General features: G+C 55.3%; 3 protein-coding genes and 2 long non-coding RNA genes across 17 annotated transcripts; 2 read left to right on the forward strand and 3 right to left on the reverse strand.

Moving 5' to 3' along the window:
• Positions 1–16065: 16065 nt before the first annotated feature.
• On the reverse strand, positions 16066–19590 carry LOC102902397. Of its 2 annotated transcripts, XR_002157068.3 has the most exons (4): positions 19283–19590; positions 17962–18153; positions 17324–17460; positions 16066–16410 (listed from the first exon to the last, which is right to left on the reverse strand). It is a non-coding gene; the product is annotated as an uncharacterized LOC102902397 (long non-coding RNA). The 2 variants fall into 2 exon arrangements; XR_006597765.1 differs by lacking the exon at positions 19283–19590 and having other exon boundaries at positions 17962–18819.
• Positions 19591–20003: 413 nt separating this feature from the next.
• Positions 20004–71144, forward strand: FOXP4 (forkhead box P4). Of its 10 annotated transcripts, none has more exons than XM_023253953.2 (18): positions 20004–20140; positions 38104–38332; positions 50569–50658; positions 56508–56630; positions 57245–57331; positions 58639–58786; positions 58912–59125; positions 59373–59477; positions 60285–60372; positions 61361–61444; positions 61527–61734; positions 61817–61893; positions 62801–62902; positions 65728–65778; positions 66416–66537; positions 68044–68110; positions 68600–68769; positions 69244–71144. In XM_023253953.2, exons 2-18 carry the CDS (start codon positions 38120–38122, stop codon positions 69389–69391), a joined length of 2097 nt encoding a protein of 698 aa, XP_023109721.1. In that variant the 5' UTR covers positions 20004–20140; positions 38104–38119; the 3' UTR covers positions 69392–71144. The 10 variants fall into 10 exon arrangements, with proteins under 10 accessions (XP_023109721.1, XP_006931764.2, XP_006931762.2 ...); XM_006931702.4 differs by having other exon boundaries at positions 61563–61734; XM_006931700.4 differs by having other exon boundaries at positions 58915–59125.
• Positions 27100–33564, reverse strand: LOC123385365. The gene is made up of 3 exons (XR_006597766.1): positions 33334–33564; positions 29894–29958; positions 27100–29375 (listed from the first exon to the last, which is right to left on the reverse strand). It is a non-coding gene; the product is annotated as an uncharacterized LOC123385365 (long non-coding RNA).
• Positions 71145–73728: 2584 nt separating the features above from the next.
• LOC123385364 lies at positions 73729–76643 on the reverse strand. Its single transcript, XM_045057529.1, has 2 exons — positions 75513–76643; positions 73729–75051 (listed from the first exon to the last, which is right to left on the reverse strand). The coding sequence occupies exon 1, from the start codon at positions 76539–76541 to the stop codon at positions 75618–75620; it is 924 nt and encodes a 307-aa protein (XP_044913464.1). The 5' UTR covers positions 76542–76643; the 3' UTR covers positions 73729–75051; positions 75513–75617.
• A 28419-nt stretch (positions 76644–105062) lies between these two features.
• Positions 105063–121150, forward strand: MDFI (MyoD family inhibitor). Of its 3 annotated transcripts, none has more exons than XM_023253957.2 (5): positions 105063–105318; positions 106970–107056; positions 114607–114789; positions 117732–117956; positions 120342–121150. In XM_023253957.2, the coding sequence occupies exons 2-5, from the start codon at positions 106981–106983 to the stop codon at positions 120596–120598; spliced, it is 741 nt and encodes a 246-aa protein (XP_023109725.1). In that variant the 5' UTR covers positions 105063–105318; positions 106970–106980; the 3' UTR covers positions 120599–121150. The 3 variants fall into 3 exon arrangements, with proteins under 3 accessions (XP_023109725.1, XP_023109726.1, XP_023109724.1); XM_023253958.2 differs by lacking the exon at positions 105063–105318 and adding an exon at positions 106022–106046; XM_023253956.2 differs by lacking the exon at positions 105063–105318 and adding an exon at positions 106637–106829.
• The last annotated feature ends 7698 nt before the right edge of the window (positions 121151–128848 follow it).

Below are 128848 nucleotides of genomic sequence, written 5' to 3' on the forward strand. Positions count from 1 at the left end.
CTGGCCCAGGTACTTTTCCCAAGAAATCAGTCTCAGCAGACCCTTTTCCTCAATTACCAGTATCTCTCCCAGGCTCTCACTCCCACCCAGACCTTTCCCCAGTCCTAGCCTGTCCCACCCTACAGTGTCCAGAGATGGGGTGAGGGGCTGAGGACCTCCAGAAGGGACTGTGTGGTAGGCCAGGCTAAGCAGGTCCTGAATCACATAGCCTGGAGGCCAGCAATGACCCCTCCTTGGTATGAATCTTAATCCCATTTTGCAGACCAGGCAACAGAGGCCCAGAGAGACTAATTGACTTGTGCCAAGTCACACGGCTAGAAGGTGGCAGAGCCCTCTGCCTCCAGATGTGTAGCCTCTGTACCTTTCTCCGTCGCCTCATCCCTCAATGGGCCCAGAGAACTTGAGTTCAACTGGAAGCCTCTTTGAGTTGCTTGGATTTCCGGAATAAGCTCCATTCTGGGAAGGTCACCATGATAAACAGCATCTTTTCATGGTCTTTGTCCCCTTGGCTTACCCTTGGTTGGACTGGGAGAGGGCAGTCATGTTACCCCTAGTTAGAGCAGGAACTTTGGCTCGGAGCAGGGCTCCAGAAGGTATATCCTTTCCCCCTTCTCAGACCCTGCACTCACCTGGCAAATGGGACCTCCACCCCCACCCCTGACTCACACCGTCCCCGGTCTCAGTCTCCAAACTGAGATTCCATGCTCCCTCCCTCTAAGACGCTTTCAGGCGGGTTAACTTCACGCAGCCCCCTGGTACCAAGACTGCCCTCACTGCACACACCCCCTGCGGTGGGCCCTACATCAAATACTTTTCACGTGCTCTCTCCGTCTTCTTGACAACCTTGACAACCAAGCAGGGGGTGCTAGTATTCTCTTCCACTCAGGCATAGAGAGGTGAGCCGACATGACCAAAGTCACGCAGCAAGTTGGTGGCAGAGTGGGAATTTGAACCCAGGCAGTCTGAGGCCAGAAGCCACAGTCTTTTTTTTTTTTTTTTCGTTTTTATTTTTATTTTTGGGACAGAGAGAGACAGAGCATGAACAGGGGAGGGACAGAGAGAGAGGGAGACACAGAATCGGAAACAGGCTCCAGGCTCTGAGCCATCAGCCCAGAGCCCGACGTGGGGCTCGAACTCACGGACAGCGAGATCGTGACCTGGCTGAAGTAGGACGCTTAACCGACTGCGCCACCCAGGCGCCCCCAGAAGCCACAGTCTTAACCAGCTCACCCGGGACACTGAGAGGGTTCAAGATTTTGCTGCAGCTCTACTGGCACTGGCTGGCCTGGAATTCAGAAGTCCATCTGGCTGGCCTCTTGTGACATTTGGACGAGTAGGCACATCGGGGTGATGGCCTTACCCCCCAAAGAGGGGACCTTGCATTCGTAGGCAGGTAGAAACAGGTTCGTCCCCTATCCAGAGGGATTCTGGCATCTGCATCTGCCATGTTGTTCTGGTGGATTCTGTCCTCACTGGCCCTGCCACCAACACTCAGGACAGGCTCTGCCATGGGGGCAGGTTCACAAGGGGGTGGCTGGCCTGCTGGGGACAGGGTCCCAGGGAAGGGCCCCCGTGTGCCCCTGAAAGCCACAAGGAGGCCTGGCGTCCTCTGCTCTCCACTGCCCTGCACCTGCCTCTCTCCTCCCTTTTCTGCCCTCCTCCCCCAACCTCCCTGCCTGGCCCCAGCCCACTTCCCTCCCCACCCACCCTCCCAGAATGAGAATAAACAAGAAGACAAACCCAGCATCATCACGGTGGCAGCCGCAGCAAGGGGAGCAGGGAACTTGCCTTCATTTCCCTGGTTTCCCTGATCCCGACCTTAATCCCCCGCTCAGCATCCTGTCAGCCGGCTTGTTCTCAAGCTGACTTTGCTGCAGGCGCCTTCTCGGCAGCTTTTCCTCAGATCTGCCTCCTCCGGGGACTTCTAAAGAGGAGCCCGAGGTTTCTCTGTTACAGCCGGCTTCACTCGCTGCCCTCAAGCAAAGCCTGGGCTCCCGGGGGGCCGTGGGGAGTGGGGGCTGCCGGGGGGTGGGGTGGGGGGGCAGTGCCAGGCCTGACGTTTCGCAGGACGAGGGGAGGATGCGGGCGGCTGCACCCCAGAGGCTTCCAGCCTGAGGGTCAGTCCTAGGGCAGAAGCCCCTCAAGCGGTGGCAGAGCCTCGCTCGGGTGTGGCGGCCCACGAGAGGGGACACTGAGGCTGGAGCGCAAGGAATTCAGGCCGGTGCTGGTTCTGGCTGTGGAGGAAGCAAAGGGGCCTGCGGTTTGCTGAGTCTGCCCGGAGGTCCCAGCTCAGGGTGGGTTTGGAGAAACGGCAGCCGGGGCCTGCGCTGCTTGTATACGAGAGAAAACCCATACACACGCACTGATCAGTTGACCTGCGGAACATTCCTAGATGCCGGGTGCTGGGAGAAAAACGGGAAAGGCGGCCTGGTGAGAGGAATGGGGCGGGAGCTTGGCGTGAGACGGATCCGGGGACCAGCCCAGCTCTGCCATGTAAGAGCTGTGTGGCCTCGGGCCAGTCACTTGGCTTTTCTGGGCCCCGTGTCTCTCATCTACAAGGTAGTGGGAGGTGGCAGTGGGGAAGAATATAATAAAAGCTTCCTTGCAGGATCAATGTGAAGTTTAGAGACATGTGCGGAGCACCTGGGGTTTAGGATGATATTTACTACTCCCGTCACCACCCACAGGGGACATTAGAGTCCAGAGTTTTGCCTGGGTCTTCACGAAGGGGGTCTGCATGCAAGGGGATCACCTGAGAGCATGTGTACGCAGGTGAGCATCTGTGAGGGGTCTGAGCAGGGGTCTCATGAAATTGCACAGTCCCTGTGTTTTAAATCAAGCTCAGCATGAACAAACGACTAGGACCGTAGGCTCTGGCCGGCCCTGCCCCTCCCCACACACTCCTACCCTATCCTGCCAAGGGGACAGAGATGTGGGAGGCACCTGGAAACCCAAGAAGCAGTGTTCCTTGAGCCCCCTCTCCCCATCACACGGTTCCTCTCTCCTGGGACGCCCTCAGAGCCACGAATGCTCCAGGGACTAAATTGGCCTGGAATTCAGAAGCCCATCGCCCAAATATCACAAGAGTCCTGGGCATCGACCCTCGGGCAGAGAGCCCTGAGACCAGGATGCAGGCTGGGTGGGCTTCGAGAGAGTCCACGGGGTTCCAAAGGCAAGAGGCTTGGTGAGTGGCAGACAGGAAGCCTCCCAGTCTAACTCCTTGGTTCTTATTTCACAGGTGGGAGGAAGGGAGTCTTGGCAAGAGGGCTGCAAACCGGGTTCTGCATTCAGTCACTCTATCTCCTTGAGATGATTCCTCCCGGGAGCAGTGAAAAGAGCAGTGGCTCTTCCTGATGCCAGGATTGACTTAGCCGAGTGGCCTCAGACAAGTCACTAAACCTCTCTGAGCCTTGGTGTCCTCCTCAGTAAAATGGGCATGTTATTGTTTGTTGACGTTGTAGCGCAATAATGAATAGGATGTCGACGATGTTTCAGGTTTCAGAAATGGCAACAAATGTCAAAAAGTCGAAACAGCCGGATCCAAATGTCCCAAAACTATGCCTGGCACCCAGTAGATGTGGGTAAACTCTCATTTCTTTCCTTCCTTCCTCCTTCCTCCTTCCTCTCTCCCTTCCTTCCAACCGGACCAATTTGACCATTCTTCTGACCAATTCGTTCCTGCCCTTTGGGGAAAGTCAAATACCCTCCCGACCCAACCCATAAGGCTCGCGGCTCATCTTTGAGGGCACAAGCTGCTTGCAGGGCCCACTTATGTAGGGCACTGTTGACTCCAAGTCTTTGGGGCAAACCACCAATCTCAGAATCTCCAGGAACTTGCCCAATTCCTGGGCACTCCCCACCTACTGAACTAGCACCCAGGGGTGAGCCTGGGCACCAGTGCTTAAGAAACTCCCTTGTGATTCTGACACCCGCTGGATTTGAAAGCCACCACCTTGGCTCGTGTTCACTTTTGCACTGGGCCCGCACCATGTGGTCTGACATTTGTCACATGGTGTTTAAAGTCCTTGGCTTGGGAATGTGGCCGCTTCTTCCACCGGCCAGGAGATGCCCGTGGAACAGTCCTGTGAGACCGTGAAGCCGCTGGGCGGGACCGATCCCATGCTACCTGTATACATGCCCCACCCCCCACAGTCTGCGGGGGTGGGGGCTTCCCGGCCCATCTTCCCCAGTGGATGCTCTATTCCTCAGGTCAGTACCTCCGGGTTTCCCCAGTAGATGGCCTGGGATACCACTGGGGCCCCATGCCAAGCAAGACCCGAGCCCCCTGCCTTGGCATTCAAGGAGACAGGCTCAGGCTGAGCAGGTTGCCTTCAAATGTCCCCAAAACCTCCTGGCCCTGGGGTTTGGGGAGCAAGGCGGTTTTCTGCGGCTTCTTCCCTCCCTGGATCATCCCCCAAAGGATGGCTGCCGTCGTGTTTGGGAAGGCTTGGGAGGGGGCATGTCTCAGATCTCTGACAGCTCACATTCCCCTACATTCCAAGACCCACACCCTTCTAACTACTCCCACCTGCCTTAGCAGGAGTTAAGTTGACCAGAACCCTACCAAGGGAGGTGCCCCTGGTAGACGGGGAGCTGTGGGATGTGTGAAAAATCCGGGCTTTTCACAACCAGTTGAGCAGACCATGGCGAGTCCTTCTGGGTCCCTGCCCTCCCCTCCCCCTCAGGGAGCAGCACCTGAAAGCTGACCTTCAGGCTTTTATAAGTGTTAAGTGAACACAAGCTATGGATCTTTTTATTCATATTTTATAGAATGAATCCTTTCGGGCCCTCCCCGCTAACAGGTGCAGGCCACCTAGGAAGCCCCCTGTCCCACCGCTACCTCTCAGGGAGTCCCAGCCTCAAGCTGTCTGGCTCTTAAAACAAGCCCATCTGCTTGAGGGGTTTCAGAGGCAGCTGGGAGGGGCCCCCCATCACCCCACTCCTTCCAAGAATGAGAACCCCGCTCTAAGGTAGCCTTGAGCCATGGTGTCTGCCCAGGAGGTACTGGGCCAGGCGGGGAGGGGAGCCACCGGGGGAGGAGGACTCTGGGAGCCAGATCCCGAAACTCCCATGGGCGTGAGACCAGAAACCCAAACCGGGGCCCCCCACCCTACCCCCCAAGCCACCGTCCGGAAAAAATAAACTATTTCCTGCAACCAGCTCCGAAACAAAGTCTGTGAGTGAGCTGTGACACATGTTACATAAATAGAAGCCGCAGAGGGGAAAAGCCTGTTTTCTCTTTCATTATTTATCACTCTCTAACCATCTCCAGCTGGGTGAGTAAACAGGCGCATTGGCCCATAATGAGGAACAGACTGAGCCATGGGGCTGCCGCAGGGGCGCGGGTGCGAGTGTGACAGTGTGTGTGTGTGTGTGTGTGTGTGTGTGTGTGTGTGTGTGTCTGCCCCCGGTAGGAGAAAGTGGGAGTCTGCAAGGAGCAGGCTTGTAGGGGGCACCTGATTCCAGAAGGCAAGGGGCTGTCGACCGCCTCCCCGCCCTGACGGTTGGTTGTTCAGGGACCGGGTGTTCTGGATGGAGGCGTCAGAAAGGGAGAGGCTTGTGTGGGTCGGGGAGGATGTGAGAGATACGAGCGGAGTGTGAGGCTGTGAATGTGCCAGGTCTCAGAGCGTGACCTCGGCGGGGTGGCCTCTGAGTGTGGCCAGGGGATGTGTGGGAGCGGGGCGGGGGGCTGTGGAGAGTGTGTGTGGCTGTTTGTGAGACAGAGACTGAGGAAGAGGGGATCGGGGGTGGTGGAGGCCCTGGCAGTGTGGACCGTGTGGTAGGCATGGGTATGTGTGATTTTGTGACTATGGCAATGTGAGTGTGAGCGTCTGGGTGACTTGGTAGTGCGTCTACATCCGTGTGGCACTATGGGAGTATGATCTGTACATGTGAGATCTTATGGCCATAGACGTGGTTGTGGGTTGAATTGTGCCCCCCACCCAAAAAAACATATGTTGAAATCCTACCCCCCAGCACCTCAGAATATGATCTTTTTTTAAATGTTCATTTATTTATTTAGGGGTGCCTGGGTGGCTCAGTCAGTTGTGTCTGACTTCGACTCAGGTCATGATCTCACGGTTCGTGGGTTCGAGCCCCACGTCGGGCTCTGTGCTGACAGCTGGGAGCCTGGAGCCTGCTTGGGATTCTGTGGTCTCCCTCTCTCTCTCTCTGCCCCTCCTCTGCTTGCGCTCTCTCTCTCTCTCTCTCTCTCTCTCTCTGTCTCAAAATAAATAAATAAATGAACATTAAAATTTTTTTTTAAGTTTATTTTTGAGAGAGAGAGAGAGAAAGAGCGTGAGTGGGGAGGGGCAGAGAGAGAGGGAGACACAGAATCCGAAGAAGGCTCCAGACCCCGAGCTGTCAGCGCGGAGCCCAACATGGGGCTCGAACTGATGAATTGGGAGGTCATGACCTGAGCCGAAATCAAGAGTTGGCTGCTTGGCCAACTGAGCCCCTCCCCCCCCAGGTGCCCTTCAGAACATGATCTTATTTGGACATGGGGCTGTTGTCGAGGGATTCAAGATGGGGTCGTGCCGGGACAGTACTGGTGGTACCTAGCGCGATGTGACTAGGGTCCCAGTAAAAAGATGTCCGCGGGGAGATGGAGGCGGAGATTGCATAGTAATTGACAATGAGGTTCTGTTGTTTCAGCCACCCCGCGTGTGGTACCGTGTCACAGCAGCTCTTAGGGAACGGATGCTGGGGGATACGAGAATGCGTGCACACTTGGGAGCAGGCAAATAAATGTGGGAAACCATGGGAATGTGTACGCGAGATCCTGGTAGTGAAGATGGGTGTGGGTGTGATTGCCCGACTATGGGGGTGTGTAAATATGTGTGCAAGACCAGGGAATGTGCCAACGTGCACGTGTGTCTGTCCGCACCAGCACATACACGCTCGGTATCCGCTTACCATCATCCCGGAAAGGAAGCCAGCAGCTATCCTTCACTTCCGGCTGCCTCTGCACATCCCCAGAACCCTTCCCTGACCTTGGGCAGTCAAGGTCAGGTCCGCCCTGGAGGTGGGCTGAGATGGTCTTGCTGAGAGCTGCCCACAGCCTGCCCACCCCCCCCCCCACCCCCGCCCCGCCTTGGGGTCAACCGACATCAAGGTTTAAACCCCACCCATGCATGCAGAACCAGGAGCGTTCAGATTCCTTGTTTGTGGCCCTGGTCATTCTTGCCCAAAGCCTGATTCCTCTCTAGCTCAGGGCTCCTGAGCTGATATCGAGCTGTCTTGCGTGGGGACTTCTAAGGAAGACAGGCCTAAACCCATTGATTCTTAAAACAGAGCTGCGTTCCTGAATACCTTTGTTGACCAGGCCCATCCCAGGTGACCACTGAATGTCACAGAGCCACCTGGACACCTAGCCTCCCGGGCCACGTCCAGACCAGCCTGTCCTCCCACTGGCCAGCCTCTGTCCCCCAGCCAGGGGCTACCACAATTGTTCAATCACTCACTGAGCATAACACGTGTCCCTAGAGCCTGTCTTAGAATCCCCTAAGGTATCCCAGAGAGGCCTTTCTGCAAAACCTCAGACAAGCCACTTAGGGAACTGAGCCTCAGTTTCTCCTCTGTGAAAAGGGTACAACCAACCCTTGCCCTACCTATTTTATAGGAATGGTGTCAGGTTTAGGGGGTCTAGTGGACATGCACTTGTCTTATAAAGAAATGCCTTATAAAACGCTCCCACAGCCTGCCTCTGAGAATGACACATCACAAAGGGAGCCCCCCACAGGAAGACCTGTGGTACCGGAATCATCTCCACCATCAGGGTGGTTTTCTGTCTCCTTTTCCAGCTTTCCACAATCTCTTCCCTTCGCTTCTTAATGGTTTGATTTAATTCAGGCGGTCTGCAAACTGTGGCCCCTAAGCCAAACCCTGCCTATTTCTGTACGGTCTGTGAACGAAGAATGATTTTTATAGATGAACGAACATTTGCCATCAAGTTTATGATAGGGAGCATTACCTTTGAGTTCCAGTCAAACAAAATGTTACCCCTCTCCTCCCCCCAAATCCCATTCTTCTCATTAGCAGATATGGGCTACAGCTATTACACTCAGTTGTGCTTTTTTGTACTCCGTTATCACTGTAATTGTAATCCCGTCAATAAAAATTTTGTGAAAGTTTGTTTTCTTTCTTGTTATAGGAGTCCCTACATAATATCCTTGATTCTGCCTCTTGGCCCACAAAGCCTGAAATATTTACTATCTGGCCTGTTACAGAAATCATCTGCTGGTCTCTGCCTCCACTACTGAACTCTGCCATTCCAGAAACAAGTTGGCCATGGTTTGCCAATCCCCAAATAGAACGCTCTAAGCCCTTGGCCATTTTGATTGGTTTGGAGCGAGGTAAGTAAATTCCTAGACAGGTCCCAACAAGCCAGCATTTGCTCGAACAGTTCACCGGCCTGGACTGGGCAGGATGTGAGTCTAAAGCTGATGGGACTCCCTCCAAGGACTCTGAGAACAAAGCCCACCCAGGGAAAGGCAGAGTTAAGCAATGCACAGAACCCAATGGCAGGGGTTGAAGCCCCTGGATCACACATCACCTGCAGGGAACCCTACCCCTTGATTTTTTGGGTTACGCGAGCCAATCAGTTCCCATTGTTATTTGAGCCTATTTGCAGTGAATTTTCTGATGCTTGCACGGATACAAGAGTATAAAAGAAGAGTGTCTAAGCTAGCTCAGGGCATTCAAGGAAAACCTCCAGGAGGAGGTGCCATCTAAGCTGGGTCTTAGAGTCGGCCAGGAAAGCAGAAAGAAGAAAAGGTATGCCAAGCAGGGAGCACGACAGGAGGACAAGGAGCATAGCACAGGCCACAGGTCCCAAGTGACAGAGCCGGGAGTGACCAGGGATGGACTCAGAGGTTCAAGGGAGGAAACCTGTGTACCAGGCCAACGTGCTCGAATTTAGCTCTGTGGAGATGGAATTTTTTTTCTGATGTTTATTTATTTTTGAGAGAGAGGGAGAGAGAGCACGAGCAGGGGAGGGGCAGAGAGAGAGGGAGACCGGGGGATCTGAAGCAGGCTCTGCACTGAAGCCCCACCTGGGGGCTCGGGGCTCGAACTCACAACCACAGTCTGATCAGACCTGAGCCGAAGTCGAACGCTTAACCGATTAACCGCTGAACCTACTGAGCCACCCAGGCGCCCCACGGAGATGGGTCTTAAGCAAGGCATGACAAGCTCTGGTTGGCACTTGAGACTGAACTTTTGACCAATGCTCTTTGGTCAAAAGAGAGGGAGAGAGGAGGTATAGGAACAGGGAGGTATAGGAAGAGATCAGGTTGGAAGTGGGGGGAGGGGTGGCAATTAGGAAGCTACTGGAATACCTCAGGGGGAAGACGATGAAGGTCCAGACCATCAAGAGTGGGGATGGAGAAGAGGGAATGACCCTGAGAATATTCTGGAAGTCACATCCGGAGGACTTGGTGACTGATTGGATGTGAAAAGGAAGGGATAGGGAGAATCAAGGGGTGACTCCTAGTTTCTAGAGGGACAGGGTGGATCAGGATGCCACCACTGAGGAGAAAATGCCAAAGTGGAGTATGTTTTGGGACGCAGATGATGATTTGAGTCTGGGATACGTTGCCTATGCCATCACTGGAGGCTCACAGACGTGGAGGTGGGGGTGAGAGGTCCAGATTGGGTTAGTACTTGGAGCCACCAACCCAGACTTCCTTAAAACCATGCGAGTGGGTGGGACTGTCCAAGAGGACACGCAGCTTGAGGGGAGCAGTGGGTCAAGGCTGAAGCCTTGAGAACACCAAGCATTTAAGAGGGGGGCCATGGGAGATGACACGAATTCACAGAGGCACACGGAAAGGAAAAGTCAAGGAGGAGAAGAGAGGGCAGAGTGTGCCAGGCGCTGGCACCCGGCCCATTATCTGTGGGCACATACCTCTAGATGGACAAGGCCGCTCACTGCCAACACCTGCTCTTTGCCAGAGGGTTTTTCTGGCCATGGAAACACTCTTGACTCCAGCTCAGGGCAAGCTGAAAGTGCTGGAGAGTTAACGTGCCCTGAAGCAGCCCTGAACCCACGGCAAAGGGGAGAACCAGTAGATAAATACCCCAGCTTTCTCGCCCTGTGGTATGGACAACTTGAAGCATATCTCATTTATCTTTCGGAGTTCCCGGCCAATGCATGAGAACACTCCCTCCATTGGCTTCCTGGCCTCCCTTCCCACTTTCCCGCTCCTCCACAGATATTTCCAGGGACCCCTTCCCAAACAGACTACTTGTGCTGGAATCTCTGTCTCGGTGCCTGCTTCTGGGAGAATCTAAACTTGCCATGAAAACCAAACGAGTAGAAACTTTCAAGATGTTCCCTCCAGGTAACTTCTGTCTTGAGGGAATCAGGTCCTCACTGCCCCCGTGCTCACCTCTACGCTCACAAAGAGGCAGGCCAATTATTGCCCGGCTCCCAAGGTTCTCGGGGGGGGGCTTTCTCATTCTGAGGATGAGCAAACCTCACTCTCAAAAAATCCTTTCTGGGGCGTCTGGGTGGCTCAGTTGGTTGAGCATCCAACTCTTGGTTTTGGCTCAGGTCATGGTCTTAGTGATTCATGGGTTTGAGCCTCAAGTTGGGCTCTGCACTGACAGTGCAGAGCCTGCTTGGGATTCTCTCTCTCCCTCTCTTTCTGCTCTCCCCCGCTCGCTCTCTCTGTCTCTCTCTCAAAATAAACAAAGTTAAAAAGAAATCCTTTTCCTCTCTCCTCACCTCAGCCCCTCTTGTGTTTCGGGGTTCCTGTGTGCAGGGAAGAGGGGTCACATTCTCTTGAATAGTGCGGAGGCTCAGAAAGGACTCCCTCGGCCTGAGCACCCTCTCCTTGTACCCCTGGCTCAGCCCTCTCCTTTTCTCGCACTCTGGCACTTTTTTCCATTCGTCACATGTCCAGGCTGGTAGGTTCTCTTTCTGTCTGTGATCCAGGAACTGGCTCTGACTGCCAGCAGTGACCCACAAGGGAGGCAGGAAGGGCTGGGTGGCCTGGAAACACACCCCACTTCCAACCTACCTCTCACCTCTTATCTCTCAAGGCACGAAACCAAGGAGAATGGCCTTGAACCAGACTTCTGGGGGGCAGGGAGGAAGAGCCCTCAAGAAGCCATATGGTGGAGCAACAAAGTGGACACATGCTGTGTACCAAGCCAGGGTGTGGACACAGGCACTTTGCTCATGTCATCGGGGAACTGGGCATGAGTTTCACTGAGCTGTGGTCTTATCACTTGTAAAGCGAGGTTAATAACACTACCCACCTTATAAATTGGTCCAGTGTGGAAAACAGTATGGAGGTTCCTCAAGAAAGTAAACTAGAAATACCATAGGAACCAATAATTACACTACTGGGTGTTTACCCAAAGAAAACAAAAACACGAACTTGAAAAGATATATGCACCCTATGTTTATCGCAGCATTATTTACAGTAGCCGAGATACGGAAGCAACCTGTGTCCACCAATAGATGAATGGGTAAGGAAAAAGTTGGGTGTGTGTGCATATACACATGCACACACACGCACCCCCCTGGAGTATTACTCAGCCATAAAAAAGAATGAGATCTTGCATAGGGAAGATAGTCGAGGGTATTGTAATAGTGTCATATGATGACAGGTGCCAGCTACACTTGTGAGCACAGCATAATGTACAGACTATGGAATCGCTGTGTTTTACACCTGAAACTAATATAACGTTGTGTCAACTATACTTCGATTTTTTTTAAATGGGGGGGGGGGAGTGGGCCTTACGGATGAAAGATGCACAATACCACTCCCAATGAAGGAAATGCAAATTTAAAGCTTTTTTTTTTTATTTTGAGAAAGAGCAAGCGAGTGGGGGAGGGGCAGAGAGAGAGAGAGAGAGAGAGAGAGAGAGAGAGAGAGAGAGAGAATCCCACGCAGGTTCTAAGCTGTCAGTGCGGAGCCTCACTCGGGGCTCGAACTCGTGAACCATGAGATCATGCCCGGAGCCGAAATCAAAGAGTCGGACGCTTAACCGACTGAACTGCCCAGGCGCCCCTGGAAATACAGATTTAAAAAAAATCACAGTGCCCACCTGACTTAGGCTGGATTTCCCCAGAAGGAGCCCCCGAGACAACTATTCCAGTATATGGGGCTGATTCAGGAGGTAAACGCCAGTAGAGAAGTGAAGAAGTAAGACAAGGAAGGGAAGGAAGGTGATAAAGGGTGGGGGGCTCTCCCAGAAGCAGTTAATGCCCCTGCACTTCTGGCCTCCCACACAGTGGTAAAGTGGATGTCAAGGCCCAGAGGGAGCCTTCAGGCAAGGACAGGCAGGTGTTGGTGACTAAAAGCCTTAGGAGTCTAAGAGGTCAGGGGGAAGGCACAGGAGTGGGGCACCAACATAATATATTGTATCATCTCTGAGGGCTGTTAGGAGGTGAAATGAGGTCACACATGAAGAATGCTTAACACAGTGCCTGATGCACAGTTGGTTCATCTCTAATTGAGATCCAGCCTCACTCCAGCCTCCCGATGCCTGGCTCCAGAGACTTCCTGCTGCCTAGTGACCACGAGGAAGGTCTTGGAGACTGGAGGGCCAGGGGTCAAGAGAAGAAGGGACTGGAGGAGAGAAGGCCAGAAAGAAGAAGGGGTACAAAAGAACCAAGAAGGAGGTGGGCCCAGCCCAGACCTGGCATGGAATGTGATTCAGGACACAGTACGAAAGCCGCAAGAAAATGTGTGAGCTCCACTCCATGGGCCCAGCTGGACACCACACACAATAAGCTCTCTCTTATCTCCTCTCATATCCACGCTATGTCTGTTGCCTCTGCCATTTGGGGCACTGCCTTCTAAGAGAGAGAGAAAAAGAGAAAGAGAGAGAGAAAAAGAGAAAGAGAGAGAAGAAAGAAAGAAAGAAAGAAAGAAAGAAAGAAAGAAAGAAAGAAAGAAAGAAAAAGAAAAAGGAAGGAAGGAAGAGAGAAAGAGAGGGAGAGAGAGGGAGGGAGGAAGACAGGAAGAGAGAAAGAGTGGAGGAGGGAGAGATAGGGAGAAGAAAAGAGGGAGGAAGGAAGGAAGGAAGGGAAGAAAGAAAGAATCCACACACATTAGGACCACTGTGGGGATCAGAGATACGTATCAGATACATATCAGAAATGCCTGGTATATTGGGGCACCTGGGTGGCTCAGTTAGTTAAGCATCCAACTTCGGTTCAGGTCATGATCTTGCTGTTCATGGGTTTGTGCTGAGCCTGGAGCCTGCTTTGGATTGTGTCTCCCTCTCTCTCTTTCTGCCCGCCCCTCCCCCCCCCCCAACTCACACCCTGTCTTGTCGCCTGCGCTCTCTCTCAAAAATAAATAAACGTTAAAAGACAAAAAGGCCTAGCATATAATAGACGCTTCATAGGTGGTAGCTATTCCCAATGTGAGGCTACCTTGGCTTTGACTTTCCTCCTTTACATCCCATCCCATCTCACCCTCCAGCGCCAGTGGCTGAGACCTCAAACCCTAGGCTTTCAAGGTTCTCCTGGGAAGGAACGCTTTCCTTGCTCAGCAGAGTTCTGAAGGCATCCTCATGGACCAGCAGAAGGGGAGCAGGAAGAAGTGTGGAAAAGAATGGAAGCACAGCCTTGTGGGAGGAGGGGTGCCTCTGAGGGTGTGAGAGTGCCACCTTGTCCTGCCCCAGCTCCCTTGACGCCCCCAGCCCTGTCCCTCCATCAGTGAAGACGCATTTCCTGCCCAAGTTCTACAACCAACCCCCAGCCGATGCCTTCAGGGCACCAACTTGCTCTGCGGTGTATCAGGCTTCTTTTTTTTTTTTTTTCTTTAAGCTCTGCTCTAAAGTATCTAATCATAATAAAATGCAATCAACAAGCATTTACTGTGCACGTACTATGCAAACCACACTGTGCTGGGTGCAACAGGAAATTCCAAAATGACTACAATTGTAAGCCGCTGACCTCAGTTTGTTATGTAGTTGGAGAGATGAGGCATAAATGATTAAACAGTTAACAAACAACAGAATGTGTTACAAGTTCTTAGGTGCTTACTGAATAAAAGTTAGCCAACAAGGCATTGTAACAGGAGCGTGGAAGGGGAGAGGGAAGGAGGTACAAGCCGGACAGGTAATCAAGGAATAACAACCCAGCTCCAATCTACCCAGTGCTGAGACTGAGAAGCCCACGTGACTTACACCATGCCTCCCCACCTCTCTGCCTGATCATGTGTCTCTCCATTTAGCAGCTGAAAAAACCCAGTAACCCCCCACCGGCCCCTCCGCTTTGGGATTTCGGGCTAGAAAGTGACAGAATTGGGATTAAAATCCAAGCGTCTTCACAAGGAAGGAAATCATGGGGCAGCTCCCAAAGGGGATGAAGGGAGAAGGGGTTCTGTCCTCTGAGCCTGCTCCTTGCCTTGTTGCCAGGCACACCCCTTCTTCCGTGAATGGCAGGGTGCCATGCACAGGGGAGGGGAAGGGCGATGGGTGTGCTCCTGGTGTGTGTCCTCCTCTATCCCTCCAGGGAAATCTCTCCACAGAGAAGTCTCATTTGACCCAAAGACACTGTGTTCTAATTGATGGAAAATTGTCCACTGCTTGTCAAGTTATTGTTCATTTCCTGGTCCTTAATGACTGATTTTCCACCAATTAGCCTAGAGTCCCACGCCCGCCACCCTATGGACAAGGCCCAAGTCTCTGAGTCCCTAAAAGTGACTGCAGGGGGCCCTGCAAATATCTCCCAGGGCCCAGGCACGAGGCCAGCCTAGCACCAAGCAGGGCAACTGGGTTCCGCCCCCAGTCCTAAGTGCCCTCCACCTCATAGCCCCTTGGGATGTTTCCCCACACAGTGCATGGTCCTCTACTCAGGGCAATATGGTAAACTGATAAAGCTTCCCCCCCCCCCCCACCCCAGGGCTAGGAGCCTCCCTTAAGGGGGGTGTGTGTGTGTCTAGAGAGTGTCTTGAGGGTTCCTGGCACAGTTCATTAAGATATCAACCCTTAATGAAATATTTCTTTGTTTAAATCATCATTTATCTTGCGGAACAGAGGCCTTTGTGGCAAAGGAAAAGGCTGCCCCCTCCCATCCCTCCCCCACCTCCACCGAGCATAGACCCGGGGTCTTTCTGAGTCAGAAAGACTGGGAAGCAGGGTGGGGAGGAGCAGCTGGGAAATGAGGAGGGGAGAAGATTCCAGAGTGGAGGAACCACAGGCGGAAAGGGGAACAACTTGATTGAGCAGGAGGCAAAGGAGGAGAGAGAAACAGAAGGCCCCCCGGGGGGTGGGATGGGGGAGGGGAGGTGGACACAGAAGGAAGCCCACTGCAGTGTGACCACAATGGCCAAAGGTTGGAAACAGCTCAACTGTCCATCACTGGGAGGCTGGGCAAGGAAACCAGGGCACCTGCTAGAGTGGAATGCTCTCCACCAGCCTTTTCAATGATTGACCTAGAGATACATGTAGCAAACCTAAATTAATCTCCCCCGCATGGAGTTCAGTAATAAACACCAAGAACAAAAAGTAAAAGCAAGGAGCAGAAAGATACCTTCTATTTAAAATTTCATGATACCCAAGCGACACTAAATGATGAATAGTATAAAACTTAATTTGGGAGGGCTCCCTCCAACTGCAAGGAAGTGGCTACCTCTGGCAAGGGAAGGATAGAGAAAGACTAAAAGGGATATGGAGAGGTCCTCAATTCTATCAGCAACAACGCTGAAGCTTTTTAGTTGAGCATGAAGAAAGGCACACAAATCAGAAGGACACATCAGCTCAAGTAATTTTCACACAGTGAGCAGAACCGTGCCACCAACTCCCAAATCCAAAAAACCCCGAACAGGGGCATCTGGGTGGCTCGGTCAGTGGAGCCTCCGATTCTCAGCTCAGGTCATGATCTCACAGTGTGTGGGTTTGAGCCCCGCGATGGGCTCTGTGCTGACAGCTCAGTGCCTGGAGCCTGCTTCGGATTCTGCGTCTCCCTCTCTCTCTGCCCCTCCCCACTCGCGTTCTCTCTCTCTCTCTCTCCCTCTAAATAAATAAACATTAAAAAAAAAAACAAACTCAGAACATGCCCATGCCCAGATCCCCCCCCACACCCCGGAACCCCTTTGTACCCTCTCCCAGTCATGTCCCCTCTCTCCTGAGTTCTAATGTTATCAATCCGACCAGTTTTTGAATTTCAGATAAATGGAATCACACTGGCTGCTTTCTCTTACGGCTTGTCTTGTTCTTATGCACAACATTCTGTGCGTGAGATTCCTCCACGGTGCTGTGCGTGGCGACGGCTTATTCATTCTCCTTGCCAAGTACTCGCCCGTGTAGGAGAACACCCTGATACGTCTACTTATGGCAGTGCTGCTGGGCACATCCTTGTGTACGTCTTCTGGTGAACATGTCTGCATTTTAGGACTGGAGTTGCCGTGTTAGGCTGGAAAGTTTAATTCCGCAATAAGGCTGAGGGAAAAAAAGTTAAGACCCAGTCGGTCAGATGAACGGAAACATAAAGTATCTGGGCCTAGATGTGTTGGGACTGTGGGATTAACGAGAATACTATTTTTGGACACACACCCACCACCACGCAGGAGCGTCAGGCTGGTATGAGGAATGAGCTCACCCACTAGCCCACTTCATCCCCACAACAGGGAGGCAGTGGACCCCGGGGGAGGAGCTTCTGCTTGGGAGCAGGAAGATCTGGGAGCCCACCCCTGCTGCAATACCTCCCAGCTGTGTGGCGTGGGGCAAGTTGCTTGACCTCTCTGAACCTCAAGTCCCTCACTTATAAAATGAGAAGAGCCACCATGTCTGGGTTGATAGAGCTCAAAAGCATGTGAGTCAAGTGGCTGGCATGCAGCCAGCAGCTAGTAAGGATCAACACTGTTGTATGCATGATGTGCATTTTTGTGAGGTCGGAATTCTGCATTTGTAGGTGAGGAAACTGGGATTCACAAAAGGGAAAGGGAGCATTTGTGGAAAGCCGGATGATTTGCCCGTGCCCTTTCCTGCCAACCATCTAAGGAGCCACTCTCTCAGTGTTGTGGACGAGGAAACTAAGGCGCAGACATCACGTAACTTGCCCGGGTTACACTGCTGGCAAAGACAGAGGCTGAAGTTCAACCCAAGGCCGCCTCACACCAGCCCAATCTGAAGCCAGCTCCAGGCTCTGAGCTGTGAGCACAGAGCCCGACGCAGGGCTTGAACCCACGAACCGAACCGTGAGATCATGACCTGAGCCGAGGTCAGCTGCTTAACCGACTGAGCCACCCAGGCGCCCCCAAGGGCTACTCTTTTGAACCTTTTCTCAGAGCTCTTGGACCAGAAGGAAAAGCTTTGAACTGGCTGCTTTGATTTCACAGTGTTAATTCTGTACCTTTTTCTGGTGAGGCCTCGCCTTCCTCACCAAAATGCCCTTTAGGGAAGGATAAGACAGGATCTTTGCCTCTCTCGTGTCCCTAATGTGACTCACAGGGTGCTGGAAACTGAGTTGGCCTGGAGATGACCGGTAACCTGAAATGAAAGCCAAAACAACCCAGGGAACTCTACTGGGGCAAGGGAGCCCGTGTGGGAGGTACGGAGGGCTGCTGCAAGAAAGCCATGTGAAAAGGACTTGTTGGGGCTGAGAGCCAGTAAAGAGGTGGAGAAGCCCACCCCACCTCCCCTCTGCAAAAATCCCTTCTTTTCCACTGAAAGTCCTGAGATGTCACCCCACCCCAAGCCTCTGCAAAAATGATGGGAAGGAGGCCCGAGGGGCACGGCCACTGTCCAGCTGGGCTTACACGAGGGCCTGCCAACCCCAGGCCTGGCCCAGACCTGTCCACCCATCCTGACTCCCACCAGAGCTGACTCCCCATGGAAGATAAATTGGATCACGTTATCAAGAGCTTCCTTCCTCCGCAACCGCACTCCTCCTCCGGTAAGACCCCAGCAGCACTGCTCTAGAAGCCTCCGTGAGGTTCCTCCCTGTCCTCACGGAAGCGGCTCTGGTTGGAATCCTGCTTCACCACTTACCAGCTCTGTAAGCCTGGGCAGATGACTTCATCTTTCCGTGCCTCAGCTTTCTCCTCTGTAAATTGGGCATGACGGCACGATCCACCTCATCAGGTTATTGAGAAGATGACGCGTGTCTTCTGCCTGGCCTGTGGCAGGACTCGAACATTTGCTGTGGTTATTGCTACTGCCATGGCTGCGCTGGGAAGGACACTGTGGCGCCCACATGAATGACCCTTAGAACACTCCTTCCAACAATCTCACACCTAGATACCCGGATGGTTCCAGCTGGACCTAAATATGCCCATCACGCCCACACAGCAAGGCAAATACATAGGATTCTGGACCTAGACAGGCACCACTAACTTACAACTACTTCTGACTATTTGTACCCAACAGAAGAGGGATGGAATAATTGACGAACAACCCAAAAGGGAGCCTCCTCTCCTGACATCCTTTTCTTCCAAGCCCCATTGGAAAGACTTTCTCCTCCGAGAAATCCTTCTCTCCCCAGGTCACAGGACTGACTCACCCTGAGGACCCCCAGCTCACATTCCACAGGGGCCTCAATGTGCCTGCCCTATCTCCACCTGCCTCCTGTGATTTGGACCAGGAGAGCCTTCAAGAACCACCGTCTTCCTGCCCTCCTCCCGCAGCAGGGCCCTCCCTCCCTTGCTCACGGGCACTCCTTGAAGATCTCTGGGGGCGTCCTTCACCTCTCCCCACGCGCAACACGGAGACAGACAGGAGATGTTTGGGGGGTGGAAGATTTATTCAGATTTCCACGGGTCTCTGAGCAGAGCGGCTGCTACCAGCAAACCCTTCTGCGTTGGAATTTGGGCCTTTCCCCATCTGGACTCCCCCCACCCCATCCCTGCCCCCACCGAAACCCAACACACGCCACTGCCTCCACCACTCTCTCTCCAGCTCCCCACCCCACCCTTCCAGCCCCCCAGGCAAAGGCTCTGCGCTGAGCTTTGTTTGTAATCTAATTTGCCCGGATAACTGCCTCGACTTTGCACCTCGCTTCTCCCGCGTGTATCCGGCTTTGGGCCCCTTCTTCACCGGTTCGCAGAGCACTTTCTGGGAAATTCCCCTTCCGGAAAGGGAGTCAGCGCTGGCCGGGGGTGAGCGTTCACAAAGCCCAGAAGGAGCCTCCCCGCCTCCCCCACCCCCGGGTCAGAAAGCTCACCTCCAGCCCCCACGCAGTGGCGAGCAGGGGGGAGGCCAGGAAGAACCCGGGCCGACACCGGCCCCGGGCTCCGAGCCCCCGGCCACTCCCCGCGCCGAGCGCAGCCCGCTGGGAACCAATGAACCGTGTGGGAGCAGGGCTCGGCCGTACCTCCAGACTCCAGGGAAAAGCTGGGGTTTGCCAAGCGCGCCACAGGATTCGCGAGGGCAGAGAGGATCCCTGGGGTCTCTCCACCTCCCGGCTTTCTCAGGTCCGCAGTCCCGTGTCTTCTCCCCAAGTCCCCACTTTCTTTCCCCTAAAGTTCGCTCCACGTGGTGTTCTCTCGCCCGCCGCGGCGGCCTGGCCGGGTGAAAGTGGCTGCACCTGCTTTAGGCGAATTATGGTAGCGCTAGAAGTTGGTCTCCCCTCCCTCCGCCGCTCGCTCGCTCCCTCCTCCTCGGCTCTCCGCGCGCTCCCTCCTTCCCCCTCCACCCCGCGTCCCCCGCCCCCTCCCGCCCCGCCCGCGCGCCGCCCGCTCGCAGCCACTCGCAGCCCGGGCTCAGTCGCAGCCCCTCGGAGTCCAGAGCCGGCCGCCCCTGCGGACCGGACAGCGCGGCCGGCGCCCGGGACGGAGCCCCCAGCCCGCGAGGAGGGCGCGGCGCAGGCGGCGGCGGCGCGGCGGGGAGGAGCCCGGGCCGGAACCAGGGCTGGGCCGGGGGCGGGGACGCCGGGGTCCCGGAGCCCCGGAGCCGGAGCGAGCGAACGAGCGTCGCGGGAGGACCGGGAAGGAGGAGCACCGCCGGAGCGAGCCGAGCTGCCCACAAAGTGCGATGCCCCGGCGGGGCTAAGGCGCGCGGCGGCCGGCGCGGCGCGGCGCGGAGGGAGGACGCCCGGGAGCTGCGCGGCGCCGGGCGGCGCGGAGGGGCAGCCCCAGCGGGCGGCGGCGGGCCCGGGCTGCGACCCGAGCGAGCCCCATGCCCCGCGCGGGCTGACGGGCCGGAGCCCGCACGGAGCGGCCGGGCCGGACAGGTAGGTGGCGGGCCGAGCCCGGGGACGCGGGTGGGGGCTGGGCCGGCGACCAGACCAACTCCCTAGCTCGCGCACTCTCTCCCCGCTCACTGGCTCACTTTGTGTTTGCAAACTGCCCGCCGGAGACGCGCCGGGCGCCGGGAGGAGCCGGGCCCAGGCCGGCGCACTTTGTTCCAGCCGGGGCCGGCTGCGGCGCCCTGACCCCGCGCCGCCACCACACCCCGCCCCCGGCCCGGGCCCCCGCGGCCCAGAGCCGCCTTGGGAACAGGTGGGGGCTGCTGCGCGGCGGCGGGAGGTGGGGGCAGCCGGAGGTCGGCTGGGGCGGGGGTGCTGGCTGGAAAGGCTACTGAGGCCCGCCCTTCCCCCCCAGAATCTGGGCCCCGCCCCCTCCCGGCCTGGCCGCTGGGAGTGGGGTGTAAGGGGGCGCGACCCCCCCCCCCCGGTCCCCCGCCCGAGTCAAACAAAGAGTACTTCCCGGCCCGGACTTTCCAGAGCTGGGGAGGGAAGTGGTAGCGCCAGCTCCCCCAACCCCAGTCTGTCCAGCACTCCCCGAGACGCGCCGGAGGCAGATGGGGGGGGGGGGACCTCGGTGGCACCCGCCGCGTCGCCTCGAGTGAGAGGCAGACTTGTTTTTCTTGGGGTCGCACCTTGGAGGCTCCGGGGCCAGTCAACCCCTTTCCTCCATCGCTCGGTCAGCTCGGAGATTGAGCGGAAAACTTCTTGGGGACTTGAGAACGTCTGGAAACGGCCCCCGTGATTTTGTGCGCCTGTGCTGGAGGGCGGGGGACGGACCCGGCAGATAACCTTTATTCACCGCATTTAGGGAGAACCACCCCCACCCCCCCTCCACCTCACCATGGTGGGGAGAAAGGGAGGATGGCAGCAGGGTTCTTTCCAGGGAAGAGGGTTCCCAAGTGACCAAGCCCAAGCGGGACGACCCCCCCCCCCCTCCAAGGAAGCCTCTCTTTGACCGGCGGTCACCCCGTGGCGCTCTGGCCTCGCGCTCCCCATCAACGCCAGACTAACTTGGAGCTGAGCCCGGGCAAAGCCTGTGGCGCTAGAATGCGGGGCTCCCTGAGCGACCCGGGGTCCCGGCCTCCCCGGCAAAGAACGGTGTGATTTCGCGGGACGCGGATTCTGAGACAGAGGCCCTAACAGCTGCGGATTCCTTCTCTACAATTGGGACACCTCGTGAACACGTCCGCGTCTCACCCAGACTATCTAGGTTGGGGGAAGATGATATGGGCAGGCGGCCCCCCTGAGCCTGCAGAGCGACCGGCTCATCCCTTTTGCACCCCCGCTTCTCTTGCCAACCCCCGCCTGGTGGATTTCCTCCCTCACTGGGCGCCTGGGGTTTAAGGCGTCTGGAGATCACCGCGTGCCTCGCACCCTAGCACCGGGTCTCCCTGCGGATTGGCCGCGGAGGCTGGAGCAGGGGTTCAGGTGGGGACCTGAAAGAGCAAACCGGAGTATGAAGCTGTCACGCAGTGTGGGGGGGGGGGGTTCCTGAGAAAGCCCAGGAGCGTTTTGGCCAATGCGGGTTTTTACTTGAACTTCATTCAACATCTTTATCCCCCCCGGTTTAAAGCACTACCTGGATTGTCCCAGGGTGAGCTGTGTTGGGTCTGGGATTAAGGCCCCAGGAGTGAAGCTTGAGGGGCAGCTTGGGGTTGGAGCCAGAGACTGGCCAGGGTGCGCCATCTCCCACGCAGGAAGAAGGGGCAGCCGGCCGTCTATATGGCGTGTAGCTGGCTAGAGGGTTTGACCAGTCCCGCCGGGCAAACGGAGTGGGTAACCCAGGCTTGAACCCAAAAACTCACTTTCAGCAGAGAACTGGGACTGAACGCTTCCATGCTGAGAATTTCAAGCCCCTGAGTCTCCTGGTAAGCTAGCGGGTGGTCGCAGGAGCCGGAAGGCAGGGATGGCAGTGTCTCCAATGCCCCCCAGAGAGAGACACTGGCTTCAGACAGCCCCTATCCCAGACAAGCCTCGCATGCTACCCCCGCAGAAAATTGCTTTGGGGATGGGGGAAGTCTGCAGGCTGGCTTTGTTTTGTTTTAAACTTAAGAAACTTTGTCTTGCTGGGGGTTCTGGGGCTCTTTGTCACCTGGCAGGCTGGAGGGAGGGTCCCGAGACTGTTGTAGGCTCCTGGACAGCTTGCTTGCTCTGGCTACCTTAGATCTGAGCCTCTCAAAAGCAGGGATGTGCCCTGGCGGTGGGTGGGTGGGGGGCGGATTCCCTATGGGGTGTTAGCCACTCTTGTCAACGGGGCAAGGTAGCATGGGGAGGAAGCGATGCTGTGGGTGCCCTGTCCCCCAGACATACTCAGGACCCCAATAGGATCTGAATCTCCTCCCAGACCCTCCGGCCACTACCTTACCCTGGTCCCAGCCTTAGCACTAAGTTAGGGGAGACCACAGGAACCTTCTCCTTTGGCACTAAGCCGTTGGGTCTCTGGGTGGGGTTTTCTATCCTTCTTCCAATCCTGGGCAGGTTTCCCAGGACTTATAGAATTGGGGAACCACTGAGTCCTGGGGAGAGAAAGGTCTGACACCAGTGCTGGGGTATGCCAGGGGTAGGGGCAGGTTGGGCTCAACTTGTGACAGCCCCTGTCCCTTTGTGGGGGTGCCCTTCTCACACCTACACACCAACACCCCCGCCCCCTTTCCTCCGCCTTTGGCCAGAAACTTCCTTTCTGGCTGCCGGCAGGTAGGTCCCTTCTTGCCAGGAATGTGCATATCCTGCTGGGCCCCTACTCCAAACACACCTCTTCCTTAGGGGGAAGAAAGCCGGAGGACGTGGGGGTGGGGGGCTTTCTTCGATGCAGTAATACCCTAAGTGTTTGCTGAGCCCCCCTACTCTGTCCGGCAGGTCCCAGGCTGGGCACTAGAGTGCCGAAGCCGTGAAGGCTGGGGTCTGCTCTCTGATCCTCATATTGTCAGGGTAGGAGAGACAGGTAAGGTATCACATCAGGGAGAGGAGAGTGGGAGCAGGGTGTCTGTTTCAGAGGAGAGGTGTGAGACGTGAGGGGAAGGAGGGGTCATTTCCTCAAGAAGACTTCCCTGCTCCGCCGGCCGGGTCTGGCAATGGCTGCACCCGCCTTTCCCACATCCTAACCCTTCACTACACCACCCCACCGCCTTGGTGGTTTGCTTGTCTCTCCAGCTGAAATCCAGGCCCCTCCACGCCTATCCTGAGCACAGCGTCTTTACTTTCCTACTAGCCTAAACTGTGCAAAATACTAATTTCTTCTACCCAAGGAGCTCCACGCCATGTCCCTTCATGATCTTAGAACTCTCCCAGCTTCCCTAGACCAAGGCCAGGCAGATGCCACTTTTGACAGGATTCCATTGGCTGAAATGGTTTCCTTGGACTTGGTTCCAGAACTCTGGATCCCAGGGCAAGGAACTCAGGGCCTGCCCAGGGCAGACCATGGGTCAGAGTGGAAAAGGCTTTGGAACTGGCCAGCAGCGACGGGACTCTGGGGAACTCAATTAAGCTCTTGGAACCTCAGTTTGCTTATGTGTAAAGTGGGTCAATAATATCCACCTTAGAGGATCCTTTTGGGAGTCGAACGGGAGAGTGTATGTAAAATCTGTACCACGGTGCCTGGCACATGGTTGCGCTGACCAACGGTGACTTTTATCATTAGATTCCCAGCACCGCCAGCCTGCACAGTGGACAGCATGTTGGAAATGCTTGAGTTTTAACCTCCATCTCATGGGCTGGGAAAATGAAGCCCAGAGAGAAGAAGCAACTTGTCTGATGTTCCACAGCAAATAAAATATGGGGCTCCCAACTCCTGGTGCAGCCAGTACGGCTTGGGGCTCTGCCGTGGGGAAGGGAGAAAGGAGGGGATGCGGAGGGCCTGTCAACTCCCCCCTCACTCCTTTACAAACTCAGGCCTGGGCCGCCCCTCTCCCCTCCGGTGACAAGGCTATGTTCTCTTCCCCTGCCTTCCCTTTAAGCGGGGAGGGTCTAGGTTCAGAATCTGGCATTTCCCACCCACACACAACCCTGGAACAGTCCAGTCATACATTACCCCCCACCCCCCACCATGCCCTTTTAAGGTGCTCATAGAGACAAATAAGAAACGGGAGGGAGAATTCCCCCGGGGTGTAGAGGAGCAAAAAATGGCTGGCACCATCTCTCTCCAAAAAGGGAGACTTCTGGGGCTTGGAACCCTAGCCTACACAGTCTCCTGGAAGTTTGGCCACCCATCTGAGATCAATTTGGGACCTACTATGGATGGATCATCTCAAAGAAGCAAAAAGAAACTTCAACTTAAAGCTTCTGGCTTTTTGCACTGCCTTACTGGATTGTCCATGGGAACGCATACCTTCTTTACCCATTGCCAGTCCCACCTTGCCAGGATCACAGCAGGAAGGAACCCTGTGACTCCAAACCTTGTGGCTGCCGATGCAGTGGTCTGGGCAGGTCCCTCAGGAGTCTGAGCTCGGGGCATGCCTGCCTGAGCTAGAAATCTAGAGCTCCCAGCACAGAAAGTGCACATGTAGACAGGGCCACGGGATGTCGGGCTGTGAGACCAAGCGTCCTGTGCCTTGAGGGGGCCATCCAGGCCTGGGTCTCGTGGAGGCCTTGCTTCCCTCGATCCTTGTCCCAAATCTCCTCCTTTCCGGGCCTTTGCCAGGCTGTCCCTCAGTCCAGGGCCTCCCAGCACCTTCTCCCCACCCTGACCAGAACCATGCAGCCTGGGCCCAGAATCTCAGTAGCTCTGCTGACCTCACCGGTCATCCTGTGCCCATCCTCTGCCCAGCTGGAGCCTCTAGAGCTGGGACCTGAGGGCCATTGGGCTCACTGGTGGTACTGGACACAGGTAAATAATGTTTTCTCTCCCACTCAGAACTGATTCCGATGGCACCTGACCTGGGCTGCCGGGCAAATGGGGGCGAGACGGTGGGTTTTCCTCAGACAGTAAGAGTGGACTGGGTAGAATAGCGACCCTCTGGCATTTGTTCAAGGTAGGTGGAAGTTACCTAGAATTCTCACTGACAGCAAAGGAGGGACAAATGATGGTGACTAGAAGGCAGGTGACTCAGGGAGTCCTGGTCTCCACTCCACAAACATTGTGGAGCACTTACTGTGTGCAGTGGCAAGCAAGAGGGTCGAGGGGAAGAGGTGACTCGGTCCGTGGCAACTTGGAAAATCAGAAATGGAGCAGGTGCCCCAGGGCTGATCTTGCAGATAGGGACTGTTGTGCTCTGGTCCTGATGCCCCCCAGGGGCGGCCGGATGCCTGCCTTGGCCTGGGAGAGCCCTCAGGAGGGCTGCACTGTGTGAAGGGGAACTGGAGTGGGGGTGGGTGGGAGAGGGGGGCTCCCATTCTTATTTCCTCAACCCAGTCAGCTCCCTCCGATTGGGTCCCCCAGCTCTGGAGCCCACCCTTCCGGGAGACCGAGGCTGAAAGAAAGTGGTCCAAAAAAAGGGTAGTAGTGTACTTCCTCCTTTCCTTCAAAAGTGCCCTGGGCAGATGTGCATCCGCACCCTGCAAGGAAGGGCGTGCGCAAATCTGGGGAGAGATTTGGGGGAGAGATTGAATGGCAGGATTTGTGGGATACCCAGGGAGTGGCTGCAGCTGTAAGCACTTAGGGAGCAAAGCCGGAGCGCTGGAGAAGCTCCCTATCTTCTCAAGGCTTCCACACCACTGGATCGGAGCAGGAGGCGCTTGGGAAGGTCGGGTCTTATTAAGGATGTAGAGTTGGTCCTCTTGGGAGAATCCCTCCTTTAGGAAGCCTCCGGGACATCCGCCCCACCCCCCACAACCCCTGAGAGCCAGGGCTACTGGTCTCCCCTCCCCAGCTCAGCACGCTTGCTTTGGGTTGCTTGCCTCCCCAGCCTTTTCCTGAGCTTCTGCGAGCGCATCAGTGCAAGTTGCAGGAAGCTCCTTAATCTCTTAGACCTGAGCTCCGGGATGCAGCACGGAGAAAGAGCCTGGGGCACGGGGCCCACTCCGCCCAGGGCCTGGGGGTCTAGGGAACCTTGGAAGGGGGGCTGCTTGTCTTTTAGCCACTGGGAGGGCGGCCTGTGCCTGCGTGCTGCACTCTACTCTCTTGGTGATGACTTCACAGGTCTGGGTGGTAAACAAGGTCTGGATTCACCAGTCGTCACACTGCTACCAGCTTCCTAATTCCCTCTAAGACCTTAGGCATGGCCAACTTCTCTCTGGGCCTCGGCTTTCCTAACTGCACAGAGGACGAGGGATCACCCGTGGGCTCCTCTCCCGGGCCTCTGCAGGCCGAAACTGCGGGTTGGGCATGGGGCAGAGAAGAGACTGGAAGGTCTCAGTGCACTCCCCCTTTGTTCCCGCGCCCGGAGCCTACTGCCTGTGCCACTCTTTCCCAAAAGGGGCGCTGTGGAACATGGGGCAGGCGACCCGAGGCCCAGTCAGGTCTCCTCCTTCCCAATTAGGCAGCGGAGCCTGATTAAAAGGGGGTGCTGCCCGCCCCCCCTCCTGCCCGATCTCCATCGACGAGATTTCCCTTCATCAGAATCTCACATCCTCCAGAAATTAATTTGATGCCTCTTGTTACCAATTAATTGAATCTCGTTGGGAGAGAGAGCTCAGCAAGGCAGGCTGCAGCTTGGCCCTTGTATGCCGCCGTTCTGCCCTCCCCCTCACATCAGGACAGCCTCTCCCCCCCCCCCCCCCCCATTTCTCTGTTTCTGCCTTGCTTTTATTCCACTTATTTTCTAAAACCACCACTGGGAACCCTTTTGCCCAGTTTGGCTTGGATGGTACCCATGGACTGGACACTCCCTGGGCTTCACCCTTTCTGAGCTGGGGAGGGGATAGGTCCTCTCTCCTGGGCCCTGTTCCACCCCTCCTTAAATCAACAAAACCTCACCCTTTGGGAATTTGGCCCTGACCCTGACCCTGACCCTGTGCACTCCAGGGGCTGCTGGTGAGAAACTTGGAGAGGAGGACTGGGGGAGGGAGAACTGGGGACAGACTCCAAGGAGCTTCTCCCACTAGACACCCACACCCTAGATGGGGGAGGGGACACTGGAGGACCAGGCTAGGGACATGTCAGCCATCAGGATTTTGTTCATTCATCTTTTTTTAGAAGAGGCAGTTAGGAGCCATTGCCCCTGCTAGAGCCGATCACTGTAGGGGGCGAGGGCACAGATGTGTGCTACCTCCTGGCTGCCCAAGAGCTGAGGCAGGCATCTGAAGGAACAAGAAGGTAAATGGAAGATGAAAGAGGAAGGTTCTAGAAGACATCCCGATCTGGGAGGGGGCTGTGGCAGGTACAGGGTACAACTAAGTGGTCACCAGACCCTGACTGAGGAGCCGGGCCTTGCCATTTCACATACTTTCTTGTTCTGATCCTCATAACACCCCTGAGAGATCCTCTAGGCAGTGATACGCGTTACTCTGAATTGGCGAGCAAGGGACCCTGGGGTAGAGTGGAAATGTAACTTGCCCGGGGCCACATAGTTACCTGGAACCTGCCTCTCTGGAATGCTGGCCACAAGGGCCGAGGTCACAAATTGACTAACTTTACCCCCTATGAGTTTTTTGTTGGCCCACACAAAGTTTATTACAACGGCACGTTTCACGTAAATATCCCCACTTTAGCCTCTTTTGAGAAACCGGAACCCTGTCAACAGTCAGCCTGCATTTCTGGGTGTGGTAAAGACAGACTGGGATTGAGTGCCCTGCACTTCTCACCTGCCCTCCTAGGTGACCAGCCTTGCCCCTGAGGGCATTTTGGTTAGTAGTTCTGTCTTGGAGATTTCACCTGTCTTCAGTATTCTTCGAGGAAGAGCTGGGGGAAGGGGGGTGGTCTCCGAGACTCTGCAAGCTCTCTACTAGAGCTCAGAGAAGACCTTTAAGGACACCCTGACCCCAATCGAATTCCCACACACCTGTTAAAAACGGATGGTGGGGGACAATTGTCCCGTTTTCTACCATGGCGGGAATTATAGGGTCTTGTGTCTCCAGGAGTCTGTTTGAAGCTAAAACCAGCCCATCCCTGCCCAGGTGAGCCTGTCTGTGAAAGTTATCATCACCCTCTTCCCTGTCCCCCAAACTTATTTACTTTTTGTTGGGGAGAGGGGAGACTCTCTTCCAAGAATGGAATCTCAGGTGGGGACTAGAGAAGAACTAGGCACAAGTCACCTTTCTGGAACTCATTTGGAACAGGGAAAGAGGTGAGGAAGGATGCTGAATCTTATGTATTCGGATGTGGCTGTGTTTTAGATGCCCCTTGAGTTGGTACCCAAGATCCCTGTAAATGCCACACCTAAATATTGTGAGGGGAGACAGAGAGAGGGCCCAGGGCCTGTCAGGGACAGGTTAGGCCTAAAGCAGTCAAGGCCCCAGGAAGGGCCAGACCAGTGATCTGTCCCAGGCTGGCCAGAGCCCCTCCTTTGCTCACGGGAGCCCCCTGGTGCCAAGGGCACTACCAGAACCAGGCTCCAGATGGCCACTCAGGCCCTGGATGAGTCGCCCCCACCCCTTAACCAGCAGGCCCCCCCACGTAAGACGTCACTATTTAATTAGCCATCTCTGATTAACCAAACTTGGCATTCGGCTTCTCTTGCCCTCATCTTTCCCAGCTCCGAATCAATGGCTTTGATATGCTAATTAGGGAGTAATTTAATTTCAAAAGGCCGCAATTAACAAGGGTGTTGTGGACATGCTGTAGTTAAGCGGAGTAATCTAATTTGCATTAGTAACAAGCAGGGACTAATTAGAAGCTTAATTAGACACTTAGATGGCTCTTATGTTTACTTTCTTAATGAGATGGAGTGGGATCTTTGGTTCTCTTTCTTTTTTCTTTCTTTCTTCCTTTTTTTTTTTTCTTCCATTGTTAATTCTTCCTCTTGGTCTGGTTGTAGAAAGGAGTGTTGAGGGAGGCCACCTTGCTAGGGCCTGGTGGAAGCATTTTAGAGCCAGAGCCAGGGGAGAAAGTCCACTGTGCAGGGGTGGGTGGGTGGCAATGGTGAGGAAAGGTTCAGATCCCAGGGAGATTGCAGAGTGACTGCCCCAAGCGAGGCTTGCGGCTTCTGAGGTGGGAGTCAGGAGAAGAGCACTGGTTTGGGAGTCAGAAGAGCTGTAGGGTTTCAGTTTGGCTCAGACTTCTAGCAGCCAGGTGACCTCGTCAAGTCACTAGGCATCTTCAAAGAATGGTTCCTTCGTCTGTCAAACGCATGCCAGATTGTATGAAGAAGGGAGATGACAGGGGTGTGGGAAAGGGCTTCCAAGGACTCTGCGAGTGGAATGGTTGTTATTAAAATAAAATAGAGTCACAAATTGTGTGCTCAGTCTTCACTTCCTTGTGACTCAGCTTAGAAGTCACCTCCCACTGGAGGAGCCTTCCCAGAGTAGGCTTCCCTGGAGCATTCCCTCCAGGCACCCATAGCCAGCACCCCCCCCCCCCCCACCCCGTGTCAATTTAACATAACATTTGTAAAGTCGTGTGTTGTATAGAGCAGAGGTTCTCAACCCTGGCTGCAGTTGAAGTTTAGAATACTTGGAAAAGATTTTAAAATTATCCACGCCTGGGTCCCACACCCCCGAGTCCAATTTAATTGATCCAGGGTGGAGCCTAGGTACTGTTTTTGTTTTGTTGTTGTTGTTTTAACACCCTGTTTGCCTGCATGTCTCCCTTTCTCCTCCACCAACTGGTAAGCCCCCCAAAAGCAAGGGCTGTGCTTTCTTCCCTCCATATGCCCAGACCCCCCTGTGTTCAGAGGGCCACCAGCCAGCTGTACCCTGTCAACTCACCCAGACTTGACAGTGTTGCGTTTTGAGAACTTTATACAGGATCTGAGAGTCTTCTGGAGACAGACCTGAGGAAAATGGAGGGAAAATGCTGAAAAGGTGAGGGGCTTATAAGTCCTCCAGGATATGGGTGCATTGCTGAAGGGAGGATAAAATTGGTACCAAGTTTTTGGACATCAAGTGGGGAACAAATGCAATAACAGCCTTAAAAAGAGGCAGTTCTACCTCAACATGTATCGTAAACAAATAGTTAGAAATGTAGAGTATTCCGTTCACAGAAGGGTGTTTATTGCAGAGTCATAGTAAAAAAAAAAAAAAAAAAATTGGTAACGGTCTAGATATCCAACTCTGGGCGATTGGCTAACTAAGTTCTGGAACACGCAGCCCATTCGAGCAACTATGTGGCCACTAAAAACTGTTGCTTAAAATATTTGATGTCATGTGGAAATGGTTATGATAGTAAGTGGTGAGTGGAAAAATAGGAAAATTCAAACCATGTACAGATTATGACCCCAATTTCACTTTTTAAATGTTTGTATGCCAAAGAGGGTGAACACGAAGAGAAGGGGTAGATCCCAACAGGCCAGCTCCCTGGGTGGCAGAATTATGGGTACGACTTTTTTTTCTTTGTACTTTTTTTTTTCCCCCCTCTTCAAAATTCTCTACCAAAGTGTCTGTTACTTTTACGATTGGGAAATAAAGTTATTTGAAACTCAGAGAACTTGGAACAGCCCAGGATGGCGGCTCACCTTCCAAATCACAGAGGCTCCTTGCTGCCTTTTAGAGAGGCATGTCCTCACCCTGCCACCTGCACGAAGCTCCTCGGGCCCTGAAGTTTTGTGCTGAGAGGTCTTGAATGGTCGCTAACATTGGGGCAGGTGGCTGCTAGTGTGTCATTTAGGGAGAGTCGCGACGTACAGGCAGGACATGGGCTTGGAGAGGGATTAAGCTTTTTCTGGAACCCAGGAGAGTCCCCATCTTCTTGCGGGGAATTGGCTTAGTCAGAAAGCCAGGTAGTGACGAGACTCACCTCATCCTTCTCTGGTTTGGGGACCCATTTTGGAACTATAGAGACATTCTCACCCATGGGCCCTACCTCACTTTCCTCAAATGCTGAACCAGGAGCTGTGGTAAGGGGATGGGCTCATAATCCATAGCCCACTCAGAGTTGAGTTGTAGCAGGTCCTTCTGGGCCCCCGTAATTATACTAACTACCCTTCTCTGAATGCCTTCTTCCTGCAGTGTATTTTATTTGATATCACAGCAACCCTGAAAGGAAGGCTTATTGGTATTAGCCCCAAATCAGGAAACCAAGGCTCAGACTGGTGACCTCACTGCTCAGTGCTCTCATTACAAAGATAATAAGAGACCAGAAAAGGGCCAGCAGGTAGGATGGCAAATGAGTGGCTAGCAAAGGAGGGCCAAGGCCAAAGGTGGCTGCTGCCTGACCGAACCCTCAGCTCTTCCGGTAGCCTGAGCCAGTAGGCCTTGGGGGCCTGAGCTGAATGAGGGAGGGGGATCCCAGGGCCTTTGGATGACAAATTGGGAAGCATCCTTCAGTTACTTGTAAGGTCAGTGCTTATTGCTCTGAAAACCCTCTGCTTTATGTCCCTGACACAAGTAAGATCTGATAGTAGGACAGCTAGAAAAAAAGGAAAAGAAAGAAGGAAATATAAGCTGTCTTCATGCTCTGTTCCCTGTGGTACCCACGTCTTTTTATGTAATCTAGCAGTATGTCCATTTCAAGGACTTGTAGCTCTGGAGAAGTCTGAAACTGGCAACCTCTCTTATAAAATAAGGGCCTTTGCATATGCTGTTTCCCCTGCATTCAGTGTACACTTCGCCTGGCCAACACCTACTCATCTCTCATTTCTGAGCATAAATGCCATTTCCTTAAAAAGAAGGCCTTCCTTGCGCCGCCCCCGCCCCGTTTAAATTAGATTCCCCTGTTTATTCCCTGTACTCAGCATTCGATAGAACCTACTTTATTTGAGCCTATCTATTTATTTGCATCCTTATTTATCATCTGCCTCCCCTCAAGGGAACCATAAGCCCCAGCATAGAAGGTCTGCATACTCAGAGCATGGCACGCTGTAGGCGTTTACCTATATGTGGAACCAGTGAACGGATGGAGGGTCATTGCTGGTGAAATACGCCCCAGGCCATCCACCGGAAGAGAGAGAAGAAGAACTCCGTTCATGGCCAAAACTCTACTAGTGGCTAAATGTTCAAAATGACAAATGCCTGGGGCCCCTGGGTGGCCCAGTTGCTTAAGGGTCCGACTCGATTTTGGCTCAGGTCATGATCTCATGCTCTCTCTCAAAATAAATTTAAAAATTAAAAAAACAAAAGAAGGGGAAATTCTGGAAAAAAAAAAAGACAAATGCTAGATTTACCTAGTAAAAAGGGGTGCGGGGAGTAGGACCCCCGTTATTACAAGTTGCCCTCGGAGCATCTAGGACACTACGCTGGCCACTACTGTACCGGCTTATTCAAGATTTTTATTTTTTATTTTTTAAAAACTGTTTTTTAACATTTATTTATTTTTGAGAGAGCGTGAGCAGGGGAGGGGAAGAGAGAGAGGGAGACACAGAATCTGAAGCAGGCTCCAGGCGCTGAGCTGTCAGCACAGAGCCCGACGTGGGGCTCGAACCCACGAACCATGAGATCATGACCTGAGCTGAAGTCGGGCGACTGAGCCACCCAGGCACCCCTTACCCCTTGTTCAAGATTTTTAAACCTGCAAAGGGCAGGGACCAAATTCCAAGTTCCTTCCTGAAAAATAGATCCTCACTGTTTGTCTTCTTTTTATTTATTTTTTTTAAAGTAAGCTCTTTACCCATTGTGGGGCTCGAACTCACCACCCTGAGATCAAGAGTCACATGCTCCACCAACTGAGCCAGCCAGGTGCTGCCCTCAGTGTCTGTCTTAAGCAGGCACTAAATCCCTATTGAATGAATAAATGGCCTTGGAGACGATCATCTCATTTTGGCCACCAGGCAGCTCATAAACTAAAGTCAGTGGCCATCATCGGGGACACCCGTCGTCTTGGATGAGCGGCCTCAACATTTAAGTGGAAACTTTTTAGAAATGAAAATTCTCAGGCTGGGTCCCAATCTACTGAATCAGAAACTCTGGGCCTGTGGCCCAGTAATCTGTGTTCTAACAAGCCCACCTAGGTAATTCTGATGTATTCAAGTTTGAGATCCTCTGGCTTAAGGTTTTGGTCCATTCGTTCTCCCTTTCTACTACCCAGTGACATTGTATTTTAAGAAGCTTCATCCGCCTTTTATTGCAGTCTGCTTCCTGACCTTCCTTGGAAGCTGATAGGGGTGTACATTGTAAATAGATAGCTGCATCTAGTCTAGTTTTCCCCGTCATACAGAGGAGAAAAGAGGGGAATGAACTTGGCCCAAGTCACACAGCAAGTTAGTGATACAGACCTGGGGCTAAGATGCCGGGTTTCCCAACTTCCAGTCTCAGGCTTTCAGCTGTCTCTCCGCCTAGGTTATGGGTTTGCGGAGCGCTGGAAACCGTGTGTACTTATTTCATCTCAAACCGCCACCATTGCTATGGGTACAGGTTACCTGTGGTCACGCCCCCACCGGCTTTGCTCGGATTAAAGCTAGGAGTGCCTCCTCCGGCTGTCCAGCTGCGCGCATGCACGTGTGCGCTGGGGTCTGCCCCGCCCCCTTCCCTCCCTCCCTCCCTCGCGGGTAAACTCCGGGCATCCATCAGTCTGTTAATTGCACTAATTAGAGATCGCGGAGGTGTTAATTGGAAAACCCTGGTATTGTGCCTGTTTGGGGAAGAAAACGTCAATAAAAATTAATTGATGAGTTGGCAGGGCGGGCGGCGCGGGTTCACGGCGAGGCACAGGGTGTCGTGGCAAATGTTACCGCTCAGATTAAGCGATTGTTAATTAAAAAGCTACGGTAATTAATACTCCCTTCACCATATGTGCCCGCGGGAAAGGCATAAAGGTTTCTCCGCGTGTGGGGCTCCCCGTCCTTCTTCGTCTCACCCCAAAACACCCTAGTCCTTGGGTTCTCCTTCTAGCCGCAAGGTGGGTAGAACTCGTCACTTCCGGCCTGGGAGGGGACAAGGCGGACCAGGAAAGTTACAAGGAGGCCTCCCTTGTTAAGTGCCCCCTGGGGTTCTTCGAAGGGCCAGGAGCCTCAGGGGAAGTGGGAGCCCCCAGGGGCCCGCTGCCTCCCCCAGAGAGGAAGAGAAGGCTGCGGCTTTGACCCAGCTTCCTTCCTTCCTTCCGACAATGTCTGGGGGAGCTTCGGGGCTTGGCCCCAGGCTGAGGTGCCCGGGTTCCCCAAGGGGTTCCCTGAGAGGACACAGGGAGCTGCCTAAGGGTGGGACTAGAGAACCAGAGAGAAATCCTAGGCCACATAAAACAACCCGGCCTGAGTCGCTTTTCCCTGCCCCCAACACGTGGTAGAAAAGGGGTCAGGGAAGGCGGAGGGTGGAGGATGAGGGCCCCATGTTTAGCGAATCCTAGAAAGATCTAATTTCCCCCTTACTTGCTGTGCGAAGGAAGAAAGACCAACCCAGTGACTTGGGCAAGGGGCAGTGACTTGCCCAAGGTCACAGAGCTGGCCCTTGAAACCAGATGGTCTCCTTCCCAGAGCTTCTCTCCTCATCTGCAGGTGTCTGCTGCTCTTTGCTGAGGAAACGGGTGACTGGGGGAGGAGTGTGTGGAGAGAGAGGGAAGGGCCAGAGTGAAAAAAAGAGGGGGCCCTTGGAGGGGGCCCCCCACCCCATTACCAGAGGAGGAAGCACAGGTCGACGTTGGGTGGAGCCCTTCTTTGGGAGAGGGACCACAGCTGTAATTCAAATGGACCCTTGGTGGCTCCCACTGGCCCTAGAACACTGTGGCTTCAGGTGCACCTGCTGGAAGAGGGAGTTTTACTCCTGGAGCTTCAAAGTTAGATAAGACCTTCAAGACCACCTCTCCATGCAGAGAGGGGGAAATTGAGCCCCAAAGGAGGAGGAAGGCAAAGGATTCACAGCTGGCTGTGGCTGAGCCCAGGCCCCTGCCTTAGCCAGAGTCCGGGCTCTCTGGGCATTGCTGTAAAGGCCTGCGTCTGCACCCCGTGCCTGGCTGTCTGGCCCTCTGAGCCTGCTCACCCACAATGCAGGGAACACCCCAGTGCTGTTGCAATGCCCAGCGGAGAGATGGGCAGGAGGCATGAGGCTGCTGGTGTGCTCATCTTCAGAGGGCAGGGTGTCCCAGGGTAGAGGAGGTGAGGTTGCGGAGATACAGGGAACACGTGCAGGTTTGGGTGTATGTTGGTGGGCGGGTGGGAGCATGGAAGGAGGTGAAAGCCCCGGGAGAGGGCAGAGCGTGCCACATGGGAATTAATGCCATTCATACACCCTGCGGAAATGACTTTTCAAATGCATATAATCTCAAGCATGCAAATGAGAGGCTTGCTTCACCCTGTTTAATATGAATGATCGGCCCCTGAATAGCTATTATTACACGCCACATTGCAGCAATTATGTTGTTCACTGGGTGTCGCTCTGTTACCCCCCCCCCCCATAAAAAGACGGAAAAGAAAGGGACACCTCTGTTAGGAGCCTCCTTCCTTTTTTCTCCCTTTTTCCAAACTTGCTGTCTGATCTACAACTTTATACTGTGTGTGTGCGTGAGTGCTGGAAAGGGGGGCACTCTCCTTTACCCCAGGGAAAGTGCTGGATTCTCTTTCCTTTCTCCTTTGCACACACACACACACACCCCTGAGGCTCTAGTCTTTGTCCCCTGGGGCCCAGGAGTTCTCAGATCTCAGAGAAGCTAGACTTGGAATCAAGGCAGGCAGCTGCTCTCCACCCCAAGCAGGGCCAGGATTGGGGGAGTGGAAGCAGAGTGGGCCTCTGCTGTCTCCCCATCCCCCTTATGTGTAGCTGGGGCCCAGGCCTGAGTGGGGGAAGGTGCTCTGTAGGCCGATGGCAGGGATCAGGGTGGGTGGCTCGGAGGAGGGGGCTGGGGCCCTGTGCTCTGGCGGGTGGAGGATGGCGCCCACCCCATCCATCATTTGGCAGCCACTGGCCCTCGGGCTGACATGGCCATTAAGGCCTGGGACCAAGTGCTCAATCTCTTCCGAACCATCGCCCCCAACCTCACCCTCGCCCCTGGCCCACCTCCTCTCGGAACTCAGGAGTGGGAGCGGCCACTGGGGGTGGGCGCTGGGGAGACAAGCCCTTGGAAACACACAGAAATGCACAAACATGGGACACACTAACAGCACAGGGTCACCCAGGAAGCCACACAGATCCATCCACTAGGACAAAGAAACCTAGAGTCACAGATGGAGAGGGGCCACAAGAGCAGCGATGTGGCACACGTGACCGGTGGGCTCCCCGTGGACCCCTTAGCACCTCTCAGTCCCCCCGCCCCCACCAATCCCTCCAATACCCTCACACGGCTCCCAACTCTGCTTCCAGCAGGGACAAAAACAGCAAGTGGCCCAGCAGAGCGAGGGAAAAGAGTTCTTCTGGAGTGAAGGGAGAGAATTTTCGGGCCAAGAGAGATCCAGAGAAATAATCCAGTCTCTCCCAGCAGCTTTCTGGTCTGCTTCCTGCAAAGGCCCTCATCCACTTACCTGTGGGGAGTCCCATGTGGTTGTGGGCCTGTCTAGGCCAAAAAGGGATCAAGAAGGGAAGAAAGAACACTGGCTGGCTTCCATAGACTCCTCAAGCTCTATGTGGTCTTGGCCTCTCTAAGCCTGAGAGTCTTCAGCCTTACAAATAGGGCAGGTGGAGAAGGGGTGGATTGGAGTGGACACCCCTGAGTGGTTTACGTGTGCCGTTGTATTTCCTCCTCACAGAACTCTTAAGAGGCTGAAATTAATAACTTTTACAGACAAAGAAACTGAGGGTTAGGGCTGAGTTTTTTGTTGTTTGGTTGGTTTTTTTTTTAAGTAATCTCTATACCCACCGTGGGGCCCGTTGAGATCAGAAGTCACATGCTCTTCCAACTGAGCCAGCCAGGCGCCCGAGGTTTAAGGGAGTTTAAGACCTGAGTCAAAGATCAGTGATGGATACCAACCAGGTCCCTTTTAACTGCAATCCACGTTCCTCTCAAGGGGCTATGGCTTTGGGGAGAGCCGGGGACTAGGGACACTGCAGACTTTGAAAGCAGCCCTGGATGCTAAAGCCCCCTATCTGCGTCACACTGTGCTCCTACATGCCCCCTGCCCCTGCCCCAAAGATGTGGGAACCTCCTTGAGTGGTAGAAGGAAGCTCGGGCCTCCTCCTTTGCCTGGCTACCTTTGACCGCTCCAAACATTCCCTCTCTTTCTGGGAATGTTTCCACCACTCGTTGAAAAGCAGCTAGGGAAGGGAGGGAGGGAGGGCACAGGATTCAGGCCTTGACTCTGCCCCGAACTCTCTGGACTCTCGGTTTTCCCATCTGTAAAAGAAGGAACCATGGTGCTTGTAGAAACAGTGAAGGTTATTGGGTGTCTGCTTTTGGCCAGGTGCTGGGCTGAGGGCTTTAGAATGGAAGGTCAGAGACGTGGGACCACTGGCTGCCTTCCCTGCACACCTCCAGGCCCACCTGAGTGGCTCCCAGTAGGTGCTGGGCAAAAGGGCAACCATTTTTGCTATAGAACAATCATAGATTAGAGCCTTTCTGGGTCCTGGGGAAGGAGACCCTATAAGGAGGCCCTGCCCTGGTTGGTCTCTATCTATGGGGAACATACAGAGAGGTCATTCATGTTGGTGGGGCTGGGGTACAGCCTATCCCTTTGCTATCCTAGCTGGACCCTAGTTTCCCCAAGGCCCTGGCCTGGAGGGAGAGGCCAAAACAGGTTTCTGACACCACCCTCCCCAGGGGCAGGGGTGAAGGCATCACTCCTCCCCTTCCCTGCCAAGGTCTCCTGGAAGTCTAGAAAATGTGGGGGAGGAGGGCAGTGGGGCAGCCTCAGCCTGAAGCTGCCCCCTCCCTGGGGCCAGGGGAGAGGGTGACATTGGGAGGGGGGGCCGCCCCCCAAGAGGGTTCCCAGGAGCTGCTTCCAGGAAGTTGAGGAGGAGGCGATGCCCTAGGGCTGGGGAGGATGGCGGTAGTATGATGTTGGGGTGGGGGGGGTGGTTAAGGGGCTTTTTGTTGGTGTTGAGGGGTTTCGGTGGCCGCCCCTGGGGTAGAACCCTGTCCAGCCTGGAGTCTCAGCCCCTCCCCCACGTCTCTCCTCCCCCACTAGGTCCCGCTAGAGCGACATGATGGTGGAATCCGCCTCGGAGACAATCAGGTCGGCTCCGTCTGGTCAGAACGGCGTGGGCAGCATCTCCGGGCAGGCGGATGGCGGCGGCGGCGGCGGGGCCGGGGCTTCGGGCACCGGCGGAGGCGGCGCGGGCAGGGACGCGGCTGCGGGCGCCGACAGCAACGGCGAGATGAGCCCCGCGGAGCTGCTGCACTTCCAGCAGCAACAGGTAGGAGCAGCCGCCCCTTCCCGGCCACAGGGAGGAGAGGGGGCTCGCCTGGCCTCTTCCCTCTCCCTCCTGACGACGACGACGTGGGCCCCAGGCTTCCTGCCCAGCAGCCTCACTTTCAGCCTTCTTGAAAAGAGCCAGCCCTCCAAGGACTCCTGCTCCCTCGAATTCTAGTGGCCACCTTGGGGCAGGCAGAGGGAGGGCAGGGGCTCCCAGGAGAAGTGGGACCCAGGAGGCCCCGAGGTCAGGGAGCTTAGGGCAGTCTCAGAAAGACCCACGAAGACAGATGCCTGGGCAGTAGGCTGGAGAGTGTGCATCTGGGATGGCTGGGCGCCTGGGCTCTCCTCCTGCACACTGGCTAAGTGAACAGCGTTGGGAGAGGGAGACCCCGCTTTAGGTGCATGCCCCTTGGAGGAAGGGGGCTGTGTATACACCGTCTTCACTTTATTTGTATTGTAAAACATTCCCCACCTCCATGTCTGCCTGGGCCCCTGACCCAAGCTGTGAAGAAATTAAACTTCCAGGCACCAGAGTCCAAAGCAGCTAGGAAAAGGCCAAGAGCAACAGGCAAAGTCAGGCCTCCATTTTTAGGGCTCAGACTGGGGATCCCTATCTGCGTCCCCCTTCCCATTTCTCCCCTTCGTCATTCCCACCCTCAAATGCAGAGTTCAGGAGTTCAAGACCAGCTGCTGACGTTCCAGAGGCTCTGGGGTGGGGAGCCTGGTTGGATGATGACAGAGCAGGGGCCCCAGGCCCTGGCCCCATGGCCCCACCCCTGGAAAAATGGAGAATCATGCTTGACAAGTTCAGGAGAACCGGCCCAGCCAGCCTCAGCCTTGGGATTCTCCTTCTCTCATTTGCTCAGCCAGGCACACTGGCGGCACAGCCCCTTGGGGGCTCTGCTGGGAATGTGGAAAAGTCGGGTCTACATGTAGTCCCCGCCCATGCCTCAAACGTGCACAGATGTGTGTGTACCCATATTGCCCTCACGCTCTCTCCCAGGCTCACGCTGGGGCTCCTCCCTCAACTGCATAGCCCCTAAGGGGCCCTTTCCCACCATATTTGTGGAACCCAAGGTCAGACTGGAAGCCCAGCACCCTGTACTGAGTTGCTCATCTACCACTAACACAAACTGAACAAACCCAGGTTAAGTCCCAGCCAGCCTCTTACAGCAGTGTGACCTTGACCTAGTCATGGGCCCTCCCTGAGCCTTGGCCTCCTTGACACCCTAAAGTACAGGGTTTTTAGGATCAGGTGCAATTTGAGTGTGAGATCCCTGCACACAGTGCGTGGTTGATGTGGATACTAACCGAACTGAGGACTTTAGAAATCACTTTCTTTTGCAAACTATGGACAGGGGAACAGGAAGGACCTGTCACCTTTCCCTGGGGAGATAGCACTGGGGAGTTTGCTGGCATCTCCCAAGACTTCCTAAGCAGGATCTCTGCGGAAGAGACCCTCAGAGTCTGTGCCACCTACCGGGGACAGAAGGTCAAAGGGCAAAAGCTACCCCTTAGGAAAATAACAAACACACCCCACCGGAAGTCTCCAAGGCCACCCATTTTATACAGCCACCTCTTCCCCTCCCTCACCTCTATGCACACAGAGCTAGGAAGGACTTGAATGTGGTGGGGGATGGGCTGTGGGGGAATACTGAAACTGGAAAGTGTCTTTTAAAACAATTACTTAAAACTGCAGAGTAAACACAGATATCTCTATAACTGGGGAGATGTGTAGGGCAGGGAGAGACAGAACTGTCTGTACTGATCAGGTTTCTTCATTCTGCATTGCACACAAGCCATGTTTTGCCATCTATATTCCACGTTCTAGTTATTCCTGTTTGTTTTGGGGACTATCCCAAAGTCCTGGAAAATCCTATATCTGTTTCACAAATAAACTGGGGTGGAGCTTTGGAGGCAGGCGGACGGCTGTTTTATCCATTTGGGCTCACTATGGGCCTGGGGCCTGGGGCCAAGGAAAATATTTGAGACTTTAAAAAGGTTCTGTTGGCTCCAAACTATGAGAGAACCCTGCAAAATTACAATTATAAATGTTTCAATTGAAGGGAAAGTCTGTGGACGGTCCTTCTACCCCTGTACGAGCAAGGCTTTGAGGAAGGCTTCAGGGGTAACACTCTCTGGTACCCCCAACAACAAATGTTTCTGATTGTTTGTGGAGTAGAATAACTGTAGGGAAGAAAGCCTGGCCCAACGGGTTCCTCCTCCCTCTCCTCCATCCCATCCAGGAAGTCCTTTGAGGACAAACCAACAAATACCTTGCCTCTGTTTGGTGCTTTGGGTCTTTCTCCTACATGGTGTCATTTAACTGCCTCCCCAGCCCTGGGAAGTGGGTGTTACTATTATTCCCATTTCACAGGTGAGGGGGGCACTGGCTGGTCCAGGTGACACAGGAACAGCTGCAGCTAGACCTCAGGTCTCCCAATTCCTAGTTCAGGCTCAACACAGCCTCCTTTTGGCTGCTGCCACCTCACACAGTCCCTTGTAGGAAGTGGAGGGAGTAAGGCCTGGAGCATAGTAGGTGCTAAACTAAACGTCTGCTGGTGAGTGTATGAGAGGACTCTATTCCCAACCCTAAAAGCTCTTAAAATAAACAAACAAAAGCAACACTGCCGGCCCTAAGGAGCCACTGTAGAGGGAGGTTGGGGGTGGGTGTACAGTCTGTGCATTAGTCCCATCCCGCCTCCTTGGGCCGCCAAGCCCCTCTCCCTGTTTCCATCTGCCTGGTGGTCTCTGTCCCTCCACTCTAGGTAAACAAGCCCTGGAAGTGCAGTCTTAGCCTTTGGGAGTAATGAGTTGACAGAGGAGAGAGAGATAAACAGGGCAAGTCAGAAGTCAGGCCAGTGACAGGACTTCGGGCCGAAACAAACAGTACTAGGGACGGTGGCCGCATCACTTTGGAACAAGACCCGGCGCTCGTTTCCATGCAACAGCAGGCCGGGAGCTTGTTTAAACAGAGGCGGGGGGGGGGGGAGTAAGGGGGTGACACGGCGTGGCTGCCAGGCCCCATCTGACTGGAGAGAGGGTCCGTGGCTGGCTGCCCCGTTTCAGCCGTCAAGGCCCCAGCTTCCGGCTCCCTCCTGTCAACCCGCTTATGGGTGAGTGATAGAGCCACACCACCTCCACTCTGTCCTTGGGGCTTTCGTGGGGTCTCCAATCTCACCCCCTTATGGAGAACGTTCCCCGAGAAGAAGGCCTTGGAGTGTGCATTCATTCAGCAAACAGGCATCGAACCTTATTTGTACCAGCACCCTGCTGGCCAGCCAGCTGGAGGTGATGATCCCCAGCAGCGATTAAAGAATACCCTGGACCCAGCAGACCTGCCAGCCACCTCCCGTTCCCGTCCCCTTCCTTCACCAAGGCAGAGTCTCCTTCCTCATGGCTCCTTCCTCCCTTATTTCCCTCTGATGGCTTTTTTCTTTGAAGGTTGCCCTTGCATTTCCTCCTATTCTGGTTTCACCTGTATGAAATGTTCCCAGTGTGTGGGGGCTTTCCCCAGGGACTGCACGGATACCCTTTGAGCTCTGTGATGGGGGGCAGTGAGGGCCGGGACGAGTGTGGGAGGTGGAGGGCCTACAGAGGCCTTGGGGACGGGCCAGGCCGCTCTGGCCCAGGAAGAGCTGGACCTGGGGCCGGGAGGGCTGGGCCAGGCAGGGTGGGGGCTGGCAGGGCTGCTGGCGGCTGCGCTGAAAGGCGTCCTGGGCCTCCGGAGCCTGCACTTCCATTGTCCTCGGGTTTCGGGGGTGACAGGTCAGCGAGGGTCACAGGAGGGTTGCCTAGCGTCTGGGAACTCCCACCGCAGTTGCTGTGGCAACCGAGGCCAAATCCCACCCTGTTCACATCCTGTGAGGAGATTCAAAGACGTTGGGGGGCTCTGCACATTAATGGGCTTTTAACTCACCCCCTCCTAAGAGATGGTTGGGGTGGGGGGACGTCAGGGCGAGGAGGAAAAGAAGAATGGAAGACATTTTTGTTTCCTTCCCCCATCTGGCTGTCCTCTGCCCAGGCTACTTAGGGGGATGGGGTGGAAAGGGGAACCTTCTAGGGTGAATTAGCACAGACACCCCCCCCCCCCCCACCTCACACAGTCCTCAGTGGTCTTCAGTCTTCAGGTCTGGGGCCCATTTCTCCCTGGGACTCATGCCCCAGATTTACTCTTCCTCTCTGGTCCCACACCTTTTGGACTCTTCTTTTGGTAGAATGAGCTCTTCCCCAGGAGGCGCGGTGGGGGGGGGGGGGGCTGGAGGGAGAGTTGGGGCCCCAGCGCCCCAGAGAGGAGACTTAGGAACTTGTCAGTGAAGCCCTTGACTCTCCAACAGCTGTAGCATAGCATGTGGAAACTACTTTCCCACCGCTGCTGGAACAGAGGGCCGGTGAGTAGGGCCCAGCAGGAAGGCATTCTTTGGGGTTGTGCAGGGAGAAGGCCTTAACCCCCTTCTTATATCCTTCCTGGGTTACTAAGCCAAAGGCCACCCTGTTTTATGTGTCTGCCTCCAAGTCCCCAGGAGGGTGCTAGGGCAAGAAGGGTGGAAAAGGCAGAGGAGAGGCCCCGGGCCCAGGAAAAGGGGCCCAGGTCCTTGCTTTGCTGGGACTGGGAGGGAACCAGACCACTCTACCGCTAGCCTTCCCTTCTGGTATGGAATTCTGAGACTTCCTCTTTCCCAGGCCAACCCCCTTTTATGCCAGGGTTCTTGTCCTTACTCATTGGGAATTTGGAGACAGAAGGGAGAATTTGGGGGAGGGGTGGCTGAATGTTTCCTCTTCTGAGTGTGAAAGATTAAAGTGGTGAGGGTCATATCCCAGGGCCACCCCTTGGCGGGCCAGCTAGTTTTGTACCAGGGGAGCCCCTTTATTCTGAGAAGCCCGGTGAGAGTCCTTGGGAAGGGACTCACATGCCCCTACATGTCCCGCTCTGTGCCCCACACTTGAGCTCCCTATAGAAGCACTAGTGTGAGGGTAGCAGCTGGGCGCACAGTGGCTCTGATCCCAGACCTGGAGAGACACCCACTTCCGGAGACCCCACAGCTGCTGTGGGTCTGGGAGGCGTCCCAAGTGATCAAGCCCCCCCCCCCCCCCCGCAGAGCCAGGAGGGAATGAGGGAGCCACAGAGGAGCCCCTTAACCGCTTCAGAGCAGTTGGGGTCACTTGTTAATTCTCATCTCCCGGAGGTGGGAGGCCGGCCATTCCTGGCGTTGGTGAGAAAGGGGGCCTGAAACCCGGCTGTGCACCCAGGCTCCGAGTCTCCCACCCACGTGGGCTGGGCCTGCTTGTATCAGTGCGTTGCTGGTTTTCATTTTAATGGTTCTAATTTGAGAATGCGCCGATGTCATTTTTACGAGGTTGGTGTAAAAAAAATTTACAGCCTTTCCAAAAAGCTTTTTTTTTTTTTTTTTTCCAAGGGAAAAAGGTGTAGAATCACTTCGGGGGTTTTATGGTCTCCTCTTCCCCATCCTCCTTGCCCCCCTTCTCTGTGTCATTTCATTTTTATGTCTCTGCTGGAGGACAAAGCAGGGCTGGTAGAGAACCTGGATCGCTCTAGGTCAGTACCTTTAGTGGTTGGGACCACTGACCTCTGACCCTTCTCCCTGGGCCCCTTTCCTCCACTCTCTGGCCTCAGAGGACTTGCATTTCAAGCAGTAGACCAAAAAATGCTTCCTATTTAATTCAAATCAACAAGTTCTTATTAAGCACCTACTGTTTACTAGGAGTGGGTTATGTATCTACCCTCAGAGATTATATCACTCCCTCCTTAAAATCCCCTGGCATTTTTTCCTCAAGCATAAAGTATTGCCCAGATGCAGTGAGTATCTGACCCTTGATTTCAGCTCAGGTCATGATCCCAGGGTTATGGGATCGAGCCCCCATGTAGGGCTCCGCACTGATCGTGGAACCTGCTTGGGATTCTCTCTCTCTCTCCCTCTCTCTCTCTGCCCCTCTTCCCCACTCACACACACTCTCTCTAATATATATATATATATATATATATATATATATATATATATTTTTTTTTTTTTTTTAATTAAAAAAAAAAAGAAAGAAAGATGGGGCACCTGGGTGGCTCAGTTAGTTGAGCGTCCAACTTCAGCTCAGGTCATGACCTCATGGTTCGTGGGTTTGAGCCCCACATCAGGCTCTGTGCTGACAGCTCAGAACCTGCAGCCTGCTTTGGATCCTGTGTCTTTCTCTCTCTCTCTCTCTCTCTCTCTCTCTCTCTCTCTCTCTCTCTGCCCCTCCACTGCTTGTGCTCGTGCTCTCTCTCGCTCTCAAAAATAAATAAATAAATGTTAAAAAAAATGTTTTCAAAGAGAGAAAGAAAACCATGGTCCCTCCATGATCTGGCTCCTGCTCACCTCTGGGACTTCCTCTTAGGTCACTCAGCACGGCTGAACTGGCCATCATAGTTTATAATGCTCCCAGCTGAGTCCCACGTCAGGGCTCTTTTGTTCACCGCGAAGACTGTCTCCTGAAAGGGTTCCCTCCCCACCCTCACAGCAGCCTTCCCTGGCCACACGACCTAAGTAGCCAGCCAGCCAGCCTCCCTGTGTGACGCTAACCACCATGTCATCACCCGCTTGGCTTTGCTTTAGTATATGCTTCATCCCATTAGAATGTAATCCCCGTTAAAGCAAATGCCCCGTGTCCCCGGTGTCTAGGACAGTGCAAGTGCCCCCGTGGGGCTTCACACATACTTGCTAAATTATCGATAAGTGAATAGAGAGCCCTACTGTGGCCATGCGGGGGGGACAGGTGATGCACTTTCCTGGGGCTCTCTTTGGGTTTGGGATAGGCTAACCCGCCCCCCCATCACCTCCTCATGCCCCTTCCCCTAAATCTAGCCAGCCCCAGTTGAAAGTAACTATATCAAGATAATTTCTCTCTCAGTTTTGCCCAAATTAGCTATCTGCAGACAAAAGAAGTTTGGATTTTATTTTGGCCGCCACTCACCACGATCCAAACGGAACCAGAATTTGCTAGAAGGTCCTCCATCTTGCCTGGCCGCTCCTGGTTCCTCTTCCCTGCACAGAGCCCATTCAGGCTCTGCTTCCGCTCCGGTGTGGCTTCGGGCATGTCGCTGCCCCTCTCTGTATCTCCGTCGCCACCTCTATGAAGCGAACCACAGCTATGCTTCACAAACCATTTAGCTTAAGAGCTACCGTAAGAGATACATTTTACGTGGAGCCCTAGCACACACAATTCCATGAAACAATACTTCTGCTTACCCTAATAACTCTGATGCTTTCTTATATACGGGTGTATGTGTCCCTATTTTTTGGACCCCCTACATTGATATTATGACCCACCATTAGCTCATGACCAGCAGTTTAGAAAACACGAGACCAGATGGCTCTAACGCTTCCAGCCTGCCAGGTCTGGGTGATTCTGCCGCTCCATTCTCAAAGTTCAGCCCTTCAGGCTTGTCTCTGAGCACCCCATCCCCGCCCTCCTAATCCTCAGCCTGGGGAAGGGGCCAGTGAACAGCCCTGCACCTGGCTCCCATGGAGAGGATGCCTGTCCCTCCCCGCTGAATTCCCAGAGACAGAAATGAGGGTGTGGTCTCATCCTGCGGAGCGGAGACCCTACTGCTCCGAGACTTGTTTTTCTTTTCAGAGCGGGCCCCCGTGGCCCTCAGAGCTCTGGCTTCGTTCCCCTCCATCCCAGCCGCCCTCCCTGGATGCCTGTCCGTTATAAGCCATTTGTTCCTAATTGTGGAGATCCTGCTAATGACTTCTGAATGGGCGGTGGGGGGAGGAGAGTTCGCCTTCATTAGCAAGACCGTTCTTAGGCTTGAGGGGGAAAGGGGGGCGGTGTAGCCCAGAGGAGGGTTTGGTTAGCAAGTCCTGCTGGGTGGCACTGGACAAGTGACCGGGGAGCTGCCTGGGAAGGTGGCAGATTAATAGTAACGACAAAAGTTGATGTCCGCTCAGGGCCCGCTGGGCGCCAGGCACTGTGGTAAGTGCTACATGTGCCTCGTGTGCGCTTCACAACAACCCTGGGGGTTAAGGACAGGGTTCTTCCTACTTTGCAGAGACAGAAGCTGAAGCTCAGCGAGGTGAGGTGACTTACCCAAGGTCACCCAGTGTATGGTGGAGCCGGGATGTGCATCCAGATGTCCACCAGCGTCCATGAACTGAATGGCCCACCACTGCCTCCTTTTGAGGAAAACTAGACCTTATCCGCCCAAGTCCCCCAGAGCTGAAGATTAGGTTTTAGGTCCAAGGGGTGGAGAGAGGGGATTTAAGAGGCCAGATGACTCCCAGTTTTCTATTCTGCCCCTGAGCCCCCTCTCCCTCTCCTTCCCTCCCTCCTAGGTTTGCCATGATGGCTCCTCCTTGGTGTGGGATTCTGAATGCCTTTTGCCACCCAAGGCCGTCTTCGGATATCTCTGGCCCTCAGGGAAGGGACATTGAGCCTGGCTTTCTGAAGAGTCCTGCCTTGGTCGTGTCTACCGGCCTGAACCAGTTTTACCTCCCTTTCACACGTAGACAGCGGAAGCACACAGGCTTAGGGGAGAGATTCACAGGCCCTGAGAGACCATGCACAGCATCGTGAAGGCCCTCCAGTGGGTGAAGGGAGCTGGGGCATCAGAGGTGTGTGGACTCCATTTCCTGGCCGCGGGACCTTGGGTCTCAGTTTCCTTGTCTGTAAGATAGAGACAGTGAGACGTGCTTCAGCAAGATCTAGAAGGCCCTATACCGATGCTAGCTCTTTGTCCACCTGCCCTGCCAACCCTGTTCAGCCTAGACCAAAGTGAATTTCGCAGGGGTGCCTGCTGCTGGGGAGGGGGCTCACAGGTACATTTCATAACATCGGTGTCTTCAGGGGGGCTATGACCTGGTCGGCATCAGCAGAGAAGGTGGGGCTGGATCTGTCCAGGGTTGGGGGCCATCATTGCCCCCGGCTCTCAGCAGCAGGCAGTGGTGATGTCATCAGGCCTCAGGGCCAGCAGCCAGTGTTGAGGATGCCTGGCACGTCAGAGTGGTGGCTAGGAGTCAGGCGGGGCTTTAGAAAGTCTCAGCTCTACCTGATCCCTTGGGTGACTGCCCTGGAGGAGGGAATCCTGGGCCAGAGGGACCCCCTAGTTTCCAGAGTGCTGTCCCCAGCTGGGGCTCTGGATGTGTGGACGGTGGCGGGGAGTGGGGAGTGGAGCAACACTGGAGGACGCAGCAGTCAGGGCCTTCCTTGTCCAGGCCATCTGGGGAGGGGAGCTTGGGCCCCAAGTCCAGGGTCTGCCCATCACCCTTAACCCTGGGTACGCACAGCGTGACTTTTAGATGGTACCCTTGCCACTCTCAGTTGGGTCAGGGCTGAGCTCTGTAAGCAAATTGCACGAGACAACCCTGTGTACCATCACCTCCCTGTCTCCTCTGAGCACTGGGCCTGTGCAAGGTGGGTGGCCACGAATGTGAGAGACTGAATGAACGAATGAATGAATGAATGAATGAATGAATGGAGTGCCTGCAGGCGCTCTGACCCTAATGACCTGAGGGCCCCTGTGGGCTCCTCCAGCCTTTCCTGCTGCCAGCCCAGGAGTGATTTCAAGGTCCCGGGACTTGCTGGGCCATTTCACTCCTCTGTACGGCGGGGGTCGCTATGCCAGCCTCCTGTCCTCCTGAGGAGCCCGCCCTTCAGGAATCCAGGCAGTGCAGCCAGTGCCGCCGCCTTCTCCGGGCTCTGGTGCCCTGTGCTCACCTCTACTCAGGCTCTGAGGGGCGGCCGTCGTCACAGCCCCGCAGCCACGGGTCCTGGGGCAGGCCAGCATTGGCTTCTGTGTGTCTCAGCACCTGGCACACAGCAGGCGCTCAGTAACGTGAAGGAAGAAGTGAGTGGGGCTGTGGCCGGGCTCCCTGTCACCTGGCCTGCAGGGGAGGCCCCGAGTGGGAGGAGGGCACGAAGGCGAGTGAAGGGCCTGTCACCGATTGAGACTATAAGGCCTGTCGTTTTTTCCTACAAATCTTGTAATTTCGTGCTCCAGGGGACCACAAAGCAAGAGAGTCTGTGGGGAGTGAATCCAACTCCCCCCAACTTCCCCTGGAAGCCCCTCCCCTGCAGCTCCCCTCTCCCCACTCTGGGTTGCCTGGGCTGGCCAGCTTCTCCAAGCCTTCCTCTTCCCCCAGCTTGCCCCCTGACCTCTGACCTCCTACCTCTCTACCCCACCTCCACTTTTGGAGGACAAAGAGCATCTGTCTGACTCCCGTAGACCTGGAGGAGGTCACTAAGGCAGATAGAGGCAGGGGCTCCTTCCTGATGACCACGTGGCCACCTCCCTTCCTTCCCTCACCCCATCTCCCTCGTTTCAAAGCCCCTCAGAGCCTTTTGACTCAGGTCAGATTTCTACTTTCTGAAGTCAATCTGGGAGAAGAAAGCCCAGGCCACCTCCCTAGGGGAATGGATGGGGTGCTGGGGAAGGTCTAGGACCTGGGGGACTGGGGAAGGCATCTGAACTCCAGGTTTGCTGGGGGGCATGTGCCCCGAGGTACACAAGTGAGTATTTGGAAACCGCGCCAAGGGGAGCTAGGCTTAAGCCTGGGGGTGGCTCAGCTGTTCAGTGGCAGTTAAGAAGGGGCCGCAAAGGACGCGTATATACGTGCAGTGGGCCTCCCGTGAGCGCTCGCTGGGTGGGGAGTGTGTATGAGCGTGTCCATATTGCACTGCGTAAGGTTTGCCTTGGTGGTGGTGAGGTCAGAGAGCAGAAGTCCACACGGGGACAAACAAGTGTGTGTGTGGATAGAGGTGAGGGAGCTGCGGTGAGCATGCTTTGTTACATGAGTACACTGGGCAGGAGGCCGTGCTGGGGACTGGCCGAAGGAGCCAAGGGAGAGAGCCCAGGAAGAGAACCGAGATTCCCGAGAAGGGAAGGGGGCAGACGCTTCGTGATGCCACCCTGATGCCAGGCAGGGGTCCTTTCATCCCCCTGGTGTTTCAGAAATGGGTAGTGTCCTGGTTTCGCAGAAGAGACTGAAGCCCAGGGAGAAAGTAATTTGCCCGAGGTCATACTGCTGGGAAGCAGCACAGCTGGGGTTCAAACCCAGGTCTGTCTGGTGCCAGAGCCCCCTATCAAAGGCCGGGACACAACTGCCTGGGGTGTTGAAGGAGATCTTTGTGGAATGTGGGGGGAGACAGGTGTTGTGCTCCTGGAATGTGGATTCAGGACAGGTCCCCACATCCCCTGCCTCTACCCCCTCCCTCCCCCCCCCCCCCCCCCCCCCCCCACACACACATAGTGACTCAGAGTCTGGCAATGGAGGGCCTGGCCGTCCTTATGGATGGAGAACTTCCTACGGCTGCCTCCCTGACCCCCCACTCTCCCACCAGACCTCTCGCTGCTCACCTTCCAGGCTCACGGATGGGCCGGACCTGCTTCACCTGCAGCCTCCACACCCTGCCGGCCCACAGTCCTGTCCAAGCCACCAGGGCCTCTGAGCCCGGACTGCCACAGTGAGGTCGGAGCTACTCGCTGGTAGTTCAGACACACCCTTGAGGATTTGACCGAATTCCCCCATACCACGAGGGCCTGCACCCAGATCCCCCGACTCAGAAAGCCACACAGTGCTCGGACCCTGAGATTCCGCCCTCATGGCCCGAGTGACTCCGAGTAAATGCCCGTCCCATAGCCTCCAGACCGGCCACACAGCCAAGGCTTCCTGGGCTCAGATCCTGTCTCTGACACCCGGCTGTGTGATCCTGGGCACGTCCCTTTACCTCCTGGAGACTCCATTTCCTCAGCCGTAGAATGGAACAGATAATCAATCCCTGGCTCCCAGCCTCACAGGAAGGATTCAACGAGATCTTGTGTGTGAAGGGCCTGACTCGTAATAGGTGTTCAGCGAGTAGTACCTATTGTTAGTACCTGGGGTCCAAGTGCTGCACTTTCCCCTGGAGTCCTTTCGTGGCCGCTGTCCCTTCCATTTGCTGCCCCCACTGAGTCCCAGTAAAACCTCTCAGGTCCTAGAGTCAGGACCTAAAGGCTCTGATCCCCATGCCCTGGCGGCTCCTCTCAGGGACTCCTACTTTGGGCCTTACCTCCAAGCCTAAGTGGGCCCTGGGACCTGGTCACTCACCCCCAGGACCTTCCACCTTAGCCTGCCCTCATCCCCTTTGCTGCCCCCCCGACTCTCCCTGAAACCCAGGTCCTGCACTGACCCCTGACCACCCTCTCTGGGCCCTTCAGGCCTTTGTTAGAGCAGGGAAACCTTGCCCTGACAGGCCCCTATCTTGCAGGCTCTCCAGGTGGCCAGGCAGTTCCTGCTGCAGCAGGCCTCGGGCCTGAGCTCCCCGGGCAGCAATGACAGCAAGCAGTCTGCGGTGCAGGTGAGGAGAAGGGTGTGGGCTGGGGCCGGGCAGGTCGGGAGGGGGTGACTGGGCCCGGAGGGAGGGGTAGGGCCAGCAGGAGGATTGCTCTTGCCAGTCCCCAGTGCCACAAAGTGCGCAGCTTTCCAGAAGCAAATGCAGCAGTGCAGGCGTGGGGTGGAAGAACTCTTTCTCTGGCTTCACCTGATCAGCCAGGCCTTCCTCAGCTCAGCCTCTTTGTGTCTGTGGCTCGGAGTTTGTGGCCTCGCGCTGCAGCTCTCTCTCTCTCCCCTGGCTTCCCTTCCCTGGCTCTGCCCTCAGGGTCCCCATCCCTTCTCAGCTTTCTGCTTCCCCATCCTTGTGAATCACTCAGCCTGTCCCTTTCTCCCCAGCTCTCTCTTAGAGGCTGCTCCCCATCTCTCACCCACCAACTCTGTCTCCCCCAGTTTCCTGTCTCTTGGTGTCTCTCTGTCTCTTTTGTTTTCCTTTGCACAATCTGCCCTTTTTTCCCCCCCTCTCCCTTCCCCCAGCTTGCCGGCCCATCTGGCTGGCTGGGGGAGGGGAGATCTGTGGGAGGTGGGGGGGTGGGGGGGGTGGGGAGGGAAGCCGGGCCTTCTGTTTACCTTTTGTGTCACAAAGAACTTGGGAGAATTGCGGTCTGAGTCGGGTGGGTCATGATTCGGGCAGCCAGCTCCCCTCCCCCGGGCCCTGCAGCCTTGTTTCCCGGCTCCCCTACCCCTCCCCACAGCAGCAGGGGAGGCTTGGAATTGGGGAGAGGATTAAGCAGGGCTTTGAAAGGAAGTTTATCCAGGGGAGGAAGGGTGAGCACGGATAGCTCTGGAGTTTGGGGAGGGGGTGCTGAAGGAAGGAGGAAAGTGAGGAGGTAAGCAGGGGTGGGGTGCACCGTGCTTGGAGGACCCAGGACTAGACTTTGTGGGGGTGGGGGGCGGGGGGAAGATTCTGGTGCTCTGAGGAGTATCTGAGCTTTATGTCAAACAAGCTTATGTTCCGGAAAATGCTTTGAAGAAGTTCAAGGTGACTGACAGATGTGGGGCCTGAGCAGGGGCCCTCTTTTAAAGTATTGAACCTAATGAGACAGCCCTCAAGGGGGAGGAGTTGGGTCAAGATGGGTAGTGGTCTGGGTGGGGAGGTGAGAACAAAATCTGGAAGGTCAGTAACGGGCAGAGGAGAAAGTTCTCACACTGCAATGATGTAGAAGGTTCTCATGCTTGTGTGGTATCCGGACTGGGTCTCTTTGAATTAGGGATCCCTCCACCCCCCACATATTCCCTGGGTCTGAAGTGGTCTTCAGGCTACTGCTCTGGGTTGTCCTCACCCTGGGCCCAGACTCCCACCTCCTTCTAAGAACTGGGAAGGGTGGGCTGGGGAGCAGGAATGCTCCCCCAGCTAGAGGAGACCTGCTGACCCAAAGGCAAGAAGGAAGGAGCTAGATAGTAGTTGGAGAGACCGAGGTCAGGCATCAAAAAGGACTTTCCCGTTGGCCGTGAGGCGTAGGAGACCTGAAATCATTAAGAGGGGAAGGGAGACCATGGAATCTTCCTGAGAAGGGCCCCTTCCGCCAAATAAGGGCGACATTTTGGTCAGAGGGACAGATCAAATGATCCTTTTCTCAGGCCTCCTCTCTCCTTGCCTCCTCCTCCTAATCACTGACTGAGTCATCCATTCATCAAATACTTACTCAGTGCTGACGAAACTAACATTTACAGAGTGCTTACCGTGGGGCAGACGCTACGTGCTTTACGAGTGTCCTCTGTCTCCCTCTATCCTCACAACCCTGTGGGGTCTATAGATGCTATTATTATTAGCCGTCTTGCAGATGAGGAAACTTTGGCCCAGATAGGTTAAGTAATGTGTCCAAAGTCACACAGCTAATGAGGGACAGAGCCAGGATTTGACCCCAAACAACTTAGCTCCAGAATTTAAACTTAAATGTCAACACTGTGACATTGTGTGTGCTTTGCACAGTAATGAACACCAGTAGTCCCCAGGGATGATTCTCTGGGCTCAGGGAGATGGGGTTCATGGGGCCACGTCTGTACTCCAGGAGCCTGGAGCTCTGACTTTGGTCCTCCTTCTCCCCCAACCCTGGATACCTTCCTTGCCTCTTCTCTCTACCCTTAGGTTCATCATCTCTAAGGAGATGGGTCTGACTGGGTCGCAGGGCACAGAAATAGCTTTTCTGTGAGTGAAACGGTTCAAAGAAGGAGATAGGTGGCGGCCCTTTAACAGTGGCCCCCACATGACACTGCTCTGTTCCCCATCTCAAGAGAGGATTGGCTGCCCACTCACCTCCCCACCATGTTCAGGACCCCTCTCCTGCAGCCAGCTTCAGAAGTTTCTAGAACCATTGGAGTCTCCACCCCTAGCCTGGAGATGGCCTAGTTTGTGCCCCAGTCTAGGCCCCCAGGCAGGGAGGGGTCAATTATAGAAGGCAGCAAAGGTAGCTGGGAGTTTTAGGGGGTGGAGGGGATGATGGTAGGCTAGGGCCAGGCCCCTTAGCTCTGTCCAGCCTCTGTATCATCTTCTCCAGAATTTCTGGAAGTTCACCTTGGTGCCCCACCACTTCTTTACTTCTTCCTTGCTGCAGCTCCAGCCCAGAACTAGCCTGCGGACTTCCTTCTGGTCATTTGCAAGGGAGTTTAACGTAGACCAAGCTCTGGCCCGTCTGGCCTGTCTGGCCTGGTCTCTCCACCAAGCCAAGGACCTTAGACCCCACTTAAGAGGTTGAATTTGGGTCCTTGATTCTGGCACCAAATCGCATCCATGGGGTGCACAGCCTCCCAACCCTCAGGTCCCAGATAAGCTGCCTCTATGTCAGGCCACCCAGCCCAGCACACTGTAGTCATGGTGGGTGGAGGACTCAGGGGCCTGGGCAGGGTCCCTGAGGGAGGGGCTGAAGGCAGCTGTCGGCATTTAGCCCAGGGCTCGCACTGCCAGGGCTTTAGTAAGCATTTAGCTGTCCTGGCCACTCTCCAGATAGTGACTCACGGGCCTTGCTGAGCTGACAGGCTGACAGTGCCTATCCTGACACATCCTAGCCTGGTGAGGGGTCAGTGGGGACACCAGGGGAGCTCTAACTCAGTTCTCAGAACCCTAAGGGGCATGGGAGGAGGCGGATGGGGTCAGGCAGTTCAGAAGCTCAGCATGCGGCAGCCACTTCGCGGACCTTTCTTGACCCCCTTGGCCCCACTGGACAAGTACACACAAGGTGATCCGTCCACATCTCTGCAGCCGCCTCTCTGGCCAGCTATTCGGCCACTTGGCAGGAATGGCAGAGGCCAGGGAGGCCTTCCAAGGTCATCTCTTCCATTCCCCTGCGTCCAAGTAGGAAAGCCCCAAGGAAGGAAATGCCACATCCTTTCTTGCATGCCACTCACGGTGACTCACAACCCTAGTGGCTGGAAAGATCCCCTGGTGTCTGGTCTGCCTCCCTGCCTGGGCCATGTCCGGCTCTAAATTGAGTCCTCCCTGGGAATGACAGGCCCCAAACTCTGGTCCTTGGGGACCCTCGCCATGCAGTACCCTCCGGGGCTCCAGGCGGGCCTAAGGGGCAGTCATGGGGAAGAGAGAGGGAAAGGGGGAGAAGAGAAAAGAGAAGAGGAAAACCCAGAATGTTTTTAAAAGTAGTTTTCCCTGCATTTGTATGGAATTTGATGGCCTACAAATCACTTTCACTTACCCCTTCTCCCATTGTGCCTTTGAGGAAAGGGCAGGTGATTTGACTCCGCTGGGCCTCAGTTTCCTCATCTGTAAAATAGTATGAGGAGTAGACCCTCCTTCCTCGGGGTTCTGTAAAGATTTGTGAGACAATATGCACAAAGGAGCCAGCTTCAAAAGTTTGTAGAACTTAGGGTCTGGGTGCCTAAAGGCATGTAATTAGCAATTGGAGGTCTGGTAGGAGATGAGATGGGGTACAAAGGATGGTCAGTGTCAGGGACAGGAACTTAGGTCACCTGCCTCAGGAATCCAGGACTGAGCCCAATACCACCATGGTGGGCACCCCCATGGAAGGAGGAAAAAAAGGACAGCTGAGCCACCTCCCAGCTTTGGGGACAGGCTGCAAGGGGCATGGGTCTGTGCCATTGTCTGCCCCCTCGGCCCCGGCCCCTCCGAGAGCGAGGACCAGAAGACCCCTACACCCTGGCTTTCTAGAGTCCCCTCCAAATATGCTTGTAAAAAGGGAGGCTGGCCTTTGGATCTCCAGCCTCATTGACCCCTCAGCTCCCTGGATAAGTTCAGTTTCCACATACTCTTCCAGACCTTCCTCAAGACCTGCTCTGGGCTGGAGAAGGCAGTGTGGGACATAGAAACACCAGGAGCCATGGAGTTCACAGACCTGGGTGTGAATCCCAACCCTGCCATTTAAGGCTCCTCGTTAGAGGCCCCTGGGAGCCTTCATTCACACAGAGCATCACAGCTAAAGAGCTAGGGTGTGCCCCACCCTAGGCTGTTGGCACAGAGATGACTGGGATAAAGGAGAAAAGCCCAGGGCGGGGGCTCAGCCACTAGTTGTTGGTGGGGGGTGGGGGGTGGGGGGTGGGGGAGAAGAATCGGGGGCACTGGGACTTCCCCGATGTCCCTGGATCCACCACACTGCCCCTGCTGCTCCTCTATCAGGGAAGCCCCTAATTGGTGGCTTGAGGCTGAGTCCTGCCCCTGCCAGGGATCCAGAAGGGAACCAACTCCTCTCCCTTGCCCCACCCATGAGGCGAGGGGGAGGTGACAGGGCCACAAGTCCCCTGAGGATATAACCTGTCACATCCTGCCCAGGACAAGTCCCTGCAGGATACCCCTCCCTGACTGGGCTGCCCGAACCCCTCCCCACCCCTGGGCTGGCAGAGGGGCCTCTGATCTGCTGGGGAAGGTATTTCAGCTCAGGGGTGCAAACACTCAGTGAGTGCCTGCTGTGTGTGGGAAAGGGGGGGGTTGTGGGGGCGCTTCTAGGGCTTGGCCGTGGGAGGGGAGATTAGACAAGCCGGGCTCAGAGCGGTGGGGTTGGCATAGAGCCCCATCAGGGCACCTGCCCTGCCAAAGACAACGGGAGAAGACAACGTTGCAACTTGGGCCTCCCTGGCGATGACTGCCCCAGCCTGGGGATTTCAGGGAGGTGGGGCCGAGAAAAGAATGATGTTATTGCTTTTCCAGGAACCTCTTGCTGGTGGCTGGGTCCTGCAGGCCTCCCACAGAGGCCTAACCCAGGGCAGGGGATAGAAAGCTGCTCTACTTTGAGACTCCTGCACGTTCCTACTGGGAGTTCTCGCTTGTAGTTCAATCCCTGTTTCACGTTTGAGGAAACTGACGCCCCAGAGACGGCAAGTGACTTGCCTAGAGGTCACACAGCAAATCCATTCCAGGGCTAGCAGCAGCAGCGTGCCTCCAAACTCCCTGCCTGGTGTTCTTTCCACCCGCGCGCCCCCCTCCCCCCCTTTGACTTAACTACACCTGTGTGTGCCGTCTAGACAGGTATGTGAGAGTCTGTGACGTGTATGGGATCAGAGCCAGAGTCCCCATGCCATGCGGGCCACTTTCTGAGTTCTTCCCATAGCTGCAGACCGCCCTCCTGGCCAGGCCCAGCTTGTAGACAGTGCTGTCAGATTAGACTGAGCAAGAACTGGGAAGGGCCCGGTGTGGCCTGTCCCCTGGGGGAGAAGCATTATGGGTTCTACTGACCGCTCCTTCCTGTTCAGCCACCAGAAAACAGAGAACAGGGAGGTAAGTCACTTGTCGCAAGACACACAGCTGGCAGGTGGCAGAGCCAGGTTTCGAACCCAGGCAGTCTCACTCCAGTCCATGCCGCCATACTGTGGGTGGGATCGAGGTGAGCAGGCTAATGGGGCCAAATCCCACAGGTGCCCGTGTCGGTGGCCATGATGTCGCCGCAGATGCTTACCCCCCAACAGATGCAGCAGATCCTGTCACCCCCACAGCTGCAGGCCTTGCTCCAGCAGCAACAAGCGCTCATGCTCCAGCAGGTGAGTCTGGCCCCGGGGCAGCTGGGAAGTCTAAGAGAGGAGTGGGGGGCAGGGTAGGTGCTGGCTTCCCATCTCCCACCCTGTTTACTGCCAACATCACTGCTGGCCAAAGCAGTGGCAGGAACCAGAGAGACTGCTCAGGCTGGACTGGTCTGCATTCCTCCAGGGCCGCTGGGGACAGGTCAGAGGTCAGGCCTATCCCACAGCAGCACCCCCAGACTCCTCCTCGTACGGACCCCACCTCTATATCCAGAACCCCAGGGAAGGGCAGAGTACTGGAACCTCCTGGCACCTTGTTGTGACCTGTTCAGGAGACCCACCAAGAGGCAGGGAGGGCTCACAGCTGTGGGGTGAAGCCCCCTCTCCCTTCTCCACCGCCTCTCCATCCAGGCCCTGCTGGGGACCCTCAGAGCCCACTAGGGAGAGCAGACATCTCCCTGCGGGGTGTCTGTGTCACCGCCCCGGTGAGACTCCCTCCTTCTGCCTCCAGGATCCCAGTTAACAGCAGGCTGGGGTTGCTGTAGGGTCATCAGTCCCCTACCCGTGGTAACCCACTCCCACCCCTGCCACCCCCTTCCCCCCTCCCCCCGCTCCCACCCCAACCCTCCACCCAGCTGCAGGAATATTACAAGAAGCAGCAAGAGCAGCTCCACTTACAGCTCCTCACCCAACAGCAGGCTGGGAAGCAGCAACCCAAAGAGGTAAGGGGCTTGGGCAGGGCTGGCTGTGCCCTTGTGTTGTTGGATTAATGAGAGCAGAAAGCTAAGCCCTGCTGTGTTCCTCGCACACAGGCGTGTAGATGTGTGTATGAGCGTCCGACGGTCCTTGCTCATGACCGGTTGCTTTGTTGTCGGCCCCTTTCCTACCCACTTGCACGCCCCCCCCCCCCCAGCCCTGCCCCAGCCTCGGCCACTTGTCATATCCTGCCCTTCCCCTCCAGAGAACTCCCTAGCCTGCATCCCCTCGCCTCATCTGGGCCACCGCGTCTCCTGAGCTTCCATACCAGGCCCCTTGGCTCTCCCTCCATGCCCTAGACATGAGCCTCCCCTTCAGCTGGCCAAACCACAGCCAAGTCCTGAGCTGCCTCTTCCCAGAAGGCTGCCCTGGTGATGCCTAGTCATTTCCCAAAGCCCAGCAGCCTCCCCCTCAACAGTCTTGTAATTGTTGCATTCTCTGCATTATCTCTAGGCTGGGTTTATTGAATAGCCAGCCCCCCACCCCACCCCCAGGGCAGGCAGGCAGGCAGAGCCGTCCCTGCCTCCCAAGCACCCAGGACTTGCTTGGCTCCTGGGACTCAGAAAAGACTTGCTGACGGCCCGACTTGTCAGTGCCTGTGTGAAGAACTGGGGGGGGGGGGGGGGGGGGGGGGGAGGCGGGCAGAGAGAGAGGGAGAGAGCCGAGCTCCCGTACAGCGAGCAAGCGTGCCACTGAGCAGTAGCGATGTGGCTCTTCCCTGGGCCTGGGTCCCAATGACCAGCTGATGCCGATCTTTGAAAGTCTCGTCAGACTCTTTGATTCCTTGTATCTAAGAAGCAGGAGAGGAGAGGAGCTGGAGGGGGTAGGCCCCCTCCTCAGCGCAGAAGGGGGGCACCCGGGCATGTGGGAAGGGTGCCCGCCAGGCGGGAGTGGCCCCCGGAGTCTGACAGGCTCATCGATCATTGTGATGAGAGCCCCCCCCCCCTTTCCAGGCGAGCACAGCTGCGGTGCGGGGAGCTGAGGCAGCGGAAGGAGGGGGGCGGGAGCAGGGAGGGCGTCGTGCTGCGTGTCTGGGTCCGCTGTGTGTGTTTGCGCGCGTGCGTGCGTGCGTGCGTGCGTGTGTTTACTGCGAGGAGGCATGCAGCCCTATGGAAGCTGGGCCGGGAGCAGAGAGGCGGCAGCCGCGGACGCCGCTCCCACAGCTCCGGGGGCTGACAGGCCCTGGGAGGGGGTGGCCGCAGGGTGGGGGCCAGACGGCTCGCCCTCGGCCGATGGCACCCCTCTCTGCACGCCCCCTCGGGCCCCCCACCAGGCACTGGGGAACAAGCAGCTGGCCTTCCAGCAGCAGCTCCTGCAAATGCAACAGTTGCAGCAGCAGCACTTGCTCAACCTGCAGAGACAGGGGCTGGTCAGCCTGCAGCCCAGCCAAGCCTCAGGGCCCCTCCAGACCCTCCCGCAAGGTGAGTGCGCCCCCCCCCCCCCCCGCCGCCTGACCTGGCCCCCCCCCGCTCCCCTGGGGTGAGGTGGGAAGCCCCGTGGATTCTCCGGGGGCTCTGCCAGCCTCCCGCCTTTCTCTCTCCCGCAGCAGCCGTGTGCCCGACGGACTTGCCCCAGCTGTGGAAGGGCGAGGGTGCCCCCGGGCAGCCCGCCGAGGACAGCGTCAAGCAGGAGGGGCTGGACCTCACTGGCTCAGCCACCACCGCTACCTCGTTTGCCGCCCCCCCCAAAGTTTCACCCCCCCTCTCCCACCACACCCTGCCCAACGGACAGCCCACTGTGCTCACACCTCGGAGAGACAGGTGCGGGGCCCAGGTTGGGAGAGGGTGCTGCACACCTGCCCCTGCCCCCGGGGTGCCCCTGGAGCCCCAGGGATTGGGGGGGAGGTGGAGCTGGGTTCTGGATGTTCACCCCTCTCCCAGGGCACACGAAATTATTCCCGGCTTCTGGGAAACCCATAGTAGGGACAGAAACATCAACGGCCGGGGGGAGCCAGGGCTGTTGGAGTCTTTAGGGTCCCTGACCACTGCCTCCCTCCTGCTCTCCTAGCTCCTCCCATGAGGAGACGCCAGGCTCCCACCCCCTCTACGGACACGGAGAGTGTAAGTGGCCAGGCTGCGAGACCCTGTGTGAAGACCTCGGCCAGTTTATCAAGTAGGTGTCACCCCCAGCAGCCTTTCCGTGGGGCCCCTGACTCCCCAGCCGGCCACCTAGCTTGCCCCTTTTTGGGCCTCCAGCCGCCAGCTGTCCTGCTGTCCTCACGCCTGGGGTACCTAGCTCCTTCCCTGCCCCCACCAGCTCCCTGATCACTCCCCCCGCCAATATGTCGCAGGGCCTGCAGCCTCTGTGTACCCCATCCCCAGGCTGTCAAGAGCTCAGCGGGGTGGGGGTGTGAGGAGCAGGAGAGGACGCCCCCGCCACCCTCCCCAGCTTCCCCACAGACTCAGCCCCGGAGACTGATGGCCTGGTGACAGGCCGGAAGGCCGGTGGACAGGCAGGGAGGGAGGCGGACAGGCGGCTGGCAGCAGGCGGCCAGCTGCCACAGCCGTGCCAGGCTCTGTCACTGACTGATTAACTCCGCTGTCTCCCAGACCCTTGCAGCATCAGGGTCAAACAAATTGTTTTCACGCTTCGTCAGAGGTTTACTTAATTAGTTCATTTGCAATTAGATCTCTCTGTAGCTGCGATTTTAGCAAAGACATCAAAGGAGGCTGACGAGAAGGCGGCTTCCTTCGTTGCCCCGTTGCCCCGTTTTTTGTTTTGTTTTGTTTGGTGTTTTTTTCTTTCCCACCTCTTTCCCGTTGTATTCCTCGGTCTGTCTACTTTCCAGGCCGTGGGTGGGATTAGAGCATGGGATGGTGGGGCGGGGGGGGGGGGGGGGGGGGGTTGGCAGGCGGGGGTAGTAGCACCTGGAAAGCCAGGCCCAACTTTCCCTTCTCTGCCCCCTCCCCCTCCCCCAAGACACCTCAACACAGAGCACGCCCTGGATGACCGGAGCACAGCCCAGTGCCGGGTGCAGATGCAGGTGGTACAACAGCTGGAGATCCAGGTGTGCGCTGCAGGGGACCTGGGGACCTCCGGGCCCTGCCCCACCTACAGCACTGACATTCCAGGAGGGGCTTAGAGGGTCTCGTGGAAGGGTCATCTTCTGCTTTCTAGTTCCTGATAGCCAAGGTCATGAGGTGATCGCAGTCTGATTCTGAGCAAATCCGGGGGGGGGGGGGGCCAGAAGAGTGCCATCCTTATAAAAACAATAAAAACATTAACAGCTAACACGTTGAGCACGCCCTTTGGGCTGGTTTAAATACTTTACCTGTATAACTCGAGGAATCTTCTAAACAACCTCATGTGGCAGGTACTATTACCATCCCCACTCTACGGATACGGAAAATTAAGGCCCAGAGAGGTGAAGAAACTTGCCTCTGGTCACTGACCCAGTGGGTGGCCAAGTGGGATTAGAACCTAGGCAGTCTGTCTCCCGAGCATGCACTCTGAAGCCCGTTCAGGGCAGTCGGTCAGGCAGCCAGTCAGCATAAACCCATTTCCCTCCGGCACCTAGCAGAGCGCCCTGCCATGAGAGGGCAGTTGTGAAAGATCTATTGAATTTATGAATGGGGGTGAATGAATCATTCATCCATTCCCACGTCTCCATTCATTGCGCGAGGACCCTCTCACACACAAGTGCCACTGAACTTGGGTGTTGTTCAACCACAGCCTCTGCCTTCGATGGGGAGAAAAGGCCTGTGCCATGAGGAAGGAGGCCCCTGACTTGTAGCAGCTTGCTGATCTTGAGCCTGGGACACACAGTGTGGGGGAGAAGGGGGGGGGGGCTTTATGCAGTGGGTGGTGGCCCTAGGCCCTGGCCTTGAGGGTATGAAGGGGCAGGGCGGAGCTGAGGCTTTCCAGCAGTAGGGGACCCCTGAGGTGTGGAGGAGAGGGGTGGTGGGAATAGGGGTTTTTATGGGTGTCTGGTGGAGGGGGAAGAGGACTGGAGGCCCCTGGGGCTCAGCCCCTGCCCACCTCCCGCCTCTTCACAGCTCGCCAAGGAGAGTGAGAGGCTGCAGGCCATGATGGCGCACCTGCACATGCGGCCCTCTGAGCCCAAGCCCTTCAGCCAGCCGGTGAGTGACTCACCCCTCCCTGCGGCCCTCCCGGGACCCCCACCCTTGGCGCTGGTCTCAGCACCCGCCCCATTGCTCACAGCTGAACCCGGTCCCTGGCTCCTCCTCATTCTCCAAGGTGACCGTGTCTGCAGCAGACTCCTTCCCAGATGGTCTCGTGCACCCCCCCACCTCGGCCGCTGCCCCTGTCACCCCCCTACGGCCCCCCGGCCTCAGCTCTGCCTCCCTGCACAGCGGGGGCCCCGCCCGGCGGAGGAGCAGCGACAAGTTCTGCTCCCCCATCTCCTCAGGTAAGGACTGCCGGGAGGGTCATTTTCCCCCGCAAGCCGGACTCCCCAGCTGGCTACCTCACCCTCTGCCTGTCTCCCCCAGAGCTGGCCCAGAATCACGAGTTCTACAAGAACGCCGACGTCAGGCCCCCCTTCACCTACGCCTCCCTCATCCGCCAGGTCAGTGTGGATGGTACAGGGGGTGGGAAGGGCACACAGGCTGCGCGCGCACACACACACGCACACACACACGCACACACACACACACACACACACACACACACCCTCAGTGCCCCAGCCTCCAGGAGGGTCCTAGGGCCAGAGGAGAGACTTCCCCTCCCACACCTGTCCTGTCCTGGCACGTGGGTTTTCCTTCCCAGCCATACGGCCTCTGGCACAGGCTTTGCCTCAGCACCTGCTGGTGCAGACATGTCTCTGGGGGCACACGCATTTTTTGTTGCTCATACCCACTGTCAATCGTTCTCTCACTCCCATGTACATACACTTCTAGGAGATTATTTTCTCATAGGCTTGCCCTTTGTCTGCCTGCCCCCTCTCCCCCTCCCCCCCAACCCTCTTACACACACACACCCCTGTGTTCCCTCCCTCATGTCCTTAATGCTTAACGTACGTTTACACGTACGTCCGCTTGCTCTGATCTCCACACGCAGGCACACACATCCTCACATACCCCATCTCATGCTTTGGGTGCTCTCTGCCAAAATTAGGATAAATTCCAAACGGCCCCCACCCCGAGGACATCTCTTTCCTGGGAACACTGCTTCATTCCCACTCCAGGGCAGGGGTGCTTGAAACCAGTTTCCCTCCAGAAGGAAGTCATGTGCTGCTTGCACAAGTGCGTAGCCCTTGAGGCTCGTGTTTTCTTTGGCCCCTGGCTGGGCTGTAACCAGCCTGCTCCCATCAGGGGACCGACAGGCACCCACCAGTTCTCTTGTCCCACAGGCTTCTGTAGTGGGTGTCCTCTCTCCTCGGGGTGAGAGTTGGACCAGGCAAAAGGGAGAGAACACAGGCCTGTGACCCCTCGAGGCCCAGACTAAGGGTCTCTTTGCTTCCCTCTTGCCCATAGGCCATTCTGGAAACCCCCGACAGGCAGCTGACCCTGAATGAGATCTATAACTGGTTCACCAGGATGTTCGCCTATTTCCGGAGAAACACTGCCACCTGGAAGGTGAGGCATGCTCCTTCCTCCTTCCCAAGGGCCCCAGTCACCCTTGGACATGTCCACCTCCCTTTGAGACCAAGGGTGCATAACATTTAGTCCCCTCGGAGGGGCAGTTCTACAGAAATGGCCCCAGCAGGGCCCAGGCCGCACCATGGGCCCCTCCACCCCCACTTTTCAGCATGGGCTATATAGTATGTTCTCAAACTGCTTCTTAATACTCCCTCCTTTCCAGCCTTGTGCTGCCTTCCTTCTGGGAAGAAAGTTTCCTTTCTCTGGAGTGCTCCCCGACAGGCCCCAGAGACTCCAGCCCCATGCAGTAGGGCCTCCAGGAGTCCGTAATGCCCAAGCCTGTTAGGAAGAGCCAGGTTACACCCTCAAGAGACCCTAAGGGTCTGGGTACCTTGGCTAAAGGTACATGTTCTGAAGCGTAGGGTGGGGTGGGCTGTGTGCAGACCCGGACACGTGGATGGACCAAGCAAGACCCATAGATTGTGCTGGGGCACAAACACAGGCGCTCACACCCTCTCCCCAGCTCTGCCATGGCGGCAGGAAGATAATTGTCTCGATCCAATTAGTCATTTCAACACCTTCAGCCATAGAGTGTTCTCAGGGGACCAGAGGCAGGGAAGAGAGGGACCCTAGAAAAATGGGACACTGAGATGTGGACTGGGGCACTCAGCTATTTGTTTTTCCATAGCCAGGAGGGGATGTGTGTGTGTGTGTATGTGTGTGTGAGAGAGAGAGATGGCTGAGAGTATGAGGGTCTGTGCAGCAGAGTGGGGAGGTGATATCTAAACTGGGAAGGGGGAGGGGAAAGGAGAAGGGATTGTTGGCACCCTGCAGGGAAAGTTAGACACCCGGGAAAGAGTCCCTGGGTCTCAGAACCTTAATTGGATCCCTGGCTCTTGAGTCCCCCTGCTGGCCAGCTTGGAAAGTGCAGCAAAACAGGCTACCTCCCCACCACCCCTCTAGGTTTCAACAAGTGTCATTGAGGCCCCCTCCCCACCAGTGCCGGATTGGGTGGGGTCTGCACAAGGCCCGGTCTCCTCTGCCCCGAAATGTGCTAACTGCAGCAGGAGACACTGCTCTATGACCTTCCGTATCCCTGTGCCCAATTCCCAAAGCTTGGGAAAGAGGCTGTTGGGCTGGGACAGCTGCTCTGATTGGCTGTGAATGATGTCATTTCCTGCCAACCACAGTCCTGCCCTCTCCCTGAGCCAGCAGGGCCTTGTGGGGACCACCTAGCCCGGTCTCCAACCTCTAGGCCAGTTTGGATGCCTGGTCTTATGAATGATAAGAGTTCTATGCAAACATAAAGGATCACTACAGTTTTTATCTAACGTTTATGTTAATGATGCAGATTAATCTTCTGTCTTTGGGGTGAGACTATAGAGCCTCACTTCATAAGACAACCTCCTTCTGGGGGCAGAGTGTCACTCAGCCACCTACCCTCCTTTCCTGTTCTCTTAACTGTATCACCCCATTGTCCTTTCTTGAGATCAGAAGGAGCTGGTTTGGGGGACTTCCTGAAACCCCTCAATGACCGTCTTGAAGCCCCTCCCCTTCAGCCCAGTGCCTTTGGCCTCCCATGCCACCTTTAGTCGTCACCCAGCCAGGGTCATCCCAGTCGTGTGTCTCTCACTCCCAGGTCTTCACCTCCACCCCCTTCACCTAGTGTAGGTCCCAGTGCGACACCAGGAGCTGGGGGAGCAGTTGACCTTCCTAGTTAGTGCCCTGCTGCTGTCTCTGCCACTTAGGGCACTACCTGTGCCCTCCCTACCTGTGGCACAGTAGAATCTGTCCCTGCTCGAGGTCCACTTTCACCCTCAGGATTTTTGCAGCCAGGCTTCATCCCTGTTCCTCAGGAAACGTACCCTGTCTACACCCAACTGTTCCCCTTCCACTTTCCACCCACTCGTCTGCCCCTTGAGGCCCCGCCTCTTCCCAACTGTATCTCGTCCCCTCCTCCCTCTTCACCCTTTCTGGCCCACACCCTGAGTTGCTGTCCACTTCAGACCAGGGCAGAAGGGTCGGGCACCAGCGTGGGCCAGGCCAGCTGCCGTTCATCCGGGGACGGAGCTGCCATCTGCCAAGCCAGTGGTCCTCACCAGCCCGCCCCCTGTGTCCATTCCCTCTCAGGGCCCGTGTTGTGGGCCCGTCCTTTTGTTTACGCAGCCCCCCGCCAGACCCCTTAAATTGCCGTTAATGTTTCAGCGTAACGAATTAGTCTCTCATCACGAATCAGGCTTCGAAATGAGGGAAAAAAGCCCCGGTGAGGCCATCCTCGGAAATTGGGGTCATTCTCATTTGCAAAGCGGAGGATCGGAGCCCCGTAATGCGGGCAAATTTATTCCGAGGCAGGAGCCCCGGCGTGATTAGGCCCTTTGTAATTATCGCTCCAAGAGATTCCACTCCAGCCGCCCGCCTCCCTCGTGGATTAGCAAGCGAGTCGGAAAAATACACAGGATTTAATTAGAGGCAAATTAAAATTGGTAATGAAATCGGGCCAGTTGCAAGTGGCAAGAGTTGGAAGGGAGAGAGGGAGAGGGGATCTCCAGGGGCACGGGCTGCCCGCCCTGCCGGCTTTCTTCCCCGTTTAGAAATGTAAAGAGGAGACGAGGATGGGGACAAGGCGGGGGAAGCAGAGGGAGGACAGGTAACAGGGACAGGGATGGCTGGGGCTGGGGGGGCGAAGCCGAGAGAGGAGAGCACAGAGACGGGACTGAGGGCCATGCGGGGAGTGGGTGGGCTAGGGCCCTCGTCTAGCCCCCCCCCCCCGGGGGAAATTGGGCCAAGCACCCCCGCCCTCACCCAAGTGTCCTACAATTCAGATGGCCTCAATTCCTGAAGTTACCCTGCCAGGAGGAGGTGGGAGCGACAAGGTGACTTTTCCTCTTTTCTCTCTCCTCTTCCTGCCTCCCAGCTACTAAACCCGTGCTCTCCTTTCTCCCCGTGTATTTCAACAAGTATGCATTAGGCCTGCTGTTTACCTCATGCTCTTAATAAGCTGTCTGTTCTCAAAGTCATGGTTCCCACACTCCTAGAGATTGAGGAAGGTTGCAGCGAGGGTTCCTGATTTATGTCCAGAACTTCTAAAGCCTAGTGGAAATTCTGCATGCACCTGAGATAACAGGTCACTGATGTGCCAGGGCCCGAGTGTGATCTCCTGGTGATCAGGAGCCCCAAGTGACAGCTACGTGTGTCTGATCAATGCTGCCGGGAAAACAAATTATTACTACCTAGATAGCATTTAGTTGGTAGACAGGGTTTTCCAAAAGATGGCAGGGAGAAGGGAGCAGATCGTAAAATGGGTTGTGGGCTCTGAGGACCCTGGCAGTCCCTGGGTCAAGGGCGGGAGAGAGGCCTGCCTTCGCCCCTGGCTGGGACTCCTCCCTGGGGCAGCCTGCTTGTCCTTGGGCCAGGGGAGGTGGGACATGGTGGGACAGGGACTTTGCTGTGTGCGCTTGCCTGAGTGGGGAAGGGGCCTCTGAGCACCCGCCCTGTCTCCGCACCCCCCAGAATGCTGTGCGGCACAACCTCAGCCTGCACAAGTGCTTCGTGCGCGTGGAGAACGTCAAGGGCGCCGTGTGGACCGTGGATGAGCGCGAGTATCAGAAACGGAGGCCGCCAAAGATGACGGGGTATGTTGGCCCAGCCCCGAGCAGAGGCAACTGCCTGGGGCGTGGACCAGGTCACCCCCCATTTTTCTCCAGGACACCCATGTGAACCCGGTCCTTCCCACTTTGGGGGTGGGGAGCCTAGAATCTGGAAGTGACAGGTGATCAGAAAGAGGACATGTATGTCTTATTCTGTCCCTATTTCTGGCTGAGGGGAAGGAGCCTAGGGGGACCTGGCACCAGAGACAGAGACCCAAAGTAGCCATGGCTGGAGCTGGGACATGGGCAGATGCCAGCTAGGTGGCCATTGGTGAGGGGGCTGCCAGCCTCAGAGTCGTACTCCCCTATCTCATCACAGGATGAGCTGACCTCTGAGTACCCCAGGCCCCACCTCCGTGTTTTATAGGGAGAGGAGACCGAGAGAGGGCAAGGGGCTGGGGGAAGGTCACACCGTACTGCAGATTCACAGCAGAGCTGGGTCTCCGAACTCCCACCTTTTGCGTTCACTCTAGCATGCATCATTTTCATTGGAAACTGAGGAACCTGGGGGCGGGTCGAAACCTCCCCTTGGCTTCCCTTCCAACACCCAGTGGCCTTTCCACCCCAGATGTCCCTCATGCGGGCCACCCTTTGCCCGTGCTTCTTGGGCCAGAGGCCTGTTGGGAGGGGGAGAGAAGTGAGGCAAGTAGGTGGATATCTATTTGTGTGAATGCCTTTTGCCCTCGAAGATCTTTCTCCTGGGAAAAGAGCCTCTCCACCCCACTCAGCTGTGGGGGCTGGGCAGGGTTGGGGCCTGGAAAAGGGAAGGAGAGCCATCCCCTTCTGAGTGCCCCCCTCCAAACATGGGGGGATTATCTTTACGTCTCTTTACCCACTTGGTCAGAAGACCTGGATTCAGATGCACCTCTGCGTCTCACTGGCTGGGTGAGCTTGGGTCAGTTCCTTAACCTCCCTTAGATGCTCTGTAAATGGGGGGTAGGGGATTAATTGCTATGGAAGAGGGACAGCCTTGAGCCATGGTTTTTCCTGACCCGACTCCTGAACCCCTTCCTGGGCAGACAAGCCTTTGGCGTGGAGCACCTGGGGACAAGCCCAGCCAAGCCCCTGGGTTATTAGATGTCCCACGATTCCGTATGGCAAGATAGCGTGGATATTACAGACTGGGGAGGTCAGGGCTCTAGCTTGGGTCCGCCAAGCACTGGGAAATGGAGACAGCAGAGAAGAACTGCTGGGGTGGCATGATGTGAAGACAGGCATCGGGAGGGACCCCCGTTCCCACTTGCGGGCTCTGAGACACTGCCCAGGTTCCAGAGCCCCGGGCCCGGGAAGGGGGCTGTCAGCACGTGACGCGCCATGCCGGGTCAGCGTGAGGGTTGAGGGCGATGGAGCCCACCCAGGGCTCGGCAGACGCTGCTGACCGTGCCGTAGCCTCCTAGCATCAGGAATGGAATATCGCCGAGCACAAGGCAGGACCCAGTCAGGGTCAAGGCCTGAAGGAACGAACAGAGCACTGCCTTCTCTGTCTTCCAGGAGCCCCACCCTGGTGAAGAACATGATCTCGGGCCTCAGTTACGGAGCACTTAACGCCAGCTACCAGGTGAGTGCGCCCTGACAGGAGCCCTTTTCCCTCTTGCCCTCTTGCTGTCCTGCCCACACATACTGCCCTTCGTCCACTCTCCCCTGCAGAGCTCCCATCTGGCTTGGGAGGGGGAAGACCACTCCGAGGGGCCCAAACCCCAGCCCTCTGCCCCACCCCAACTCGGGGCACCAAAGCAGGGAGGGAGGTCGGCATAATCAGCCGTGTCCCCTTCTCTGGCTCGTCAGGCTCGGGGCCCTCTGCCTCCTGGGAAGGGATGGGTCAGGCCCACGTTCCCAGGTTCCCGGGAATGTTGTGAGGCAGTGGGTCAGGGTCACAGTCTGGCCTTGGGAGGGGAGAGGTGATGTGTGGGAAAGGCCGAGCCTGGGCTGGGGACTTGCCAAGATAGATCTGCCAGCACAGGACGCCCTGGAGGCTTTCTAGGGACACGGAAGGGACAGCACCTGCCTGGATAGGGCTGGCTGACGGGGTCAACCCTGTGCCCTCCAGGCCGCCCTGGCCGAGAGCAGCTTCCCCCTCCTCAACAGCCCTGGCATGCTGAACCCGGGCTCCGCCAGCAGCCTCCTTCCACTCAGCCACGACGACGTGGGCGCCTCCGTGGAGCCGCTGCCCAGCAATGGTAGCAGCAGCCCCCCTCGCCTCTCCCCACCCCAGTACAGGTGAGCACACAGCACGGATCCCCCACCCCCGGGGCCCCTCAGACACCACTGCAGGTGGGGTCTCTATCTTCTTACACCCCCCCCCACACACCTGTCTTCCCAGACGAGTGACTTTTCTTTCTCCCTTCCCATGGTGCCCCTCCTCCCCTCTCCCTTCTCATTCTCCTCTCTCCGCTTCCTTTTTATTTCCGTCCTTCCTGCTTTCTTCCTCCTCTCCTTCCTCCTCTCCCCCTGTTCTCTGTCTTCTCCCCAATCAGAGGCGACCGCTGCCCAGCCCAACATCCCCCTTCCTGGGAGGAGAGCTCTGGGGGAGATCAGACCTAAGACGTCAGGCGCCAGTGGCTCAGGGATGATGCGGTCCTAGGGGAGTGAGCTGCGGGCACCCCACTGCACCCCCAAATTCTGGGTGTTTGTGGAGGCCGGGGAACAGCCCCCCCCCCCCCCCGGGTGCCCACACGATCCCTTTTGTCACAGCCACCAGGTGCAGGTGAAAGAGGAGCCGGCCGAGGCAGAGGAAGACCGGCGGCCAGGCCCCGCCCTGGGCCCCCCCAACCCCAGCACCGCGGGGCCTCCAGAAGACAGGGACCTGGAGGAGGAGCTGCCAGGAGAGGAACTGTCCTAAGGGCCTCTAGGGGCAGGCAGGGCAGGGGTGAGACCCCTCCCTCCGGAACCCAGGCCCCACCTACCCCCACTCCTCAGCCCCGCCCAAACCTCAAGGCACTTCCAGGACTCAGATGGGGGGGGTGGGGGAGGCTGGGCCAGCAACTCCCAACGTGACCTGACTGACAGACGCTCGGGGGCAGCGACGGTCCTGCCCCCGAGGGGACACCGAACCCCTGGTCTGGGACCGGCAGAGGAATCGGAGGGCCCAGACCCTTCCTCAGACCCTCCCCTACATCTGAATACAGCCTCCCCCCAACCACCAGCAGCAGGGCCCTCCTCCCCCACCAGCTCTCCCCTACAGGGCCCCTCAGCACCATGGAGACCCGCAGGCGGGGCTAAGCCACCCCTCTCAAACCCAGGGCCCCTCGCACCTGGCTCTGGCAGTGTTTTCTGGCCAGAGCCCCCCCCCCCTTTTCCTAATTTGTGCCCCCTTTCACCTTCTTTTCCGTACTGTGAAGAAATCTCCCCAGCCCCCACCTCCTCCCCCTGCCCCGGCCTGGGCCCAGGGGGGAGCTGACGTTCCAGACCATCCCCAGAAGAAACGGGCCCCCTGAGCTGTGCCCACTCAAGAGCCACACAGCTGGGGTGTTGCTGCCCTGCGGGGTCTGTGAGAGCAAGGCTGCCTCGCTCCCGGACAGGAACCCAGGCTGAACTGGGCCTCCACCCCATTCACTGGGTGCCCCTCGGCTGCCCCCCACACACCAGGGAGCAGAGGAAGAGGCCCAGTGCTGGCTTCCTCGCAGAGGTCTGTGCCGGGTGGGCCGATGGAGGGGGAGCCGCGAGGCCCTCGAGGCTGAAGCTGCCAGTGCCACCCAGGAAGCATCCTGCCTCTGTCACGGGAGAGGCCAGGCCGAGACCAGGCTTGAGGGGCAGGTGACTGCCGTGACCCAACAGGTCACCCCCAGCCTACAGGTCCCCTCATGGTAGTCCTCCCTCACCCCTCCTCAGCCCCCCTCCCCACCCCCAGTTAAACCAATGACCAAAGACCTTTCTTATGCCGGAAGCAAAAACCAAAACTTTTTGTTGGCTTTTTCCTTTGTGGCCTCCCACCCCCACCCCCACCCTCCTTGCTCCCCGCCCCTAGCCCCAGGCTGGAAGCCCTCCCTCCACTTAAGTTATTGTTTTAAACCAAAGTTTACAGTGTCTGTTGGTGGCCCAGACCCTCTCTCCACCCTTCCTCCACCCCACCCTGAGGACCCTGGGACTCAGTAGAGGCTGGGGGCCCTGCTCACCCCCACTTCTGCTCTTAGCCAGCCAGGAGGAAGGTCCAAGGGCAGAGGGAAGGAGGTGTGCTGCCCTCAGCATCCCGAGGGGCTCTCCTCTCCTCGGGCAGTGGGCCTTGAGCCCCAGTCCCAACCCTGGGCTGCTTCCTGGGGGCTCTCCAGACCCCTCGCTAGGACCAAGTCCCCCATCACACTGGGAGTGTGGATTCCAGCAAAGGAGCTGGAAAAGAAGTGAGACTCCACAGACCCCCTATGGGGGACCCCGACTTAGGCCATGGACTGGGTGTGTTGGATGCTCGTGATACCCCAGGCCAGGCCCCTTTGCTGAGAAGACCTCCTTGGACTATTTCCCAAGAACCCCCCACATACACCCCTTCACAAGCCACCCCTCCTGAGAGGCAGGGGGCCCTCCGCCCCCTCCCCTATGTACTCCCCACCTGTGTTCTGTTTGACCAGCACAGAAATATTAAACGTCCTCTATTCACCGGGCCCTGCGTGTGTCACCAGGGTGAGGGGGGCAAGGCACTGAAGTGGAAAGATTCCTCTGAGGGGCCGGGGGAAGGAGGCCCTGTGGACAGCGGGGGCTCCTTAGGGGTGCTTTCTGGGAGTGCATGAGCAGACCAGGACATGGGGGCTGGGGGGATGCGGTGGGGGGGCAGGGAACCTGTCAGCAGCTCCCGCCTGCCTCTTCCACTGTCACCCTGGTGGTGTTCTCTGGTATTTTCTTTCAAACCAGGTCTCTCCATCATTTTTTCTCCCAAAGTCACTGTTCCTTCCTGCCCACCCCCACCCCTTCCTTCAAGGGTAGGTTCAGCAGGGAGATTTCTTCCGGGGATGGAGACGATCCTTGCTGCAGGACCACCACCCCTGGAGACCTGTGCTTGCAGGCCCAGGTGCCCTTCTGGGCCCATTGCTTGGCCTCCGTGGGGGCCTGGATAGGGGCCTGGGTGTGCACATGCATTGGGGGGGGGGGGCGGTGGCTGTTAGTGGGTGCAGGCCTGCCGCTGTGTGCCCTGTCCGTGTCGTAGTGCTGGTTGTCTCTGCCAGGAAAGGGGGTTAGCCTGACCCACAGGTAGGGGTGCCCTCGATGGTTAGAGGAGGGAGGGAAGGAAATCGAAGCTGTGAACCCGAACGTGTGTCCTGACACCTCCCTTGGCCTTCCATCCCACAGCACTTCCTGGTCCTTCCCCAACGGGGGACCCCCTCTGGCCTTCTCAGTGCCCAGCACCCACCGGGGTCGCCTACCAGTTCCCTTCTTTCAGCACCTCGAGCACCTTCCAAACACTTCCTTCTTGAGGGCAAGGCCCCCAGACCTCTGTCCTGGGGCAGGAGCCCCCAGAATGTGTGTACCTGGGCGGGCGCCGGGAGGTAGAGGAGTAGGTGTGGAGAAAGCAGCCCTGTTGGAATCTGTTGCCCTTGCCACCAAACTGCTGGAACTTTCCAAAAACGAAGCTGGCGGTGGGGGAGCAAGTGGGGCGGGAAAGGATATAGGATCTGGAAATGGGAGTCTTCACTGACTTCTCTGTCTCAGGACTGCCTTGTCCTTTCCTAGTGCTTTTGACCACTGTCTGTCACCTTCTGCCTTTCTCCCCCTGTTTTCTCTCTCTCACTGCTGTCCAGGCCACCTCCTCCCCCTGCCCTAATCCCCTGGACACTTGCATAGAGCCTGGGGTGAATTCCCAGTACCTCCTCCCGGCATCTCAAGATGGCCTGGGCTGGTCAGGCCAGGGGAGCTCGGCCTGGAGTCTGAATCTGCGCCCCCCCCCCCCGCCCCGAACCCTCCACCCACAGACTTGCCCACCAGCACCGTATCAAGAAGCAGCAGTGCGATGTGCCGTCGTGTGGCCCTCCCTGCCCTCTGTGGAGGCTGCCAGCCCAGGAGAAGTGGCTGCGTGTGTAGTCTGGGGACAGCAGCATCCCCTGCAATGTAATAAAACAATCCCCCACGATTTCACTGCGGCCACTTCCCCTCGGGGACCCACCAACCCCCTACAAAGCCCCAGAGAATCCTGGGGTGTCTGCGCCAAGCTCCCAGCTCCCTTAGTCCACCCTGGGAGACCAAGGTCTCTGTCCTCCAAACTAGCCCCAGAGACTAAAGCGACAAGACTACACCCAGCCTCGCTCTCAGGACAGTCCTTCCCGCAGTCTAACTTGTGTTCTTCTGCTTCAACTAGAGTTTTGTTTTTTGTTTTTGTTTTTAATTCCTCCCTCCCGCCGCCCCCCCCCCCCCCCCCCCCCCGCCAGAGGTACAGCAAATGTCTGGCCAGTGCACTTGGACGTGGAGGGAGGACCTATCTCGGGCTTTGAGAAGGAGAGGGGCTTACAATATGAGCAACAGGAGACAGCTGTGGGCCACCACCTTCTGAGTGCACTGGGCTTACAACCCAATAACCCATTTTCTCTCTAGTCTCCCAGGTTCCACGTGGGGCCCTCTCCCATTACCTTCTTCAAAAGAAGAACCAACCCCCTAAGCCCTTCATTGTGCTTTGCTGTCAGGATGCCCTGTGTGTGTGGTCTTGTCTCTCCTTCCTCCTGTTCAGGGAGTTGGGGGCAGGTGGTCAGAGCTGGCTGGCAGCTTATCCTGGTCTTAGCATTTCTGCCCTGGTGGGGAGACAGGAGGCTATCTGCTGAGCCCGTTCTCAGGCTGGCAAACAAACAAAAAAGGGCTGTTTTGGAGATGAGAAGGTAGGGGTCTGGGCTCTGCACCGGACAGAAGTCCCCCTCGCATTCAGAAAGCTCTTCCCTGCCTCTACCATGAAGTGTCTACCCCTGCTCAAGGTCTTTTGCCAGCGGCCAGCAGAGGGCGCTTTAGCCAAAGCTGACCTTGGGCTCCTCCTTTGGGCAAACTTGCGGGTCTGAGGAGGTGGGGAGGACGGGCTCTGTCTAGGGTGAGAACAACAACCCTTCACCCCTCTGGCCCAGGGCAGAAAAGGGTTCGGTCCGTTGAGTGGGGACTTCGCGGACCTCTCCAACTCGGTGACCTACGCAGTCTCCTGAACAGAAATGGGAGAAGGCAAGAGAAATACTGAGTGATCTAGAAGGAAGTCGTCTCTAAAGACTAGTATACCGGGCAGACAGGCTCAATAAAGATGTTTAATGGTAATTGCTAACATTTAATGGGCTCTCGTGTGCCAGACACAATTCTAGACACTTTATGTTTCCTGTAATCCCCCCGCAACACCTCTGAGTTACATGCCATGATTACCCCCATTTTACAGATGAGGACATTGAGACCCAGGAATCAAAGAGATTAACAGACAAAGCATTGAGAATGAGGCATACTGTGGTGGGAGGCTCGGTGGCTTAGTCTCAGCGTTTTAGTGACACTATTTGCTTTGCCTTCTCCCCCCCGCGCCCCCCCCCCCGCCACCTTCTTGGAGACTCCCAAGGGGGAAACTGAGGTAAGAGCCCCTCAGCTCCCGTTCTTCTCTCGGCAGAATGAGGTAAGTCGGGGCTTGTTGGAATAGCCACTGTGGGACAGAGGGAACGGGAGAGAGAAGGACTGGAACGCCCTATAAAAATAAGCAACCGGGGGCCTTCTGAAGGAGCAGAGAGTCTGAGCAGGGAACACAAAGAGGCCCTTGTCTGAGGTGGGGGATTCACGACGACCACACACAAGCATACACCTGAGCACGTGTGCAGACGCACACGGGCACACACACGTGCCCCTCGCTACTCGAGCTATGTTTACACCGAGAGGTCCCTTCCACCCCGAAAGCCTGCAATTAAGCCTGTGGACACCCAGGGCAGGGACACATACCACACGGTAGTCACAGAGACGTCCCATCACACAGGCCCAGGACCTCTCCACACCTGCAGTCTGCCTCCCTCCTGGGATCAAAAGTTTAGAAAAACAGCCCCTCCCGAGAAGGTGGTCATGGCGGCAGCCAGGGCTGAAAGGCCCTGTGTCCTAGCCAGGAGGGGCCGGGGCCAGGGGGGTGGGGGCCGTTGGGGGTGGGGGCAGGTAGTGCAGAGGTGGGATGGGCATTCGGGAGCTTCCGGCCCGGACTAGAAGGCCTGTAGCCGCACTAGGGGTCAGTGCCCCTCCCGCTCTTGAACCGGGAGCTCGGACTGTCTACCTCAGGCCACTGCCTGGGCTTTAGGACGGGCCAAGCGTGTGGGGTGGGTAAGGGTGGGTGGACACCAGAGAACTCCAGGAGGGGTCTCTGCTCTCAGAGAGCTGGTTCTCCGGCTGAGAACCTGACGGAGATGGGCTGAGCACCCGGTGCTCCGAGGAAGAAAACTCAGGTCCTGCGGGGGTCAGCCCAACGAGGGTCTAAATCCTGCGTCCGCTACTTGCTGGCTCTGTGGCTTTGGGAAACCTCGTGACCTCGCCGGGCTTCCGTTTCCTCATCTGTAAGACTGGAGCCGGATAATCATCTCTGGCTTGCTGTTCCTGTGTAGGAAAAGTGACACATATTAGGCCCACAACACATAATAGCTGTTAATAAAATGTAGTCTGGGATGCCGATCACCATGGGGGGTGAGGGGGACCAGAGTGCTCCTGGAGGAGGCCCTGGCAGAGAGGCTGGGATGTAGGGAGACGAAATGTAGGGGAGAGGAGCGACGTTTTAGGTCTGCGGCGGAGCTTTGCTGGAGCTCGGGGCAGGAGACAAAGGGTTCAATCGGGGCGGGAGAGGCAGGGGCAGGGAGTCCAGGGGGCCGCCAGCAGCCCAGCCCGCCACTATCCATTGCCGGGGCACATCCACATCCTGCGGCAGTGGGCGAGGCCGCGGGCAGGTGAATTGCAGCCGGATTTCCTTATCTCTAACGTGGTGAGGAGCCCTGACCTCGCAGAAGGTTCAGGAGAGAATTAAGAGGAACAGCGGATACGAAGCACGCGCACCAAGCTTGCACCTGTTCGTGTCCCGCAAGTGCTGACGCTGCTGAGGTTGCCGAAGAAGCTTCAAGGGGTGGCCCGCGTCACTGAGGAGCTCCCATCAGAGGGGGACAGTCTCGTATTTAAATAAACACATAGCGGGCTAGGCTTCCAAGTGGTTCCAGCACTACGTGCTTGGTCTTCGAAGGGCGTTCAGGAAAGGGCTCTTGGAGAAGATTAGGCTTACAAGGAGCCCGGAAGGAAAGACAACGGGAGAGCTTGCCATGCAGGCCAATACGTGAGTCAAGGCAGGGGTGGGACCGGTTCGGATGTTCGGGGAAAGGCCGGAAAACCCCAGGGGCTGCGGTACTGGAAGATGACACTGGAAAGGTGGGAGAGCCAGGCGGTGAGGGGGTCCCACAGGCCAAGCTGGGGGTCCAAGCCAGGGGCGTGGGGCAGCATGCCCAGGAGGAGCTTAGAGCAAAGTAGTGACGGATCCGTGTCCCGTTTGGAGAGAAAGTAGGTGTGGGGAGGATAGGCTGGGTGAAATGTTGGGGCTCGGGGGCCAACCGGGTGGCCACCCGTATTGGCAGGTGGCAGGCAGCAAAGTCCCAAATAGGGAGGGTGCTCCGGAGAATGCCAGCAGGAGGCTTTTTGAACAACGGCGGAACAGAAGACGGGACTGGGTTGCTGCCCGAAAGAAAGGTCCAGAATGGCCTCAGCTGGGTATGTCCTAAAGGTCTATTCCAAGTGTGGCACATTCTCACGTGGAATATTAAACTGCAGAGAAAGGGAATGCATAAGACCTGCCTGTATCCGTGGGGTACATTTGAGAGGGAAAAAAGGAAGGGGAAGAAAGATATGGAGAGAGTATTGCCATTTACATAGTGTTTGAAAACAGGCATAATAATGCCATATGTCATGTAAGGGTGTATGTGCATGTAGCGAACATTTAAGTGACTTGTAGGACAGATGGATAACAAGTTCAGGTCACTGCCTCTCTGGGGAAGGTGGGGAATGCGATGGGAAGGGGCACTCAGGGGGCTTCGAGTATACTGATAATTCATTCTAGAGCTGGGGGCCCTAGGGCAAGAGGCACGGCTGTGAAAGAAGGCAGAGATGGTCGGGGCCGGGGAGGAAGAAGAGGCAGGAGGGAGGGCAGTCCCGAGGCAATGATGGGACTCATGGGCTACAAGGCCCATCCATGGACTTGGCAACGGGAAGCCTCTGGCCCCCTCGGACAGCAGTTTCCAAGGACAGGGATGAGCTAGGTAGTCAGTGTGTGGAGTGAGATGAAGGCAGAGGTGAGGTCTCTCTTTCGATGAGTTTGGTGGCCAGGGGAGAGAGGGGACGCCCAGAGGCGGAGGGGAGGGGGACACAGCATGGAATGCCAGGAAAAGGTTTTCTTACTGATTTTTTCAACTGTAATGATCTCGTGTATTGTTATGTATCTTTTCATGTTTTTTATTTTTATTTGGGGGGTGCAGAGAGGAGAGGTTGAGAGAGAGAGAATCCCAAGGAGGCTCTGTGCTGTGAGTGCAGAACTCGACACAGGGCTTGATCTCACAGGCTGTGAGATCATGACCCGAGCCGAAATCGAGAGTTGGACTCTCAGGCAACTGAGCCATCCAGGGGTCCTTGTATTGTTTTGTATTTTTAAAAATTTTTTAAAATGTTTATTTATTTTTGAGAGAGAGAGAGAGACAGAGTGCGAGCAGGGGAAGAACGGAGAGGGAGGGAGACACGGAATCGGAAGCAGGCTCAAGGCTCCGAGCTGTCAGCACAGAGCCCGACGCGGGGCTCAAACTCACAAGCCGCGAGATCATGACCTGAGCTGAAGTCAGATGCTTAACCGACTGAGCCACCCAGGCGCCTCAATTGTTTTGTATTTTTAAGTGGGGGAGAGGGCAGGAGAGGATCAAGCTGGATATTCCTATGAGTATGCGTGAGGGTGCACCTTCCCTCCTCCATCAGACTAGCCGATGCTCACTGTCCGTCTTCATCAGCTCTCCCAGGACTCAGGCCCAGATGCTCAGGAAGACGGGAGTCTGGAAACCATCATGGCGCTCACATCCGGCCCGGGGAAGGAGTGGGGGTGGGAATCCCATCCCATCCCATCCTGGAGCTGAGGTCTGGGTCCGGACTGAGGACATGCAGACTAGGTGGCTTCCCCACGCACACTATAAGGTGTGAGGTCCTGAGGAACTGGAGGAAGGCCGGTGGGAGGGAGGGCTGGGGCCAGGCAGCCATGGGAGGGAGGCCTTCCCACCTACTTCAGCCCTCCCGCCATTGCACTCGCCACCCTCACCCAACTGGCACTCACCCTCCTTTCTCTCTGTCACCATCTAACACCTTCCTCATCCTCCGCTTGCTCCCAGCTTCCCAAAGAACGCGTGGCTGTGACCGGCTGTTCCCAGACATCCTCTCCCACAGGCCGTTACCATCCCCGGGCCAGACCCAGGCCTGGCGGGGCTTACCTGATTTTGCCTCCATACCAGAGACTCACCCCAAACTGGCCCACTTCTCTCTTCCCGTACCCGGAGCACACACAGTCAGTCTACAAATCTTTACTGAGTGCCTCTATGCCCAGTGCTGGGTGCTGAATAGCCAGGCACAGGCCCTGCCCTCAGGAGGCTGACATAACACCGAGAGATCAAGAAGTAAAATAAATCGAGATAAGGCAACGTGTGAAAGAACATACTCTTCTCCCCCTTGCTGTCAGCAATCCTTGATATGGAGACGGTCCTTCTTAGGAGACTTTCAAGGAGTTCAATTACTAAAAATCGAAATTAATAAAATTATTATTAATATGGTGGCGGGGCGCCTGGGTGGCTCCGTCGTTCGAGTGTCCGACTTCAGCTCAGGCCATGATCTCACAGTCTGTGGGTTCGAGCCTCACGTCAGGCTCCGTGCTAATGGTGCAGAGCGTGCTTGGGATTCTCTCTCTCTCTCTCTCTCTCTCTCTCTCTCTCTCTCTCTTTCTCTCCCTCGCTGGCCCTCCCCGACTTGCTCTTTCTCTCTTTCTCAAAAATAAATAAATACACTTAAAAAAAACTCTAAAACACAAAATATTTTAAAAATACACGGTGACCGTGAAGCCGGCAGCATAGACAGGCATGGATAACTAATGAAGTCCAGTTATAAAGTCAATCATTCAGTCAATGCTTACTGAGAACTTATTGCACACAAGGCCCCAAGCCGGGCCCTGGAAGACGAGACCCATTCCCTCCCCTCTGCAAGAACCCCCAAGAGAGAGACAGACATGTAAGCAAACACAACATTCTGTTTTGAGTCTGGGGACCCAGAAAGGGTGGGCGCGCTTCCTTGGGGAGCGGTGTGTCGGCGGCAGGGTTTAAGCTGGGTCTTGAGAGGTGCACAGACCAAGTGAACAGAGTCAAAGCGGGGCCAGTGTGTTCCGAGTGACCATGCCCAGCAGAAGTGGCCGGAGTATTAAGCCCAGAGAGGCGGACTGGAGTCTTATTGCGGAAATTTGCCTGCGCAACTCAGAAGCATGGACTTTCGGCTCTAGACAAAATCTGTTGGGGCAGAGAGTGACAAGGCATGGCAGGTTGTTTGTTTTGTTTTGTTTTGTTTTGTTTTGTTTTGTTTTTTGTTCCTTCAGGCCTGGGTGTGAGACGGACGATCTGGGGGGTGGCTGGCTTCTTCCGCCAGAAAGGAAGTAGGAAGAAGGTGGGATGCTCCTCAAGCTGGAGGCCAGAGACAAAGGTGTGAAAGGGGCCCTGCGGGGTCCCCCTCAGGCGAGAGAGGGTAGCAGAGGCACCTGCGGAAATCAGGAGAGAGGGAAGAGGAGTTTATCCGGGGCGGAAGGTGAGGGATGGGTCCCGGTTACGCTGGCTTTGACATAACAACGGAAAATCCAGTGGGAGCAACTTGTAATGAAAGTTGGTAGATTGGGCTCATGCATTTCCCTTCAAGTCAGCCCGAAGCCCGGCTAAACTCTAGTAGGGGGCCTTTTTTTTTTTTTTTTTAAGGTGTGGACTTGTAGAAACAACTAGAACAAGCAGAAGAGGACAGCAACAACTTTTGGAGGTTGGGGAGAGGGGGGCACAGGAATCTGAGTCCTGAACCAGCACCCAGGAGAGCTGAGACCCGCCCAGATGTTGATGGTGGGGAGGTTGTGTGTGTTGGGGGGCAGGGGGGTCTTTGCACCGGGGGACACTGATGTAGTCGAGGCAGGGACACCACAGGTGGATTAAGTATAAGACTCTGACATCAAGATTTCTAAAGAACAGGGCAGGAGAGGCCCACCCCCCTGCACAGAGCTTTGAGAGTCCCATTCTTCAGTAGAAATCCAAGGATCAATAGACCTACAAGGAAAGTATCTAATAGGAAAAAGAGACGGGGGGAGTGGGGGAGATCAAAACAAGCAGACAGGGGTGCGTGGGTGGCTCAGGCGGTTAAGTGTCAGACTCTTGATTTTGGCTCAGGTCATGATTTCATGATTTGTGAGATCAAGCCCTGCGTTGGGCTCTGCACTGAGAGTGTAGAGCCTGCCTGGAATTCTCTTCCCCTCTCTCTCTGTCCCTCCCCTGCTTGTGCACTCAAGCACTCTCTCTCTCAAAAATAAATAAATATACATTAAAAAAAAAAAACAGACAAAAGCAACTTGGAGGACTCTGCTATGCAGAGAGAAGGAAAAAATTTTAAAGTCATTTATTCTAAGAGAAATATGATAATACACCCATGAAACTTTTTTAAGAAATGCTATAAAAGTAAATGTTCAGAGAACAAAATGAGGTCTTAGAAATTACAATATAACAGAGGGGCACCTGGGTGGCTCAGTCGGTTGAGTGACTGACTTCAGCTCAGGTCGTGATCTCAAGTTTCATGAGTTCAAGCCCCACCTTGGCCTTGCTGCTGTCATCATGGAGCCTGCTTCGGATCCTCTGTCCCCCTCTCTCTCTGCCCCCAACCCCACTCATGCTATCTCTAGAAAGAAAGAAAGAAAGAAAGAAAGAAAGAAAGAAAGAAAGAAAGAAAGAAGAAAGAAAGAAAGAAGAAAGAAAAAGAAAGAAAGAAAGAAGAAAGAAAGAAAGAAAGAAAGAAAGAAAGAAAGAAAGAAAGAAAAAAGAAAGAAAGAAAGAAAGAGGAAGGAGGGAGGGAGGGAAGGAAGGAGGGAGGGAGGGAGGGAGGGAGGGAAGGAAGGAAGGAAGGAAGGAAGGAAGGAAGGAAGGAAGGAAGGAAGGAATTATATATATAACAGAAATGGAAACAAACGGGAAAGCTGGAAGTTAAAGATATCCTCTCCAAACCACAACAAACAAAACAACAAAGGAAAACAGAGAAGAGGATGAAATTAGAAGACCGGTTCGGATGGACCATCGTCTAACCAAAAGGAAAGCTGGAAAGAGAGAAACTGAGAAAGCAGAGGAGAGAAAATCCCTGAACAGGTAAGTGAAGAGCATTTCCCAGGATTGAATGGCGTGAGTTTCAAGCTGAATAGGCCCAACAGTGCGTAAAAATGTGCCCTCACCAAAGCACATGGCCGTGGAATGTCAGAACGCAGGAGACAAAGGGAAGATCTTACAAACTTTTAGAGAGAAAACCGAGCCACGTTAAAGGACCAGGACTCAAAATGGCATTGGTTGTTCAGCAGTAGAAGCCAATGGAGCATCTGTTGCCTTTGAAGTTCTAAGAGAAAATTATTTCCAGCCTAAAATTCCATACCCTGTCAGACTATTAATTAAGTGTAGGATAAAAATGTGTCAAGACATGCAAATTATCCAAAAGCAGCAACTCCGGTTTACCGGTGACACGGTGGGAGGGGAGAGGGTGTGTTCCACCAAAATCAAGGAAAAGGAACAGAAGTTCAGCAGCAGAGGGCAGTTAGGGACCCATCCCAGGGGCAGAGGACAGCTGGGTCTGCCAGGAAGAGTCAAAGGTCTCTCTCGGGCAGAGATTTCTTCAAGAAGATAAAATGCACAGGATGCCTGAAATTTAAGCATATCGTGATAAAATCTATGCTACTGGGAAAGATTTGGGGAGGTGAATCACTCACATGTATAAAGAAAACTAAGCAAACCTGGGGCGCCTGGGTGGCTCAGTTGGTTAAGCATCCAACTTCGGCTCAGGTCATGATCTCGCAGTTCGTGGGTTCGAGCCCCGTGTCGGGCTCCGTGCTGACAGCTCAGAGCCTGGATCCTGCTTCGGATTCTGTCTCCCTCCCCGCCGCCCCTGCTTCCGCACTGCTCTCCCACTGGGGAAAAGCAGCTGAAAGAGAATTTAATCTACACCTTATAGAGGGAGAAGAACTTAACTGGTACTTAACACTGAAAAACCCAGAAGTAGCCATGCACGTCTCTTTTCTACAGATATGATGACTCAAAGGAATCCTCTAGAAAATTCAGAGCGGCCATGCCTGGGGAGTGGGAAGGGAAGGCCGAGAGGCCAGGAGACTGCCGCTTTTCTTAACAAGTTTGCTACAACACGCTGATTCTTTCAACGGCAGCCCATAGCCCTCTGTGTTGCATTCCATGCCTCTCCGTCTGCCTGTCTTCTAGAAGGTGACTTCTGTAGGGACAGGGACAGGCCCCACTCATCTTGTTGCCCCAGCACCTAGCCCGGTACCTGTCCGACAGCAAGCCCTCAATTACAGGTTTGTGGAATGAATCATGGTAGGTTCAAGCTGGGAGGGACCTCTCATTCCACGCCTATCACTTTACAGGTTAGAAAACGGAGGCCCACAAAGAAGAAATGACATGTTCCCAGTTGTTCCGGGGGTGAGTGGCAGCTCCAGGGCGATGCTGTCAACCTCTGGAGGCTCTGTCCACTGCTCCGGCAACGCCAGCGACTGCCTTCTCATCTGCATAGAGGCCACCGTTCTGGGAGCTGACAGCTCTCTAGGGGAGAGGCTTTAAAGAGAGAGGAGCGGGAATGTGCAGAGGGGAGACAAGCCATCCAGGAGGAGAGGTTAGACAGTAGGCACGGCTCCCACTGGCATCGTGTAATGTTGCCAAGCAGGGAGAAGAGCATCTCCCAGAAGAGGAGGTGGCCGCTGGGGACCCCCCGGGGCGCTCCTCCCCGCTGAGGCCCCACTGGCTCTCAGAGTTCAAGCCCACTCCCCACGGCTGCCGTCCAGGGATCAGGAAGAGGCCACCGCTGCGGCCAAACCTGCTTGTCAAGGGGCAGGAAGCTCAAGAAAGGCGCCTGGAACAGTGTCGCCGAAAAACTGCACATTTCTACCACCTCATCTGTGAGCGAAAGCAGCCGCAAAGGGTGCTCGGTGCGGCCTTTCCAACAGCACTAAGTGCATCGACACAGGAATTTGCACCGGCATCACTGTTGCCTGTGAGCTTGTGAGGGACGTGGCCGTTGCTGTCTGCAGCCTCCAGAGAAGGTTGGACCAGAGATCGAGAGCGACATTCCACAGCCTCCTCTGTTGTCACGCGGGTCTGTCTCGTCTCTCCCTCCAGCCTGGGCAACCGCACCAGAAATGGCCCTTCCTTCCCAGGCCTCTGAAGAAATGCCCACCCGGGCGTTTGTAAATTCATACAATCAGATGCCCTGGGGTGGGGGTGGGGCGCCCGGACACCCAGTTCTGCCCCTTAGCCTGACCCGGCGTGGGCTTAGCAAGGACACCCTGCTCCCCACGCCCGAGGAAATATTAGTGTCATTAATGGGCACCTTGTCCTTCCTCTCTCATCCATCAAGGACAGCATGCAGCACCCAGAGGAGAGGGGGATGCTAGCTTTAACTTGTGACCCGAGGAGAATGTTCGCCAGCACACCGGAGTGTGATATAAAGAGGCAGGAGGGAGAGTGGGTTCAAGAGAAAGGAAGCAGCTGATGTTCTCCCCAACGGGACTCTGATGTGATCCTCGTGCTCATGACTCCAGCTCTGTGCCAGAGATATGTGCGGTGCCGGCAGCCTGTCACTGTCACAGTGTGGGTGCTGGCCTACAGGAGGCTGGCTGCATGGGTCCCCAGGTTGGTGAGCTGAACGAGCCAGGAGACCTTTTCAGAGACAATATCCGTTTGGGACGGTGTGAAGGTGGGTGGCGTGTCAGGCAGGGGACGGGGTAAGGTCTGCCTGGGTCAAAGAGCTCCTGGCCATGAGAACCCCCCACCCCATGAGCCCTTGGAGTTAACCCCCCGATGCAGAGCCCAGTCTCCCCACCACATTCCACCCAGCACTTTCCTCCCTCACCTGCTGTGCACCTGCCCTGGCACGAGGACCGTCCCGCGGGGAGTGAAGGGGGAGGCACCGATTCTCCCTGCCTCCTGTCGCAAGAGCACGGGCCCTGCCCTGGACCCCTGGCCATCCCTTCATCCTGCCCCTCTCGGAGTCAGACAGACTTAGGTCCCAAATCACAGTCCGCCACTCTGTAGCTGTGAGACCGGGAGCCAGGTGGCGCCACACTTCTAAGTGTGGCTTTTCTCATCCGCCAAAGGTAACATTCTCCCAGGGATGTCGTGAGGATTGAGTAGATAACATGAGTCAGGCTTCCAGCAGTGCTTGGCCTGCAGTGCATTATCTGTTGCTGTGTATAACCCACTCCCGAAACGTAAGTGACTTCAAGCAACAGCTACTTATGATTTCTCACGGTTCTGGGGGCTCAGCCGGGCCCTGGTGGCTGTGGTCACCCATTTGGCTGCATTCGGTGGGCAGTTCAGCTGGGGTGGCTGGAGCAGGCGGACCTCTTGGACCTCCTGGCTGGACCTCTTTCTCTGACAGGGTGCGTTTCTTGCACGGTGACCCAGGGCCACAAGAGCTCAGACAGAAGCGGTCAGTTAACGCCTAGGCTAGAACTTGCATGATATCACTTCCGGTGCATTGTAAAGGTCAAAGCAAATCCCAAGGCCCGCCCAAGAATCCAGGGGAGGGGAAACAGCTCTTGTTCCCTGCTAGGAGGAACAACATGGCACGGGGGTGGGAGAGATGGTTGGGGGGCGTCTTGGGAGACAGTGTACCCAGCACATAACATTAGAGCAATGGCAGATGGGAAAGGTGGGAGTTTGGCGTGGCCGTGCAGATCAGCACCCCCATGGAGTCCAGCCCAGAGCAGGGTTTCCCGGACAACGGGCTCTGTATCACTGGTGTCCTAGAGATGACGCAGTGGACCTGGGCATGGCAAAAAGTAAGTTTGCATTTTGAATTCTTTTTGCAATCTTTGGGTGCCACCAAAGAGAAAGATCTCAGCCTAGCTCGCTTGTCGGTAACACCTCTCTGACCCTGGCCATCTGTGGCCGGCACTCCCAGTATCTAGAAGGCAACAATATTTAGCTAGACTATAATATGCTACTTTTCCCCCCTGTATATATTTTTATAATTGCCAAGTGAGGGGCGCCTCGGTGGCTCAGTCGGTTAAGCACGTGACTTCGGCTCAGGTCATGATCTCACGGTTCGTGGGTCCGAGCCCCGCGCTGGGCTCTGTGCTGACAGTTTGGATCCGGGAGCTTGCTTCAGATTCTGTGTCTCCCTCTCTCTGCCCCTCCCCTGCTCACACTCTGTCTGTCTCTCAAAAATAAATAAACATTAAAATGGCCAAGCGATACTGGCTTTCCATGCCCGAGGATAATAGTTGGCTGATGGAGAGAGCCAGAGCGGTCAGAACCCAGGGACTTCCTAGTCTAGACTACAGGCTCTCTCCTGATAGCCCCCTTTCAGTGAGTCCGTTGTCCCCAGAGGGAAAGTCAGTGCCTCCGGGACTCCCCACCCTTAATCTGTACTCCTTACCTCCCTCACCCATCAAACCTTTCCCCCCTCAACAAAAATTCCACTCCCTACAGAGGTTCCTCGACCTCTTTACAGGCCTCTTCCAGAAACTTCTCTGTGCCTTCCTCTTCCCAAACACCCTGCCCATTGTCTACAACCAGGCAGTGTAGTACAGTGAGAAGTGCTTGGTCTGGGGCCAGACCACCTTGGGGACGTCCTGGATCTGCCACCCGACAGACATTGCCCAACCCTTCATGTTTGCAGCCCAGGGCAAGAGAGCAAAGGAGGCCCCCAAATTCGACATACTTTGGGGTTATAAATAAAGCCAACAAACCATTACACAAAATGAGCTCCAGCCTCCCACGCTGACAACTATATTTTCTTTATAACTAAAAGAAATGCACACACATACAGAGGTATGGTTTTTTTTATGATGAAAGACAGAAAAATATAAAAATGCCTGAATTTAATTACTATCGTAAATGTATGGGAGTTCTTTTGATGGGCTGGCAATGTTTGGATGAGTGATCCACAAAAATATTCATAATTCATGAATTATATACTTATTCTAGAACATTTATATTTCTTGCTCTCATTTCATTAAGATCACCAACTATGTTTTTATAATTGATTCCCATGTAATTGTTGTATTATTTTTTAAAGTTAGTTATTTTGGGGACAGCACAAGTGGGGGAGGGGCAGAGAGAGGGGGACAGAGGATCCAAAGTGAGCTCTGTGCTGACAGGCTCAGCAGCAAGCCCAATGTGAACTTGAACTCATGAACCGTGAGATCACGACCTCGGCCAAAGTCAGAGTCTCAACCAACTGAGCCACCCAGGTGGCCCTGTAATTGTTTTATTGACAGTAATGGTATGACGGCTTAAAAACAAAATGTAATTGTGCTCAAAGTAGACAATGTTCTAATATATTTTACTATAAAAGCATTTAAAAATTTTTAAATGTCTACTTTTGAGAGAGAGAACAAGAGAGACAGAGCCTGAGCAGGGGAGGGGCAGAGAGAGAGGAAGACACAGAATCCAAAGCAGGCTCCAGGCTCTGAGCTATCAGCACAGAGCCCGACACGGGGCTCAAACTCACAAACCACGACGAGATCATGACCTGAGCCAAAGTCGGACACTTACCCAACGGAGCCACCCAGGTACCCCTATAAATGCATTTTAAAGTAAATGTAAAAAGTTTGAAATTATTGGGGCGCCTGGGTGGCGCAGTCGGTTAAGCGTCCGACTTCAGCCAGGTCACGATCTCGCAGTCCGTGAGTTCGAGCCCCGTGTCGGGCTCTGGGCTGATGGCTCAGAGCCTGGAGCCTGTTTCCAATTCTGTCTCCCTCTCTCTCTGCCCCTCCCCCGTTCATGCTCTGTCTCTCTCTGTCCCAAAAATAAATAAACGTTGAAAAAAAAAATTTAAAAAAAAAAAAAGAAAAAAAAAGTTTGAAATTATTTAGATTCTAAGTTTACTTATTTTTATTTTAAAATATTCAACATTATTATAATTAAAAAGGGGAAATGCAAATTATAATTGATGAACACCAACTGATGATTTGTCTGTACATGAATACCACACTATAATTTTATGACAAGCTTTGAAATCAAGTTAGTGTAATTCTTTCTAGTTTACTTCTTTTCAAATTTTCTTTGGCAATTCTAGATCCTGAGTTTTCTGTCTGTAGGTTGCCTTCATTTCTGAAAGATATTTTCACTAAGTATAGAATTCTGGGTTGACAATTTCTTTCTTCCTTTTGTTTCTTATAGTACTTTAAAGATGTCTGTCCATAGTCCTATGACTTGCATAGTTTCTCATGAGAAATATACTGTCATTCTTTTCCTTTGCTCCTCTGTATAAAATGTGCCCTTTTTTATTTGGCTGTTTATACAATTTGCCCTTTATCATTGGTTTCCAGCAATTGGATTATGATGTGTCTTCATGTGTTTTTTTTGTTTCTTCTTCGGGTTCATTGTACCTCTGGAATCTGTTGTTTCTCTCTTTCACCAAATTTAGAAATTTGGGCAGGGGGGGAATGAATTATTTTATTTTCTTTTTTCATCATGATGAGTGTACTCTTTAATCCCCATCATCAATTTCTCCCATCCCCCCACCCCCCTCCCCTCTGGTAACCATCAGTCTGTTCTCTATAGTTAAGATTCTTGGTTTCTGTCTCTCTCTCTCTCTCTTTTCTTCCTTTGCTTGTTTGTTTTGTTTCTTAAATTCCACAGATAAGTGAGATCATATGGTATTTGTCTTTCTCTGACTGACTTATTTCACTTAAATTTGGAAAATATTTGTCTATTATTTCTTCAACTATATTTGTTATCTCCCTGCCCCAATCTGGGTGTCTGATTACTCATATGTTTGATTTCTTGATATTATCTCAAATGTCACGGATGTTCTATTTACTTTTTCCCATTCTTACTTTCTCTCTGGGCTTTATTGTGGCTGTTTTATGTTGCTGTATCTTCAGATTTACTGATCATTTCTTCTAAAGTATCTAAATCTGCTTTAAATCACATCCAGTACATTTTTAAATTTAAAATATGTATTTTTCATTTATGGAAATCACTTTTGGATCTTTCTTATAACTTCTGTTTTTCTCCTCGTAATGTTCATGTGTTTATCTTCTTGAACATGTGAGACATATGAGGAATATTATATATCTCTTTCAATGTCCTTCTCTAAGACTAATTCCTTCATATCTCTTCATTTCAGGGTCTTTCTACAGAATGACTTTTCTCCTGATTGTGGATTATACTTTCTACTTTTTTTAAATAAGATTCTATTTTTAGGTAATCTCTAATTAAGATTAAGATTAAGCTTAAGCCCCAATTTGGGGCTCAAACTCACAGCCCCAAGATCAAGAGTCCCATGCCCTACTGACTGAGCCAGCCAGGCAACCCATCCTTTCCACTTCTTGGCATACCTTTTGTTGTTTGTTTGTTCATTTGTTTGTTTGCTCTTTATCAGGTTGAGGACATTTCTTTCTATTCCTAGTTTTCTGAAAGTAAATGAATGTTGAATTTTGTCAAATGTTTTTCTATATCTATTAACATGATCATATTGCTTCCTCTTTTTAGTTTGTTGAATATGGTGAATTAAATTGATCGGTTTTAAAATATGAAACCAACTCTGCATTCCTAAGATAATCCTCACTTTGTCATGATGTATTATCTTTTTAATATATTGTTAGGGGCACCTGGGTGGCTCAGTCGGTTAAGCGTCTGACTCTTGATTTGGGCTCAGGTCATAATCCCAGGGTCGTGGGATTGAGCCCCATGTCAGGCTCAGAGCTGAGCATGGAGTGTGTTTAAGATTCTCTCTCTCTCTCCCTCCTCCCTCTGCCCCTCTCCCTTGCTTACACACACTCTCTCTCAAAATATAAAAATAAAAATAATTTTAAAATATTGTTAGATTTGATTTACTAAAATTTGTTTAGAATTTTTGCGTCTGGGACACCTGACTGGCTCAGTCCAAACAGCCTGCAACTCTTAATCTCAGGGCGGTGAGTTTGAGCCCCATGCTGGGCATGGAACGCACTTTAAAAATTGTGTGTGCGTGTGTCTACGTTGAGGGATATCGGTCTCTAGTTTGATTAGACGCCAGACATTGTGAATCTCGCGTTGCTTCATGTTGGGAGTATGTTGTGTTCTTTTGAGTAGTATTGGACTTGGCTCTGATACATAGCTAACATACTTGGAATACGATGTATGCTTCTGAGGCTTGCTTTTAAGATTTTTAGGACAGATACAGAGAAGCTGTTAGACTAAGGTTAATTTAGACCTCTACTAAGGCAATACCTTTCTGAGGACTGTACCCCACGTATTACAAGGTCTTGCCCTTCTGCCTTTTGGGAACACAAACTAATCCCTTCCCTGCGTGAGCTACAGAGCTACGCCTATAGCTCTAGTGACTATTTTCCCAGCCATTCCAGATATCTGTTCTGGATATATGTTCTGGATATATGTTCAGCTCCCCCTCCCTGGGACTCTGCCCTGTAAATTCTAGCACCTTGGCCTCTTGAACTCTAAATCTGTCTTCTCAATCAGCAAGACGTCCGGGCTCTGTTTGGATTCCCTCCCCCCTGCGCTAAAGCCTGGAAACTGCCTCAGGCAGGGAGCTGGGGTAATTACAGGGCTCACCTCATTTGTTTCCCTTTTCAGGAGATCGTGGTCCTGAGACGCCTTTGTCCAAAGTCTGAAAATCATTGTTTCATACATTTTGTCTGGAGTCCTACGTGTTTAAGGGCAGGGGAGTAAATCCAGCCTCTTTCACTTCATCATGGCCAGAAGCTGAAGTCTTGTTCTGTTAATACGTTTATTTTTGGGGGCGGCGGGGAACACGGAGCCTTCTAAGGTACAGATCCCAGGTCAGAGGCCCCTTCGCCTACATCTAAAAACAGTACTAACTAGATGTGTTACTTTGGACCAGTTACTAATCCTCTCTGTGCCTCTGTTTAGATTACTGTCAAACAGAGGGGACAAGAACAGTATTGATCCTAAGAGTTCTTGTGGCGCATGGCTAAGATTTGATAAGCTTAGCATCTAAAACAGTGCCAGGCACACAGCGAATGGGTGTTCAGTAAGTGTGGATGCTTTCGGGAACAATCAGGACCCCCCCGGGCTCCGTCAATCTCCCGTCACTTTTGCTCAGAGAAAGAGGAGTCTTTCTTTGTTTTTTCTAAGGCCATCATATCCCCTGGCCGATGAAGTAAAAAGATCTTTTATGGTTATACCTTCTCTTCATTCACTTTTTTCCCCGGATTTTGTTCACCCGCCTCCCTCTTTCCACCGACTCTTTTCCCTCAGACTAAAACATATTCCTGTCTGCTGCCTTCTAAACACAAACAAATAAAAACATTCCCTCTTCCCTACCTCCCTCCTGAGAGCCTTTCCTCTGGCTCTATTTCCGTTCACTGCCAACTTTCCTGAAAGAGGGCTCTGTACTCTCTGGTTTCTCCCCCTCACCTCATGCTCACCCGACATCTCTCCACACCCAGCTCGGCTCCCACACTGCCCTCTCACAAAGCCCAGGCCACCTTGTAGCTGCAGTGGCCACATCTTGATCCTCGGGCCACTCAACCTCCCTGGAGAATTTGACATTGGATGGATGGAGCCTCTTCTTAGGGCCTCCATGATTCGGATCCAAAATGGCCTTCGGACACGGACAAGCAGAGTCCCTGACCCAACAAGTTGCTCATGGGGCCAAAGACTCATGCCCTCCTAAGAGCACGGAACTTTTCTTCTAGGCCACACTCCGGGTAGCCGATATTTAGGAAGTCTTTGCCCAGGCAACCCTAGGCTCACTTGCAGGGCCTGCGAGGGCTTCCTCCCTCAGTGTCTCCTCTTTTTTTTTTTTTTTTAATCTTTATTTTTGAGAGAGAGACAGAGTGCGAGCCAGGGAGGGGCAGAGAGAGAGAGAGAGGGGGAGACACAGAATTGGAAGCAGGCTCCAGGCTCTGAGCTGTCAGCACAGAGTCCGACGTGGGGCTCGAACTCACAAACCACGAGATCGTGACCTGGGCCGAAGTCGGACGCTCAACTGACTGAGCCACCCAGGTGCCCCTCTCAGTGTCTCCTCTTAAAGGGTGAAGCCTGAGTAACGCGGGCACCGTGGGCCTGAGGGGTGACAGGGAGACTGTTTGCAGGTGAGGGGTGTGGACAGAGCTTGGCTTCATGGTTGCAACGTGCATGCATGCTGATATGAGACCCTCCCTCTGCAGGACAAGCTGAAAGGGTGAAAAGAAAGGGGACAGGCGTGAGCCAGGGGCCCTGCAAGTGTTAGGGTGGGTCCCGTTCTGCCCTCTGGCCCTCCTGAACTCCCAGACCAGCTTTCCCTGTCTCCTTCACTGACTTGGCTCCCCCTTCCATCCTCTTGGAAGAAGCTTCCCAAGGGCCGGCTTTTGGTGTCCATGCTCTACCCCCTCTGTGCCCCCCTCTCGGGTACTCACTGTGCAGCAAGGTAGTTCAGCATCTACGCACCTGCCTCTCCCTCCGGATGGGAGGTCCTCAAGGGAAGGCTGCCGACTCACCTTGGTTTCCCTCGTACAGAGCTGGCTGGTACCCTGTGGGTGCTCCATCCAGATTTGTTGAATGATGAATGAATACATGACGTTCACTCCTTTGCTCCCATGGTCTAAGTTCACCCTGCTGAGCTTGTATTTCCCCAGAGGATGGGATGAAAAGACTAAGCAGGACCTCTAGAGTCAGGCCACCAGGCTGCAAACCCCGGCTCACCACTTGGAAGCTGGATGTGCTCCAGGGAAAGTCATTCAACTTGCTCTGTGCCTCAGTCTACTCTTCTGCAAAACGGGGATAATAACAGTACCTACTCATTTAGGGTGCCATGAGGAATCAAAGAGCTAGTCCACAGGCCTCCATTTCCCTTCCTCTTTGCCTTTGCTCGTACTGTTTGTCCTACCTAGAACGCCACGGCATCATCCCGGTTTTTTAAGACCCAATTTAAACATACCACCTCCTTGCAGCCTTCCCAGATTCCCCCAGCCTCGTGCCTCCTCCCCAGCTAAACAGCCATGACATGCTGCCTGAAGGCCACAGTCCTACTCTGCCTCAGGTTCTGGCCCGTTGGAGAGCTTCTGGAGGGCAGGGCCTCAACAGTTGGTGCTTTTTTTTTTTCTTAGTTTTTTTCTTTTTCTTTTTTTTCTTTTTTAATGTTTGTTTATTTTTGAGAGAGAGACAGAGACAGCGAGCAGAGGAAGGCAGAGAGAGAGGGAGACACAGAATCTAAAGCAGGCTCCAGGCTCTGAGCTGTCAGCACAGAGCCCGAAGTGGGGCTTGAACCCATGAACCGCGAGATATGACCTGAGGCAAAGTCGGACGCTTAACTGACTGAGCCACCCAGGCGCCCGAGTTTTTTTTTTTTTCTTTTGAGAGAGAAAGTGTATTTGTGTCCCAGCACGTGCGAGCAGGGGAGGGGCAGAGGGAGAGGGAGAGAGAGAATCGCAAGCAGGCTCCATGCTCAGAGAGGAGACCACCCCAGGGCTCGATCTCACAAACAGGAGATCGTGACCTGAGTGAAAATCAAGAGGCGGGCCCTTAACCGGCTGAGCCACCCAGTCGGTGCTTAATAGATACTTATTGAATAGATGAATGAATGAACGAATGAATGCATAGTTGCAAGGTATTTCAGATACTCTGACCGTATTTTTTAAATTAACTTGTTTTATTTTTTATTTTTTTAAATTCACATCCAAATTAGTTAGCATCTAGTGCAACAATGATTTCAGGAGTAGATTCCTTAGTGCCCCTTACCCATTTAGCCCATCCCCCCTCCTACAACCCCTCCAGCAATTCTGTTTGTTCTCCATATTTATGAGTCTCTTCTGTTTTGTCCCCCTCCCTGTTTTTATATTCTGTTTCCCTTCCCTTATGTTCATCTGTTTTGTCTCTTAAAGTCCTCATATGAGTGAAGTCATATGATATGTGTCTTTCTCTGACTAATTTCACTTAGCATCATACCCTCCAGTTCCATCTGCGTAGTTGCAAATGGCAAGATTTCATTCTTTTTGATTGCCAAGTAATATTCCATGATATATATATATATCATGGAATATTACTTGGCAATCAAAAAGAATGAGATATATATATATATATATATATATATATATATATATATATATACCACATCTATACCACATATATATATACCACATCTTTTTTATCCATTCATCCATCGAGGGACATTTGGGCTCTTTCCATACTTTGGCTATTGTCGATAGTGCTGCTATAAACACTGGGGTGCATGTGTCCCTTTGAAACAGCACACCTGTATCCCGTGGATAAATGCCTAATAGCACAATTGCTGGGCCATGGGGTAGTTCTATTTTTAGTTTTTTGAAGAACCTCCATACTGTTTTCCAGAGTGGCTGCACCAGCTTGCATTCCCATCTGACAGTATTTTTTTAAGTGTATTTACTTTGAGAGAGAGAGAGAGAGAGAGAGAGAGAGAGAGAGAGAGAGAAAATGCATGCAGGGGAAGAGCAGAGAGAAAGAATCCCAAGCAGGATCCACACTGGCAGCACCAAGCCCCACGTGGGGCTTGAACTCACAAACCATGAGATCATGACCTGAGCCAAAACCAAGAGTCGGACGCTCAACAGACTGAGCCCCCCCAGGCTCCCCACTCTGACAATATTCTGATAAATCTGCAAGAATTGTTTTTTAGGGGGGCACCTGGGTTGGTCAGTCGGTTGAGCGTCCAACTTCAGCTCAGGTCATGATCTCGCAGTTCACGAGTTCGAGCCCCGCGTCGGGCTCCGTGCTGGCAGCTCAGAGCCTGGAGCCTGCTTTGGATTCTGTGTCTCCCTCTCTCTGCCCCTTCCCTGCTCATGCTCTGTCTCTCTCTGTCTCTCAAAAACGAATAAACGTTAAAAAAAAATTGCTTTTTAGGAAGATTTGAACCGAGGTGAAGCTGGCCCTCAAGAAATGGTAGCATCACCATCCGTGTGTTCTTGGCTATTGTTATCGCTAGCAAAAACTGAGTCTGCAAGGGAAAGATGCCCGCAGGCTGATTCTTTTGCAGTTAGGACGAAGTCACTTCTGCCTGTCACCACTTCCGGCCCGGCACCTGTTCTTTAGGTCAGAGGTCAAACGCGGGTGTCATGGGGCTAAGCTCCCGGCAGGGCTGCGCGCCTTTCTGGGGCCAGTGGCCCCTCCTCCGTCTTCAAAACTGGCAGCAGTAGGTTGAGTCCTTATGCACCCATTTCTCTGGCCTTCTGCCAACACATTGCGTACCTTCTCTCCAATCACGGCCAGGACAGTGTCTTCACTGGGAAGGATTTATGTGACTCGATAGGCCCAGCTGGATAATCCAGAGTGATCTTCCCGTGACAACAAGGCCATATCCTTTATCATATCCGCAAAGTCCCCTTTGCCATATAAGGTAACCTATTCATACATCTTGGGAACATCTTTTGGAGGGACATCATTATTCTGCCTAACACAGTCTTACACGTTGTTTTCTGTGCGGAGGCTGCCCGATCTCGTCTTCCGAGGACCTCCCCATCACCACCATAATAACAAGTCATTAGGTAGGGTTTAGCACATGCCAAGCGTTGGTCTAGAACTATACATTTCTTTTTTTTTTTTTAATATTTACTCATTTTTGAGAGGTAGAGCATGAGTGGGGGAGGGGCAGAGAGAAAGAGAGACAGAGGATCTGAAGCTGGCTCTGAGCTGACAGCAGACAGCCCGACGCGGGGCTCGAACTCACGAACCGTCAGATCATGACCTGGGCCAAAGTCAGACGCTCAACCGACTGAGCCACCCAGGCGCCCTGGAGGACGAACTACACATTTCTTAACTGATTCAGTCTTCACAAATTCCTTATGAGGCTCCCCGCACCTTAAGCATGGGCTGCGCACGGTGACTTCCTTCCAAAACGCGCAGTCGAGAAGGAGGCGATAACTTCCCAGTAGAGAAACCGGAGAAAGCAGGACCTCAGCCAGGTGACCTAGGGCAACACCCATAGTCATCAGTCACACTGATTGCATACAATATTGACATGCCACGTTGGGAAGGGAACTTGACCCCTGTGATCATCCACCCTCCCTGAAATCCATAATCCTAGTTTGATCGTGAGAAAAAAGCAGACAAATCCCATAAAGGGGCATCCTACGATACAACTCACTCGTACACCTCAAAATTGTCAAGATCCTCAAAAGTAAGAAAAGTCTAAGAAATTGCCACAGCCAAGAGGTGCCTAAGGAGACGTGCCAACTAAAAGCAATGTAGTATCCTGGGTGGAACCCTGATGCATAGAAAGCACATTAGGCAAAAGCTAAGGAAGTCTGAATGAACTGCGAGCTTTAGTTGATTACAGCTCATCGATATTGGTTGATTAATTGTAAGAAATGTTAACAACGGAAAAAGCTGGCCGGGATATATAGCAGAATGCTGTGCCAGCTTCTCGATTTTTCTAGAAATCTGAAACTTCTCTAAAAAATAAAGTCTGTTATTGAAAGATAAATAAATAATTTCAGAAAACCCTACAAGATTGGTGCCAGCGCTGTCTCCATTTTACAGATTAGAAACGAAGGCACAAAAAAATAACTCATCCTATAAGTGGTGGGGCTAGGAGTTGAAGCCAGGATTCTGCCTCTGAAGTTCATGCTCTTAACCACCATATTTTTCTGCTTCTCTAGGGGCTGTCCAATCTCTCCTCTTAGTCCAGAAGTTCCCCCAAGGTCAGGATCTGTCTCTCCCCCAGACTAGGAGGAAGACTGTGCTTCTCTGCCTTGAGGGACAAGGACTATATTTTCTGCCAGACTGAACCAGCTCCTGGTCACTGGGCACATCCAATGTCAAGATATGTCCTACGTTTGGAGGGAGAGACCCATTTTTTTTTTTAATTCTTTAAATTTTTTTTTTTAAGTTTAGGGTGCCTGGGTGGCTCCGTTGGTTAAGCAACTGACTTCGGCTCAGGTCATGATCTCAGGGTTGGTAAGTTCGAGCCCCGTGTCGGGCTCTGTGCTGACAGCTCAGAGCCTGGAGCCTGCTTCGGATTCTGTGTCTCCCCCTCTCTCTACCCCTGCCCTGCCCACACTCTGTGTCTGTCTCTCAATAATAAATAAAAATGTTAAAAAAATTTTTTTAAATTTTTTTAAGTTTATTTATTTAGAGAGAGAGAGAACGGGGGAGGGGCAGAGAGACGGGGAAAGAATCCCAAGCAGGCTCCACATAGTCAGCTCTCTGAACCCGATGCGGAGCTCGAACTCACAAACCATGAGATTGTGACCAGAGCGGAAATCAAAAGTCGGACGTTTAACCGACTGAGCCGCCCAAGGTGCCCCTAGACCAGTGCTTTTTAAGCAGAGCACTTTTGCACCCCCAGGGAACATTTGTCAACGTCTGGAGATATTTTGGGGTTGTCACACCCCGGGGGAGTGCTACTTGGCTTTTAGTGGGTAGAAACCAGGGCCGCTGCTAAGAATGCCGCAACGCCCAGGACAGCCTCCCGAAACATTGTCTGGCCCCACAATGTCAAGTGCCAAGTTTGAGAAACCCTGCGATAGACCCCACTTCTAATACTCACGTCCATTGCCCTCAGCCAGTCATATGTGTCTCCCCACGTGTGCCAATTTCTGATTTGCGAAATCCCGCCACCATGAACTTCCCGGTGACTCTGGTGGAGAGCTCCACTCTGGGGAAACAGGAGGGAGGACCCAGCGCAGGGCCACCTGCTCCTCTCCTCCAGCCCCTGCCTAGATGACCTACCCTCCATCATGGCCCTTTGGGCAGAGCCGCCAGGATGCCCCTATTTCCTGGGGCAGAAGTAACCGGCAAGGTCACGCTGAGTCAGCCCTTCTCGGCCTCTGCTCCAGGAACACATGGGGACTGGAAGGAGGCATCCACACGGTGGCTCAGAGCTTGCTTGGGGCAGCTGCACCGGGAGGCGTGGCGGCTGCCGAGTCAGCCCGGTCTTCACCCCACAGCCTTCCAGAGGTTTGCCAGACGGGCATGTCATGGCAGCTGGGGGCCCTTTGGGCAAGTTACGACTTTCTGGACCTTGGTTTCTTTGTACGTTAAGAGCGGAGAACATTCACTCTCTCTATTTGCGAGAGGACGCAGTAGTCAGGGAGGACAATTGTACCGAGCGCTGACACCGGTTCTGGTTCCAGGCGCAGCAGCAAGTGTGGGGAACAAACAGCACCCTGTCCTCATAGAGGTCAGACTGTGGCAAGGGGAGACAGAAAATACGCAGGGAAACAGGACATCTATTCCTGGTGGGGACCCGCAGGGGCTACATGGCACGCGGTTCTCTTCCTGTTGGCCCTCAGCCTCCTCTCCCCCTCCCCTGCCCCCCCCCCCCGGCTTCTGTGCTCAGCAAGTGCTGGTGGCCTGAAAACGTTTCCCAAACTCCAGTTAGGTTCTGCCAGTGGGAAGAGCTGGTGAGAGAGGGGAAGGGAGAAGCGGCTTTATCTGCTTCTTCAGGGGACTCCCGCACTGGCAATAGCGGTGGCCACAGTGGGAGTCGCTGCCTCAGCGTGGCGGTGGGGGGGGGGGGGCCTGCAGCTCCTTGGATGCTGTTCAGGGGCGGTGGTAGCACTTCAAGCTGCTCAACATGAAATGCAGGCTGTGGGCTCCAGCCCAGGGACGTTAGCAGCTTCCTCGCCTCTGAGCACCGCCTCCTCCTTTCCAAGACGTCTGTGCCCCGTTCCCTGTACTCAACCCCCTTCTGCTTGCAGCCCCTAGAATGGTTTCTGCTTTCCTGACTGGATGCCAATTGCTACCGAGGGCAATAAGTGAGACGATACGGTGAAAATGCTTTTTTTTTTTTTTTTTAATTTTTGAGTTTGTTTATTTTGAGAGAGAGACAGAGGCAGGGAGGAGCAGAGAGAATCCCAAGCAGGGGCTCGAACCCACGAGCCGTGAGATCACGACCTGAGCTGAAACCAAGAGTCAGGCGCTCGACCGCGGAGCCACCCAGGCGCCACCCCCCCCCCCCCGACCCAGCCAAATGCTTTGTTTCTTATTACTGCAAGGCCCAGAGCAGAAGAGAAACCCCAAACCCAAACCCAAACTCTCAGTGACTTACTTGCCCCTTAGAGGGACTCTGTCTGACATGTTCCCACCCATCAGCTAGACTGCTTTAGGCCAGACCACCTGCCACCCCAGTGGTAGGCCATGGGCATCTTCAGGGACCAGGATACACAAATACCCCCTCTAAACTCTACACCCCCTTCACTCCTACTACCTCCTTCACCCCCCACAGTCCCGTTATATTCTCATGGCTATGGCTATGTAGAAGTTCGCTCTTTCTTCTCTTTCTTTCAAACATATATACAATTATGAATAATTCATATATTAATATAAACATATTAATATACTATTTTAGAGACAGAGAGAGAGCGCGAGCGTGAGCAGGGGAGGGGCAGAGGGAGAGAGAGAGAATCCCAAGCAGACTCCATGCTCAGCGCCGAGCCCAACACGGGGCTCGATCTCACAAATCGTGAAATCGTGACCTGAGCCAAAATCAAGAGTCTGACAACCGACTGAGCCACCCAGGCACCCCTAGAAGTGCTTTCTGATTACCTGCCTCAATCCCACTCTCTGTGCCTGCCTTCTATTTTGCTTTCTCTGTTCTCTTCAATAATATCAAGATTGCCCTCAAAGGCCTACAGACGTGGAACACGGCCACACAGGTGGATATGATCTTTGCTCCCTTACCTCCAAATACCACTGCCTGCAGGGGCCTGAACCGCCACCCCAGAGTGGTCCTTCCGATTAAGTCAATCTTTTAATGAGGTTCTCTGGGAGTCCATGAATCGCCCAAACAGACAAGGCTGTCTGTCAATCACATATATTCCTTCAGGAAGAGGAGTACATCATTGCCTCCAAAGTGGGATTCGGGAAGGAACGCCTGATTATATTTACTTCTATTTGTCTCAGATTCATTCATATTTACCTTTTGTCTCACATTTTTTTACTTTTGTTTTTTTAATTTGTATTTATTTATGATTGTATTTATTTATTTATTTAAAGAGAGAGAGAGAAAGAGAGAGAACAAGCATGAGCGTTAGAGGGGGAGAGTGAGAGAGAGAGAGAGAGAGAGAGAGAGAGAGAGAGAGAATCTTAAGTAGGCTCTACACCCAGCAAGGAGCCCAATGTGGGGCTCGACCTCATGACCCTGCCATCATGACCTGAAAGGCACGAAACCAAGAGTCGGATGCTTAACCGACTGAGTTACCCAGGTGTCCCTATTTATTTTTTTAAGACTTTATCTTTAAGGAATCTCTATACCCAACATGGAGCTTGAACTTACAGCCCTGAGATCAAGAGTCACGTGTTCTACTGACTGAGCCAGCCACGCAGCCCCCTTTCTACTTTTCTACTTGGATGATGATTCTCACATACATGTTATATTAAGTCAGTAGCACAGGCATATAATTTGCAAGTAAAGAGACACACATCGGGATTGATGCTCAAGTTTTTAGGGGCGCCTGGGTGGCTCAGTCGGTTAAGCGGCCGACTTCGGCTCAGGTCACGATCTCGCGGTCCGTGAGTTCGAGCCCCGCGTCGGGCTCTGTGCTGACAGCTCAGAGCCTGGAGCCTGTTTCAGATTCTGTGTCTCCCTCTCTCTGACCCTCCCCCGTTCATGCTCTGTCTCTCTCTGTCTCAAAAATAAATAAACGTTAAAATAAAAATTTAAAAAGTTGCCCTGTCAAAACAGTTTGGAAGAAGAAGGGCTGAGACAGACGCTTGTACACCAATGTTCACCGCAGCGTTGTTTAGAGCAGCCACAAGACAGAAACAACCTGAATGTCCCTCAGTACATGAATGGGTAACCAAAATGTGGTCTATCCATACGGTGGAATATTATTCAGCCATTAAAGGGACTGAGGTTCTGATATGCTACAATATGAATGAACCTTGATGGGGCGCCCGGGTGGCTCAGTCAGTTAGGCATCTGACTTTGTCTCAGGTCATGATCTCACGGTTTGTGAGTTCAAGCCCCGCGTCAGGCTATGTGCTGACAGCTCAGAGCCTGGAGCCTGCTTCCGATTCTGTGTCTCCTTCTCTTTCTGTCCCTCCCCCACTCACACTCTGTCTCTCTCTCAAAAATACAGATTAAAAAAAAAAAGTTATGCTAAGTAACATAAGCCAGACTCAAAAAGACAAATCTTGCATTCATTTCACTTACATGAAATATCTAGAATAAGCCAATTCATAGAGACAGAAAGTATATCAGAGGTTATCAGGGGTAGGGGGGAAGAAAGAACAGGGAATATTATGGGTTAAATTGCATCTCCCCAACCCAAAATGATGTGCTGAAGTCCTAATCCCTGATACCTGAGAATGTGACATTATTTATTTGGAAATAGGGTCCGTGCAGATTGAACGAGGTGGAGGTCATGAGGGGGGGCCCTAACCCAATATGACTGGTGTTCTTATAAAGGGGGGCAATTGGACTCAGAGACACACATACACAGAGGGGAGACGATGTGAATTCAGGAAGAAGAAGGCCATGTGACTGGATCCATGTGTGTCCGAGCCAAGGAATGCCAAAGACCGCAAGTAAACACCAGAGGCTGGAAGAGGCAAGGAAGGAGCCTTGCCCAGAGCTGTCAGAGAGAGCGTGGCTTTGTGGACACCTTGATTTCAGACTCCTAGCCTCCAGAACTGTGGGGACGATAAACCGCTATTGTGTTAAGCCGCCTAGTTTTTGGTACTTTGTCATGACCACCCTAGGAAACGAACCCAGGGAGTCACAGCTTAGGAGTTACAGAATTTCTGTTCAGCGTGATGAAAAAGCTCTAGAAATAGCGGTGATGCTGGCACAACATTTCGAATGTAATGAATGCCAGCGAATTGCGCGATTAAAAATAATGTGGCAATTTTTTTGTGTTATATATATTTTACCACAATTTAAAGCAATTAATAACATAATGTACACCAAATCATTGAATTGTACATTTTTTTCAAATGTTTATTTATTTTTGAGAGACAGAGCATGAGGAGGGGAGGGGCAGAGAGAGAAACACACACAGAATCCGAAGCAGGCTCCAGGCTCTGGGCTGTCAACACAGAGCTCGACGCGGGGCTCGAACCCACGACTGCGAGATCACGACCTGAGCCGAAGTCGGCCGCTTAACCAACTGAGCCACCCAGGCACCCCAATCAATACAGCCACTTTGGAAGAAGTTTGGCAGTTTGTTACAGAACTAAAATACTCTTACCATACAATGTAGCAATCACAGTCCTTGGTATTTACCCAAATGAGTTGAAAATTTATGTCCACACAAAAACCTGTACATGAACATTCATGACATTCTTGAAGAGGCAAAACTTGAAGAGGATAGTGGTGCTCAGGGTTTTAGGGCAGTGAAACAACTCTGATGCCACAGTGGTGGATATGCTCATTATGCATCTGTCCAAATCCATGGAACATGCACCACCAAGAGTGAACCCCGATGTGAACTCTGGACTTGGGGTGATATTACAGGTGTATGGTAGATGGGACCTCCCTGTACTTTGTGCTCAGTTTCGCTGTGAATTTGAAACTGCTCTAAAAAATCCTAGGGCGCCTGGGTGGCTCAGTCGGTTGAGCCTCCGACTTCAGCTCAGGTCGTGATCTCGCAGTTCGTGGGTTCAAGCCCCGCGTCGGGTCCTGGGCTGACAGCTCCGAGCCTGGAGCCTGCTTCGGATTCTGTGTGTGTGTCTTTCTCTCTCTGCCCTTCCCCCACTCACGCTCTGTCTTCCTCTCTCTCAAAAATAAGTAAACATTTAAAAAAATCTTTTTTAATCCAAAATCTGGCACTGTCCAGAAAAATTTTAACAGGCCAATTTATCATTGTTATAAAGTTAAATTAGTAAAAAAAAAAAAAAAGTTTGGAGGTCACGGCAAGAGGACATTTATGTGTGGATAAGAGCTCAGAGTTAACTCACCATAGGGATGACGGCAAAGGGATGGAGGGGAAGAAGTTCTATGTGAGAGTGAAGCAGCGGTGATGACCCAAGCCACCTCCTTTCTCCCGGGGAAGATGGCACCTGCGGAGGGCCGCGGGGCTAGGGCAAGTTGCGTAACCTCTCTGTGCTTTGGTTTCCCCATCTGTGAAATGGGGGCAATACCGGTATTAGCATTAATCGATATTTACTATTTGGAACATTAAACCGGGGAACTAACGCACAGTGCTGTTCATCGTGCCTGTCGCATGGAAAGCACTTGTGTATCACCCGGAACAGCAACCCCGGGGCCCTCTGAAGCCCCCCCCCCCACCTGCTGCGGAGTGAGCGTTGGGGAGGGAAGTGTCGGCAAGAGAGTTAACATTTACTGAGAGACAACCACGTTGTACTGGGCGCTCACTCAATTTCTTCCCCCCCCCGCCCCGCCCCGATTGTGAGGTGGGAACTCTCCTCCCAGAACTGGACACTCAGAAAGTTGCAGTGATTTGCCCCCAAATCACCGAGCTCGGTAGAAGCGACCGAACCAAGATGCACCTCGGGTGTCCATGACACCCAACCAACTCATTTCCACTCTGCCAAGTGCCCGGGTACCCCGATTACCAATGAGACAGAGGAGAGGTGCAGAGGGTCGTGTCTCCCTATTCGGCAAGCCGCTTGGAGGTGACAGACACATCATGAAGAATATCACAGTTCCCTCCACGTGCTAAAGGCTGTGCCCGGAAAGGAATGAGCACTGCATGTGGCCTCAGAAAATGTGGCACAAGTCCCAGCTACATCCACTACTAGTTGTGTGGCCATGAGCAGGTCACTTTACCTGGGCCTCAGTTTCCTCGTCTGTAAAATGGACGTAATAACTAGGCAGACCGCGCGGATTTTGAAGGAAGCAACAAACCTAGAAATGTCTAGCAAGGGGATGGCATACAGGACATACCCAGTGCGCGTTTACTGAATGTGACCTACCACCAAGAACAGAAGAGAGGCCTGGGGGACAGAATCAGGCCTGGGGTCCAAGCTCACATGGCATCTCTTTCAGGAAGGCGGGGATCAGAGCTCCATTCCCCACACGGTGCCCATCAGGGAGGGAGCCAGGGAGGGGAGCTGGAGGTTCTCAGTTCCAATCCGGCAGCCCCCACTGCACACAAACACACCCTCTTCTACACAGCCCTCTGCCGGGAGGTTGCGCCACAGTGTCCCGTCCCCCATTCCCCCGGGCACAGCAGAGACCACAGCTGCGATCCAGCTGCGGAACCGGGCCCAGCCGCTCCCGACTGGCCTTGAGCCAGAGACAGGAAGCCGGGAAGAATTGTGCATGCCTGCCGGACACTGGAAAAGGGTGGACACCAGGGGCTGAGCCCGGGCCAGACTTGTGAGCGCATTGTGCAGAAAGGACTAGATGGGAGAGCTCCATGGGGTCATGGTCACCCTTCATTGCCCGGAGGGCTCTGGGTGGGGGGAGGGGATTTGATAAGCCCCAGGAGGCTGGAAGGAGCACTGGTTTGGGAGTCTAGACACCCGGGATTTAGTAAGATTTTTCAACCCATTCACTGTGTGACATGCAATCAACCCCTTCCCCCTCCGGCCTCTTGGGAAACTGATCCATTGAGCTCTCTGTGGCAGACGCCCTCCAGGGAATACACTGGCAGATGAGACAGAGTCCCCTCTCTCCCGGAGCTTTCCTCCTGCCGATAAACAAACACGTGGAAGAGAAAACATGGCGAAAAGGTCGTGAAGAAAAAGAAAGTGGTGTGAGGGGACAGTGAGGGGTCCCGGACGGCCTCTGAGAAGGTGACACAAGCAGAGGAGACGTGGAAGTGAGGAAGGGGGCCGTGTGGAGATCTAGGGGAAGCACATTCTGAGCAGAGAGTAGAGTAAGAGCAGAAGGCCTGAGGCCGGCACGTGAGGCAAGGAGAAAACACGAACTCAGGAAGCAGCCAGGCTGGAAGAGATTGAGCGAGGGAGACGAGGGTGGAGGTAGGAAGAACCCGTCTCACGGAGCCCGGAGGCCACTGTTAAGCACTCGGCATTTGACTCTGAACCGATCAGTGGGCCCCAGGAGAGCCAGGCCGGGACAAGGGGAGCAGAGCCCGCCTGGTGTGTGTGAGTGGGTGGGAGTGGCATCTTAAACCTCCACTCATTTGCCCTGGGGTCCTACCCAGGTCCTTCGGGGAGAGTGGTGTGTAAGGCCTAGAGTGATCAGGGCACTTGGCTCGGATGAAAAACGTCAAGGGGCATCAGAAAAAACTCCATAATGAAGGGGGGCCTGGGTGGCTCAGTCTGTTGGGCGTCTGACTCTCAATATTGGCTCAGGTTGTGATCTCACACGGTTGTGGGATGGAGCCCCGCGTTGTCAGGGCGGAGCCTGCTTAGGATTCTCTTTCTCTGCCTCTCCCCTACTTGTTCTTGGTCTCAAAATAAATGAACTTAAAAAAAAGAAGAAGAAAACACCGTAATGACAATAAACAGTACCTTCCTGCAATATATCTAAAAATCAAAATTAATGCAAAAAATCCACGGTGCACAAAATGCCAACATTTTGTAAATCAATGCAGGGTCTAACCCTGAACTTGCACGATCCTGTCTCCCTGGCTTCACTCTAACCCCAGCCCTGGTTCCAATAAAACTTTATTTATGGAAACAGGCAGCTAGCTGGCAGGGCTGGAATTTGCTGATTGGGGTGTTTTAAATACTAAAATAATTGGATTAAAACATTATGTATCTTGGCATCCTTCTAAATTTTGCACCCCAGCCAAGTGCCCCGTATACCTTACCCTCGTCCTGCTCCTGGACAACAGTGAAAGGATTGAGTTCGACACCGAGGGCCCCAATATTCAACCCTCCTGAAGCCCAGACAGATGCAAAGATTTCACCAGGGAAACGTATGGATGGTGGGGCTGGGATGTGAACTGTAGTCCCGTGACAAGGCCCACCACCTGGCCATCACATCCTACTGTGCTCTGTCCTGGAATGTTGATTTCGATGAGTGTTGATTTTTTTAAACCTTTATTCATGTATAATAAACACACAACGAAGCACATGTACCTGAACCGCTCACCTTGCTGAATTTTCACAAACTGAGCACACCTGTAAAACCAGCACGCGGGGATTCGATTCAAAGCCTATTTTACATTCCCAACAAAACAAACATATCGGTCCTGGGCCAGATTCCTAGGACTTGGGCGCAAGCAGGCGACTTGGGACCCTAAGGTCGGGGGACTGGACTGATCCAGAGTTTAGGGGCCCTGGATAGAGACTGAGAAGGGAGAAACGGTGCCCATCTAGGGGGTGTGGTTGAAGAGGGGGCCCTGTGGTGCAGGAGAGGGCAGACAGAGACGGTCCCTGGAGACAACGTCCCCCCACCCCCTTGGAGGAGGGCGAGGCCCACGCCGCTGGCCCAGGTAAGCCGGTAAGAATGCAGCAGTCGCCCGAGCCGGGCGCGGGTGCGCCCCGGTGACTCAGCCCTTGCCAGGAAGGGGGAGTTCACTCTGCTCTCCAGAGCTCCCAGACCGCAGCCTGGTCCGGGCTGGCTCCCGGGGCGCCAGGCCAGGGCCCCGCAGCAGGCAGCCCGGCCCCGGGAGCGGGACCTTTCCTCCAGGCCCTCCCCCACCCCCTTTCCGGTCGCAGCCACCTGGGGTCATCACAGGGACGCGGCCGCGGGTGGCGAGAGCGTGGCGAGCGAGCGCCGTGGGGCCACGGCAGTCCTACCCCTGCCGCGACGGCGCCGCAGGGGCCTTCGAGCGGCGTAAGTAGCGACTGCGGGGGCTGGAGGAGGCCGAGGAGAGGCCCCGAGTCACTCACTCGGCTCCCGGTGTCCCAGCCCCCTGCTTCAAGCCCGGGCTGGAAGGCGGGATTAGGCGAACTGGCCTGGCGCCGCCGCCTCCCTAATTGCTCACTGGCCGGCGTGGTGGGGCGCCCAGACTCGGCTCCGAGGCGGCCCGGGTCAAGTGTGGCCCAGACGCTGTCACCCCAGCGGCGGCCCCACCTGAGGATCATCCCACGGGCACGCCCAGCGGGCCGCAGGCTCCAAGCCCTCCCCCATTCTCGGGGACCTGGTCCCGGGGTCACGCTGGAGGTCCTCGCCCCCCACCCCCCACCTCGGGCTGTCTGATGGCGGCTCCTTCCTGTCCCCACGGCCCCGAGGAGGGACTCAGCTCGCGATTCCAGATATGCTGTCGGGCTGTCCCTGCCTGGAGGGGCCCCTTCTCTCTTTCCCGAACACCCGCAGTTTGGAAGGCCTCAGACTCCGGTCTGGAGCCAAAAGAAGGGCTCAACTCGGAGAACCTCTCTTTGCCTCCAAAGTTGGTTTTCTGACACAAATTCCCACGCGCACAGCTGGCAGGGCCGGGGCAGGGGGCGGGGGTGGGGGGGGGTGCGGATTAGGGATGCTCGGGGCTGCTACCGGACGCGGGAGGCTAGATGGTCACTAACCGGATTTCCCGGAGGGACAGCTTCTGGCGGAGTGGGCACGAGGTCTGTGAGCCCCAGGCCCCAGGCGGAGGGGGTGGGCGAAGGGTGCCCGAGGGCCTTGATCACTCCCATCTTTGGGACAACGAGATTTGGGGCCACAATTATTCAGACCATTGGCTCGAGGTGGTTGTGGTCACAGCGGTTTCTCTGTCTCTCTCTGTCTCTCTCTGTCTCTGTCTCTCTCTGTCTCTGTCTCTCTCTCTCTCTCTCTCTCTCTCTCTCTCTCTCGTTCTCCTGATTTCCCGAAAACTTTTGCAGAGTTTAGGGCAGGAGAAGGCGAGGGCGCGGCCCCTGGTGCGGCCCCTCGGGGCGCTGGGCCTGGGGGCGGGCGGAGATTTGGGGAGACTGGGGCCCAGCCCCGAAGTCGCGGAGGAAACGGGCGGAATCGGCTTCCTGTGGGGGCTCCGGCCGCGGCGCCCCGCGGACAGACGTGTCCGGCCCTGGCAGCGCCCGGCCCGGCGCGGGGAAGGGACGTGGGGGTGGGGGGGAGGGGGCGACGGGGAAGCCGGGGAGGGGGCGGGGAGAGGGTGGGCCTGGGAAGAGGGGAGGGGAGAGGCGAGCGGGGGAGGAGCGAGGGGGCTGGAGAGGGAGAAGGAAGAAGGAAGGGGGCGAGCGGCGCGAGCTGGCGCCGAAATGGGAGAAAGGAGCGAGTGAGAGGGGAGGGGGCGCGGGGCGAGCGGCGGGGAGCCGAGCGGCCCCTCGGCTGGGGCGCCCTCCGCAGGCGCGCATGGCAGCCTCCGCGCCGTGATCCCCGCCGGCTGAGCGAGTAGCGCGCAGCTTGCACGAGTAAGTTGGTCGGGGGGCCGCGCTGGAAAGGGGGGAGGCGCGCGTCTGCGGCCCGATCACCCCCCGCCCTGCGCGTTCCCCCCTCCCCTGCTGGCGCTAGGGGAAGGTCGGCCTCGCCCGCTGAGCCCTGTTTTCTGCAGGTCCCGGGCCGATGTCCCAGGTGAGTGGCCAGCGCCCCCCTCACTGCGACGCGCCCCATGGAGCCCCCAGCGCAGCCCCGGGCCCAGGTAGGACCGCGGCTGAAGAGCGAGACTGGAAGGGAGCGGGGTGGGCGGCCAAGCCGGGGGAAGGAGGAGTGGGGGGGTGGGGGAGTTGGTTGGGGGGATTTGTTAATTCTCATTCTTCCTCCGGGAGACGCGGGGAGACGGTTCCGGGGAGCTTGGGTGGAGGTGGGGGTGAGGAGACTGGGTATGGGGACTGGGTCCAAGGAGAGTAGAGGGCTGGGGTGATGGGGGCAGGGCCGAATGGAGACCGCGGCTGCGCCAAACTGGCTCCAATTACCCCCACTCCCAACACCAGGCGCGCGCGCGCGCGCACACACACACACACACACACACACACACACACACACACCCCGCGGTGTCTGTCCGTCTGGGACTTGTGTCCCAACCGTTTCTGCCCAGTGTGTAAATATTTATGGGGGCCTCAGGCTGGGGTTGGGGTGTCTGAGTCTCTCTCTCCTTCCCTTCCCCCAATCCAACGAGAGCCTAGCGCTTCCAGAAAACTTTTGTCCACCGAAAGCTGCTGCAGGACCCGGCCCCTCCCCTCCTTGCCATCTTGTCTCCCTCGTCTTCCTCCCCACCCGGGCCTCGCCGCTCCCACCCTGCAGGCTCGCGCGTACACACACACACACACACACACACACACACACTCCAACCAAGTGCCCATAGCTGGAGTGAAATGCCCCTTCCCCCACCTCGCAGGGTCTGTAACCTCTCTGGGATTCTTGCGGGAGCCTCCCACCCCAGGAAGGCTTTGCGACTCCCAGAGAGATACGGGGTGGGAGCCCTGAGGCTGTGGCTCTCAGTCCATTCTCCTCATTGTGCGGATGTAAACTGAGGCTCACAGTGGCACGAGGGGCCCGGGAGAAGTGGGGATTTGTTGGGGGGCAGTGTGGCGGAGAACAAGAATCTAGGCCCAGATTTCAGGACTTCAGCTCTAGGTTAGTCTCATATTCTTTTGCCTTCCACTCACCCACCCCCACTCTCCCTTTCTCCCCTCTTTGAGACTCTGAATAAAGAAGGTCTGGTCCTGGGTCTCTGACACCAACTCCCTGCGTAGCCTTGGACAATTTCCTTCCCCTCTCTGGCCTCAGTCTCCACCTCTGCCCATAGGCGCCTGTGTGCCTGTTGGAGAGGCTGTCACCTCCCCAGGTCTATCTGGTGCACACCCAGGGCCACCTCAGTGGGGCAAGGACAAGTGGGAGATGTCTGGCCAAGGGCCAGCGCGTAGATGGGACTCATGTGCCTGCTGAGTATCCCCGCTAGCCCTCAGATTCTCTCTTCTCTTTGTGGGGCCCTTGGAGCAGAGACTTCTGGAGAATAAGCTCCTCCAAGAAGTGGACTCCTTCAGCCTGGAGAGAGAGGTTGGGGCGAGGGCCAGGAAGGCTCTTTCTCTGTGTCTGGGAACCTCTCTCCCTCTCGGCTTCTCTCACCCCTCCTCACTTTCTGGGCCTCTCCTCTTTCTCTCCCACCCTCTCTCTCCCGCCCTGTCTTCTTTCTCTGCTCATCCGTTTTCTCTGCTCTCTCCCCCACCACCTCCTTGCAAGCTCGACTCTCCTGTGTGACCCATTCCGAGTGCTAGCAGGGAGCCGAGGGGGCTGGATGTGCTCAGGGAGGGTGGGCCACCTGGAGGGGTAAACTCTAGGCTGTAACTTAAGGCTCCCCCGACCCAGAGCCCCAGCGAGCCCCCTCCCCAGCCTGAGCTGGGCCAGACAATGTGGCTTTCATAACTCGAGGAGGCCTGGCTCTGCCGCCTTGGGAGAAAGAACCCTGCTGCCCAGGAAGCCCAAACCGCAGGAGACCCAGCCAAAACCCCACAGACGCCGAGACCAGAATCCCCCACACTCCCTGCCGAGGGCTGACAGAACAGCAAGGCCAGAGCGCTGCCTCTGGGGGCCCTGCTGGCAGGACAGCCTCGGAGCAAGTTCCCCCCCTCCCTCAGCCACCCAAGATGCAGACGGGGTGCAAGGGGACTCAGGGTAGCTCTGGCTGGGGCAAGTGGCCAAGCCCCCACACCCTTGGCTCCCCCAGTACCTCCTCCCCACCCACCCCTGTGAGCCCCGGAGAGCCTGGCTCCCTTACCCACGGCAGATTTCTGTCCAGCACTGGGGCGTCACATTCCTGCTTTTGGTTCTAAATTGAATTTCCTGGGGAATTGGAGCCTTCAGACCTAAAATAAAAACCAACCCGACCCAGCCTAACTGGCCAGCTCAGGCTGTCTTCAGTCCTCAGCCTGGTGGCTGGGATTGGGACTGATGTGTCACAAGTGTGCATCCAGTGAGCTCACATTCTCGCCTTCTTGGAGTCTGGAGCCAAGTGCTACCCCTAATCCTCACCCCCTCATTCTCCCTCCTGCCCCTGACCTGGGGCATTCCAAATTCCAGGACTCAGTCCTCACCAATGGAATATTTGTCGAGTGCCCACTGGGGGTGCAGAGATGAACCGTGACACCACGGGAGCAAGCTGGGGAGGGCTGCAGTCTGTCTGGTCAAGGAGCTGTGACCTCACTGTGAGATATAAGTAACAACAGGTGTTAAATGGGTCCTAAGTTCTCAGGAGAGGGGCCACTCCAAGGAGGGACTATTGGCTTGAAGATCAAGGGAAGGCTTTCTAGAGAAAAGGGTGAAGCTGGAGCTGGGCCATGAAGGATAGGTTGGATTGGAGGAGTGGGAGAAGGGAGGGGTAGGGCCTTCCGGTCAAGAGGAGTGTGTAAGCAAGGGTGGATTGGTCAGAAGGCTCGGTGGTGACCTGAGACCATGGAGAGGTCCGGCTGCCTGGAAACAGAATCCCTGTCCATTCATCAGGCTGAAGATGTAGACTGAGGGGCCTTGAATGCCAGGCCAAGTAGAGATTGGGGTCTGAGGTTCCAGTCCCTCTGAGCAGAGAGATCCTGGCCCTCTCCAGAGATGGGCAGAAGTCCAAGGGGGAGAAGCCTGAATCCACTGCCCACAAGATAATGGAGAGGGCTGGGTTTGAGAGACCAGGCATTGGAGCTCCGGAACAAGGGCCCCAGAGTGAACCCATCCCACCGAAAGAAATTCCCCGTACTCTGCAGTCCAGGAGCACCCCTCACCTTGGAGGACAGCAGGAGGAAGGAGCCCCCAGGGATCCTGCTGAAGTTGTGGGTCTCTCTACCTTCCCTCTTGGGCTTGCAGATTTAAACGGGACTTTTCCGCTCCCTTCTGGGAGGCCTTTCCAGAACTCAGGGCATTGGCTTGAACCCTATCCTGTGTTAGGGAAGAAAGTGTGTCAAGGCAGAGGGACTGCTGCCTTTCTATAGTTCCCTCTTGTGGATGGAGACCCTAGAGAGAGATGCAGGGCTGGGGCTTGGTCTCTTGGTTGAGCACTTGAGCTCCACCTCTCGTCTGACTTTTCTGCTCCATGGGCTTCTAGGGAAAGCTGTTTCCTGGTCCAGCACCTGGGCACTGGGCCATCTGGGTAGTATCTCGGTCATAGCTCAGGTCTCCCCGCCACTTCTTAATGCCTCCTCATTTTGCTTCTGTGTCTCTGGGCACTCAGCACGAGTTCCTTGTGCCCTCGGGGTCGCATCTGTTGGGTCCCCTCCTCACTCCAGGAGGCCTGTCCTCTGTGTTTCCAGGTCACGATGACTGGAGTGGATTGTCTTTCCTCCCTAATAACCTTCCAGGTCTGAGCCCTGCCCCAGAATGGCCCGTTTCCTCCAGGAGGGCCTCCTCGGAACTTGGGCTGGGCTGTCTAACTTCCTGTCTGCACTGGCCTCGAGGTCACCAGCCCCGTAGGTGACCTACAAGGAGAGACCACCAGAGAGTGGCGACACTAGGGGTGGAGGGCAGAAATGGGGACCAGTCTCCCTAACCCCGCTTTCTCACCTTTATCCCTTTCCAACCCTGGAGGGGGGCCAAGGGAGCTGCAGTCCTGGCTCCCTATCCCGGTGCACCCCAGTGACCTCAGGAGAAAGCCTGGGAAGCGACCACAAGGCCCCAGTTCTGTAGGCTCACCAGCCTCAACGCCACCAAATGACTGTGGCTTCCCTTGTTCACCATGTAACCGTTCACCCTGGGATGTTGGCTTCCCGCTGCTATTCTTGAAATGTCTTTTTCCCCTTCTTTGCTGATTATCCAAGACCCAGTGTGGTCGTTGTCTTCTCCGGGAAATGTTCTAGAGACACAGCACACACACTCACCCCTGGATGAGTGCCCATCTTCTGTGCTTCCACAGCCTAGCGTACCTCCTGCCCCTCAGTGTGCGTGACCGCCCCCCACCCCCCACAGAGAACTCCTGGGGCAGTGACCTGGTCTGTCTCATTTTGGTCTACCCAGCACTTGACGTATTGTAAGTTGCATTATAGCTGCTTAATACATGTTAAACCAATGGCGGAGGGAGGGAGGGAGGGAGGGAGGGAGGGAGGGAGGGAGGGAGGGAAGAAGGAAGGAAGGAAGGAAGGAAGGAAGGAAGGAAGGAAGGAAGGAAGGAAAGGAGGTAGGGAAGAAGGGAGAATGGAAGGATAGAAGGAAGGAGGGAGGATGGGTGGAAGGAAGGAAGGAAGGAAGGAAGGAAGGAAGGAAAGGGAGGAAGGAAGGAAGGAAAGGAGGGAGGGAGGAAGGAAAGGGAGGGAGAGAGGAAGGAAGGAAAGGAGGGAAGGAAAGAGGAAGGAAGGAAGGGAGGAAGGGGAAGGAGGGAGGGAGGAAGGAAGGAAGGAAGGAAGGAAGGAAGGAAGGAAGGAAGGGAGGAAGGGAGGGAGGAAGGAAGGGAGGGAGGAAAGGAAAGGAAGGGAGGGAGGAGAGGTTCATGAATGGCCCCCTACATGCCAGGGCACTGCTGAACATTTCATCTGCTCTTTGAAACCCTGAGGGATAAGCACTAGGACCTGTCTTCACACACAAGGGAACACAAGTTCTGGTCACTTGCCCAAGCTGGTTACTGATAAAAGCCAGGGCTTGGGTCTTCCAGCTCCATGCTCAGGCCTTTTTCATGACACCACATGGGAGGGACAGTGCTGGCTGTCAGGGCCATGGCACGGTGTCTCTAGGGCCAAAGGCTGGAACGGGTCAGGCTCCTCCCTTCCTGGGAGTTAGGACTCAAACCCTGAACCTCCATGTTCACGCCAGCTTGGTCTTAGCCCCCAGGAGCCGTGTCTGAGCTGTTGTCTAGACCAGGCTCAGGAGAGGTGCCATCTGGTAGGCATTGCTCCTCCCCGGGTGTCTCTGTGCTCACCTGCTCCTCTTGTCCCACCCATATGATCTTCCAGAAGGCGTTTGACTCTGCTCTGGTTACCCAGGTAGTGAGGGGGCTTTCACCGGGCCCAAAGAGTGGGTGGGGCTGGAGGGAACCCTCCCCCTGCCTCCCTGGAGCAGCCATGGTCACCGTGAGGGGCGCCCAACACATAGCTCTGCTGCCCTCCAAAGATTCAGGAGCCCTGCGCCCCCCTCCCGCCCCGGCTCCTGTCTCTTCGAAGGGCCTGTGGTTTTCCCAGGCAGGTGTGAGCACGTCCCTCGGTCTAGTGCTGTCTGTCCTGTTTACTTGGGTTCCCGGGGCCTCGTCCCCTTGGCCATGGGGACCAGGATCTTTGGAACAAGGATTGCTCGGGGCCCAGGGAGGCAGCGGAGCCCCTGGATGGATCCCTCCCCTCCGGCTGCTCCCACCCCCCAGACCTGCATGCCCAGCCCTCATCGACTCCTCTAATGATCACCCTCCTCTCCCTACCCCCTTCTTTTGGAGAAGGACAGAGAAGGACAGCGTATGCATGCCCCTGTGTTCTCTGTGCCTGAGTCCGTCTCTGTTTCCAAGACTAGTCTTTGTCTATCTCTCGGTCGCTCTGGGCGTGTCTCTCTCGGTCACTTTGTGTGGTGGGCACAGGCGGGTGTTGATCATTTACTCTCTGGGTTTCTGCCCGTTCTTTTTCTTCTCTGCCTGTGGCTCTCCTCTCTCTGTGCCCTTGTGGTCTCTGTGTCTCTCTGTGTCTCTTGTTTCTACGTCTCCCCTGCCTCCAACATGGCATGCAGTGGCGGGGGGGGGGGGGGGAGCACCCTCTCTGAGCCCCTGTTACCCTGAATACACAACCGGTGGTCTGATGACAGGATCAGGCTGCACCCTGTACCCTGTAATTGCCCGCCTGGCTCCGGGGCCCCATGACCCCCGACTTCACCCTCCCGGCCCCCAGCGTACCCTCAGTCAGGCCTTCCCGCACCCCAGGGGCGGCACCAGGGGGATTGGGAGTCCAGGCCCCTTTCTGCCGCCCTCCCCTACCTCCCATCCCCCTAACCCTCTTGCCCTGGGCCCAGGGGGCCCTAGTCTTGCCACCTCAGGAGCTGTGGGTTTGAAGGTTGCTCCATTTCTGCCTTCCGCCCACCCTGCACTGAGGGGCTGAGCTCCTCACTGTAATTACATGTGGCTGCGGTCCGCCTCTTCCCAGCCTCCTGGGCCGGCTCCCTGCCTCTCTTCCTGCCCGGCCCCTCCGCCTCAGGCCCGTCCTTCTCCTCACCCCCAGGTCTCTGATCCCTTCTCCTGCTCTCATCCTCTCTATTTGACCGGGCTTCGCCCTATCTGTCCCTCTCGCCTTTCCGGTAACCATGTTCCCTTCTCTGTCGCCTCTGCCTCTGTCCCCATCCTTACCTGCCTCCCCCTCACTTTCTCTCTACTGAACCTCCCTCCTGTCCCAGGCTGTCTGTCATGGGGCTTCTGGGGGCTCCCTCTTTCGGTGCCCAAACCTGCCTTCTGATGCTGTCTCTCTCTCTCTCTCTACCTTTCATTGTCCCTTTCGTTCTTCCCCTGTCACTCTTTTTTTTTTTTTAATTTATTTTGAGAAAGAGAGAGAGAGAGTGAGTGTGGGGGAGGGGCAGAGAGACTCCCAAGCAGGCTCTGAACTGATGCAGGGCTCGAACCCCCAAACCACGAGATCATGACCTGAGCTGAAGGCATGAGCCCCCCACCCCCATCACTCTCGATGCCTGTCCCTACTCTCCATCACTGACCATCTGTCTGTTCTCTCCTGCTCCGCGGTTCTGCCTCCTCTCCCCGCTTCCCTTCACACTGCACATGGCTGGGGCGCCTGGGGGGCTCAGTCAGCCGAGCGTCCGCCTCCTGATTTCGGCTCAGGTCATGATCTTGCAGTCTGTGGGACTGAGCCCCGCTTCGGGCTCTGCACTGACAGAAAGGAGCCTGCTTGGGATTCCGGCTCCCTCTCTCTCTGCCCCTCCCCCACTCGTGCTCTCTGTCTCTCTCTCTGTCTCTCTCTCTCTCAAAATAAATAAACATAAAAAAAAAAAACACTGCACATCTCTGGCCCCTTTCCCTGACAACCACACGGACACATGTAAAAACATGCACTCACGTGCACGCATACACACACACACACACACACACACACACACACACCCTTGATCACTCGTGGGTTTTGTTTTGGGAACTTTCTATTTTGGAGCCTGGCACTGTTGCCAGATAGGGTAAGGGCTGGGTAGCTGGTACAAAGAGACAGAGAATGAGGGCTCATGGCATTCTGGGCTGTGGGAAGGGGACCAGGGCTGGGCAGACAGGAGGGCACCAGGAAAATATACCTTCGTCGTCTGATTTTTCTCTAGCCCAGACCCAACCCCTCCTGCCTGAGCTGGAGGTAGTAACAGGATCCACGCACCCTGTGGAGGCAGCGCTAGAGGAGGACTCCCTGGAAGAGGCGGCACCCCCCATGCCCCAAGGCAATGGCCCTGGGGCCCCTCAGGCCCTGGACAGCACTGACCTCGACGGCCCCACAGAAGCTGTGACACGTGAGTCCTAGGGAGCCAGGGGATGCGGGTGGCAACATGGAGGGGTCGCGCCAGGGAATCCGATTCATACGGGCTGGCGGAAACGCAGCCGTCGCCCGCGGGAGCCTAGCACAGGGCCAGGACCTTGAGGGGTGGGCGACAGAAAGGCATGGTCACTGTCCTTTCTGTCTAGGAAAGAGACCGCCACAGACAAAATGACTGGTATAAGATCAGTTCACAAGGAGTGTGGACAGGCTCCAGGCGATATGGTTCAGGACAAGAGGGCGTGTGGCCGTAGGAAAGGAAGAAGGGGGCTGGGGGTGCTGGGGGCAGGGAGCCAGAGCAGAGCCCCGCTGGATCCCACCCTTCCGGGCGTCAGGGGTGAAGAGGCAGGAGAGGAGCCCCCAGCTGCCCTGGGCAGAAGGGAGCCCACCCCCAGGCTTGGCTCGAGGAGGCCTCCGAGGAGGTGCTGGAGGGAGCGAATTCTTCCCCTTCGCTCTCGAGAGAGGCGGAGGGGCAGCCAGAGCCATTTGTATTTAATAATAAGATCCACAAAATCCGTAGACACATTTGCCCTTTCCAACCTTCTCTCCCTAAAGGATCTCACAAGCTCTTCAAAGCAGCCTGTAGCGAGGCAGCAGGATAGCTCTTGCCAAGTCCATTTGACAGATGAGGAGACTGAGGCACACAGAACCACTCAGCCTGGACACAGCTGGGGAACTCAGGTCTCCCGGCCCAGTGCTCTCTCCTGTGCCTTCCTGCCCAGCTGGCAGGGCTCAGCAGGGAGCTGCCTTCAGCCAGGGCATCTGGGGCTAAGTTGGACTCCCTGGAAGTCGGGGTTACTAAATCCTGCTAGCGCACTGCCCTCAGCCTCCTCTAGACACACCCACCAGCAGAATCGAGAGAAAGAGGTCAGCGCCGTGGCCACAGAGGAGGGGGCCTGGATGGGAGTCGGACAGACACCTCTGTGTCTATGGGCCCGAGTGTTTGCTCTGTGACTCAGTCCCCACGGCCACCCCCACGGCTATGGCCACAGGCAAGCTCTGTGTCTGCCCGAACCTCCCAGGGCCCTCAGCTCACCACACGCTCCCGCCCTCTGGTCACTGTGCCCGTGTTTAGGCATCAGGGCAGGGGGCACGGAAGCTGGCCAAGGACTCGGGCCGGTCTCCCGCCACCACGGGGCCAAGAGGTGGGAGCAGGATGATTCAGGCCTGGCTGCTTCCCATGGCCTTACCCCTGTTTACCCAGATGCAGGCACCAGCCACACCTCAGGGCCAAAGGCTCCCAGCGTGGAGCTGCTCCAGAGCCCTGCTCCCAACCTCTCCTGACTCCCCACCTGGTCCTCGACTCCTTTCTCACAGCCTCCATCCCCTCCCCACTCCACTTCCTCGCTGTGGAACCTTGGGCAGGTTTTACCCTCTCCACACCTCAGTTTTTTCATCTGTGAAATGGGGCCGGTGATAGCCGATCTGTCACAACTACGACACAGAAAGCTCTCGGCACGGTGCTGGTACCTCATCGCGGCTCCACGCGTAAGCTACTAGTTCCGAGACTAGTGATGGTTGTGGTGTAGCAGCCTGTTCCCCAGTCCTCCGTCTCCCAGCCTCTGCTCCCTTCCTGCCTCTGCGTCCCGAGCCCCAGCTCTTAGCCTCCAGGCTGGGCCCACCTCCGACATTTACGAGCTGTGGGACCTTGGACGAGTTACTGTACTCCTCTAGGACTCCGTTTCCTCCTCTGTGAAAGGTGGGTCCTGCCCTATGGAGATACTCAGAGGCTTTGGGGAGAGAATTAGCATGACAAGTGCTTAGAAGGGTGGAGACGAGCAGTCAGTGCTCCCTGACTGGACGTGACCGCCACCATTTCTTAGAAGGCCCAACCAGGGGACGCTTCCCCAGTCAGGGGACGCTCTGAGGCCACCTTCCCCTCTCCTCAGCCTGCCGGGACTCGGGGACCCAGACCCCAGTGCGTAGAGATGGAAGTGTCCCACACTTCCACATTTACAGAGTCCTGCCCAGGGATCAGCAGCCCTGAGTGGCTGAGGGGTCCCAGAGCTCTGCTTCTCCCTCCCCTCCCCCAAACACACACACACACACACACACACACACACACACACACACACACACCCCTCCCCTCATCTCTTGTGAACAGAACCATGCCATCCAGGTGAGCAAACCTGAGGTGAGGAAAGGGACTGGGTGCTTTGGGGGGGATCCCCAGACCCAGCTTCCCTGTACCCCACTGATGAAGCTGAAGTTTGGTCCCTCAGCCTGAGATGGGGACTCAGAGAATTCCTGGCCTGGGGGGGGGGGGCTCCCCCTCCCCCACCGCTGGCCTCTCTTCCCTTGTCACCCTTCTCACCCAGACCCCCAGGGCCCCACAGCAGACTCTGCCAGCCACCCCACAGAGGCGGACAGGGCAGGGGAGCCGAGGGGAAGAGAGGGGCTGTGAGGGCCCCTGGAGTCCAGGGCCAGGGCGTTCATCTCCAAACAGATGTTTCCAATAAATCACCCAGCACACGAAGGGCAAAAACAGCTGGGGGCTTGGCAGGGGCCGAGGTGAAGGTTAACTGCTTCGCTGCTGTCCTTGCTCACCCCAGCCAAACAGGCCTTACCCCTGACCACCGCCCCTCTTGCCAAAACCCCAGGACTCCAAGGGCAGGAGAATGGAGTTCATGTGGGGTAAGAAGATGGGGTCCAGGGCTCTGAGTCCCTCCTCTTGCCTTGCACCTCTGTCTTTTCTGGAGGGAGCACTGGCCTGGGAGTCATGGGCCAGGCTCAACTCTGCTATTTCCTGGTGTGCCTCCGGGCATGTCAGTTCTGCTCTCTGGGCCTCAGTTTCCCCATCTGCAGAATACAAGGCCGGCTAGTTGGCCTGTGGTGTATCTAAGGACCGGGCCAGAGCTCTGGGAGGTTGTGGCCCCCCACCCCGGGGTCCCCCATTAACCTTTCTCATTATCTCTCTAGGCCAGCCTCAGGGGAACCCCTTGGGCTGCACCCCTCTAGTGGCGAATGGCTCAGGCCACCCCTCGGAGCTGGGCAGCACCAGGCGGGCGGGGAATGGTGCCCTGGGTGGCCCCAAGGCCCACCGGAAGTTGCAGACGCACCCGTCTCTCGCCAGCCAGGGCAGCAAGAAGGGCAAGAGCAGCACCAAATCTGCTGCCTCCCAGATCCCCCTCCAGGCGCAGGAAGGTAAGCACCCCATCCCACCTCTCCCTGGGAGAGGCCTCCGAAGGCATGATGCAGCAGCACTTTCACCAGGTTGCTCGTTAGAAGTTCAGTCTCAGCCCCACCCCAGGCCTACCGGCTCTGAACCTCTGGGTAGGGCCCAGGAGACTGGCCTGGGAATGTGGCCAGCTACACCTGGTGGGTAAATCGAGGCACGGCTGCATTCTCAAGACCAGCCCCTCCCCATCTCTGCTCACGGAGAGTTGCCATAACAAGGAAGAAAACCATGTGGGCTGAGCCCGTGTAAGCCACCCCATTTCTGGAAACACAGCTTCCCTCAAGGAATGGACCCTCTGTTTAGTGAGAGCAGGACACCCAGCAGAATAAAATGAGGCACCATCATCAGATACTCACATGGGGGTGCAGCGAGGACTGTGTGCTCCGGCGGGGGTGGGTGGGGGGCGCCGTGGTGCGGCGGGAAGTCAGAGAACCCAGATACGCCAGCCATCGTTCCTGCAATGCAGAGGGGCCTCTGCAGGACCGCCCTGGGCAGCCAGCTTTCCCGCCTCATGAGGCATCAGTTCAGCATGGGTGACGGCCCCCTGTAGCTCAGTGGTACTTGACCTTCACCCCAGAATTTTTAAGTGAGCCCTGTCCACTCCGGGGGACTCCGTCCGGCCCGGTCTTCTGCAAACAGGATTCAATGTGCACATTTGCACGTAATGTGTTCACCAACTTTCCCACAGAACAGATTCTACCCAACAGTCTTAATTATGAAGGGAGTGTTCATTCATTTAAAATGTACTGCGCATCTGCTACGAGCCAGGCCCTGTGCTGGGTAACCAGTCCGTGGCCTCTAAAGCTCTCATGAGAAAGACAAACAGGTAATCACCATATGGGGTGATAAATACACTGACAAAGCCACACACTGGAGATTATGCAAACAACCCCAGGGGACCCCACACCAGCCCAGAAAGCTGGGGAGGATGAGTCTGGGCAGGCTCCCGAGGTGTCTGAGCAAGCTTTAAAGGGTGAGTAGGAGTATCTAGCCAGGAGGGGCATTAACACAGAAGTGAGAAATGGCTAGTTTTGGCTAGATCATGAAATTATGTAAGGAATGGGGAAAGGTGAGACTCCAAAAAGGCAGGGGCTCTGGGGGTGGGAGGCACCTAGTTAACTCTACCCTGGACCTAGACTTTATCTGGAAGGCAATAGGGAGCCATTGAAGGTTTTAAACAAGGTAGTGACTTCCATCGGATCTGCATTTGAAGAGAACGCCCTCGTTCAGTTTGCAGGTAGGTTGCAGGGGCTCCGAGCTGTCCCTCCACACAGTCCCTCCACACAGAAATGAGGCGGGAGAGTCAGATCCCCCGTGGTGTGAGACTCTCTGGAGGGGAGGCCAGGGGCCCACCTGCCGCGTGCCCAGCCCCTGGGAGGGATGCCAGCTCAGCATCCTGGCAGCACACTGAATGGAACCAGCCTGCCTGGTTTGGGTTCCCAGCTCCACCGTTTCCCCGCTGGCTGCCCGAGGGTAGGCTCACGCGTTAATTCAGCTACCATTTACTTCCCTCGATGTCAGGCACCTTCTAGGGACTAGTAACATGCCAGTGACTACAGCGGACAAAGACGCCTGCCTTACATGTTAGTAGGAGGAGAAAGCTGTGCAGAGCCATGGAAGGTGATAAGTCCTGGGGGTAGGGAGGAGGTGAAGCAGGCCAGGGGCGGGGCTGAAGGAGCTGGGGTGCGGCCAGCAGGTCACAGAGATGGTGGTTGTGGAAAGCCACAGCAGAGTGATCCAGGGGGACAGAGTGTGGGAGGAGATCAGGTCACGTGGGACCGTGGGGGCCACTGTGAGATCTCCCTGAGCACAGGAGGGATGGACTCCACTGAGGTTTTGCAAGGGTCCCTCTGGGCTACTGTGTGGGGAGTGGGTGCAGGGAGGGGTAGTCAAAGGCGGGGAGTGGGGCGACCAGTGAGAGAGCAGCAGAATGGCAGGATTCTGCTGGGTCTAGTTTGAAGTGACTTCTCTGTGCCTCAGTTTTTTCATCTGTAGAGCGGGGCTAAGAGTGGCCCCATCTCATGGAATCCTTGCAAGTTTAAATGAGTTTCATTCATGCCCAACACTTAGAACAGTGCCTGGGACGGGCTACCACTCGGTGCGTGTGTTAAATAAATGACTCAGGGTGTCGAAGAGCGGGCCTCGGGATCCAGACCGCCTGGGCTCAGACCCTGGCTCTGAAGCCAACGGGGCAGGTGCATGTAACTCTCTGTGCCTTGGGGTCATGCCCTGGAAAGAATCCCCATTTCTCTGAGCTGTGGGAGGGTAGGGGAGCGCTCGTGAGCCCCCTGTGGCTGGGTCCCTGGCCCCTTGGCTGTCTCACGGCCCTGTCCCCCCACCCGTGCCCGCAGACTGCTGCGTCCACTGCATCCTGTCCTGCCTGTTCTGCGAGTTCCTGACGCTGTGCAACATCGTCCTGGACTGCGCCACGTGCGGCTCCTGCAGCTCCGAGGACTCGTGCCTCTGCTGCTGCTGCTGTGGCTCCGGCGAGTGCGCCGACTGCGACCTGCCCTGCGACCTGGACTGCGGCATCGTGGACGCCTGCTGCGAGTCCGCCGACTGCCTGGAGATCTGCATGGAGTGCTGCGGCCTCTGCTTCTCCTCCTGACCGCCGCCGCCCCCGCAGGGTCCCTCGCGCCCGCAGCCCGGGGGCGGGGACGCGCGAGGCCACCTCCGCGGAGGCGGCGGGGGAGGGGCGGGGCCGCTGCAGCGCCGCCTCCTCGCGGTTCCCGGGACCGACGGTGGCCCCGGACACCCGGCGGGCGGGCTGGGGTGGGAGCCGCGCCTGGCCCCGCGGCCTGGGCAGCGGAACACTGTGAACGTGGGGCGCAGGGACGCGGGGGAGGCGGGGTCGGCGGGCGGTGCGCTCCTCTACCTCTCACCGCCCCTGGCGCCCGCCTCCCGCCGCCCAGGCTCCGAGGACAGCAAAATGTGAAGTGAGACACCCCAGCCCGCCCTGGGCCAAGCCCCTCCCCAGTCTCCTTCCTGGGACCCGTGGGGGCCTGACCCCTGCGGTGACCCCCGAAGTCCCCCAGAGGGCAGGGCTGGGCCAGAAGGGACGGGAACGGTATAGAGACGACTGGAAGGGGGGAGAGGGAGGGAATGGAGGGAGGGTCTGTTCTATTTGTTGCTGTAAATAAAGTTATTTGTCCAGCTCAGATTTCCTCGGCTCTGGTGACTACTCACGAGTCCACGGACCCCGAGACTCCGAAGCAAACACCCACCTCCCCCCTCACACACACATACACACACAAAGCACCCAAATGGATGAGCCTTCCTTCTGGGGTCCCTTCTCTTCATGTTCCCCTCCCTCCTTCACGGTCCCCCGAAAGGCAGCAAGGGTACAGACTCCCCACCATTACTTCCCTCTTCCCGTCAAAGGGAAGGGGGGAAGTCCAGGGAGGGAAGAGTTAACCCTTGGCATAGAATTAATTAACAACAGATGTGTTCGGGTTTTGATTAATTAATCTCCTGCTGACTCCTGCTTCTCGAAGCCCTTTCCGTGATGGCTCTGAAGCTTGGGTGCCGCCTGTGTCGGTGGCAGAGCAGTGTCCGGGGAGGGGTCGACTCAGGACGGCGCAGCCTGGGCTTGCCCCCCGGCTGGCCCCGGAAAGCAAGCGTGGCTTGCATGGGGGTCACTCAGCCCAGCCTCCAGTCCCCTGATTGTCAGGGGGCCTGAGGAAGAAGAAAACTGGCAGGACTAGCAGAAGCCTGGGAGGCCCCATGGCCAGAGCCCTCCGTGTCTGCAAGGCAGGACAGCACTGAGCCCTGCAGGAGGGGGTTCCAACACTGGGGAGGCCTGGCTGGGCTGAGCCTTCCCTACCCCATCCCCGACCAGGAGAGAGTCAGGAGGGGCCCAGGGTGAGTGAGAGAGAGAACATCCCGTGGTTGGACTTGTACCATCTTGAGGAGAAGACAGGGCTGCAGAAGGCCTTGTAAACTTGAGAAATGGGTGGGCACCGCTTCCAGGAACAAAGGCTGGAATGGCCCGGAGGAGTTCTGGAAGGAAGGAGCTCAGAAAAAGGGCCAGATGAAATCTCAACTCTCTTAAGGAGTGTCCTACGAAGGAGCAGCCCATGACTTTGGGAGGGGGGTACACTTGTAGCAGGAGGAGGTAATAAGAGGTGGTGAGAAAGATTTCCCCGCCGGCCTCCCCTACACCAGCTCCCCCCACCCCCCCACCCCCCACCCCTGCCTCCCATGCACAGGTACACAGCCCTCACTTTCCCAACATCAAGGTTTCCCGACCTCTAAGACCACATAGGAAACTCAGGACCCGGAGAGGAAGGGACCTGCCCAGGGTCACATAGTCAAAATGGAAGCCAAGAGAGAAACCCCATCTGCTTGGCCCCCCAGTGTTCATTTATTTATCTGTGTATCTGGATTTTTGTGCTTAGTTATTGCATGCCCAAAGTACGAAAGGCTCTAAAGTCTAGCCTGTGCACATACAAGCCTTTACACCTATTTCCTTCCTTCCTTCCTTCCTTCCTTCCTTCCTTTCTCTCTTTCTTTTCTATTTTACAAAGATGTCAAGGTTCTAGACACATTGTCCTACGCTGTTTTTATCCCTTGACCATTTGTCCCGGGGACCTTCCTAGCACACTGAAAAGCGGCCTGAAGTTCCACTGAAGGACGAGCCTCCGTCCAGCTCCCCGGCTCCTGCTTACTCCCTTCCAGTTATTTCTCTGCCACAAACAAGGACATGCGCTCACATGCCCTTTTCCGTGAACAAGCCGTGGCTGTAGAATATTTGAAAGGTGGGATTGCTGTGACTTTGACACGGCCGCCCCGTCGCCCTCCATGGCCACAGAAGCGCCATTTTTCTCACTGCTGTGGCTCTTTGTCCTGAGGAGGGCGGACAATGATGGGGGGCTCCCATTCAGTCCCTGCTCAACCTCAGGTCTTCCCGAAGGCTGGGGTCTGAGGGATGTGGGGGAGGCCGGGAGAAGGGGTGGGGTGCTCCCGACCAACTTGAGGTCTGGTCCAGGTGGGCAGGAAGGCCCCCTCCCTGGCCCTGGCCCCTCCTGGGGACCGTGGCAGGAAGAGGTGCCTCTGCTATCCAAATATCGATTTCCTGCTGCAGACTCTGGGCTGTTTTCTTTAGGACAGTGGCTGAAACCTGAGAGGCTGAGCTGGATGGGGGCGGGACAGGGGCAGGATTCAGCCAGCCTCCCCCCAGCACACACACACACACACACACACACACACTCACTCATTCACTCACACTCACAGACTCTCCTTACAGTCACGTACCCACATACGTTCTGCAAAGCCACAGCACTCACATGCACACCACACCCACATGTATATGCACTCAGGCTCTTCACATTTTCAGAGCCCACAGCCAAGGCCAGCCCTGGTCAGCCTGGGGCTGTGCTGCAGAGCCCAACGTCCACTCCCGCGGGTGCGGGTTCCAGCACTACCTCTGCTGCGGGCCCCAGGGAAGAGGCTCTTTCGCTCGGCCTCACTTTCTTTATGTAGACAATGGGACATCAGCGAGACTCTGGAAATCTAATGGTCACCACAGGGTTGGAACGGGAGACCAGCCCCCTGTGGCCCAGGAGACTTCTTGACTGGGCACGCATCATGTCCTGAGCCGTCTAACCCAAGACGGGCATCACCACACTGACGGGCGGAGAAGCTGGTGAGGCCAAGTTCAGTTGTCTCTGGCCAGGATTGCCCGAGACCACCAGGTGATCTTGTGTGCCAGACTCAAAAGATTTTGCCCCATGACGGAGCAAGTAGCATGACGAGGGGCTGGCTAGTGAGGGGAGGGGTGGGCAGCCGCCCCTCTGCCTGCATAGCGGCTATCAGCTTCTCCCCATTCTTTAGCACATTTCATTAGCATCCCAATTAAATCGGCTGGTACCCAGGGCTGGGCGGACGCAGCCACACGCCCTGCCATTCCATGGCTCTGGGGCTGCCAGGACGGGACACCTGTAAGCAGCCCGGATGCTGGATTGCCTGCGGCCACTCGTGCCCTGGGACATGTGCCAACACCCCCCTCCCCTCCCCAACCAGGGAGAGTAAGGGACTGAGGGCTGGCCCCTCAGCCTCTCGAGTGGCTCCAGACACTCCCCATTGCTGAGCAGTGGGAAGGCGGTGTGGTGGCTCTGAGGACTGGGCCTGTGTGAGGAGGGGTGGGGAAGAAGCAGGACAGGAGCCTCAGGCTACACGTGGGGGCAGCAGAGGGGACAGAGATCACGGACCGGGCCCCTCGTCACCTCCATGTGTTGCTTGTCTCCATATTCTGACCCTTCTGGAATGATGTGGAGACGCGGCATGGGGTGGTCCCATGGGCCCAGCCCTCCTGTTGACCCAGCCATCCCTTCCCCCTTCACCTCCTGGAGAGGAAAGCCCCCTCCCGGCCTTCCCCCTGCCCCTCTTCTGGTTTTATTACCTTTCCCCAGCCCTGTAGCAGCCTCTACAGTCCGCAAGGCCTGCCATCTCTGGCTGTGCCTCTCTCCAGGTTAGAAGCTCATTCCCTCCTACTGCACACGGGGAGGGTGACAGTCAGGGGTGGGGGGGGAGGGGTGGGAAAAGGAGGCGTGTTCATGCACCGTGTCTACCTGACATTTCTCGTTTTGCCACCTCGGGCCCCGGGGTCCTCCTCATCCCTGGGCCAGTCACCGCGTCAGGGGATGGAGGGCTATGATGGGCCAGGGCTCTGTGGCCAGGGACAGTGGGTCAATTGGCTGCCCCTCCAGAACCATGTGGAATCCAGGAGCGGAAGTTTCTCGAAGAAGTAGGGGTGCCGTAACAAAAAGGGGGGGATGGTCCGGCAGATGAAAACAACAGCAGTCACGATGGGCTCAGACTACTGCGTGCAGGTCCGGAAGGGGAGGCCTGGCCAGAAAACATGAATGGTCAAGTGCAGCTCAGGGCATGTGGCCAGAGAAGAGAAGTCAAAGACAGTGACCTTCAAATCCCTGAAGCCTGAGAGGAGAGTGAGGCTTATTCTCGGGCTCCAGCAGGCAGAGGAAGACCGAGGGGTGGACATACGGAGAGAGAGCTCCCGGCTCCAGGCAAGAGGGCCAGCTGGAGAGCCAGCAGTGAGAACTGCCCTCAGGACAGAGGCCAGCGACGGCGGTGGGTGGGGCCTCCCTGTTCCAAGGACTGTTCTGGGGGAAGAGGGGTGTGGATGGGGTCCCTGCCTCGGGGTGGACTGGCGGCAGCGGAGCAGATGGTGGGGTTGTGTCAGGTGGCCCCCTCAATTCCCACTGACTTAGACCTTCCACGGCTCAACCATGCAGACAGCGGCCAGCTGATGAGAGAGAAGCAGAGGTGGAAGGTGGAGGGGAGATAGCGGACAGTGCAGACAAAGTGTCCGCAAGGTCCTGGAGACAGAAAAGCCACGCAGGCAGGCTGCAGGCCCCGTCCCTCAGCTCCTCCCAAGGTCACCGGCCGTGGGCTGTGGGGGCAGTGGTGACCCTCATTCTGGGTCCCTCCGGTGCCTGGAGCCTCCACAGCTCTGGGCAGCTTGGCATTCATTAGGGGCTGGCTAATGGCTCGGAAGATTGGCCAGGGGCGCTGCTGAATAGAGACCTCGGTGAGATTTATTCCTAATTATCTCATTTGTCTCCCCCCATTACTCTTTATGGCTGGGATTTATAGGGCCATTAGTGGGGCCCCGGCCAGGCCAGGACGAGCGTGAGCCTTGAGATGCTCCATAATAATAACAATAACAATGCTCACCCTGGCCAGATTAATGGGGGTGCCTTCTTGTCCTCCCCACCCCCTGTCCTTGCCGCCCACATGTCCCTCTCCCTTCTGGGACCCCCTGGTCTTCAGCACCAGGTCCTCAGCCACCTGTGGAGTTCAAGCCTGTGGCCTCCCCGTTCCCCCACCCCAAGCTTGTCTCTTAGCCCTTCTCACGTGCTACCTTTGGGAACTTCATGGTGATAGTCGGGGGGATGTGGATTCCAACAGTAACGCCTCTGGGACAAGCCTGTATCAGTAATGGATGCGTTTGGCTATAAACAGCTTAATCTGAAAGGACATGCGTTGTCTCCTTAACTAGAAGTACAGAGGTAGGTGATCCTGAGCTAGTCAAGAGGCTCAAAGATGCCACTGAGGAGCCTGGCTTCTCCCCTTCTTCTCCATCATTCTCAGCATACAGTCCCTGTCTCGCCTCCCGCTCACAAAGTGGCTACCATAGCCCCAAGCATCAAGCCCACACACAGCATCCACGCCAAACAAAAAAAGGCAGGTGGGGAAAGGAGGCCTTCTCCTCTCACACCTTTTATCAGGAGAAGGAGATCATTTCCAGATGCTCCTCACAGGTCAACTTAACTCTGCCCAGACTGGGTCCCATAGGGTCCTAGGTGGGGTTCCCCCAGAAGCAGGCCCCAGACAAGGCTTCGAGTGCAAGTAAGTTTGTTCGGAAGCAGATTTCAGGAAACATCAGTCGAGGAGCAGGGAGTGAGGCCAGGAGGGAAGGTAGCCGACAAAGGGTGTGTTAATTGGTTACCACTGCAGGCGACTGGCACCCAATCTTGGAGGACACGTGCCTTCAAGGGAGCTGAGGTGTTTATACACCAAACCCACAGTCACTGGTTGAGGGCTGTTCCCAGAGGAACGGCAGTTTTCTGGCAGTCTCTGCCCAGTCGCGCTGCTGGAGGAACCTTCCTGGCAAAGGGGTAGAGTTGCAAGCAGGCAGAGTTGGCCAAGGAACTCTTTCTCTCACTGGGAAGGCCCGAGCGGATGGGTGGGCCCCATCACCGGCGCTGGGCTTGACGTGACAAGCGGACAGACCAATCTGGATTCACTGTTTGGCTGGGGGAAAGGGGGCCGGCCGGTAGGGGGGGCTGCCATAGGGTCGCCCCAGCCTTTCCCCACAGCCTTCCTCACCTGGCAGGAGAGGGCAGTGCAGAAGAGAAGGGTCTTCCCAGAAAGAAGAGGGAACTAGGGGCACCTGGGTGGCTCAGTCGGTTACGGGTCATGGTCTCGCGGTTCGTGAGTTCGAGCCCCGCGTCGGGCTCTGTGCTGACAGCCCAGAGCCTGGAGCCTGCTTTGGATTCTGTGTCTCCTTCTCTCTCTGGCCTTCTCCTGCTCATGCTCTGTCTCTCTCTCTCTCTCTCTCTCTCAAAAATAAATAAACATTAACAATCTTTAATAAAAAAAAGAAGAGGGGGGCGCCTGGGTGGCTCAGTTGGTTGAGCGTCCAACTTCGGCTCAGGTCACAATCTCACGGTTTGTGAGTTCGAGCCCTGCATCGGGCTCTGTGCTGACAGCTCAGAGCCTGGAGCCTGCTTCTGCTTCTGTGTCTCCCTCTCTCTCTGCCCCTAACCCACTCGCATTCTGTCTCTGTCTCTGTCAAAAATAAATAAACATTAAAAAAAAATTAAAAAAAAAAGAAGAGGGAATATTTAGTAAATGAGTACTGCATTTATCATCTATTGTTATGTGACAAATAAACCCAAACCTAACAGCTTGAAACAATAATGAAGACTTTATTCTTCCCCACTGTTTCTGTGGGTCAGGAATTTGGACCCAGCCTGAGCTAGGCGGGGTCTGCATCAGGGCCTCTCTTGAGGTTGCAGTAAAATGTTGACCAGAGGGGTGCCTGGGTGGCTCAGTCAGTTAAGCGTCCGACTTCGGCTCAGGTCGCGATCTCACGGCCCGTGAGTTCGAGCCCCGCATGGGGCTCTGTGCTGACCGCTCAGAGCCTGGAGCCTGTTTCAGATTCTGTGTCTCCCTCTCTCTCTGCCCCTCCCCTGTTCATGCTCTGTCTCTCTCTGTCTCAAAAATAAATAAACGTTAAAAAAAAATTTTTTTTTAAATGTTGACCAGAGCTCTGGTCATCTGCTAGCTTGACGGGTTGGTGGCTCCCTTACATGGCCAGCAAGTCTGTGCTAGCCATTGGCAGGGGCCCTTGCGTGCGTATTCCCCAGAGGGCTGTCTGAGTGTCCTCACACCATGGGCAGCTGACTCCCCCCACGAGTAGGGGGCAAGAGCCACAATGTCCGTCATGACCTGGCCTCGGAGTCCCCCACATCTTGGAAGCTGACTACCATATTTACTATGAACCAGGGTCCACAGCCCATATAATCTTCATTCGGTTGTTGTTAAAAATGCACCTCTAGTTTCTTTTTTTTTTTTTAATTTTTTTTTCAACGTTTATTTATTTTTGGGACAGAGAGAGACAGAGCATGAACGGGGGAGAAGCAGAGAGAGAGAGGGAGACACAGAATCGGAAACAGGCTCCAGGCTCCGAGCCATCAGCCCAGAGCCCGACGCGGGGCTCGAACTCACCGACCGCGAGATCGTGACCTGGCTGAAGTCGGGCGCTTAACCGACTGCGCCACCCAGGCGCCCCGCACCTCTAGTTTCTATATAGCATGCCAGGCTCACTCAAGTGCTCAGCGCTCATGATCCCTCTTTTACAGATGAGAAACAAGAGGTGGAGACGTTACCTAATGTTTTCAGGCTGATTCCCCAGTGAGGCACGGCACTTCTGGCGTCAACACCTGTATTTGTCCCATTTCACCACGCTGCTTTCTGGAAAGCAGAATGTGCCCTGTGCGGGGAGTCAGGGGTCCTGGGTTACGGTGTAGGCTCTCCATTAACATGCTATGACACCTGGGCCACCATTTCCCATAGCAGATGCCTCTATTCATTAGGACTGTGTCTGCTGTAAGCTCATTTCTCCCTCCTGCAGATAAGTCTGGAGATGGTAGTAGGGAACTGCCAGAGCGCTCTGTGCCTGGAGGAGCCCCAGGCTCCTTGCAGATCATTGCTCGGCTATGGCCCTTGTTCTCATGGTCCACTATGGTGGCGTCCACATTCCTGGCAGCAAGGGGAGAAAAGAAGAGAGCAAAGGGCACAGGCCACAGATGCCTCTTAAAGAAGATTCCTG

This window comes from Felis catus, chromosome B2 (genome assembly GCF_018350175.1).
Source record: "Felis catus isolate Fca126 chromosome B2, F.catus_Fca126_mat1.0, whole genome shotgun sequence".
Classification (NCBI taxonomy): Eukaryota; Metazoa; Chordata; class Mammalia; order Carnivora; family Felidae; genus Felis; species Felis catus.

Excerpts from the sequence above, each read along its gene's own strand:
- MDFI (XM_023253957.2), top strand. The coding sequence starts at position 106,981 with ATGTCCCAGGTGAGTGGCCAGCGCCCCCCTCACTGCGACGCGCCCCAT. Across the intron at positions 114,790-117,731 it reads CCCCACAGAAGCTGTGACAC|GCCAGCCTCAGGGGAACCCC; the intron begins GTGAGTCCTAGG and ends TTATCTCTCTAG. Across the intron at positions 117,957-120,341 it reads CCCCCTCCAGGCGCAGGAAG|ACTGCTGCGTCCACTGCATC; the intron begins GTAAGCACCCCA and ends CCGTGCCCGCAG.
- FOXP4 (XM_023253953.2), top strand. The coding sequence starts at position 38,120 with ATGATGGTGGAATCCGCCTCGGAGACAATCAGGTCGGCTCCGTCTGGT. Across the intron at positions 61,445-61,526 it reads CCAAGCCCTTCAGCCAGCCG|CTGAACCCGGTCCCTGGCTC; the intron begins GTGAGTGACTCA and ends CATTGCTCACAG. Across the intron at positions 65,779-66,415 it reads GAGGAGGTGGGAGCGACAAG|AATGCTGTGCGGCACAACCT; the intron begins GTGACTTTTCCT and ends CGCACCCCCCAG.
- LOC123385364 (XM_045057529.1), bottom strand. The coding sequence starts at position 76,541 with ATGAATTATCAGTATACTCGAAGCCCCCTGAGTGCCCCTTCCCATCGC.